This window comes from Chanos chanos, chromosome 13, assembly GCF_902362185.1.
Source record: "Chanos chanos chromosome 13, fChaCha1.1, whole genome shotgun sequence".
In the NCBI taxonomy this organism is placed as follows: domain Eukaryota; kingdom Metazoa; phylum Chordata; class Actinopteri; order Gonorynchiformes; family Chanidae; genus Chanos; species Chanos chanos.
In genome coordinates this window covers 5,017,501-5,125,000 of record NC_044507.1, presented here as the reverse complement: position 1 = coordinate 5,125,000, position 107,500 = coordinate 5,017,501, and the positions used below count along the sequence as shown (strand labels likewise).

General features: G+C 39.5%; 10 protein-coding genes across 14 annotated transcripts in view; 7 read left to right on the top strand and 3 right to left on the bottom strand.

Moving 5' to 3' along the window:
* Window positions 1-4,489, top strand: part of sall1b (spalt-like transcription factor 1b) — a 4,996-nt gene extending 507 nt beyond the window's left edge. Inside the window, exons 2-3 of the mRNA XM_030790547.1 lie at window positions 515-3,891; window positions 4,079-4,489. Coding sequence (XP_030646407.1) covers window positions 515-3,891; window positions 4,079-4,489 — 3,788 coding nt within the window. The remainder of the gene's footprint in view (window positions 1-514; window positions 3,892-4,078) is intronic.
* Window positions 4,490-19,174: 14,685 nt separating this feature from the next.
* Window positions 19,175-20,633, top strand: snx20 (sorting nexin 20). Its single transcript, XM_030790546.1, has 3 exons — window positions 19,175-19,205; window positions 19,557-19,699; window positions 19,965-20,633. Exons 1-3 carry the CDS (start codon window positions 19,175-19,177, stop codon window positions 20,631-20,633), a joined length of 843 nt encoding a protein of 280 aa, XP_030646406.1.
* Window positions 20,634-21,364: 731 nt separating this feature from the next.
* On the top strand, window positions 21,365-23,591 carry mphosph6 (M-phase phosphoprotein 6). Its single transcript, XM_030790905.1, has 5 exons — window positions 21,365-21,479; window positions 21,841-21,953; window positions 22,497-22,587; window positions 22,850-22,959; window positions 23,412-23,591. The coding sequence occupies exons 1-5, from the start codon at window positions 21,429-21,431 to the stop codon at window positions 23,542-23,544; spliced, it is 498 nt and encodes a 165-aa protein (XP_030646765.1). The 5' UTR covers window positions 21,365-21,428; the 3' UTR covers window positions 23,545-23,591.
* Window positions 23,592-24,614: 1,023 nt separating this feature from the next.
* Window positions 24,615-28,483, bottom strand: hsd17b2 (hydroxysteroid (17-beta) dehydrogenase 2). Its single transcript, XM_030790545.1, has 5 exons — window positions 28,195-28,483; window positions 26,910-27,122; window positions 26,186-26,371; window positions 25,849-25,986; window positions 24,615-24,958 (listed from the first exon to the last, which is right to left on the bottom strand). The coding sequence occupies exons 1-5, from the start codon at window positions 28,481-28,483 to the stop codon at window positions 24,615-24,617; spliced, it is 1,170 nt and encodes a 389-aa protein (XP_030646405.1).
* A 1,376-nt stretch (window positions 28,484-29,859) lies between these two features.
* gpia (glucose-6-phosphate isomerase a) lies at window positions 29,860-40,337 on the bottom strand. 3 transcript variants are annotated; one of them, XM_030789904.1, is made up of 18 exons: window positions 40,155-40,337; window positions 38,883-38,973; window positions 38,109-38,177; window positions 37,332-37,451; window positions 36,934-37,017; window positions 36,532-36,678; window positions 35,907-35,978; window positions 35,362-35,406; window positions 35,150-35,203; window positions 34,518-34,578; window positions 34,289-34,332; window positions 33,350-33,502; window positions 33,012-33,141; window positions 32,608-32,684; window positions 31,086-31,214; window positions 30,860-30,935; window positions 30,556-30,622; window positions 29,860-30,318 (listed from the first exon to the last, which is right to left on the bottom strand). In XM_030789904.1, the coding sequence occupies exons 1-18, from the start codon at window positions 40,271-40,273 to the stop codon at window positions 30,195-30,197; spliced, it is 1,662 nt and encodes a 553-aa protein (XP_030645764.1). In that variant the 5' UTR covers window positions 40,274-40,337; the 3' UTR covers window positions 29,860-30,194. The 3 variants fall into 3 exon arrangements, with proteins under 3 accessions (XP_030645764.1, XP_030645765.1, XP_030645766.1); XM_030789905.1 differs by having other exon boundaries at window positions 31,086-31,187; XM_030789906.1 differs by lacking the exon at window positions 36,934-37,017.
* A 3,177-nt stretch (window positions 40,338-43,514) lies between these two features.
* lsm14aa (LSM14A mRNA processing body assembly factor a) lies at window positions 43,515-50,702 on the bottom strand. Of its 3 annotated transcripts, none has more exons than XM_030790952.1 (11): window positions 50,448-50,702; window positions 48,973-49,136; window positions 48,517-48,661; window positions 47,881-48,000; window positions 46,869-47,048; window positions 46,346-46,426; window positions 45,378-45,557; window positions 45,038-45,200; window positions 44,856-44,888; window positions 43,963-44,203; window positions 43,515-43,826 (listed from the first exon to the last, which is right to left on the bottom strand). In XM_030790952.1, exons 1-11 carry the CDS (start codon window positions 50,566-50,568, stop codon window positions 43,803-43,805), a joined length of 1,452 nt encoding a protein of 483 aa, XP_030646812.1. In that variant the 5' UTR covers window positions 50,569-50,702; the 3' UTR covers window positions 43,515-43,802. The 3 variants fall into 3 exon arrangements, with proteins under 3 accessions (XP_030646812.1, XP_030646813.1, XP_030646814.1); XM_030790953.1 differs by having other exon boundaries at window positions 43,515-43,823; XM_030790954.1 differs by lacking the exon at window positions 46,346-46,426.
* A 3,209-nt stretch (window positions 50,703-53,911) lies between these two features.
* Window positions 53,912-70,487, top strand: LOC115826661 (NACHT, LRR and PYD domains-containing protein 3-like). Its single transcript, XM_030790544.1, has 17 exons — window positions 53,912-53,988; window positions 54,112-54,237; window positions 54,785-54,788; window positions 55,168-55,372; window positions 55,559-57,338; window positions 58,048-58,221; window positions 59,382-59,555; window positions 60,207-60,380; window positions 60,891-61,064; window positions 61,566-61,739; window positions 62,000-62,173; window positions 64,126-64,299; window positions 66,536-66,709; window positions 68,305-68,478; window positions 68,687-68,860; window positions 69,423-69,596; window positions 70,310-70,487. Exons 1-17 carry the CDS (start codon window positions 53,912-53,914, stop codon window positions 70,485-70,487), a joined length of 4,284 nt encoding a protein of 1,427 aa, XP_030646404.1.
* A 4,839-nt stretch (window positions 70,488-75,326) lies between these two features.
* LOC115826660 (uncharacterized) lies at window positions 75,327-77,534 on the top strand. Its single transcript, XM_030790542.1, has one exon. The coding sequence runs from the start codon at window positions 75,327-75,329 to the stop codon at window positions 77,532-77,534; it is 2,208 nt and encodes a 735-aa protein (XP_030646402.1).
* Window positions 77,535-82,130: 4,596 nt separating this feature from the next.
* LOC115826659 (uncharacterized) lies at window positions 82,131-84,185 on the top strand. The gene has a single exon (XM_030790541.1). It carries the CDS (start codon window positions 82,131-82,133, stop codon window positions 84,183-84,185), a length of 2,055 nt encoding a protein of 684 aa, XP_030646401.1.
* Window positions 84,186-93,411: 9,226 nt separating this feature from the next.
* Window positions 93,412-107,500, top strand: part of LOC115826658 (NACHT, LRR and PYD domains-containing protein 12-like) — a 24,287-nt gene continuing 10,198 nt past the window's right edge. Inside the window, exons 1-10 of the mRNA XM_030790540.1 lie at window positions 93,412-93,557; window positions 94,160-94,241; window positions 94,663-94,869; window positions 95,047-96,833; window positions 98,478-98,651; window positions 99,127-99,300; window positions 99,987-100,160; window positions 102,217-102,390; window positions 106,432-106,605; window positions 107,021-107,194. Coding sequence (XP_030646400.1) covers window positions 93,412-93,557; window positions 94,160-94,241; window positions 94,663-94,869; window positions 95,047-96,833; window positions 98,478-98,651; window positions 99,127-99,300; window positions 99,987-100,160; window positions 102,217-102,390; window positions 106,432-106,605; window positions 107,021-107,194 — 3,266 coding nt within the window. The remainder of the gene's footprint in view (window positions 93,558-94,159; window positions 94,242-94,662; window positions 94,870-95,046; window positions 96,834-98,477; window positions 98,652-99,126; window positions 99,301-99,986; window positions 100,161-102,216; window positions 102,391-106,431; window positions 106,606-107,020; window positions 107,195-107,500) is intronic.

Here is a 107,500-nt window from a genome sequence, read left to right as displayed (position 1 = left end):
TAGCGCGTTACCTCTGCACTGAACTTCTCAACGAAAAAAAATGGAGTGGGATGTAATTGATACCAGAGAGATTGCACTGTTAAACGAGGAGGGAAAAGGAGATTAATTCAATAGTTAATTTAATTTAGTCTCCCTGTTCGAATAGCCCACTGTTCAATTAGCTCACAGTGCTTCGTACTTCGATACCAATTGCATAAACACCTGATCACCTCTTTTTACTTCTAAACAAATTTCAGCTTGTGTAATTACTGCTAAATAAGCATGCTAGTCCAATATTATATCCACTGAATAGTTTATTAGTCTCTTGTCCATTGTATTTGCCAATGTATCTCTCTCTCTCTCTCTCTCTCTCTCTCTCTTTCCCTCTCCCTGTCTCTGTCTTGATATTTCTCCATAGCTTTGCACTTTCTTACAAGCCTTCAGAAAACATATATTGCACAAGTTATATGTATCAGCAACTGTGACAATTAATCAAAGATCTCATGTTCTCCTTTGTGCTTTTGTGAAAATTCAGAGCTTCACATGAAGAACCCACCCTCACTGGTCTGTGAAGCCCACGTCTGTGAAAGATGCTGTGCCGAGTTCTTTGACCTAACAGACTTTGAACAACATCAGAAGGATTGCCCTGAGAATCAGTTAGTTCTAATTGTGAGTGAAAATGGAAGTCCAGCCTCCCCTTCTCACTCATGCTCTTTGAGCCCTTCTCCCGATGAAGCAGAGGAACAAACAAATGACAACATTAGTAATGGAGACACTGATGAACTTGGAGACTTTGCAAAAGATGGAACACTGGCTGAAAATGAGGAATCTATGCATGTTTCTGTAACTAATAGCCACAGTCAGGATAGTACCAGCCCATCTCATTCGGTTCATAATGGTGGCTTTGGGAACAGCACAGACATTGTAACACTCACCTCAAATATCTCCTCACCCCTGCCTCAACCAAGTCACCCTCCTGAACTTGGCAAAATTTCATCAATCAACAGTAATGTCTTCATCGAAAACCTGGAAAGCACGAAAGTGGCGGTTGCTCAGTTTTCACAGGAGGCATGCTTCAAGGAGGTTACCGTTAGCAACACCAGCAACAATAAAATGACAGTCCCAGGGCTGATTGAGCAACTTATGGCCCTCCAGCAACAGCAGGTGCAGCAGCTAAAGCTTATTGAACAGATTCGCCATCAGATATTACTGTTAGCAGCTCAGAATCCTGAGATGCCTGTAGCTTCCAGCAACTGCCAAGGTGCATCAAGCTTGCCACACAGTAACCCACTGTCAGCGCTCAGCTCACACCTTTCCCAACAGCTAGCGGCGGCCGCTGGTTTAGCGCAAAGCCTCGCCAAGCAGTCTGCTAGCATTAGCAATGTTAAACCACTTAAACAGACCAACAAACAGAACAACCACGGCACATCCGTTCTGTCCTCTCATGAATGTTCACAGGCAACGGACAAACATAGGGCAAAACTTGATCTCCCAAAAGATACGGCTCAGCTTTCCACCAAGCAATACGTAGATTGTAATGCTGACCATGTTCAATTTGGTAGCACAACAGACCTGAAACTACCTCCTCCCACTGCTTCTGTTCCAGTAAGTGATATGCCAAACTCAGCAAGTAAACTATGTCTACCTCATAATGTTTTTGGCAGTCAAATCTTCACAAACTCACTGCCAAGCATCGGGGCTATTGTGGAAGATCTGAATGCCTTGACCGCTTTAGCCCAGCAAAGGAAAGGAAAGCTGCCCAATGTGACGTCTTTTGAACACAAGAGCTCTTCAGATGAGGGCCTGTTTAAGCACAAATGCAGGTTTTGTGCCAAAGTGTTTGGTAGTGACAGTGCTTTGCAGATACACTTGCGATCTCACACTGGAGAGAGGCCATATAAATGTAACATCTGTGGCAATCGTTTTTCCACCAGAGGAAACCTCAAGGTTCACTTCCAGCGACACAAAGAGAAATATCCCAACATCCAAATGAATCCTTATCCAGTTCCAGAGCACTTGGATAATGTGCCAACGAGTACCGGTATTCCTTATGGCATGTCATTGCCTCCTGAGAAACCAGTGTCCAGCTGGTTGGAAAGCAAATCTTCTGTGACGAGTTCACTTGGTTTTTTGCACCCTTCAGGTTTTCCACATACAATTAAAAAAGAGGACCAACCTCTGTCCATAACTAGAACTGCCAGTCCTGATGTAAGTACCTCTTATGAGGCTGAATCTTGGGAAAGGAAGCATAGCATCTCGGAGGGCCTTAGCAGAGGGCCTTCTCCAAACTCAAATGAGAAGTGTAATGAGGTCAAGACTTTTCACTTTGGTACATCCGTGAGTCCTGCTGCAGAGAACACTGCTGTCTTGCACCATACTTCTACCAACAACCCTTTGGTCAATACCAACTTACCCTCTCCATTCATGTCTGAACAATTAAAAAGCAAAGTCATTTGTAGCAGTCTTTTGGATCCTAAGGAAACCTCAGAGACCACCAAACTGCAACAGCTCGTAGAGAACATTGATAAGAAATCAACTGATCCCAATGAATGCATGATCTGCCATCGGATTCTCAGCTGCCAAAGTGCTCTGAAAATGCACTATCGAACACACACAGGAGAGAGGCCATTCAAGTGCAGAGTGTGTGGACGAGCATTCACAACCAAAGGCAACCTTAAAACACATTACAGTGTCCATCGTGCCATCCCACCCTTAAGAGTCCAGCACTCGTGTCCTATATGCCAGGAGAAGTTCAGCAATGCCATGGTTTTGCAGCAGCACATCCGCAAACACATGGGCGGACAGATTCCTAACACCCTGGCCCAAGACAACTGTCCAGAGTTAATGGAATACATTTCAGAATCATTGGATGAAAGGAACCTTGAGGATCTGGAGAAGTTCTCAGATGGGAACATGGAAGAGGACTCAGAGAGTGTATGTCACAACAGGTCAAACTGTACAGACTCATCAGGGGGTAGCAGGAACTCCTCCCCCACCCCTTCAGAAGTGGCCAGTGTTGTTGATTCAGAAAGTCATAGGAAGACTCCAAAGGTGGAAGACTCATTGGACAGCACGTTGAAAACAATAGAGAGTGAGCCAATGGATGGACATAGTTTAACCTACCAGCCCTCTTCCCTTGAAGGCGTCAGAGAGGGTCAAAGGACTGGGAGCCCAACCACCTCTGGAAGTATTTCTTCTCTACAGTCTTCTTCACCCAATAGGTCAGGAGTGGTTAATGGGAGATCTCCCACTTTGGAGAGGCATCAGAGAGCTTCATCTATAGAGCAGATCAATGTGGAGTTCATACAGACAATATCTAGCAGTCCCCCAAAAGATTTAATCAACATCGTTTTTCCATTCCGTGAGCGGGGTACCTTCAAGAACAATGCATGTGACATCTGTAACAAGACCTTTGCTTGTCAGAGTGCCTTGGATATTCACTATCGCAGTCACACTAAAGAGAGGCCATTCATTTGCACATCTTGTAACAGGGGCTTTTCCACCAAAGGGAACCTCAAGCAGCACATGCTTACCCACCAGATGCGAGACCTGCCTTCCCAGTTGTTTGAGCCAGCCAGCTCAAACCCGGGTTCAAATTCTAGTCCATCAGCTCTTTCCATGGGTGTGCAGCTGCCCTCAAAAATAAAGATGGAAGTCAATGGAATGATAAATAAGGACGGAAAGAGTGTGACCTTAAGTATGGTGAGCTCCTCAGCATCCATGTTGCCAGTTCTTCCCGCAGAAGCTCTTGCACCTCCAAGGCGAACACCCAAACAGCACATTTGCCTCACTTGTGGAAAAACCTTCTCTTCCTCCAGTGCCCTACAGATCCACGAGCGGACCCACACAGGAGAGAAGCCCTTTGCCTGTACCATCTGTGGCCGTGCTTTTACCACCAAAGGAAACCTGAAGGTACACTATAGAGATTAATATGTAATATGAAAGTACCCTGTTTTTTTTGTTTGTTTGTTTGTTTTTTTGAGTAGACTGTGGTCATTTGAATTGGTAATATCTCAAATAAATATTTATAACCTTAGAGTTCTGACCTGAAATGGAATTGATAGGCAGACAAATTACCCATACATATTTTCCTTTCCAGGTTCATATGGGAACCCACATGTGGAGCAGCTCCTCAGCCAGACGAGGACGCAGGCTATCCATCGACGGACCTTTGACATTCCTCAGATCAAATCCAATAAAGCTCCCAGAGAGTTTCCAGAAGGATATGACTGGAAGAGTCAAAAACAATGGGGACTCTGTTAGCCTTTGGAGCCAGTATGCTACGGCAGGTTTTACTAATGGCCTGGCAATGAAGACCAATGAGATCTCTGTCATTCAGAATGGGGGAATTACACATTTATCAGGTACTGTTGGGCACAGTGGAACCTCTCACATTGGTGACTTGACAGGGAACATGGAAAAACTGCACAGCACAGAACTTAGCAGATCGCTCCCTTGGTTAGACAGTATGACTCAGTATGAAAACGGACAGAACTTTCATCTCACGTGACAGACTGTGGACAGTAAAGATGTCAGTGATTAATGCTTTCATCAGCTTTTCTCCCACATAAGTGTAGGAACACTGTACTATGCCTGTTATGCCTGTTATTCAAATATGAAAAAGAATTTTAATGTTTAATAATTTTGTACAACATGCATTTGTCAGCTTTTTATAACTAATATATTCTGTATTTGACGATAAAAATGTTTGAAGTGGAGTGTTCTTATTAATAATATTTTAACACGTGTTTCATGCATCAGGACAATGGGTTTGTACCCCCTGAAAATATATTTTCTTAGCTGCACATATTTGCATTTAAATATACATGACAGCACTGAAAACAACGTTCACATATTTTAATGTCTGATCATTTAGTGATTAATTTAATCACCTTATTGTTGTATCTGTTTGAAAAATGTATCATTCAAGCATTTTAAAAGTGTTTTCCATGTTACATTTTGAAATAACTTGCACATATTTTTGTAAAGTGAAATATCACACCCAGTTTTTATCACAACCATTTTCAAACTTTCAAGCCTTTTCAGATCATTTTTTTTGTCGTGGCCTGTTGTTTTCACAAATCAGTGACCATTTATTTGTATATAGATATTTATTGTCAAACACTCGCATTATTTATGTAGTACACACACTAATTTATAGTTTTTTCCTTGTAAACCTCATGTTATATGTACATCATACTATTATTCACAAAGGAATATTCCAGTCTTTGACTTATTTATGATTTATTTGATTGGAGATCTAGCCCAATATTCAGCAAAAGGATGTTACTGTTGCACTTAAATCACTTGTTAATTTTGTGTTTTTTTCCACTTTTAGGTATTAGCTTGTTTACATTTAGACAACTCAGAGTGTAAGAAGGACATGAACTGTTGTATATTACTGGCAAAGACCATAGAATCACCATTAAATATCATTCAAGATGCAAAATAACATTTTTACAAAGACAGTGTTAATGTTTCGTCATAGAATGCTAGATTTCATGCACATATGTGCATAGGGAATCCTGCCTAAGAATTGCAAAGAAACCATATTAACTTGTGACTCTTATTTCCACAAGTGTGTGTTGCTAAATGTCAATAAAAGGCTTGTTTGTGTGTTCAAGGGCTGACAGGACTGAAAGAGTCAAGCATAACATAGTACAAAACAAAAAGATCTGATAATTGACAAATATTGCACACAATCCAGATCTGTCATTGTGCACTGCGGGCCAAAGTTGTTCTTGAAGTATAAAAACAAATGACATAAACTTCAACATTATAGATTTTAAATGTCAGGTTGAATGAAGTGATTTTTGCACCCCTTTAGGTAGCATAGACTTTAATTATGCTTAGATCAGTTTTAAAGTGCAAAACTACATTTCAGTACTTTTCACCACAAAAAACACTCAGTTCAAATACTGAGTGTAACACTAGGCTGTAGGGCATGTTTCTGTACTTTAAACACCCATTTCAAACACCAGGACAGAACATGAACCTACGTATTTATTTGTACAGCATAAAACTTTAGTCATCCTATCCCTAAATCATCACATTTCGCTACAGTCTTGGCACAGAGCTGATTGTGTCCTCAGTGTGTGGAACAGGAGTTCCAAAGCAGGTGCTGTCCACTCATGTCAATGTAGGTCACTTTTGTTCCCAGAATTTACATTTCAATCAGGCAACCAATAATAACACATTGTGTTAATACTGAATGATCTTAGCCAAGGGAAGATGATACCTCTCCCCTAACTCTGAAAGAAGAAAAAAGGTTTTGCATTCATCCATTCATTCAAAGGCACAACTTGTATAGAGATCAAGAGCACTGCCTCATATTTCTACACACCATTTACCATATGGACAGATGTCGCATTCATGGCCAGTGGCATGGAATTAATTGCTTAAACCTGTGCCACGTTTGCAATATTTAGAGCTATCTGTCATTGAGTAGGCCTCTATTCAATAACCAGTGATTTTTTCGGGGCAAAATGTGAAGTATTTTTGGTCAGCATCAGTCGATGAAGGTCAGTCAAAGCAATATATTTAACCTGGTTATGGTTTGCACAAATAAGAGCTCTAATACTCCTCTATACAAGTACTACACACACTAAAAAAAAAAATCAATGAATGGTTTTCTGTCTTTGAAGAGCACCAGTAATCATTCAGTATCTTGTCTTGGAAGAAAAAAGAAACCACATTCAGAGGTTAAGTTAAGTGAATGTGTGTTTTTCTCTATCCAGACAGCTTAGCAAAAAATATTTAAAAATAACAACAAAACAAAACAAAATCAAAGAACAAAAACAATGACATTTTGACATGCAATCTTTTTTTTTTCTACATAGCCTAATTTGTTGTGAGAACCAGTGTTCTTTCTTGCAATTTAAACAAAGCAAGAATTATCTACCCTTATTATCAGAGGATGATGAGTGGGGGGGGGGGGGCATTTGGACACAAGCATATCTTTTGATTCTCCATAGTGACACATCCTGGAGAAAAGCTTCCCAAACACAGAAAAACGTCTGACTCATAATGGCCACTAATATGTCCATTGAGTGTTACCTCAATAATCCCACATATCAAATCCCCTCTGAATAAGCTCAGTTCCCTGAGCTGTCAGACCCCATTAAACATCTCCCGTAGCCCCAGTGCCCAGCTGACATTAGGGAAACTCAACACCAGCCCACCCCCATTAGCATTATAAAATGAGTAATCAACTGGAATGAACCACGAGGGACCCACGACAAAAAACACAGAGAAACAGCTAACCAGATACGTAGCTTTATCAGACAGATGGGAAGCTCTGAATCACCCACTATCAAGTTAGGTATAAACATATACGTATATAAGAGACAGAGAGAGAGAGAGAGAGAGAGAGAGAGAGAGAATATGCCATTAACAAATGATTTCTGTAAAATTGGACCAAGTAAGGACACTAAGAATAAAACTTAACAGTAAGTGTGAAGTATTTTGTGAAGGATAATGTTATTTACATTCTCATTATGATTAACAACACAAACACAGAATTTTTCTCTGTCCCCGGCTACCTCTTCTTATTGTCATTTAAAGGTGAAGACGGCTTAGATGCTATTTTCTTTCCCAGGATAGCTAATGTCATTTCTGTCTCACACTCACCCCTGTGTGGCATCCAAGTCAAAAACAGGAACACCCTGTCTGAAATTACACACATTCTCAGGCCCTAATGAAATCAAACTATCATTAAACCTCTCTATTCTTACCCTGAATTATTAGGGATTTTTCTACTGCACACTAGAGTGGTGTCAGCTGTGTTTTCCTATTGTATGACATATTCAATAAGCATTTGTCCTTTTTGTCAGAATCATTTGAATTCAGATCTGATCATTCACGTTTAATGAATTCACCTAAACTGCTCCTAATACTACTACTACTACCACCAATAATAATAATAGCAATAATAATAATAAATAGAATACTGTGTCATATATTTCACTATAAATACAGTTTTCACACAGTACAGTGAAACAGCACTATGTCATCCTTCCATGTATCACTCACCTGAATTCTAAAGCTTTTAATAACTAAATATCAGTTACTTTATAATATGGAGGTCAACTAGTTATCTCCATTAACAACACTAAAATGTCAAGTATGCGCATAATATCATCAAAACAGAAGGTTTGTACTTTCTCTCTCAATTCACCTAAAACAGAGAGAGAGGGGGGGAGAAAGAGAGAGTGAGAGAGAGAGAGAGAGAGTAGCAGGAAGGCTGACACACTGCGGCTCTGGCAGCTTATTTGAAGAACTCATTACAGGCAAACAAACGTGCTTTTCCAATCATTGCATATTTCACTTCAAAACTGCTGACATCAGTGAGCTGTTTACAATGCTAAGAGAGCATTTCCTTTGTAAGCACTTTGCCTGTGATCATCTCACTTTTGTTACAGCGACAATGGAAATATTCAATAACAGAAGAACAGCCAAATCTGCACCAGGGCTTAGACCTGTCCACCCCCAAAACCCTACAATTGATAACACCATGATTATGCCTTTGTATGCGGTGCGCTTATGGCTCAGATCATATCACATCATAAAAAGCTCCGTCAACTTTTTTCAGGGATCACTGTGTGTCTGTTATTCTAGAGAGCGGTATTTTGTTGACTGAGCATTTTTCTCATTCACAAATACCTCAACACAATAACTCAACACCCTGTTACAAAACTGTCAGTGTCAGTTATATGCAAATGACTATTTGACTACAATTGCTCTCAACTTCTGTTGAAGGAACTTCAGTTGTTCATTTAAAACAGTGATAATTGTCAGGATAGTGTGAAAGTGCACATCAAGTAATGCAACGCTTCCTTTACGTGTTGTTTAAATCACTAAACTAACAATGTGTTGAATGTAATAGTGTTTCATTGTAAAAGAACTGAAAAAACCATAATCATTTCTCCATGTGGATCTATATATTGTGTGATTTAGCTAATTAGTTTGCAATCACTCGCTCACGACCTAGAGGACATAAAATAGGCACCAGTATATTCATGGCAAGCATTAGTTTCTACACAGATAATCCAAACCAAATTTGGACAACATCTGTCGTTAACACGGCCTGCTGTATATTTAAATTAACTGTAAAAACCAACTGAAAAGCTCAGTCTGTGAGTTTTAAATTTGACCCAGTTAGAGCAAAATGTCAACCATTAATGGATGAAAATCCAAATGATCAAAAAACCTATAATTCCAGTTTCATCCTATTATGTCTGATAACTATAATTTGCTCATACTAGACAACAGTTCACGCAACTGTCACACTTTCAATGACAGCACGCAAGCATGGTTTTGGTCTGCTCCCTATGACACATCCACCTGTTCACTTGTGTCTAAACAGCATATGCAGCAGTTACTGGGTTTGTACATGCTTCAGTATTTATGACTGAGAATGATCAACGGCCTTTTCCACATTGCATGGGATTTCAGCGTACCCATATACATATGCTTACGTTTGGCTGAACCTATATGTCTGCATTAATTAACCCGTGTAATTACACCTGGCAAATATATATTTGAGATAAAACACATTCATTCGTGAGTGGTGCTTATGGACTGAATGTGATAAGAATGTTTCTCTTTTGATTAAGCGTCCAAGTGCATCAAACACAGTATACGTGAATAATCTGTCTCTGATACTGAAACTGACGATGAATGTATTCAGAAATATGGGCATATGTGGAGTGCTGAAGAGAGACTGTAATTTGTAAATGCCAGAACAGCTGAGGGTCAATAAACCGAGGAGACGAGGTGAAGTCGCTCGTGATGAATGGCCGTGGATGCTCATTGTCTCCTTCTGTATTCATGTAATTAGCCTGGATCTCACTGGGGTCAGAGCTCTGGGGTCAGACCGGAGACGCCGCTCCCTGCCTCGCTAATCCTTATCTCTCATACTGTTACAGACATTTGTTATCATTTCTCGATTCTTGTTTATTTGACGTTTCCTTGTTTTATTTATATATTTTTTCATGCATGCGTATTTATTTATTTATTTATTTATTTATTTACGTGTTACACGCTGGAAAAGTGATTCCTAATATTTTTAGGACCACGCAATTTGTAATATATTTATGCTGGTACTTGTTATTTTCCGTTTTACCGAGTCTATTATAGAAACTTCTGACCACAAGTGGCATCAATGACCTTAAAATTTGTTGTTTCATATATTTTAATGTTGATTATGTCTGGAAGCAGAGGAAATGTAATCAAACATGCTGTTAGAGTGTTAATATATGTGCTGAAATACAAGCAGTTTCTCAAAGTGACACAGTTACAAACCCAATCAGCATGAAGCTGTCAATTTCTCTCTTTCCTCTTTCTCTCATTCCCATCCACACAAATCAATGTCATTATCCTTTGGCACTCGGAGACACCCAGGTCCATCCTCTTCAATCTCAGGTCACTAATTTCATTACAAAGAAGAGAGAGACAAAACACACAAATATCCTCACAGCAGGGGGGTGGGGGTCGGGGGGGAGGGCAAGCCAGCCTCACAGTGCACAGTGCAGAAGAGATGGATGTGTGAGTGGGGTGGGGGGGGGGGTGTTTATGGTGGTTAAAAATGTCAATGAAATGACGGCTGGCGGTTTGAATGCTTTCTGACAGGCTTGACAGGTTCATGAAAAAAGGAGCTAAGGGAGGGAGGACGTAGGGAGGAGTGAGGTAGAGGATGTGAGGAAGAGGAGGCGTCAGGGCTAAACGCCGTGGCTGATTCAGTTATGACCGCTGCCGGGGGATCTGAGAGGAACAAGGGTGGTCACTTCAAAGCACAATCTCATTTTTTTTACCGACTCTTTAAGGCGCATACAGTTTAGAAGCTGTAAGACTAACCACACCCTTTTCCAGTACCTTGATTCATTACTCAAGTTGTTACATAATTCAACGACTCATATAACAATAACAGAGACTCAAATAAACAAGGCCTTAAAATTCTATTTCTCTTTGATAACTCATGCCAAGTACTTGTAGATTCCAGTTGCAATGAACCAAGTCCTCCTCGCAATACACAAAAACATTGCAATACAAAAATATACAAGCAAATGGTAACCAAATTAAAGAATACTTTGTACAGTTTGTACATTCTGGTCTTTGATCAAAATGTCATTCGGCACAATGTTAAATTACAGCTGCACCAGCCAGTCTTGGGACATATGAAACATTGTGAAAACTGCTTTTAAAAAGATGAGGAACACAAATTATTCATAGGAAGGCAGAAGGTGAGTCAGACTCACATGCTTACCCCTGTAAATTATAAATAGGGGTTAATTATGGTGATTCGCATAAGGTCAAGTCAAACTCATTCAGTGGTCAAGGACCAGTGTGGATTACATTTGTTCCATAGTGTTGCCATAACACCGCAGTGACACACCCATTCATATAGCGAGTTACACAGCAGAGTGTCACAGTCCCTCGATACCTCAGCCCAGGGGTCAAATGTTCACACATTGCTTTCTTGTGTTGACAACCTATGTAAGTGGCATGCTTTTAAACAGAGACCATAATAACAAACCTAATGAAATTTGGATGACAATTTCAGATGTCGTGAAACATGAATATCATTGGATTGGCACAGACTGTGTAATTGCTGTGTTGTCTGGGATTATAAGGACACATCGGTTGAGGTTATAGGAATGCATTTGTCCCGCAACGCTCTAGGAACCGTCGGACCAGAGCTGTAAAGCTGCTTTATAATTCACAACCCTGCCCAACCCAAACTGTCTTTCTCAAACATCTCTCTTACAAATGCAGGAGCTTTTGTTACCTTGTCAAAGCACTTTCGTTGTTTACCATTGAAACAGTGAAGCATCAAAGAGGGATCCCCATAAGGGACAGTTGTGTGTTTTTTAGGGTTTTTTTTCTTTTTTACTCTCCTAGACTGAGAGGTGTTTCTCAGTTCCCGGGCTGTACCTGACCATGACGGTAATGTATGGATGAAGCTTCCTCCAGGGGTCGGAGAGACTGGTGTCCATCTGAATAACAGTCAATCCTTTGTCATCTGAACCTCATATCATACATTCAACACCTGCGCTCCTCTTCGCCACAAACATGATCTTTGCCTCCATACATGCTAATAAATCTGTGGACCAGAACACTGCCCGTGGGCAAGAACATTGATCTGGTGTCTCTGTGTGCATTTGTGTGTGTGTGTGTGTGTGTGTGTGTGTGTGTGTGTGTGTGTGTGTGTGTGAGTCTACTGTCACTACGCTTGTTCGTTTGTCTGGGGCCAAAACTTTTCGCATTTTTGCGTGATTTTAAACTAAGTTGGTGAGACTGCATTTCATTTCAGATTAACTCTCACAGATTTCAAATGAGCGCAGTAGTTATGCAGACCAAGTATTGGAACAGCAGGTCAACAACAAAGTTGGACTTCTCTGGAAGTTTTGTGACTTTGGCTTTGACGCATTGTTACATGTCACAGAATGTCTGACATGGAAAATACAACCAAATCAGTCCGTCCACTGAGACTCCACAACACAGACTCTCAAGCAGTGTTAGAGTAAATGTCGTCAGAAACTAGCGATATCCAACACTATTTAATTTTTATGCATTTACTTCAAAACATATTGCATTTATCAGACCACCCCAACATCTGTACCAGAGGGATGTTTTCATGTTTAGTTTTGAAGCCTCAGTTCTTGAGATGTCAACAACACAGAATTACTTCAGAGAAGTTCAGAGAGCCCACACAAACACTGGTTCGTTCTATTTGGTGTGGTTCCGCTCCATCAAACATTCCCCTTTTGAGTGGAAAACACATGGGTCATCTTCTTGTCCTGATTTTCACAGAAAAAAACCCCACTGTTGCTTTTCCGCCATCAGACCGCAGGTAGGGAAGAAACAGTGTGTGTGCTCAGAGGTCCCACACAACAGATCGGTTTGCTCCAAACTGCTGTTACCACAGCCAATTAACCAAAGACCTCTTAGTGACGGGAAGTGCGGAGACACGCTACAGTGAAGCAGCAAGACCTACAAAGAGATGGGCACTTTTAAAATGGGATTCCCCTGCAGAACTTAGTAGACTCCCTCTCTGATTTAGTGGACTCCAACAAGAAGGCCTGCACAAAACAGAAGAAACAGAAGGGGAAAAAAAAAAATCTTACTTTTAAACTTGCGTTTCTCTGATTTTCCTACAAATGTGTCAACCAATAAGACAGGTTTGCGAGACGGTGTTGGTCTGCCACAGTCTAACCCGGGGTAAAAACAGAGGATATATTTGTCAGTTGTCAAGAGCAATTTCATTAGGTAGCAGATAATAAATACGGTGTGGTACTGGTCACCTTGATTTGCATGCTTTGTGTTTCGTTTAGAGAGCGCCTCAAAAACCAACACTATATGAATAACTGAACAGTTTTCTTGTCCAGAAGTTAATAAAAAACCCGCTTTAGGAGTCATGAGGGCTCACGATGACAAACGAATGGCGTCCACACTTCAGTGATACACTTATCATCAACACACTGTAATATAAATATGCAAATCAAGCCGACGTGAACTTTATAATCTTCTCTCGAGTCTATTCATCTCCGAACAGCATTTATTTGCATAGTCAGAGAAGCCCATGCATCACGACCATGCCATTTTGAAACCAAATATTAATCAATTTTAGTGGCGTGAACCGCACGACCTGTGGCCGTCTCGCTGTAATATTACACCGGTGGCTTACGGTAACCGTGTCAGAACAGGGTTGACGTGGCCCATGCATCCAGGTCATCCATGATACAGATTAATGTAATAACAGGGCGTAAGACCAGAATTTGATTAAAGGTGCTCCGTCGACTCTTATCACTATGGACCATGGACTGTCTTATATCTATCAGCTCTGTACATCAACAAAGTCATGCACACTCAGAGAGCTACGAGTCACAGTTTTTCTTTCTTTCTTTCTTTCTTTCTTTCTTTCTTTCTTTCTTTCTTTCTTTCTTTCTTTCTTTCTTTCTTTCCTTCTTTCTTTATTTCTTTCTTTCTCTCTATCTCTTTCTGTCTCTTTCTTTCTTTCTTTCTTCAGTTTGATGTAAATACACATTTATTTGATCTGTGTGACCCACTTTCGTTTGGTCTAAGGGTGATACGACAAGCCAGGCACACACACTAGCTTGTTTACAAAGCAGGCATTGACCTTGAATTGCCTGCGATGACATCATGAGAAAATGAGCATAAAGCTGTGCGGTACAGGAAAACCTGGGACAACAAAATGAAGGAGAGGGTGATGACGTCATAGAAGAACTTATGGAGCCATGCATGGAAGCCGGTAGCATGTGCGACCTCACTGGAATCAACTCAAGCATTCTGCTCCCAGCACAGTAATTACCATTTTCCCTCAGAACCTCAGAATGTTTTCTCCTTCAGTCACTGAACATGTCCCTAAGCTTCGTAGGGCCACAGTGGCTGCTCCTGACGACTATGAATTATCCACTCACACCCGTACACGGCTCTCCCTGGCACAACACCATTGTTCTGGAATTATGTCTCCAGCAGCTGGTGGGTATGATAATCCCAGGATAACTGATGATCCATTGTGTGAGCATTCATGGTCCGCGCGCGTGTATGTGTGTGTGTGTGTGTGTGCGCATTTGAGAAAGAAAGATAGAGAGACGTGAGGGAGAGAGAGAGATAGAGAGAGAGAGAGAGAGAGAGAGAGAGAGAGAGAGAAAGAGAAACAGAGGGGAGAGAGAGGTTTAAATCGTATGTGTTTATTTGATTTGACCATAAGTTTATGTGTATTAGCGTGATCACCTGTATCAAATTTGCTGCTATTTCCTCATTTTGCTCCAGACTGAATTACCTCAGTACTAAAGCTTATTTAGGTATTCAGTGCCTAGTGAGATCAGAGACACATTTCACAGAATGTCAGTGGATATTACTACACTCACTTTTGTCTCCTCATTCAAAAATAGTCATGAATTTTTCAAAGAGATGTATTGTTACATTAATATAGATGGTTTAAATTTCCATAACAATAGAAAGGTTAAATGAACAATGGAGGGGTGGTGTGACATCAGCTCATTTGCATAAAATGAATGATAATATCCATTGCCGTTTTTGAAACATCTTAAGTTACCTGTCATTTAGAGTCATATCAAATTCCGCCATCACTGACGAGCTGAAAATTGAACAGAAACTGTTACAGGAAGTTGTGTTTGGTAGAGAGGCAACAGCATTCATGCGAAGATAGTAAAACATCCTATTTGGTTTCACCCAAACAATGAATCCACACGAGCATGAAGGCATTTGTTTTGTTCAAAACCAGTCAAGCCTCACATTAGTTAATTACCATCCGATCACAAGTACAAAACATATCTAATATGCTCTGTCCCTCACACACCGTTTTCATTGACTGACCTGTGTGCTCAGACAATCAACAGAATATTAAATGTTTCACGCTGACATTCCTTTTATATTCAGAGGGGCAAGTATCACCTCCGCTCTCTACCACTCAGTGATAAAAACACGACTGAGTTACAGTACAACAGACGGTACTGGTCAACAGGAAAGAAAAAAAGCCCTGTGTGTGAAGGCAGATCAATGAATTTTGTCTTATTTCTCAATGGTACATATATTTCACATTTACATTTATTCATTTAGCAGACATGTTTCTCCAAAACGACCAAGACAGGAAGAAAACAAAACCAAGCATACAGCCATAACGGAGCTGTCTGTTGCATAGTATTTTGTATTTTGTTTTTTGTTTTTTTTTGGAAAAGCATTTTTCTCTTTCCTGTGGGTTAGCTTTTTGAGAGTTTTAGTGCTGAAAACTGACTTTAATAGATCCATGTTCTATTAGGGCCTAAAGTGAGATACCACCCCCCCCCCCCCACCCCCCCGCTGACAGGCCCTGACATTTCTCCCATCGCGGATAACGCATTATGAAGATGACAGTATAGACTTCAGCACATCCGTAGCTCTCTAAGGCTCTCTGGCATTTGCACACATGTCCATTTTCTTAATACACTGTATTGATTACATTTAACGTTAATCAATTAGTAATGGTTTTGACATTTCAATATGACCTTATGGTCTGCCAAGTCTGAGGTGAAGACAAAAGGAAGAGCATGTCATCCCGCTAAGAAGTATGACCAAACCTTGGCCGCTGCGGACGTCTTCGGTTACCGGCATAAGAAAGCGATTCAATCAGGTTTTCTGGTAAACCATAAACCAGTGAAGCCAACTTTCCATTTTGGTGATATAAATTATAACTTCTTCCAGTTATATCAAGCATGTGACATGCCTATGATATAACTGGGGAAAAAAAAAAAGAAAAAACAGAAACAGAAACAAAAAAAAAACATGAAGGCAACAGTGTGTGTGGACGTCTGTGCTGATGTTGATGATTCATAAGCATTGCAAACACTGCTGGCCTCTTTTGTCCTCTTACGTATAGCCATACTGTACATCTAAAATGACAGATCCTATTGGTAATTCAGTTGGGCAGACAGCGTTTCACAATGAGACCTTATTACCGCATACAGCTGTCACAGACAGAGTGCTCCGACACTGCCCGCAGGAACAAAACGGGAATTATGCTCCAGACAAAAGAAAATGTATGTATCAAAACTAATAAATAAATAGCAAGTCCCAGCCTGGCACGCCAAACAATGGGACCTAATCAAAATGGTTGCTTGATGCCATTGTTCTCCGTGCTGGGTTCATCTCTGCACTTATGCCTGTATGAATGGCAATGTTCTAGATCACAGAGCACTTCTTGTCTCATACAGTGATACAGGCCTTTCAGAGAGACACAAGTCCAAACCCCACGGGCCCTGATCACTGTTACTCTGACCTACTCTCACATCTGCACCGGGACACCGATCTGATAGCACGGTTTGAAGCTCAAAAGCATCCGCGTGATCTGAGAACCAAAGAGACGGCGAGATGGTGTTGTTTCAGAGGAAACAGACCTGGAGGGCCCGATTCTCACCCAGTGAAGAACACGGAAGAAATGTCTGCCTCTTGTCTGCCTTCTTCTCGTCTGTCTCTCGTCTGCATTCCTCTTCTCTGAATCTCCACGGAGGAAAGTTCTTCTATTGACACGTGCCAGCAAAATGGTAGAGGAATTCGTGAATTTTATTTAACCCTCGCAGTCACAGACACTCATAAAGTCATGGCTTCTTGGTATGAAGGAGACATCTGAAATCTTCACAATTCTCAAATGATTATTATTACCCTAATATTTATCAATAGACACGGAAGCAAAATATGACATTTCACCAAAAATAACCATAGAAAATACTAGGCCAGCAACAAACTGTTCAGTTTACTTCATTTAAACATTTTGTGCATGTGGTGGACAGGCATTTGTGGAAGAGAGCCAGTTGAATTCAGTAACCACTGAAAAACATCTATACATAGACTGATTTATTAAAAAAAAAATCGAAGCTTCCCTTTTCTTTTAATATATTATCTCAGTGACAGTTGAACTGCTGAAAACATACCTCCTGCCAGCTCAGCAGAACTCTTAAAAATGTCGAAGGGCCTGTATCTGACCACACACTTCTGAGATAAAGTTCCATAGTAGGCTTTTTGAGTGGCATCATATTTCAGGGTTCCTCTCCTTCTTGTTCGGAATGTTTTTATTCTTAAGTTGTTAAAACCAAACTTTGTGTGTGTGTGTGTGTGTGTGTGTGAAGGTTTGAAGTACTTATTTATTTATTCATTTTTTAAATTCTTTAACTACATTTAACACATTCATTTTGGACGCCAAAAAATGAGAAAAATCCTCCCTGAGGTCCATGGTCACAACCGATTGTGCAACACCACCTAGAGGACATGAATGGTATTTTTTTTCCAACCAAGCAGGGGGAGCCAAGCTACACCACAGAGCCATGGTTCAACAGTAATAATTTGTCACAGGAATTCACAGTTTACAGAAATATAAACTTCGAAAACTACAAATACTCTTAATAACTTCACTAGCGTCCTCACCCCCATCTCTGCTTTAAATCAGCCTGTTCTTCAGCTCTCAGAACTCAAACCAAACTGCTTCTGGTTTTTTGATAATCAACTGCTTCAGTTATCTTTAGAAGTTTATCATATTATCGCCATAACTCTTCTAAGACTTTTAGGAGAATGTCCACAGAGATGTAGTGTTTCTGTCATGGATTTAAAATATCCCTGACAGAAGTCAATAAATTCTTTTTTTTTTTTTTGTCAGAGCCCATTTCATTTTAACAGGTGCAAAGGGGGAATATTATGAACAACAGAATGTAAGAAGAGAACGACACGCAAACACTCCCTCCCCGAAGTTTCACTTCCTCTTTGGTAAAGTTTATACCAGTTAGACAGACGCACTTATTACCACTGCGCCCTCGCTACTGATCCATGAACTCTGTCCAGGTCTCGCATTCTCAGCCTACTTGACCAGTTCAGTCCTTCACGTCTGTGAGAAAAACAGACATGCTCAGGCTCATAAAAACTGCTAAATCAATTACTTTGCCACTGCTGCCTTTCCATGGATTTCCTAACGCAGGTAAGTCAGTTGTGGTTGACTATACCTCTGTTAATTTGCCTGCAGAGTAATGTACAACGAACGGTCGCATTTTACATTTTGAGACCAGGAAGTCTGTGCATTTGTTTAAAGTTGTCACTTTTTGGACAGACTACCACCCCCCCCCCCCACACACAGTGGCTGACACAGCTCAGTTATCAGTCATTAAAAGAGGGGAAGTGCAGTCTTTCCTTTGAAATTGAAAGTGTTTCACAATGAATATGACTTATTTTTACTGCAACTTATCATTTACATCTGCACTCAGTTCCGTGCTAGTTGTTATAGTATCTCTCTGTCTGGTTGTTAAGTTTTTTTAACTTATGTTTGTGTTTGTGTGTGTGTATGTGTGTGTGTGTGTGTGTGTGTGTGTGTGTGTGTGTGTAAACTGATATTTCTGAGGCCACTTCCAGCTGTGATCACGTATGTTATAAAGTCGCCGTGTTTTAATGGCACTGCTGAGTTACATTTCACTGTTGAATTACAAAGCTAAACTGAACGACATTGCTAAATATAGGAATATCAGATAAGTTGTGAAGTATTTTTAAATTTCAGTCCTGAGGTCTAGCTGTGATGTCTGAGGATACCTCCTCTCTGGAGTGAAATAAGGACCATAGGCTACACACAGAAGCTGGACTGAATACGGAGAGCGACTGTGGTTAAGAAAATCTCTCCTGAAGCACAGACTAATCCACAATGCAAGGACAAGAGAACAAAGAACCTGACGGTTAGCCAAAAATAACTTTGGTTATTTATTTGTTTACTATTTGTCTATTTATTTGTTTGTTTGTTTGTTTGTATTCATGTGTGTGTTTGTGTGTGTGTGTGTGTGTGTGAGGGAGGGAGAAGGCGAGAGAGAGAGAGAGAGGGAGAGGGAGAGAAGGAGTTAAGGGTGTTGTCTTGGTTTGTTTGACTGTGTAAGTGGGCATGTCTCAGAAGAAATTGTCATAGCATGCCAATAATACAGTAATACACAAACCACACACACTCTGTCAGGTGTGTACGTGAGGAGCATGATCCACTCAAAATGCTGACCAAGCACAGTTAATGAAAGCTGATGCGTGGCTCCCCCCTGCAGATCCAGGGTTTAGCGCCTCCTGTCTGACAACAGCAGAATTACAGCAGCACTGGAGAGCTGTGAGGCAGGAGAGGAGGACCATTAAACTCCTGTTTGAGATCCCTTCCACTCGCATCATCCAGAAGCCAGCAAGCAAATATGTGGTGAGCAGCAGAGTGGATCGTCTATGTTTTAGAAAATATAAAACATTTTTTTTATATTATTGATAATTCATCAATATCAGTTAGTCCCAGCAATTGAAAGGCAGACACTCCATTTACTGCTGATGTTCTACAACAGACTTCATAATAAATTGCACTGATTTTGGACCAGAAAAGAGAATCACCCTACCACATCGTCATGACCACAGTGCAGCCAATCAAAAGAATCCTAACCAACCTCACCTGCTGCTGTTTTTTTTTTGCCTAGTTGTACCAGATTGTGGTGATCCAATCAGGAAGTTACGACCAGAAACGCGTGGCGATTGAAAGGCGCTACAGCGACTTCTATCATCTCCACCAGCGCCTCCTGCAGGAGTTCAGCGAAGAGCTGGAGGAGGTCGTGCTACCGAAGAAGAAACTGGTGGGAAATTTTACGGAGGAGAGCATCTCGGAGCGCTGCGTGGCTCTCAGAGACTATCTCACTCAACTCTACGCCCTTCGCTGCATACGCCGATCTCAGTACTTCCTGGAATTCTTCACCCGCGCGGAGCTGAAGCTCGCCTACGACTTGTTACGCAGCGGGCAGTTTGCCCGCGCCCTTGAGCTGCTCCAGACCACTCTGGTCCTCCAGGAGAAGCTGTCGGGTCATGACCCCGGTCTGGTGGTACCCACACTATGTGCCCTGGTGGTGTGCCACCGTGATCTGGACGATATCCGCGCCGCCTTCCAGACGGGCCAGCAGGCCATGCCCATTGTGAGACGCTATGGGCTGAACCGATACCGATGCGCATTGCTAGAGGTGCTGGTGGACCTCGGTTACCGACTGAGCCTCCCAGTGGCCCTGTTACAGGAAGAACTGGCCAGAGTGAGAGAGTCTAAAAATGGACCAGTGACACAGGTGTCACTGAAACAGCTGGTGGTGGAGGAGTTCACCTGACCATTTGTGATTTTTATTATTTGTGCTGTTATCTGTGTGACTTACAAATACAAATCTCATCAATATTATGAACTTATCACAGAGCCTCATCAATGGACTACTAACTATTTTTGTCAAGACAGTATGTGAAATGGTTATTTATTGAATTTAAATGGGTCCAAAGAATATTTCTAATATTTCCTGAAGTAGCCTGATTAATCTGATACCTACAGCACATGCTTACGGTTATGCTGGAAGAGGACAAGCTACACTTGTGTAAAATAGTTTTGGTTTCATATTATATGTCTCTTTTAAAGAAAAATCACAGATGAGAGAATAAAGAAGGCGTTGTCAGAATAAAGAAATAAAGAATGATGTCTTTTGTGTTCTTGCAATGAAATAGCAAAATGATAAGAGGTGTGCAGTGTCTACATAAACCTACTAAATATGTTCAGACATCAGAGCACGTTCATTTGAAACATCGTAAATGTGATACAGATTCTTGCTAAACAGTACGATTCCCTTTAAGAATGATGGCAAAATACTTTAGCTTGAAACTAGTAATCCTTTTGTTATACTGCCATCTGTCTTTTGTCATGCAGACTGCGTCAGACCCAACTTGCCGAGCAGCTGTTTTTGCTCGATTAGTCGAGCCTTAAAAGGATACTTACCAGCGCAAGCACGTCCTTTTTCTAACGTGGTCATGCTGTACATGAGTAAATAAAACAAGGTGCCGGCTCGTTGTAGTTACAATAGTAAGAACCACTATAGTGTGTAATTCGTTATAGGTAATCATCGTAGGTAGTTTAGGAGAACATGGCGAACGACGGTGCTTCAAAACTCTCGAAAAACCTTCTAAGAATGAAGGTAAGTGTAAAGACAGCTAAACGCTACTAGCCTTTTTCCCAATCATTGCTGTTAATTTTGCTTTGGTAGTAGTTGTAGTAAACATTAGCCGTAGAAACAGAGCAGCTTTCTTACGGTTTTGGCTAATCGTATGAACCCAGGTTAACACAAGTTTAACATGACGAAGCAACATTTTTCTGCAGTCACTCCCAGGCTTACCGAACCTGTCTGGCCGTACATTTGGTTGATGAGTACTGTCCCATGCTAACTGATATTTATGGTGTGTGCTGTAGTGTGAAACAACCTCCGGTTGTTCGGTCGTTTATCGTGCCTCTCTCCCAGCGCTTGTCGCTGTCTCGAGGATTAATTTGTTTCTCTCCAGTTCATGCAACGAAGCCTTGGTGCGGATGTAAAGAAACAGCTTGAAGAAGACGAGAAGAGAATTATCAGTGATGAGCATTGGTATTTGGATTTGCCTGAACTTAAAGCTAAAGAGTAAGTTCCATCAGTGTATTCAGAAGTATATTTAATGAACGTAAACAGATCTACTAGGTTTGTGGTTGTAACATCTAAGGATCCCAGGATATGTAACACGTTAGCCTTCTGAATTGAAACGTGATTCTAGTAACAGTTACTCTCATGGTTATTAAGACTTCACTGAAGCAAGAAGAGTAAATTTAGGGGTCCGGTTTCTTGGGTTAAAGCTTCTTTCATGCAGTCAGTAACAAAGGCTGAATTGTCACATGGCGGATGTAGGCTATGAAACACCAATGCCAAGTGTGAAGACTCATTATACACACATCATATGGCCTTGATCCTAAGTTAAATAAAAGATAAGTGAAATTATTTTGCATGAAAAGCAAAGTCACATACTTCATAACTCATAATTATGCGGCGCTGCGTGGATTAGGGTGATTACTTTCCTGTTGTCTCAGGATGTCCTGTTGTAGAGACTTTCATTCGGTAGATCACTGTTTCGGGATCCTGCCACGTACACTTTGCGTCTCATCAAATTTGAACTGCTGTATGTTTGCCCAGAAACTACATCATTGAAGAAAGCAGTTTTGTACCCTGTGAAGACTTGGTGTACGGGAGAATGTCTTTCAAAGGATTCAACCCTGAAGTGGAGGTAATTTTACTGCTTAACTGACTGATATGCAATCAGATCTGTCTGCCAGGGTTCGTGTTGTCGAAAGTACACATGTTCATCAAACAAAGATGTCGTTCCTGCGAAAAGGTTTGTGAAAATGTTAATAAAGGTTTTTATGCTCATTAGTTTGAACTTACTTTTGCTGTGAGCTCAGTGTTCGGGATATGCAATTGAGTCAAGCTCAGCAGGCTATGTTACAGTGAACTGACGCCACTATGTGTTCTGGATCTATCTCTCTTAGAAACTTATGACGCTGATGAACACACACAACAGAGATGAAGAGGAGGAGGAGGAGATGGAGGATCCGGGCAGAATGGAAACAGATGTAACCGACGAGGAGATGGCCAGGAGGTGAGAGAGCGCAGTCTGAAAGTCTTGCCTTTTTCAAATCCAGCATTGGGGAGCAAAGACTTTCACTTCTTTCTAAACCCTCACGAACATGCCCAATACAACATTTAAATAATTAAGAACACCTTCAATCACTTAAACAAGGAGCAATAATGATTAATGCAGGGCTACTCTGAAAACATGCTGTCCCCTTGGTCCCCAGAACAGGAACTGAAAAGCACTATTCTAGCATTGGATTCTCTCTCTATCTCTCTCTCTCTCTCTCTCTCTCTCTTTCTCTCTCTTTCTCTCTCTCATTCTCTCTCTCTCTCATTCTTTCTTTCTTTCATCTCTTCTCCCTCACACATGCACACAATTTTTCCAAAGCACAAATTAATATGACCATGTTGAAAGGACATCAGAAATTCTTGTTTTTTTTTTTTTTTTATGAGTCTTCTGTTTTTTGTTTAATGCAGATATGAGAGTCTGGTTGAGAGTATGAAGAAAAAATTTGCCAAAAAGCGGAATCGCCCTGCGCTTGACCAGGATGTCAACAGCAACGTGGAAGATGTGCAGCCCAAAAAAGCTTTCTTAAAGCCCCAGGACTGACCTGTTTTATGCATTTCAATCATCTGTCGTTTGGAATATGGCTGTATTATTTTTTTTTTAATATGCACAATCAGTGTGAGGAACTGTGTTTTATTGCTGTTTATTCAGTTTTGGCAATACAGACACAGGGAATTTTTTTTATTGTTACATGGATGTTATACATCCTCTTTCTCTTAAGAAAACAAAAAATTGTAACAGCGCTGACTGGCTCGATTTTGATATTTTGAATGTTGTATATTGTGCCCTTTCCTGAAGACCATGCTCTCGTACCACTTACATGGAGTGGAACCCATTAAAAAACGTCAGCTGGCAAAATGGCTTTGTCTGCTATGTAACCCAGCTTGAATGTTCTGACATTTTATGTTTTTAAGTTGCGACCATGAGTATGTGTGCATGCCGTGTTAAAATGAATAACATTATTGAAGTACAATGTAACATATGGAGTGTTGTACCATTAGTTGAACGGTTGGTAAAGTTCTCTTTAAGCAGTGTGCTACATGTTATCTATAATCCTGTAATTTAATGCAAACTTTTAGTGACGTTCCCTGAAGGTATTTTTATGTGTCTGGCTCTTGAATCGTTATTTTTTTGTTTTGTTTTTAGTAGCAGTATGAACATCTGAGGTTTAAGGTGAGACAGTGATTACAGGTGAAGCACCTCAAGGTGCGTAAAAGCTGTCGAGTAGCGCAAAACAAGATTTTTTTTTACAAATCTCTGTAGTGTGTCGTTTAAAATTAGCTTGATCATGAAAATGTATTGCATTTTGGGCGGAAGGTATCTGTGATGCACTACATCATCATTTTACTGAGCTATGGTGCAGCGTTAGACCAGAAATTTCTGGTAAACAGTGCTAACTGTAGGAATCATACATAGACAATTGTAGTCACGGATATGACGTATGCATAAAACAACGCGTTGGGGATCGCGACAGAAAATATGAGGCTGGAATTTCTCTCCCGCAGGAGATTCGTCGGACGTGTCTTGTGAAAACAGCTACCTGGGTAGTAATGTGGAATTCCAAAGCAACACAGCAAATCCTCATAGACCATATTTACAAAATTGTATGAAATTTATGTGCTTAATTTCAGTCCTGCTGGTTGAGCGTTTCCAAACACAAACATTCGGGTAAAGATAGAATCATACAGCCAGACAGGACAGGTGCGACAGATAAAGGGAATAGCCCAGCCAGACATCCCAGGGTCGTAGAGCGGTTTGGGTTTGACGGCAAACAAAGCATGTTGCATGGAGTCCAGTACGGGGCGCAAGTCCGCCACAGAGGAGGAGTTCACATTGATGAGGCAATGCTGCATGGAGCTAATGTACTCCTCTCCATATGTTTCCCGTACTTCCTCTGAGAGGGAGTGAAGTATCTCTCTCTCAGTGCTGTCCCACTCTTCTTTGCTGCCCAGGATGTCTGTTATGGAAACATAATATCATCGGTAAATTGTCATGTTAATTCGGAGATTGATGCCGGGGGGGGGGGGGGGGGGGGGGGGGTAGTTGAAACTTTTTTACTCATTAAAATAAATCATGAACCACAGTGTATACAGCGGACTATGTTGGCTGTTTCTTGCAGCAGTTAAAGCAACATTTAAAGGGTAATTATGTATTTTAATAAAACAATTTCGGAACTTGAACTGAGCCACTGCATTTGCAGGAATATTTTAATCCATTTTTTAAAATTTAATTATCAAGGAGCCTATATAGCCGTACATGGATAAAGGCCAGTGGAACCAGGATCTTCACGTGTCATCTCTATCGTCACACAAGCGCGAGCGAAGACGGTGATAGTCCCTTTCTGATTTTATTGTTGTTTGCACTATAAACTGTTCTCACGTCGCAGCGCTTTACTGAGATATATTTTTAAAAAATATTTTTATTTTAGGTATTGGTGAAGTAGCATCAACGTACGACGGGTTATTAGGGCCACTGAGGTAAAAAAAAAAAATTCTGAGATTTCGAGAAAAAAGTCGTAATTGAGAAAAAAAGTGATAATATAAGTCATAATAGTGGGAGAGTAAATAGGCAAATAACACAATGAGTAGATTAATCGAAGGTGCAGAGTGCGCTCAAAGTTCACGTTCAAATCCCCCAGGCAGTAATTTGACAAGACACTCCTCTATGTTAATGGTGAAAACGGCCAACAAAATATCACATTTATGCATCTCTCCCCTATTACTGAGCAATGCGTGTATCATTAAACCGATGCATTGTGATGAAGGTGTTCAGTGCAGATGTAAGAATGAGGTATTGTAAGCTTTGTGCTATCTAAACAGTATTGTTTTTGGATTGACGTCTACTCACTGGTCCTAAATCCCGCAGGTTGTACAACAGCCACTTTGATTCCCCACTTGGACAGCTCCTGTCTCATCACACCAGAGAAAGAAGTGACAGCTGCCTTAGACGCTCCATAAGCAGAAAAGCCAGGAATGGGCACGGCTCCTGTTTAGAACAGTTGATTCACTATATAAGGTTCAAGGGTTTAACAGTGAATTATTAGATGAACCTGTGGAATTATAACTGGTCATGTCCACACATGCTTTGCAGCATAAGAGCGTTAAGGAATTACCTCATAACGCGCGCTGACAGATGGGGGCTACAGTTTAAACAGCCTGTCAGAACTGATGAATGGATGGCTCACCTGCCAAACTGGATATGTTTACAATCCTTCCTTTGGCTTTTCGTAGCAGTGGAAGGAACACTTGTGTCATCTCCACGTTAGAGAGGAAGTTGACATCAAGGCATTTCCTGTATATCCGCATAGGAAGAATTTCTCCGTCACCGTAATATCCCAGGACACCTGCGTTGTTCACCAGTCCCCAAAGACCTGAAGCAGAGCAGAAATAATAAAGGTCAGGCGAGGATAATTCAGGTAAAGAAAGAGTCTGTGTTACCCAGATCTGAAAAGGATATAGGGGAACCAAGAGGCATCATGAGTAAAATAGTTCTTAATCACACAGATCAATTTGTACCTAATAAATTGTGCTGACGAGTGGTGAACTAGGCTGACATGTGATATTGTACATCAGCATCAAAGAGTGGTAGATGATTGTGTTCTGACTGAAGCTACAGTTCCTGGATTTCCCTGGAGGCTTAAAATATTCACGTACATTCCTGTGATACGTTAGAAAAAGAAAAAAGCTAAACTGTCTGACAGTTTGACTCTGTCCTGATTTGACTCTGTCAGTCTGTCTCTCGCATAACAACAGACTGATATATTTAACTATGCCTAAACACTGACCGCGTAATGAATGCATATGCGAGTGTGTGCTTTGCTGAATCTTATGGGTTTTTCTGATATGGGGGTTTGTGTGTATGTGTGTGTGTGTGTATGTGTGTGTGTGTGCGTTTGCATATGCCATTACCCGCGTCTCCTACGTGACTCTTAATGTGGTGATAAGCGTGGTGGATCTGGGTGCTATCAGTCACATCCAGCTGTAACACATGTAACTGAGGTGATCCAACGCTCTTCAGCTCTTGGGCTCCAGCTCCAGACTCATCCAGCACTCCAGCAAACACCTTCACTCCAGCTCTGTCTAAGGTCTTAGCCAGTTTATGGCCAAAACCGGTATCGCAACCTGTCTTACACACACACACACACACACACACACACGCGCGTGCGTGCAGAGTGGCAAAACATTGACAGTGATAAACACGATACACAAAAATACTCACAGAACAGCAGGGACATAACAACCTGCATTGGTAACTGCATTAATCTTGTTTCGATCTTGCTTCAGTCCAGGTTAAGCGTGTCATACAAAAAAAACAGGTACTATGAATGTTTTTCAATGACGTTTGGGTCGGTGTCAAGTAAGGCACCATATCCTATAAAGCCAAATGGAGATTTCAGTGAAATTGCATAGAAAACACATCACCCATCATTTTAAAAATGAATTTAATGTCAGTAAATATACTGGATAATTACGATGAAAAGTTTATCTGTAGCCTAAAGGAATACACTTGCAGCAACACGTGATAATTCTGGACGGTTTTTATTTAACTTTTGGATAATCATTTAACTGTTTCACTAAGTCTGTTTGAAATATTCATAGGATAATGCTGAATACATGAAAGTTAAAGTGTCTTTAGATTACTTTAAACTATGCTTTTGAGTTGCTTAGAAACTTGCTGTTTGACAATGATTTAGTGTCACTTTTTACAGTGAGAGCTCAGACTTCTATCCCTATGTTATGGCACTGTAAACATGATCCTTTTCCTAATTGTCATGACAGAAGTGATTGGTAATGTTAATCAGGCCTCTTTCTTTCAAGATATTTTTCACACATCTCTGTTTCCTGTCTAATGATAACATATTTCTTCATAAAATGATTTTTTAAACTGATTAATATGTTACATAGCAAATAATAATTACATAGCGTTACAACAATACATAGTTAAAATATCAATGACCTCCTTGGTTAATTAAACTTAAAAAAAAAAACAATGCATATTAAAGAATACTCATGTAATGGCTTGGTTTCTACAGTTTCCATTACAGTGATCTGCTGCAGTATATTGGCCTCTTCCATTCCACATACTCTGGACATTCTAATATCAGTGTCTCTGCCGGGCACTGCAATGACTTCTGTATCCGCTCCAGTTTATAAAATGAAAAAAACCCCCCCAAAAAAACCCTTTATGCTTTACCTGTGATGAGAACGGCTCTGTCTTGGCAAGGCAACATCATGCTCTGTCCCGCTGCAGTCAGGTGCACAGCAAAGCTGACCAGGATGAGAAGTATCAGTCCAGAGTAGCTAGGCAGCAACCAAAAACACAGGAGCTCCACACCAACGAGTAGCCCCAAAGACCAGAGCAGCCGCCCCCACTCTGGCCGGACGTCATTCTTAATCCGAAATATCAGCAAGCCCGCGGTCACCGCCGTGGAAAGAGAAAACAGAAGACCGGGATTCCCAACTGCTCCTTCAGGGTCTTCCATTCTTCCAGTGATGCTGTCGTGCTGCCAGCGGTAGATAATTGTCTGACACTATCAAGATCTCAGTGCACTCACATGGAGTCACGTCTGGCCTACTTTTTTTCGCTGTGGAAGTGCGTCTGATAGTGGGTGATTAACCACACTGCTGTTTATCTGAAAACATAAACCACTCCCTTCATGTCCTAAACTCGCTCTGCTAAAGTCAAATATGAATTTAGGCATGTGGAAACAGGCTATGCTGTCATGTTTGAACTATAAGATAGACAGAGCACTTGATTCTGAAATGCTGTTTTTATGTGCACCTTGTCATTCTCTGACCTGCATCAGAAATACCAGTGGGAGTGTCTTTGACACTCAGTTCCACGCCCCACAAATACAACAACCCGAAGGATCAGAGCTCTGTGATAAATAAACTCAGGTCTCTCGGAATAAGGAGATTACGTCCACGTGTTGTGTTGGCACATTGGTTGAAGCTTTGTCCACTCTTCTACAGTTTATGATTGTTCCACATACCAAACATTCAGGACTTTCCGTGCGGGGGCATCTCATATTTCGACACACTACGTTATTTTTTGACTGAACTACACCAGCTACAACAGCAAAAAATAGTAGTTACATTTTTTTAGTGTCATGTGTAAATTTTGGTGAAAGGAAGTATGGACATACTGTCTAAATGTTAAAAGCAATAAAGCATTGCTTCGTAGTTAAGCAGGCCCTCTTCACAGAAGCTTCGTTAGAATAAAATCCATCTGCTTCCTCCTCATGTAAAGAATGTGACAAGCTGAAATCATCTCAGAAATTAAAGATGAGTGCGGATACACTCTGGAGCATGTGCACGAAACAAACCCGCTTCCAATTTCATTCTTTACACACACGCTCTCTCTCTCTCTCTCTCTGAATACTGCTGATGTCACTACTTCTAAAGCTTAATCATTTTACCCCTGGTTCAGCTCCGGCTCCAGACATGACCCAATAACAGAACACTTACTAACGCGAGACACGTACGAGAGATTGATTTATTTATTTTTTATGTTCTCTGTGGCTCTGTGGTTATTATTGCTATATGTTTGTTCAGTCGTGTGTGTGTTTGTTTGTTTTAGTCAAGTCTGCCACCTAGTCATTTCACAAGTCAAAACTTCACTTGCCAGCAACATCAACAAGTAGCGTTAGAGATACATAATAAGAAAAACACAAATGTGAAGGTAAAACTGTTATTTTTGTTTAGTAATTTGACTCTTGCTTGAGTATTGGATATTCATTTTGAACGGTGATGATGTGGTTCAAAGCACTGACATATATATCTGAGCTCAGTCACACATAACGTTTCATTTACTTTCAACCCTTTAGCTTAAGCTCACAGCACAGAGACAGAACACGCATTTAAGGTGACAATTAAGACATTTATTTTAGTCAGTCAGTGTGTGTGTGGGTGTGTGTGTGTGGGGGTGGGAGGGGCATATCACTCTATGATCAGTGCATACTGAAAACATGGTTTCCCTTAATCGTTAACAGGCCTACAAACAAAATCGAATGTCACACAGCACAAAACATTCAAATACACAAATGTGATTACAATAAAGCATAAAGTGCGCCTCTTTTTTTTTTTAGGCTTAGGCCTAACAAGCCTGGACTATGTCTGGGCAATACGTAATCCACTGATTCCACTGGAGGAGGGTTAAAGAAGAGGGAGGGGCTTGTAAGAAGGGGGAGGGGCCTAAGCACGGTTCTTCTTTATGAAGCCGATGAGCCCATTGGTGGAGGAGTCGTGGGTGTGAACCTCAGAGTCATCCTGCAGTTCAGGCTCAATCTTCTTAGCCAGCTGTTTGCCCAGCTCCACGCTAAAGTGTGGAAAAACACAGGTATAAACCCAATGTAGATAAGGATCCACATCTCAGCAATAACAGACAGACAAACTCACAGATAGCATTGGCATGTGAAAACAGAGACAGAAAGAGAGAGAGGGAGGGAGAGAAAGAAAGAAAGAATCAATATATGTACAGACAAATATGTGTCTGTGTGTGTGTGTGTTGTATTGTGTTTGACCGCTCGTTCTTTTTAAATATACTGAAACTCACCCCCACTGGTCATAACTGTTTATGTCCCACATAACACCCTGCACGAAGATCTTGTGCTCGTACATGGCTTGAAAAGAAAACAAACAAAAACACACAGCAAACAGTCTGCTTTAATACAGCACGCTTTGCATTTTCATCAGAATCACTGAAGATTTTGTACTTGTACATGACCGGAAAAAAAAAAAAATGACACAAACACAGATTAAATGCACGAGTCACTGAGTCTGTTTTTAATACAGTAAGCTTTGTATTTTGCATTGACACTAATGACAGGGATATCCAAATACCAATGTTGTGCACTCACCGACCAGTGCTCCAAGCATAAATGGAGTCAGCTTCTTGAAAACGATGGAATTGCTGGGTTTGTTCCCTTGAAATACCTATAGTACATTAAAATAACATGGAAAAAATATGACATTTGAGACGTCGAACTGTATTCTCTCCTCGTCAACTGTGAGAGAGGCTATGGATATTTTACTGATTGGTAAAGCAATAGGAGAGAGGTATGTGTCTAAGTAAACACTCCTTACCTTGTGAGGGAGGAGTTTCTCCAGTGCATCTCCGCTCATCCCTGCAGCCTCCAGTTCTTTCCTGGCCTCGTTGGAAGTCTTCCCCTTCATCAGAGCCTCTGTCTGGGCCAGGAAATTGGCCATCAGGATCTGGAGGAAACAGAGGGCAAGCACTCAACGCAAACATAGCAGGACAATGTGTGTTCCTGCATAGCACAGCACACACTCACTGCACTGTGGTCTACTGGAGTATCCCATTATAACAGGGAACAGATACGATATACTGACTCTTTATAAAAATCTTGACTGTTTGTCAAGTCGGTTTCATAAAACAAGTCAGTTTCAAGTCGTTTGTCAGTCAGTTTCATAAAATAGACTCTGATGAATGGAGCCTTGTCTTGTTCTGCCAGATAACAAAAAAAAAAGACAGCTACAAACATGTTTTGGAGAGGACAACGGACAAAGGAGGAGAAGAGAATGGAGTTTGTTGCTGTGGTGAGTTGGTTCAGAGAGTTTGTCTTTGTGGTGAGTTGGTCTCAGAGAGTTTGTGTTTGTGGTGAGTTGGTTCAGAGAGTTTGTGTTTGTGGTGAGTTGGTTCAGAGAGTTTGTGTTTGTGGTGAGTTGGTTCAGAGAGTTTGTGTTTGTGGTGAGTTGGTTCAGAGTTTGTTGCTGTGGTGAGTTGGTTCAGAGTTTGTTGCTGTGGTGAGTTGGTTAAGAGAGTTTGTCTTTGTGGTGGGTTGGTTCAGAGAGTTTGTGTTTGTGGTGAGTTGGTTCAGAGAGTTTGTTGCTGTGGTGAGTTGGTCTCAGAGAGTTTGTCTTTGTGGTGAGTTGGTTCAGAGAGTTTGTGTTTGTGGTGAGTTGGTTCAGAGAATTTGTCTTTGTGGTGAGTTGGTCTCAGAGAGTTTGTGTTTGTGGTGAGTTGGTCTCAGAGAGTTTGTGTTTGTGGTGAGTTGGTCTCAGAGAGTTTGTGTTTGTGGTGAGTTGGTTCAGAGAGTTTGTTGCTGTGGTGAGTTGGTCTCAGAGAGTTTGTGTTTGTGGTGAGTTGGTTCAGAGAGTTTGTGTTTGTGGTGAGTTGGTTCAGAGAATTTGTCTTTGTGGTGAGTTGGTCTCAGAGAGTTTGTGTTTGTGGTGAGTTGGTCTCAGAGAGTTTGTGTTTGTGGTGAGTTGGTCTCAGAGAGTTTGTGTTTGTGGTGAGTTGGTCTCAGAGAGTTTGTGTTTGTGGTGAGTTGGTTCAGAGAATTTGTCTTTGTGGTGAGTTGGTCTCAGAGAGTTTGTGTTTGTGGTGAGTTGGTCTCAGAGAGTTTGTGTTTGTGGTGAGTTGGTCTCAGAGAGTTTGTGTTTGTGGTGAGTTGGTCTCAGAGAGTTTGTGTTTGTGGTGAGTTGGTTCAGAGAGTTTGTGTTTGTGGTGAGTTGGTCTCAGAGAGTTTGTGTTTGTGGTGAGTTGGTCTCAGAGAGTTTGTGTTTGTGGTGAGTTGGTCTCAGAGAGTTTGTCTTTGTGGTGAGTTGGTCTCAGAGAGTTTGTGTTTGTGGTGAGTTCACATACCTTGTGGTGAAGATTGTCTCTGATAGGATGCTGCGACTGCACGGGAATGAGGAAATCAGCAGGAATCATACGGGTTCCTGGAGTGACAGAGAGAGAGAAAGGACAGATAAAGATGGAGATAAAGAGAGGGACAAGGAGGGGGAGGGAGGGGAGAGAACGGGGTATGGTAGTGAGAAAGAGAAAGATAAGATTTATTACTCAACAATTACAGAAATTTTGGTGACAGAGTATGCATGCCTGCCACTGGCAGACATTATGAAATAACTCTCAAACAATGAGACATGTGTCTTTGAAACAGAAGCGGATTTCTATTAAAACACCCGGGATACTATTGAGAACAAGAATAACAGAACAAACCTGTTACACTAAAACAAGAGAGTCGACCTGATCGGAATCTGACAAACCTTGATGAATGAGCTGGTAGAAAGCGTGCTGTCCATTGGTTCCTGGCTCTCCCCATACGATTGGTCCAGTGTGATAGTTCACGCGAGTGCCACTCTTAGTGATGTACTTGCCATTGGACTCCATGTCACCCTGTAGGTAAAACCCAGACATAAAACAGACAAGAGTTAACAAACACCTGTTACACAGGAGAGCACTAGGCATATAAAGCTACATTAAAAAAAAAGACTCTCTGACATAATTTTTTTTTTTTTTTTTACTGATTTCCAGCCGACACGTAAATATCCCGTGTGATATCATGCCTTTCCACACGGCTCTGCTGGTTCCCTGTTTGACTGACCTGCTGGAAGTAAGCGGCGAAGCGGTGCATATACTGGTCATAGGGCAGAAGAGCGTGCGTCTCGGCCTGGAAGAAGTTCACGTACCACACACCCAGCAGGGCCAACAGCACCGGGGCGTTCTGCTCCAGAGGAGCCGTGCGGAAATGATTGTCCTGCGTGCGGGGAGAGAGAAACAAACAAAAAAAAAAAGAAAAAAGAAAAAAAAAACACATATAACCTTCTTCTTCTTTTCTTCTCTTTTCTCTTTCTTTTTTTTTCTATAAATGTAGAACTACTAGGGCAGGTAGTTGATCAGTTATCAGATAATTCTACTCATTAACCTGTGTTAGTCTTTAAGTGAAGATATTGTGGAGACTGAGAAGTCAGATTTGAAGATATAAACAAACATGTAATTTGGTTCAAATGCATGCAATTCTTTGACCTTCGATAATTCAGAGATGTGTAATTGTATATATATAGATAAAGATATAGATATTGATAGACAGATAGATAGACAGACAGATAGATAGAAATATATATATAAATTCTTTATACATCTTAGATTTTTACTCCTTTTTGCCAAAATTCGGAGCAGCCAGGTCCCTGCACTAGTGTAAGATCATGGCACACTGAAAACTTTCAGCGGTCTGGTAGGGAGAGGACTAACTCATGAATCCTCCAGCACGTGTGATGTCAACCACTGCTTCTTCTCACTAGTCAGTTTACAAGCATCTCCACAGAAGTTTAAGTTCGTGTGGACGTCTACTTTAGGCATCACGTAGGTTAGGGGACTCTGAAGTATGATTATTGAGAGAGTACAACTGTGTTCTTTGCATTGCCTGACTGAGACCTGAACTAAACTGCCATTCACAATTACTTTTCAATTTAGAAATATGACTTTTTGGAACCTCTGAAATGTGAATATGTAAATAAATAAATAAATAAATAAAAGGACATACCATCCAGTGAGCTCCAGCAAGAAGCTGCTCGAAGTTATCAAACCCTGTACACAGAGATGAGACTGTCACTTAGGGGTGCTAAAACACGGAGAGACATGGCGAATTGCTGAAAGAGAGAGCTTATTTTCTCCGTTAAAAAGAAGGATGCAACAAGCCCTGTGTTTAAGTCTGACATGCAGGCCGTAATTTAACCAGAGATAAATACAATACAAATCCACATCAGACATACCTACGTGCAGCGCAATGGACAGACCAATAGCAGACCACAGCGAATAGCGCCCTCCGACCCACTAAAAACAAGCACAAGCCATTAAAAAGCCATTAAAAAAAAAAAGCCCTTCTTTTCACTGTCAATCCTATCTCAAAATGAAGCAGAGCACCTCCTGTTACTAGTCACAGCCTTTGGCGAGACAGACTGCAGAACACGTACCTCAACAGCATTCACTAAGATCCATATACATTACCCAAATCTGGTTGGATCAAATAATACCCACGTTAAATCTGGTGCGCGCTAATAACTGAGTATTTATACATATGCATACAATAACGCTATGCATTAACTAATGCCACAAAAGAGCACTGTACATATATACATGAGCTGTGCTATACTGATTTGTACACTGAAGAAATCCGTTTGAATGTAGAAGTTACAGTGTAATTACACATGTAATAACTGTTTAAATAGACAGTTATTAGAGACGGTTAAGTGGGTTCACACATGAGTTATATAAACACAGCAGAGCGTTAAAGGGAAGCGTCAGCGTCTAACACGCTCAGGCTGCACATGTACACGCCCGGCATCTCACACGACTGGCGTCTCCACTTTCTCTTTCATGCCACACACATCCAGTAGATACTTACATCCCAAAACTCAAACATGTTGTTTGTGTCGATGCCAAAGTCCTTCACTTTAGGCTGGAGGGGGGAGAGAGAGAGAGAGAGAAACAGAGAGAGGAAGGAAGAGAAAGTCGTTCACTTAAGTTATGAAGATCATATGAAATGGACTCATGACATGCTACGTAAACAAACAAACAAACAAACAAACAAACAAAAGCAGATATAATTATACTCACTGCATTGGTGGACAGCGCCACAAAGTGTTTAGCCACAGCAGAGGACTGCAGAACGGAGAGGAGACATCAGCTCAAACACATCCTCCCACAACAAGACCTCTATCACAGCTGCTCTAGGGCTTAATCCTTTCTTTTTCTCTTCTTAAGTCAGTCAGTACAGAAGACTAATTCCATAACTGACAAACATTCACAAAAGATGTTTAACAAAAAAACAAACAAAAAAAAATCAGGGCCTTAATCTTTTATTTATTTAGTCTTGTCTTATTTACTTAAGTCGGTCAGCACAGCGCACTAATTCCATAACTGACAAACGTTAAAAAAAAAAAAAAGTGTAACGTTACAAAAAAAAATCATGAAATTGTGCTGTCGTCAAAAAGCACTACAAAAGGTCCCTCTGGCAAGAAGAGCATTTGATCATACTGCAGCCTAATCTACTCAGTCATTACTGATTCACCATCATGGAGGAGAGGAGACACCTTTCTAATGTTTTCCATAATGATGACATGTTAATCACAGTACTGTGGATCTACCACAGAGACACTCACGTCCTTAGCCGTCTTAAGGAACCACTCTCGGGCAGTCTCAGCGTTGGTGATGGTCTCCTGGGTGGTGAAAGTCTACAAAAGAGAAGTTGCACAGAGAAAGATCAATCTCGAAATCGAAAAAAAAAAACCAAAAAACAAAACCAGTGCTATCTAGTTCTCCAAATGTGGTAATTGTGAAATTTTCAAAATCCCTTAGCAATTCAAGCACATGTTTAACTACTGTGCATGTTGGTGGGAAGACATGCAGAGACATGTTGACTTTGAGTGTGTGTGTGTGCGTGTGCTTTTTCCCCCATCTGTTTCTAAAGGTTTTGTTATCATTTCTCAAGCGTAGACAGGACAAGGGCTTCCTTGTACTTTTAGAATATTTTGTTACACAGCACAAAAGACAACTCTGTCAACTTGGGATGTGTGAGATCCCGGAAGCCACCACTGAAGTTTAATTCTTCTGTCTGAAAGTGCTCTATCTGCCTGGATCACATGTTTGCATCATTTAATCAACAGCTCTAGAAAATCCAGATTTTGTTATGTTTCTCGAAGAGCGCACAGAAACTTAATGAGACTCATCATTAAAAATATGTTGATGACTCTGCAGTACCAGTGCAGTGTGAGCTTAGATCCTTGCCTTGGAAGCAATGATGAAGAGGGTTGTTTCAGCATTGAGCTGGGCCAAGGTCTTCGCCATGTGGGTTCCATCGATGTTGGACACAAACCAAACGTTGGGACCGCCCTTAGAATACGGCTTCAGGGCCTCAGTTACCATCAGTGGACCCTAGAACAGACGACAGAGAGGATTACAGCTTACGATGTCTGTCCTACACGGCTTATAAAAAAGATATGTGAGGCTGGCTGGTTTAATCCTTTCTACAGATATCATCTAATGGAATGAGATGTACTAGTGGTAGTTATAAGAACTTCTTTTTGTTGTACACGTAACTTTTAAAAAAGAAAAAAGGTGTATCTCTTAGGGCATAGGTCTTTTTAGAGAACATTCAGGGAATTTGGTCGGTTTTATATTGTTACTCACCAGGTCAGATCCTCCAATGCCGATGTTGACCACGTCAGTCATGGACTTGCCGCTGAAGCCTTTCCACTCTCCACTGCGCACTCTCTGCCTCACACACACATACACAGCAAGCCACGATAAGCCAATATCTAAGTTACAGTATATCCTATGTCATGGTGTATCCAAATCATGACAGAGCAAAATCATTACTGAGTATTAGAAAAAATGACTATTAATACACACTTCACTATTCGATAAATGAACGAATGAATAAATAAATGAACATGAAGACGAATGAATGAATGAATGAATGAGTGAATGAATGAATGAATGAATGAATGAAAGCTATAAATCCCAAGCAACTAATAAGAATTAAGACACATCCAAACATCACCGCTATGCAGTAAAATTCCACTCACATGACAGAATGACTTCATCTTCTCCAGGACCCTGCTGACCTCTGGCATCACATCTTTCCCATCCACCATGATGGGAGAGTTAGAGCGATTCCTCAGGGCAATGTGGAGGACAGCACGGCCCTGTTCACACACACACACACACACACACAGGCACAAACCACTATCAGACACAGTGAAAAGTGGTTGACGGCTGTGCCAGTAACAGTGCACATAGACATGGCATATAGATGCTTTAACGGTTTAACAGGGACGTGAGGCTGAAGTCACAGTATTTTGGCCCACAGTATATGGCCTTTTTCTGCACCCTGTGTGTTGTTTAAATCATGATTTTCTAACATTTTTTAAATTTTTAAACATTTTTTAGGTCTTTTTTACTGTTTTTTCTTGGCAGTAGCTACAGTGGATTACAAAAGGAAGGATCTCCAAATCAAAACGGCACGCACGTTTAGTTCCCCTCATCTCTGGTACTGTCGCTGTTCTTCTTCTTAAGGTACCACAGAGCAAGGGGAATGGTAAATTTACATCAAAAGTGGTTTGAGAGGTGAGGAAGTTGGGGGGGGAAGTTTCTACAATGACATCCTGTCATGTGCCAAAACCCAAGTACACAGGGCAGTAATAAAAAAAAAACCCATAATAACAATTTGGTGTAACTTTTTCTGTAAGCTCTACTATGAGCCGACTGGTGATTCTCCATGGGGCAAAGCCGTATGTACAAAGACTGTCAGAGCGACTGCCTTTTCCATACATGAGTATGTATAAGCGTGTTTTAAGTGTTACCTCAGTGAAGTTAATCTTTTCTCCAGAGAACATCTTCTCTCTGGCTGCCTCAACACCTCTGGACCTTGCCTGACCAACACAGAAAAAAAAGACAATATTAAAGAGCAGGCAGGGCATTGCTACAACTCTACTGCATCACTGTGGAACATGATGGCTGACAAATGTCATATCACTCCACTTGAGCCAGTGTGTATGTGCTGACCCTCCCTTTTCAGGGTGTAAGATTAACTCAGACACACACACACACACACACACACACACACAGTGTGAGAGGGTAAATAGGGCTATTGTGAGCCCTTAAACGTGTCACAGTGACTAAGGAAAACGTATACAAACAGGTCATGATGACAAAGCCTTTTCAACAAAAAGCGACAAAAATCGCTAACTGTAAGACATGTCTCATACAGATGAGCCTAATACGCCAAAGAGGTGGAACGAGCATTTCTACATGTGACACGTGGATTTGGTAGCTTGACTGATCGTCCGTCACCGTGTGATGGGTTTAAAACTGATGAGCGAGGACAGCTCAGGGCTCTGTTACTGAGAGCGCTGTCACTAGCAGTAACAACTACAGAGTAAACAATTACACTACACAACACCTTTCAGGTAAACATACAGGGACAGTCACGAATGACTTCTAATATCTCAAGTTACATCGCTTTCAGCATACTGTTTATGTGTGCTTTCTGCCTTGTGTATTTTATTACCACGTTTAAGGAACAGTGAACAGAAACACAATATAAGAGAGATAGAGGAAAACCGTTCTGGCTGTACCATGTCAAACAGCATCCCCATGACTTCCTCATTGATGAGATTCTTGGAGTAGTCCACGAGGATGTCGCCATCGTCTGTCGCAAGTGTTGTACTATGATTTCAAAAGAAACAAAAAAAGAGTGAAGCACTGATCGTACACTTTTCATTTTCACAGTGTAAAAATAGCCAATAAATACTCGTCATTCTGTGTCACAACACGTTATTTGTGCATTGGTAGTCCAGGAGTAAGACCACCGTGCTATTCTGAGGGAACAGGGTGTACACTGCAGATACCGTTTAACTCTCCGACCGATGAGCGAATAATGCACAACCGGGGAGGAAGAGGAGAGAAATATTTTGTAAACTGTTATTTATTTCTTTATCGTTTATTTAGTTGTGTTTTTCACTGAAAGCTCTTTGCCGAGCGAGGTTAATGCCCACTCACGGATATGCCAGCTATGTGCAAAGAAGCACGTAGCTCTTGCCTAGTCTAAGACATGTCTTGAAATGAATCATTGAAACGTGCACGCCATGGCGTCGACGGCTGGCCCTGACAAATCCAACCCTCTTCAAAAGATATACCCAGAGGGACTTTAGATACTAGGCCTTGCATACTTACTTGAAAATATAGTACAGACAGTTTACCAAGCGAAATGCAGAATTCAGTAACAGTTCAGAAGGCCCGTTAGAGCTAGGATTATCACCTGTTATGTAATTAGCGTGACCGATGGTCTGTTCAAGTTATCCAGGGTAACTGGTGTAGGTAACTTATCATAGCCCACGATCAGCTTGTGAGAATTCACCGTTGACTATGCGGCCCTACAATCGATTGTTTTAAATGACCTTGTAGTCTGCACACTTCCTGTGGTGATAATGAAACGGAGACTGGCGGACATGGCCAAAATGCAATAAGAGTCCATAAAAGTGACATATCATGTTAGACAAAAGTGTGTTGCATCAATTCAGTGTCATTTCAGCTTATTCAGACACTCGCAAAGTGTAAAATCACGCAAAGATCCGAGAAGAGGGTGTAACCACTGATCACAGTTCAGGTCACAGCTACAAGTGGCAAAGGAGCCTCGTGTTGTAATTTCCCTGTAACATCCCTCCTAAAATCATGTTTAACACCTTGCAGTTATGAGCTGAATGGCCGAGGGGCACATCGTTGCATCAAAACTTGCATTTCGCTTAAGTACTTAGAACGAAATCACTGTCAGCGTTAATGTTATCTAACAGTTACATCCATTAATCGGTGACGTTTCATATTTTGCGGAAGCGTGCATTTCGGCTCACCTGAATTTGGAAAATCTGTCCTTATCAGCGTCGAACATCTGCCTCATATTGAGGTTTCCAGCGTTGGATTTGTACCATTGCTCCAGTTTTTGGTAATTTGGATCGCTAGTAAGCCCCATGTTGGCGAGATGAGATTGTGGTGGTCCTTGATCCAATGCACACTGCTGATACTATTACTGTGAAGTCATCCACATGAACAAGGGCAAGCGTGAGGAGGAAGTCTGCACCAATAGCGAATATTTCTTTTGCCACTCCCACTCTGACAATGCAGCGCGGAGCATCGCCTGCCCACTGGACCAAACCTGACCACAACACTGTAGTCCCTTGACTGCGCAGGTCGTTTTTACTTTATTTATCGTCAAACATTTCCGGTATGCTTAAAATAATTCGTATTACGGTATAATCATAATAATAAGACATCTTTAGGACTATACTCTGTAATAATTTCTCACGCCACTTCCCCATTCGATAAGTAGATGGCGCTCTGTGCAGTAACTGTGAGCGTTCTGAACTAAATTACATGTGATGTTAATATCACCCTATTGTTGTCATTGCAAGAGAAACAAAGTTCCTTTTCATTCATCTCCTATGTATTTCCAATCAGCATGAATATGGAGGAGTTCAGTTATGTAATCTATCTATCTAATAGATCGACCTGAGAGAAAAAAAAATGCAACAAGACAACGTAGGTTAATGAACAACTGTTTATTTTCTCAGAATAAAAACCCCTGTTCACTGAGGTATTCGGAACAGATACCATGCAGGGGTTGAGAGGAAAAAAAACAAACAAACAAACAAAAAAAATCCCAAAAAACTGAGCGTTCATTTTGATGTACATAAGAAAGAAAATACAGCTCAAAGTTAAACTGATGTTGTAAGGAATTTGCCCTTTTCATATTGACACTGGGAACAGTTCCAACCTCCTAGCATTGCCAGAAATGGTGTCATGATGATGTGGCTTTGGTTAACATACCATGTTCGCCTGTGTCTGTTACCAGCCTCCAAATGGGAGCGGACCTAAAGTACTGGATCTGACACCAGCGGTGAACTAAGACTACTCCTATTAAACCTTAAAAAAAAAACCAAACAAACCAAAAAACCTCACATACAGTAAAGGTTTCACCTGGGTCAACAACTGTGAATATGAATTCTTAGGTGGAAATTCTGTGTCACTATAAACTGTTTAAAGATACATTTATTTATTTATATAGTTCAGTAAAGATTGCTGCACATCGCTGAATCTGTGTAGCAAATAACTAATCTATATGCTGGAGTGGAAAATATTCCTTCTACTGTCCAAAAGACGGCATCTCCTGTTGGTTCAGCCTTGAACCACTGTAGATAATTTCATTCTGAAGAGATGAAACCAGATGACAATACAATCTAGTCTGTGCAAACCATATTCCAAGAAGTCCTGGCCATTTTTGAAACGTAGTCTTATAGATATCTGTTTACAAAGGATCAGCCATCAGGGACAGAAAAAAAAGTTAAACTGACAAAAGAAAACCTGGATCAAAAATACAAATTAATTAAAAAAAAAAAAAAAAAGTGCAGTACATCCTTTTTTTCAATGTCCAAATATCTGTGTAGAGTATTTAAGGAACTACTGGCTTAATAATTTGCAATATGACATACAGAGCTCAAATCTAATTTATTAACGAGTTCAGACTGAACTGAACCAAAGCACTTGAATACATCAAATGGAAGGGGGGGGTGCTGCAGTGTTAATAGTGACAATGTTACTCTTGACATTAGATTCTAAACTATTTCCTGTGTGGGATGAAGTACAACAAACAAATGTCTCCTCGGGAATGAGAGGTCCAATCAGCTGGCAGTGTCAATCACTTAACATCAGTCAGTGGCATTAATGAAACGGGGGTGGGGCATTCATTCATCTGAAACTATTCCTATGAAGTACATAAAGACTGAAAACACTGACAAAAAACTGTTGAAGATGTGAAGAAAAAGTCGTGTTACAATAGGAAAGCCTTAAATAAAACAGCCAAATTATCAAAGACATGCGTTTCACATATCATCTCAATGAAGACATCAAGTCGTGAAATATTCTGGAAAGCTTTTTTTTTTTTTGCTTGAAGGTTCCGTCTTAAAGCAAGCTGAGGTGTAACAGAAAACTGTTTTTTTTTTTTTCACATCCTTAATATTTGGCTGTTCGGGCCCGGTTAACAGTCTAATCACCAGCGCAAATGAGTGTGAAATAACTCCACAGCTGAGAGGAATAATCTGTACGTTAACTAGAGAGACAGGTAAATAAACTGATTTAAATATTACACAGGCATATAAAATAGCTTGATGTTTACCAGAGTTCATGCTAGACGAGCTAGCACACGCTTACATTTAATAAGGAGGCCTAAGTCTGAGTACATTTACCCCTTAACACACAGTAGCTCTAGCTCACAGCAATGATAAACAGGATGGGAAACGGGTACAGTCGCAAATCAAACTGAGGACGCCCCATCCTGACTTTTTGATCAGTCCTCAATTTCTACTACATTCGCACATGGGCTACATACTTGCAACCCCAGCGCAACCTGTACAGTGTGCAAGTTCACAGAAATCTTGTAATTCACACTCCTTTAATTGCCTGCTTACGGTGCACAGTTACAGAGTTACCAATGGGCTAATGATCTGGGTCACAGCTACTCCCATCAATTTATTTCAATTAAAGTAGGGCCGTGACACTTGAAACATTTAATCTTTGTGCTCACTCAAATTTGAGAATTTAAATGACTATCATTGGTCTCTTTCCAAAAGCAATTCTAATGCCTTTCAGGAGGTGACAGCCTGTGTCATTAGCTCACTGAAAACAGTCTGTGATATATTCTCTAGTGATGCTGTCCTTGTTCTGCATCTACGTTAAAACAGCATTTCGTTGCAAAATTTCAAATTCTGTTCATTCTAAGAGAACTAGCACTAGGACTGGTAAATCCATAGCTATCCAACAGTAAATTATATGTGCCAATACAATTATGACAACAACTAACAGAAGAACCTGAAAAAATAACCAAGCACTTAGATGGGATAAAGTGAGATTAGAGTGACTCGCTAGCCATGTGACGCAAGTCAAAAAAACAAAAAAAACAAGAAACAAAAAAACCCCAACAATAACAACAAAAAAAAACCCCCCATAACAATTAAAAGCAGTGACAGAGACTCAAACTGCCTATTTTTGGTGCTAAAGTACATAGCCAGACAGAGCCAGACAGCAAATGCGTTTAAGATTCTGGAACACTCACAGTAGGTGGGTGTGCGTTTACAACCTTTTCTTTTCTTTTTTTACTGCTAACAGGTTATTATCAAATACAAGTATAGAACGGGCTTGGGGGGGGGGGGGGGGGGGAATACTGGAGTCCCTCTGAAATATGATATTTATACACAATTTTTCACCCATCTGGAAATAGTATGAACAGATTTTAATGTGGAAAGATTGCATCAGCTCCACTCATTGAGAAGATATGGAATAGAAAATGCATTTTACATCCATGTTTTCAAGCAGTCTAGCTCAGTGCTGGTGACAAATAAACAACAAGTACATTTCTCTGCATTCCTGGTGTCCAAAGTCGCTGTCAAAAAAACCCCAATTCCCCTGACATGAATTACACCTTCTGACCAATCCATCCTCCACTGGCACTACGCGGCCACTTTGTTATCCTTCTGGGGGGAAAAAAAAAAGAAACAGACAAGATCATACTCAGCATTACATCATCAAACACAAAGCAGCTTCTTTACGTTTTTTTTAATATAGATTTTAAAACATTTCGCTGATTGTTAAAAGGGAGAGATAAGTTACCCTGTATTCAAAATCGGCGAACTCACGGCCACCTTGGCTTCCTCGAAACCCTCCCCTGAATCCGCCGCCCCCGCCGTGGGAAGGGCCGAACGACCCCCGGCTGGCTCCGCGCCCCCGGCCTCCGCGGAAACCCATCCCTCCGCGCCCCCGGAAGCCCCCGCGGCCACGGCCGTGACGCAGCGGGATGCCGAAGGTCTCGGCGTTCATCCGTCTCTCCTCCGCCCACGTCTGCCTTCGCTCCCTGGAACAAACAGAGAGCAGAGCACAGGCTGGTTTCATTTCATTAGGCTTTAACATCAGACTGAGAGACAGAGAGAGGACACACAGAGAGCAGAGCACAGGCTGGTTTCATTTCATTAGGCTTTAACATCAGACTGAGAGACAGAGAGAGGACACACAGAGAGCAGAGCACAGGCTGGTTTCATTTCATTAGGCTTTAACATCAGACTGAGAGACAGAGAGAGGACACACAGAGAGCAGAGCACAGGCTGGTCTCGTTTCATTAGGCTTTAACATCAGACTGAGAGACAGAGAGAGGAGAAACTCTGCTGCAGCAGTGTTCACCTCAGATACCTCAGCATTTGCCTCAGACACAACCAACACTTTTCTGCACAAACCTGTGGACCCATGTCCTTCTTCTCATTTTGACCTGGACCCCTACAGTCCTTTAGTTTCTTACCACCCCATTACTACTACATTTCAGTGGTAACACCTCTGTCTCGCAGTATAGTGCTTCCCTATTAACTCTGTCTCGTGGTACAGTGTTGCCATAGTAATTCTGTCATATGATACACTGTTTCAGCACTTAAACTCACTTCACGCTGTTACTTGTAGGTGCTACTGATATACCCCCACAGTCTGCTTTCAAAACAGGTTATAAACTCGGGACTCACCTGGGAAAACCTGAGACTCCAGATTTTTCCTTCCTGTGAATGACAAGGATATTCCTTCAACACAAAGCTTTTATAAACTCTGGAGCAAAAGCACATTTAATCTCAAAGATAGAAAGTGGTAAATGTTAATCTGGATATTTCAGGGAAAAAAAAAAAAAAAAAAAAAGACAGCTGTCCCGCACCTGGAGTCGTCACAGGAGATGTTGTCGAAGAAGGACTTGGACTTGTCGTAGTAGCAGTTAGGGCCCAGGGGGTCCTCCTCATCAGCATTGCCCTCGCTGTTCTGTGTGTCCACTCCTGAATCACCTTTCTCCTCGCCGTTCAGGGCCTTCTCTGGCTTCTCCTCTAACCAATCACAGCCAGAGAGACACAGTTAGCGTGAGGCCTGCTTCTGAGCCTTACGGCGGGGATCATCTGATCAAGTAGGTTCTTTGCCAAATTAAGAACTTTATGCTCTGTCCACGGGTGAGAGAGCGAAATATTTACCGAGCTTTGATCAGTACGGGACTTTTGTATCTGTACCTTTCAGCTTGAGTTTACTCTGGAACTCCTTGTCGATCTCCTCCTTGTTGAACTGAGCGTTGGCGCTCTCAAAGTCAAAGTCTTTTTCGAACTTCATGGGCCCGTCTCTCCGCACGTTGAAGCGGCCCCTCCCGCGATGCCCTCCGCTGCGCCCGCGGCGCGCTGGCGGCGCCCCCACAGCTACAAGGATTCAAAACGCTTGTTAAAAAAATAAACATAAACAGAAATAAAGGTCATGACGACACGACTACCGTCTGAAAATTCATAGATGGGTGGATTAGTGGCTGGAAAGACACGCTGATGACAAAGCAGCAAACAGATGACTGATTCATGAGCGTCACTCTGAAGGAGCAAGGGATGAAAAAATATTCTTAAAAAAAAGAAGAAAAAAAAAGCACACACGTAAACGTAACTGCGATACGAGTGAGTCGAGGCAGCAGACGTACACACGGACAGACAGACACGTTCATGATTGAGTCATGATTCAGTTTAGAGGACAGTCAAAGAAAAGGCAAAGTAAGGATTAGTTTATATAAGACAGTCTGATGAAGGGCAAAGTAAGGAACAATGGTAAGCTGTGGATTTTTACTGATGCCGGTGTTCTCTAAATAGGCCAGAAGGGCTAAGACAGATACAATGCTTTGAACGCTGGTACACAAATGCTGACCTTATCTTCACATATCTAAACACATTCTCTGGCAAAAAGCTCAACTCTCTCTTATGCTGCACAAAAAAAAAAAAAAGAGTTCAAACACAGAGGTACATGATTGGATGAAGTGACAGACCCAGGCGAGTTAGAGTGAGGATGGGTTTATGAAAAGTGCAGCTAGGCCAAAAGCAGTCTGGTCTATGGTGATCTAAGGATGAGGCGAAAAGCAGCATGCAGCTCTGCCGTTGCCTGAATAAATGAATGAAGAAGTGCTGTGTGTTTTTTTTGTTTTGTTTTTTTTAAGCAGATGGGTAACAACCTGCTTGTCGTTTAGTGGCTTCTCTGTTTTCACCTCTGGCTTGATCAGATTCTGCTCTGGGCATTTTCTGGGCGTCGGGGCCTAAAAAGGTACAGCTCTCTCTTAAATGCTGAAAACTCCCAATGCTAAAAAAAGAATGCTACTGTAAATCCAGTAACAGATCTCTTGAATCTTGAGATGTCTGGAACATGTGTGGCCTGTTGATATTTAACTCAAGCCTGATAAACTAGATCATACAAACATGTTTTAAGGTACATTTAAGGTACAGGATTTCAGTTTGAACCGAAGCTGAGCTCAGGGCAATCACAGAACTCTACATCATATGGAACAATCCAAATCATTTCTCCTACATTCTAATCTGCTGAACGGCTATGACGTCTGAGTGAAGTTAATATAAATAAATAAAAAACACAAGATTTGTACAACTTGTCAAGTTAATGAAACATTCTGCACTACGCTAGCAAAGCCCTAACACCAGTGTATGTGTGAGAGACTTCAGAGCAGAGCAGCGGCCTGGCCTCACCCCTCCTCTGCTCCTGCATGTCCAGTGGTTTCTGGGGACCAGCGGGTGCCAGACGGGCGGGGACCGGGCTCCTGCGGCTGACGGGTGCAGGTGGAGCAGTGTTAGCTGCTGGAGCGGCTGGGGCTGCAGGCTCCAGTGTTGGGCTTTTTCGCAGGGGGTCCAGTGAGGGACTTGATCGACCTGAAAGGGCGGGGGAGAGAGAGAGAGACAAGGGGCATGGCAGTTTAGACGAACAGGTAAAGGTACTAACGTGGAGCCCACACAAGTGAATGGAAAACACTTTGGGCTTCCTGGAGAAAAACTGGTAAAAACAGACACACGTTAGGGTGAATCAGGTTCGTCTGGGTGATGTGTGATTAACTCAGTTTAAGTTAACCCAAGAGAACACCAAAATCACACATGCCCAACATGCAGTGTCTCATGCATGCATCAGATTAGCCAAAGACAAATGAGTATACAACACTACATTTAATCCAGAGTCCTGTTAAAAACAATTAAAATCATCATTTCCCTGTGCAATATTCATAGTTCCAAAAAAAAAAAATCATTTAACATATGAGGAGGGGAAGAAAGCACAAAGACCTTTTCTTCTCCACACACACACACACGCGTGCACACACACAAACACACACAGCTGCCCATGCTACAACACCAGGTGTCCCTCAGCTGTTTCCTCAGCGAAACTGAAAATGTAACGCCAATTTTCAAAAATACAACTCATGAAACTCAGCTGGAGCCCTGCTGCTGCTGCGATGCTTCTGATGCACTGAGAACTGAGCACATTCTGATATCTAAGCACCAAGGCAAGAGCATACCTCTCCTTTCTTTTCCTATCAATACACTCTCCACTACACCACTCTCCACTCGTTTTATTTTAAATACTTCATGATTGTAGCAGATTTCTTTAGCACTGTTAGTTCACTTCAGGCAAATCAAATCCAAATCTATGCTATTTATTATTATTATTACTTATTTATTTTTAATTTTTGGGGGTCTCCAGTCAGGCATTTACCTTCCGGTATGAGCACATTCAGTGAGCGAGAGTCAGGGGGGAAAGAGGAGCCAATAGTATTGCTCTCAGAGAGGGCTGGGCCTGTGCCCAGAACGCTACCAAATGCGGCCACTGAACTCCCTGTGAGGAGAGGAAGAGCATGCACACACAGTTTTTTTTTCTCTTTTTTATAAGGCACCAACCAACAAATCACAAAATATCCAAATATATAAATAACAAACGAATACATTTATAAATACATAATTCTCCGGCAACTATCTGGACTACTCCCTGACCTTAAGGTTGTTTTCAAGACTAGTTTCACATTATCAAGCAAAAGGTGGACCTCAAACAATTTGTAGAGGGAACACACTGTGTTTTCTCATGGTGCTCATATACTTCTGACTAGCAACTGCTTGCAAAGAGTGACAGAATGTGATTAAACCTGGATCTATTTACCTCCCTGAAACAATTTTAAAAGAAACTGAATAAGCATCCTCTGCATATATAATGCACATACAACAAACAGTGAAAAAGGGCACACACGTGCTCTCTTTCAACAGGATGAATATGAGCAAATTCATCACTGATGAAGTCTGTACTTCTGAATCCACTGATATACTTAGAAAAAAGCAAGTTAAATGCTAGGGCACTTACCAACTCCTACAGCCCCAAACTGGGGAGAGACCAAGGGGCTGGGGTTAAACTGGCTGTATGGAGGTACAGGAGCCCTATTAAACAGCCCATACGAAGTCCCAGACTGGAAGGAGGGTGCAGCTGCAGTGGAAGAACCCATAGACGACTGCAGGAGAAAACAAACAAACAAACAAACAAAAAAAACCCAAATTAATCCACATGGCGCATGAGGCAACTTCTTCTAACTGCATGTTACTCTACAAAAATAAGCACAATTTTTTTTAACCATACCTTTTTTTCTGTTTAAAGACCAGTATCCACAAGATTAGCCAAGAATTCACAAACACCATCAAGACTCATAAGTTTTTATGACCAAGGGGACCACAGTCACTAGACCGAACTTTTAAAATACACATTCTTTATGGAGGAAAAAGGCCTGTGTGTGAGGAAGGATGTCTAGGACATTTACTGACGTACCTGGACGATGGCAGGGTCCTGAGGGAGAGAGCAGCTTGGCTTGGGAGGTTCGCAGACAGTCAGGTCTTTGATATCACTCCCTCGGAATATAATGTACTCAAATATCTCATCTCTGGGGGGGATAGGCCGCTCCGTAGGCCGATCCTCAGTTCCAAAGGAGCGCACTATGATAGAGATAGATTTATGGGTAAAGTTAACATCTACACTGAGAAAGAAATACTCACTATCCTAGCTCTAAAGTTTGAACTCTGACAGGTTGAAAGAATATTAATTTAGTTAATTTAGTGTCAAGTAGATCTTTCATGTGGGGATGCCAAAGACTGTAGTTATGCTTTATATGGAGCAGCATACAAACAAGTAGCCTAAAATGCAGCCCATTAACATGATTCACAGAACACGGGTGCTGTTTCACAACCTGTACACCCCAAGTTCAGGTTGTGACATTATGAACAAAATTCTTAAAACATTCCAGCACCCACATGCAGTCAACGGAAATCTGCAAACAAATAAAGAGTACTGAAATGATACGTACTATCTAATGTCTACACGATGGCTCGTGAGGTGAGAAACCTGTGGAAATCGCGCATATGTACTTTTCATAATAATGAGTCCAAACAGCTACGATTTGAATGAAGTTTTTCAATCCGTCTTATACACTTTACTCATTTGTCGTTGTACAAAGACTTTCAGCCTACGTGAATAAACAGTTTCAATCACTGATAATAACTGGCGGGCTAATGAAGAAATTGGTTAAATAAAACTGGAACAACCAACTCAACGATCACACGCGACGTCAACTCTGATTACTCTGCTTTTAATACAGAATTAACGTGGGGAACTGCGAGTTAAAAGTTGCCAACACGAAAATGCCTTGCTGCATGCTCTATCATCAGAGGCTAAGGCTAACCACCACGCACCGTGACAACTTACTGCATTCGTAAACTACGCAGATGTGTCCTCTCTCTTATCATAAACTCACAAAAGTAATATAATTCTACGACATAATGCACATTTTCAAATAAGTCTGTACTAACTGCATAAATCAGCGCTTTTGTTTGTTTTGCGAAAATCGTCATTAGCAAGTTGTTTCCCAAACGTTAGCTTGCCATGTTAGCGTTAGCTAAGTAAGGGTGATTGGTCATTAGACTTCGCCCACTAGCAGCTGAGGGATTTTTTTTTTACAACAAATCTTGGTTAACTAGACAATTAACAAATATACTCACCAAGCTATCAGAAGCAACAAAATGCATCAGCGACGCAAACTGCTAGCTTGCTATTCAAATGGATACGGCGAAGTTCAGCTAAAGCTAGCTAACTAGCCCAGCTAACTATCAACACCTACAATGGTTGATCAAACATTCTTCTGGACGTGTGATGGGTACGCACATCAGTTCCAAAACATTACACCGAGGCATGCCATGCTCAAATGAAGTATTATATCAAATGTTGGATTCGTTTAACATGATAATGCTCACCTTTAGCAAGTGCGACAGTTGAGTTTTCAGTGTCGATGGTGTAGAGGATTCCCTCATAGCGAATCTCGGCCTTGGAGATTAAGCTGATTTTACTCCCGATGTACGGGGTCCCTCCACTCATTGTGTCCGAAGTGCGATAAGTGATAGAAATCAAGCAAATATCACTCTCCCTCGAAGTTATTCTGTTGTTATGCCCCTGTTCTGTCCGTCTACTAGATCAATCACTTGCTCGTAATCATTTGCACTTACAACATGGCCGCTTTCATTTTCCGTCCCTCTCATCGCAGGGGGTAACGGGAAATCTAAAACCCGCACGTTATCGCGAGAAATGTTTTTCTCGGGTCACAACACGCACTCTGGTATACGTTGACAACATTGCATACAAACTGTACTTTTGTGCTTTTCTCTTATTCTCGTATTACGTTAAAACTCTATGTAAAATCAGTGTTGAAGCTGTGCCGTTGTTTCAGTCAACAAGCTTGCTTCAATGTGAAAACAGCTACACGTTCAGTTTATTAGAGCGCAGAATAAATGATGCAGTATCTTCTTCTTCTTCTTCTCTTTAAAGGTGTTCACAGGTTATCCTGTGCAATTCAGCAGGAAGTCAGCTTCTCATACCTTCTGTCAGCCTAGCTTAAAGAAGTTACGCATTAACTTCTTAAACTTACCTTTACCTCCAAAAGCAAAAGAGCTTCACTTCAAAGTATTTAACGATATATGTCCTTCAGGAGAACTCCTTAGACAAAAGTTCAGCTTTGATCACAATAACCGTATATTCTGTGATGAAGAAATAGACACTAAGGATCGCTCATTTTTCTTCTATCTTTATAGCAATACTTTCTGGCGTGATATTTATGATCGGCTATCAAAAATCTTTTCTCTCTCCCATTTTACCAGAAATTATATTACATTAGGAGTCATAATGGAGGATAAGACAAGGATAACTGAAATTCTGATGAATATTTATAGTAGGTAAATTCTTTATCCATAAATGTAAATGTATTAAGACTCAACCCTTACTTGTGGTCTTTGTGAGAGAACTAGCACTGTACTGCAATTCACTGAAGTATAGCCTATGGAAAAGAAAACACCAATAAACCTGCTGAACATTGCTGATGCCCTAAAATGATTAGAGGTGAATCCTTAGCTATATTATATTATATTATATTTATTTATTTGTATTTTATTAGATTATAATTCGGTTTACATTGTGTGCTTCGTTTTCTAAAGAGCCTACTACTGATGTTGTATCACTTGCCATATATTGTTGTACAATTTCTACTAAGATAAAATCAAAAACAAAGCTGCTGCTTCTTCTTCTGCTGCTGCTGCTGCTGCTGCAGCTCATACCACTGATGACAGGGAAAAATGCTTGAGCCGCCCTCTCGTGTAGGCTACACTTCCGATCATGCGCCACTTTCAGAAGCACATTGTAGTTATCCGAGCTTCGCGAAACAAGGGAAGCCTACCTTCTCTCACACAAAAAGGTAAGTGTAATCATTTATAAGATTATGACTGTTGGCCTCGTGACACTTGGTTTAGAAGCTTAAAATAAATGTAACTGTGACGGACGTTCGAATGTTTGAGTTGAAACGCTTTAAGATACTTGTCAGCTTAATGTAGTTTAACAAACGACTTTGTTGTGATCGGTACCGGTAATCACTTTGTGTGTGTTCAGGCAAAGCACAGTGTAACAGCGGAAACATGAAATAAAATGCAACTTTAGTTTCTTCTGTTTAAGAGAACATTTTAAATATAGCTGTCTTATCTTAACTACGTCTCTGGTTTCACTTTCTTTTTCTCTAATATGGAAAGATACACGGCCATCTGTATACTCTATGCAATAAAGACGTGATGAATACCTTGAAAGAAAACATAGAATGAATGGTGCCTGTAATTTTCACGTATTTTACATTTTATTAGTATGAACTGTGAAAATGACATGGTGGTACAGCTAAGAAGAATTATGTCAATGAAATGTGTCTAACACACACATTAAGGAAGTGTAAAAATTCACTTCCTTAAATTAATTTTTATCCTCAATATATATATTTTAATCGCAATACTGAAAGATTTATTGTGAAATTGAAAGTTAATTGTTCCCTTTAGTTTTTGTTTGAGACCCATCATAACTAACTGTCTGACACTTGTTGCCTTTGTTTGAGAGAGAAACTGAAACTAAATTGTGTTTGTTTGGAGAAGGTGGAGATACTGTATGAGGACTATCAGGATGAAATGACCTCCATGTCTAATGACTTGACTAGTCTAGAGACTATCCAGAGGATGTCATATATGTATACACACACACACACACACACACACACACTTTACACCCCTAATATTGGGTGATCACACGTATTTGCACAATTTTCTAAAACTACTTGAGAGAAGTGGACTAAAATCCTAGCAGTGGTAGATTGATCAAATCCATTGTCTGACTTGTTTAACCTGTTGTTTATAATCTCTTTTAACAGCTCTTGCTGTTATTACTTCATTTATTTATTTATTTTTTTTACCTGTAAATGCTCTAGACCACAGGTGTCAAAATCCAGCCATGGTCCTGCTGTTTTTCTTGTAGACCAACTAAATACAGTCTCTGATTGGCTGAAGAGTGTCCACACCTGTTTTCAAGGTGAAAATCAACAGGTAACTAAGAGGTGAAAACAAAGATCAGCAGGACTCCGGCCCTCCAGGACCGGAGTTTGACACCCCTGCTCTAGACTGTTTCGTTTTGTTGATTAGGTAAAGAATCTTATCGGTTCATCTGTCTGAGCTTAGATTCCCCAAATTGCTAATTATCATTAATTCTGTAATTAAATGAATGCTTCCTAAATTTTACCTAATCTACTTTCAAATAAAGACAGTGACCACATCCTTCATGGCATGGAATCTGTCTCAAAGTTTAGAGCAAGATTTTGCTGTATCTCAGCAAATGTTTATTTCATTTTATTTATTTATTTTTTAAGCCTTAGTTGATTTTTTTTCTGCTGACATTCATCACACAACTGACTTATATTTCCATGGCATTTGTATGATGTAAAGTTCAAAGGTGTCCATACCACATTTCTGGCTCCTGACTTTTTACTTACATTGATTTTACTGAATGTCTCTCTCATCCAGCTACACTCATTTAACAACAGTCTAACTCCACTCTTACATCCTTTTGCTCTTAAAACTATTATTTTTCTTGTGTTTCCTTGTAAAACTGTCTGAGTTGAATGTTTGTATGTAATGTGCTGCTTATGATGTATCGCTATTTACCGAATCCTCTGTGGTCCCTTTACAGTGTAGTGCATTTAAGACATGCTCTCTAGACTAAATAATTACTTTGCTTCATCCAAGCAGTATCTCTCTGTGTGATGAACATGTAATCTGTTGTATGTTCTGTTGTTTGATTTTTTTTTATTCAGAGAACTTCACTGACTTCCATGGTCTGTGCCTGAGGAGGGGGCACTGCGTCTACAATGAGTCTCTCTAAAGACAGTGAGACAAGGGGCTTGGACCCCAGAACAGGCATCTCTACAGAACATGATAATGTCAGGTAAGACGAGTGCATGTGTTGAGAAGTGTCTAGTTATAAATATTTTAATTTATAAATTAATAATGCTTACTGATATTATTATAGAAATAGACTTTTTAAGTTGTCTTTCTGTGCTATTTACAGTGTTCATCAGGAGAGATCACGATCACCTGATCCTAGCTGTGTGTCCATGAAGAGTGACAATTCAAAAGAGGGGCTTCCACCGCTCTTCAGTGAAACCAGTCCATCTGAACCAGGAATAACTACACTGTAAGTCCTGATTTGAGCCTCTTGGTGGTACTTTATATGTAGATATCTTTTTCCTCACAGAAATGTGCTTACTGTTACCATTGTAAAAAATACACGTATTAAGTTGTGGTGCTGTACTATTTACAGTGTTCATCAGGACAGATCACGATCACCTGATCCTAGCTGTGTGTCCATGAAGAGTGACACTTCAAAAGAAGGGCTTCCACCGCTCTTCAGTGAAACCAGTCCATCTCACACACTGTAAATACTGATTTTAACCTCCTGGTGGTTTAGATGTAGACATCGTAGTCCTCACACAGATGTATGGACACCCTTTGTCATTATTGCAGTTGCCATTACAGTTCTTAAAGATATTATCTAAAGAGGAATCCAGGTGTCATTAATCTTCTCTCTCTCTCTCTCTCTCTCTCTCTCTCTCTCTCTCTCTCTCTCCAAAAGAAAATTCCAAGAAGAAATTTTTGACATAGAGACTCCTGGTGTTCAGTCTACCCACCAACTTCAGAAGGACCTTACCTTCAAATTACACGTGTGTTTTATTTCTCGTCAGGAGCGTAATGCATGCTGAGGCCTGCTCAGTTTCCCCAGATTCACCTGCAGCTGTGCTGGTGCCTCTCTGAGTCCACTGTTCCCAGAACTGTAATGATGGAGAGAGTGCCCTGTCTGGCTGATGTTCTCAAAAACAAGCAGGGTTGTCCTGTTGACATTACTATTGTTCTTATGTGAAAACCCACATTTTATCCTCAAGATATATTGTCCTGTTATGTCTTTAAACAAATTCTTATTGAAATAATGTGGGTAAATGCTAATCTGTGGCCCATAGTATAAATGAATTAATATCTGGGATGCCCATTCACTGCATACCATGCACTGCATATTATACATAACACCGTGTTGCACCCTTATTAATCATGGTAAGTTTTTATGTTTCAGAGACTTGAGGAACAGATTATTTACTTGGTAAAGAATGAGCTGAAGCGATTCTGGACCATTCTGAATCCAGGTCGTATAAAATGCTCTGAGCGTGAATCTGGGAAAAAGGAAAATCAGATCAGTATCAGAGAAGAAACTCTGAACATAACTCTGCATGTCCTCAGGAACATGAACGAGAATGATCTTGCTGACATACTGGAGGAAAGTAAGAACTTTAGTCAAATGAATGTTTTTAAAGATACTGTATAATGACTACAGATTTTAACAGATTTTACAATGTACTGTACAAGTGTACAAGTCCCATCTGTGTATATTGTACAGATTCAGTACTATGGTCATCTGCTGCCTAAACATGTTTTAATGAAGTTTTTCTTGATAATCTCTTTGACAGCTGAGCCGCTTTTGGCTTGTCGACACATCCTCAAATCAAACCTGAAGAATAAGTATCAATGTGTGTCTGAGGGAATAGCAAAACAAGGAAACTCAACACTTCTCAACAAGATCTACACAGAGCTCTACATCACAGAGGGTGGAAGTGGAGAGGTCAATAATGAACATGAGGTGAGACAGATTGAAAGAGCATCCAGGAGACCAGCAACAGAAGAAACACCAATACAATGCAATGACATCTTTAAACCCTTACCTGGAGAAGACAAACCCATCAGAACTGTGCTGACAAAGGGAGTAGCTGGTATTGGAAAAACAGTCTCCGTTCAGAAGTTCATCCTGGACTGGTCAGAAGGAAAATCAAATCAAGATCTCCGCTTCATGTTTCCACTTCCATTTCGAGAGCTTAACTTGATAAAAGGGAAAAAACTCAGTCTGACTGAGATGCTTCATCTTTTCTACCCAGAGACAAAGGAACTCGTCTTCACCCAGAGTGACAAACATAAAATAGCGTTCATTTTTGATGGACTTGATGAATGTCGAATACCTCTGGATTTCCAGAGTAGTGAGAGATTGTGTAATGCAACAGAGCCAGCCTCTGTAGATGTTCTCCTGACAAACCTCATCAAGGGAAATCTTCTTCCCTCTGCTCTCCTTTGGATAACCTCCCGCCCAGCTTCGGCCAATCAAATGCCTCCAGAATGTGTTGACCGGGTGACAGAGATACGAGGGTTTAACGACACGCAGAAGGAGGAGTACATCAGAAAGAGAGTCAGTGACCAAAACCTGGCAGACAAAATCATCACTCATGTAAAGTCATCAAGGAGCCTCTACATCATGTGCCACATACCAGTTTTTTGTTGGATTTCATCTACTGTTCTAGAAAGAATGTTGGGTGAAGCATATAGTGGACAGATCCCAAAGACTCTCACAAACATGTACACACACTTCCTGAGGTATCAGATGAATCAAAGGAATCGAAAATATGATGAAAATTTTCAAATGCATCAAAGTGTTCTTTTGCTGGGGAAGCTGGCATTTGAGCATTTGGAGAAGGGACACTTGGTCTTCTATGAAAATGATCTGAAGGAGTGTGGCATTGATATAACTGATGCTTCAGTCTACTCGGGTGTGTTCACGCAGATCTTTAGGGAGGAGTCAGGTCTGCACCAGGAGACTGTGTACAGCTTTGTGCACTTGAGCATTCAAGAGTTTCTTGCAGCTTTATATGTGTTCCTGATGTTCATCAATGATGATAAAAATGTCCTATGTTCTGAGGAAGCAATTAAAACAAACCCTGCAATGACATCCCAAGGTATGTCTGTGACTGATGTACACAAGAGTGCAGTGGACAAAACCTTAGCAAGTAACAATGGACATCTTGATCTTTTCCTGCGCTTCCTTCTGGGCCTTTCACTGGAATCCAATCACGCTTTGCTTCATGAACTACTGACACCAAGAGGAAGAATTTCACAGAATAAAGATGAAACAGTCAAGTACATCAAGAAAAAATTCACAGAGGAGCTCTCTCAAGAGAGATCTATAAATTTGCTCCACTGTCTGAATGAACTCAATGATCATTCTTTGGTCGAGCAAATCCAAAGTTACCTGCGATCTGGACGTTTGCCCAAAACTGACCTCTCTCCTGCACAGTGGTCAGCTCTGGTCTTTGTGTTGCTGACATCACAGGAGAAGCTGGATGTGTTTGACCTAAAGAGGTTCATCAGATCAGATGAGTGTCTTCTGAGGCTCCTGCCAGTGGTCAAAGTCTCCAGAACAGCTCTGTAAGTTCTCAGAATAATTATTCTGAAACTTAACCCATCTGTAATTTCAAGAGTGACACAGGATATATTTTTAATATATAAAAATTGTTGATATCATATAAATGAAATATATTACCTTTCTTGTGATACTTTGTCTGTGTTGAGACATTACAAGGTGATGTCATGTTACTCTCATATAGATAACATTAACTTTAGGTAATGTCACCTTTTAATGGTAGAGCCAAAAGAATGGAATGGTTCCATGTTCTTTTGAAAGAATTCCCATTCCCATTTCCCATATTACAAGAGCTGAATGCATGCCATTGTAGTGCATTGCATGGAAATACATAAGCATTCTTAGATACCACTACTATCCATTGTTGGCATGAGTGTAGGAAAGCTGATATTTGTTATATTTGATTTGGTATTTTTATTCATTTTGCCTGAAAGCTGGCTCAAACACAGTTTTATCTTCATAGATAAATCTACGTTTAGATGCTACTTTTGAAGTATTGGCATTGATGGCTTAAATGATTAATTTGTTCAAATTAATATTTACTTTCAAATCATTTGACTTGATGCTCCATTTACCCTTTTATGATATTAATCTAAAAAAAAAATTACTGTACTCTTAATCGATACTAAAGCTATGACCCGGTATAGAAATATTATTAGGGTTGAGTTTGTGAAGACAAGTTTGTAAAGTTTAGTTTTGTTTTCTCTCATATAGGCTCAGTAACTGTAACCTCACTGAACAGACCTGTAAAGCACTGGCATCAGTTCTGGACTCTGAGATTTCTAGTCTGAGAGAACTTGATCTGAGTAACAATTCACTGGGGGACTCAGGAGTGGATCTGCTCTGTGCTGGACTGAAGAATCCACACTGTAAACTGGAGAGTCTGAGGTATAGTACAGTCTTCTCTCTGACAGTGACATACAGTCTGAGTGACTTACTCAGAAAGATGAAACAAAATGTGTCCTATTGTTTTGTGCCTTTAAGTATATGCATGCTATAGTGCGTGAGGTCAGCACAGTTTTTAATGGCAACATTACATGAATTACATGAAATATCTCACATGTTAAAGCTGACAAGAGCTTTATTAAAGTTAGACACATTAAATCACATTATATATATATATATATTTTTTTTTTTTTTTACCTGAATTGTTCAACATTTTGCCTGCAAAATGAGTCTATCATACACTCTAAGAAATTGCTATAAAAATACAGCCAGATTCTAACAGCGATGTACTGTTTTTCCAAAATACTGTAAAGTCTGATGTTTTCTTGGAGCCAAAAGCAAGAATGACTGCTAACAGCAGGTGACCATAATATTTGATGGCACAATGCAGTATTTTCTTCCTTACAGAAGTAGAATAGTAAGCCCCATGCAACAATTGACTTTCAGTCATCATTCAACCTCCTTTCTAGAGACCAACAAAAAGGTCCGTAACATCATACTGAAAAATTAACATTACATTTGTGAATCTGGTTTCCCAATTTGTCAGATAGGCCTATAATTTATGATAACTAAAACGAGGCTTAACTTGGTGTCCATCAGTTCGCTAACATGAATCAAACGGCTCACCCAGGTGTAAATGTGTGTTTGACACCTGTCCAGGGTGTTTCCCTGCCTTTCGCCCAATGAGAGCAGGGATAGGCTCTAGCACCCCACACTAACCTAATTAAGACAAGCGGCTTACTTGGCTAGTAGACACTGTGTCTCTACTCAGCAGAATTTGCACAAAAAGACAAAGCAATCCATCTTTTTAAGAAAAGAGTGGTGATTACAAAATATCCTGTAACCAGCACTGTCATCCTGTCCTCTGTGTAGCCATAGACTTAATGATGTATTGCAGAATGTTTGATTTGAAGAGGCCTATAGATTGCAGTGGATATATTTCAGATCTATTATAGTCATACACATCGGTCATGCAAAATATTTACAAAATTTATGAAACAAACTAATTTATAAGGGATAATGTAACACATATACATTTTATGATGCCTTTATAACACTGTCTTTAAAGAGTGTCTTTACCAGAATCCTGTTCCTCTTTGCAGGTTGGCGTGTTGCGATATAACAGATGAGGGCTGTTCGGCTCTGGCTTCAGTTCTCAGCTTAGAGCCCTCACATCTGAGAGAGCTGGATCTGAGCTACAATAATATTGGACGCAAAGGAGCAAAACTGCTCTCTGCTGCACTGACCAAACCACAGTGTAACTTAGAGCTGCTTAAGTGAGTACAAGATGTAGCAGGATAAAGTCTTACCATATTTTCCCGCAACCTGGAAGATAATCTTAGTCATGCATTTTTGAAACAAGTCAGAAAACAAACAAAAAAATCCTATTTCCAGAGTCAATCTGATGTTAAGTGTGCTTTTAAACATGCTTTTCTCTCTGTTGACTACAGAAACTAAATACCTTCTCTCTCTGTAGGCTGTCTTTTTGTAGTATTAGAAAGGCAGGATGTACCCTTTTGACCACTGCACTTGGATCAAATCCCTCACACATAAGAGAGCTGGATTTGACCAACAATATACTGGGAAACTCAGGAGTGAAGAACCTCTCTGCTGCATTGAGTAGTCAACTTTGTGAACTGAAGACACTGAGGCAAGTGTCATTATGTTATTTGCCCCTAGCTACCATGTTTTTGTTTGTTTATTTGGGTTTGTTTTTGTTTTTGATCACAGCCTTCTGCCATACTATTACACATTATGACAAAACTCTTCTACTTTTCGATAAGATCAGTAAACTCATTCATATGTTTGTAGTAGAGCACAGTCCAGATTGCATAATTTTACATTCAGACACAGTGAGGGATATTTTGTGATGTTCTCAGTTGTAGTTTACTTGTATAAAATTACAATTATGTACCTTCTCTTTGCAGGCTGTCAGACTGCAGTATTACACAGGATGGCTGTGCTGCTTTGGCTTCAGCTTTGAACTCCAATCCCACACACCTGAGAGAACTGGATCTGAGCTATAATAAAGCAGGAGACACAGGACTGAAGCTGCTCTCTACTCTACTTAAGGATCAAAAGTGTGAACTGGACACACTAAAGTGAGTAGATATTAAAAAGATTATGCTTAAAAATGAAGCGGGCACCGTACTGGTAACATACAGTTTATCAAAAATGCAGTGCTTGTAACACAGAAAAACTCTACAATATTTATACTAAACATTTTTATATCTGGGGTTTCCATTTTCAAAGGAACCTTCTGGAGAGATGACAGAATGAGCCAGGAAACAATTTTTGGGTCTAGACATAATCTATTAGATAAAGTCATGCACGTAAAACAGAAGATTTGCCATGTAACTATAAGTAACTCAGATGCTTTGTCCTGGTGTATAGAACCATCACACAAATTACAACTTCAAAACAATATAAAGATATCTCCAATTGCCAACTGAAAATGCAAACTCTGATATCTATAAAAGAAGATTAGCATAAACCAGACCCAAATCACATCTTTCCAGTATTTCTTCATTCAAAGAACTACTACATAGTAATCAAGTTCTTTCTGTTAATCAGACTGGGTAAGGAGATAATTTCCTTTTCTTGCTCTCCAGATTGTCAGACTGCAGTATTACAGAGGAAGGCTGTGCTGCTCTGTCTTCAGCTCTGGATTCAAACCCTTCACACCTGAGAGAACTTGATCTGAGTTGGAATAAACCAGGGGATTCAGGAATAAAAGCTCTCTCCGCTGTACTGAAAAAAACAAGTTGTAAACTGGAGATACTTAGGTCAACGCCTTTATTTTATGTGCTCCTACTTGAATGTGTTGTCATGATATAACTAATCAGTTACACAATGGTGATATTGTATACTCATGAATTTATATCTCGTGTAATTATCAAAAAGATATCAAAAACTATACATTTCAATCAAGTATTAAAAAGTGCATCCTTCAAATTTAGTCACAAATGTATATACAGGAATGCTACTGCAGTAATATTTCTTTGAGAATGACATGGTGTACTTTGATCAGTAGAGAAAAACAAATCAGTTAGGAGCAAAGACACATACCATTTTTGATAATAAAAGACTGCAGTGCATATAGTATTTTATGGTTATAAGAGAAGAGAAGCAGGTTTGTAGTTATTTATTTATTCGTCACTCATCATTATGCAAATTCCTACTATGGAAATTTTGCTATGCCTGCAAATACCAAGGCGATATTCTTTGAATTTGCTGTCTCTATCTTAAATGAAGAGATTAAAATTATGCTTGTTTTGTTTCCTCAGACTGCTAGACTGCAGTCTAACAGAGAAAGGCTGTGTTGCTCTGGCTTCAGCTCTGAGCTCAAACCCCTCACACCTGAGAGAGCTGGATTTGAACAACAACAAACCAGGAGATTCAGGAGTGAAATTGGTCTCTAGTGCACTGCTTAATCCAAACTGTAAACTAGAGACACTGAAGTAAGTAACTGTGTAAACTATGGTATGTATTAAACAGATGACCAGCAGATGGCCTGTTGTATTTTCATGGCATCAAAGCTTACTTATTTATTAATTTTATTTATTCTTTATTTATCTTGGTGAGTGCCACTGAGGTAGAAAATCTCTTTTGCCATTTTAGTTAATTAATACTGCTGTACTTTGTCCCTATGTTTTTGAGTATTAAAGTCTTTCTCTGTGTATTGTTATGCTGAGTAAAATCTCTCTCTCCCTGTCGACAGATTGTCTAACTGTAGAATAACATTGGAGGGTTTTGCTGCTTTGGCCTCAGCTCTGAGTTCAAACCTTTCACACTTAAGAGAGCTGGATCTGAGCTGGAATAGTTCAGGAGACTCAGGAGTAAAGATGCTCTCTGTTGTACTGAGAGATCCACAATGTAAACTAGAGAAACTAAGGTTTGTAATATTACATAATACATCCCTACTGGCCGGGGCTGCTCGGACTTGTCAAAAAATGGTATCTTTTGGGGTGTAAGAGTAATTGTAACATGTGATGTATATACATTTAAAATACTTTTAAGTACGATAGCTACACAGGAATTTTCCTCTTAAATAGATTTTGTCACAGACTAAAAAAAGTCCCTCATGTTATATTACAGCAATACATACATCTAAAGTTTAAGCCCTCTCTTGATAACAGTATAGGCTGAAATGTGTGGTATAGGTACTGCTTTAATGCGACACAAAATGAAATGAGAGATTTTCCAGTGTTCATCCTTTATTTGATTCTATGGGCTTTGGTTATTAGTCCTCCCTACCTATCAGTGACATTGGTAATTAAGGACCTGGAAAATAATCTAAACTGTAGCATTTGACCATATTAGAAATCAATAAAATTTTTTTACTTTTCTTGCCAAAATCTTCAGACAACTTGAAACCTCCTACTTGATGTCTTTGTAGCAATAGAGCAAGCAACCGCAGAAGCATATGAAGTAAAAAAGTTCTGTTTTAGCAATGATATTAGTGACAATGATGTATGAATGATTGATATTAGTGTTGAGCATAACATATGTAAAGACTTTATCAACAGCCTGCCTCTAGTACCAATAGTCTTCAGCTGGTCCAGAACGCTGCTGCAAGAATTCTGACCAGAACGAAGTTTGATCACATTAGCCCTGTCCTGGCTTCCCTTCATTGGCTCCCAATTCATGCAAGGGCAGATTTTAAGGTCCTCTTATTAACATATTAAAGTTTACATGGGCTTGCGCCTCCCTACCTGTCTGACTTAATTACACCCTATAATCCACCTCGCACCCTGCGCTCGCAAGATTCTGGATTATTAGTCATTCCAAGAGTTAAAAATAAGTCCGCTGGCAACCAAGCCTTTTCCTACCGCTCTCCCTTCCTCTGGAATGGTTTACCTACAGAAGTTAGAGAGGCAAACTCTCTCAACACTTTTAAAACAAGACTAAAGACTTATCTATTTTCTCAAACCTATGCATAATATAATTTTGTTTTTCCTTTGTTATAGACATGTAAAGCCCTTTTAGACTATAAATAGTGATATTGGGCTCTAAATAAATATTATTATTATTATTATTATTATTATTATTATTGAGTAACATAAGTAATACTCATGGACAACATTCGACTCTGTGGAGATTCCTCCATATAAAAAGTATAATGTGTTATATTTCTCTTAGCCTATTGTGCCACTCTGCTATGCAAACCTGAGACAACAATTAAAATAATGGTGAAATAAGTTTGCCCATAAATTTGCCCATGTGTCCCTCAGAATAATTACATCTGAAATGTGACATCACACATATACATGAGCTGTGGAAGAACATTACAAAAAAAACTTTCCCTGAGCTATGAAAGTATCACAACCTGCACCGCCATTTTGGACTTTTGGTTTGACATGTCTTTGTGCTCCTGTTCTCTGTCTGTCTCCGCCCCTCACCTGTACCTGTTTGTCTAATTATTACCTTGTTAATTTTATCCAATCCTGTTTTGCCCTGTTTAGTTCTCCCTTGTATTTAAGTCCTAGTGTTTGCCTTGTCCTTTGTCTATCGTTGTTTGTGTTTTTTTGCGCACTGTCATGCTGCACCTTTTTGTTATTGGTTTTTTGTTATTAGTTTACACCTGTATTTTGATCTTCATTTTAAGTAAAGTCCTCCTTTTTTCACCGTCAACCATCGTGTCTTGCACTTGGGTCCTGCACCACACCACCAGCGTGACAGAAAGTCTGATTAACACTGAATAAAAGCAGTAGCCACTAGGTGGTGACAAGTCCTCTCAGACGTATCAACATACGAATGATTTCAAATTATCCTGTGATGAAATTCACACATGAGAATAATTAAAATCTGTAAATGTGCTGAGTTTCTCTCTTTCTGTTTTTACAGACTGTGTAGCTGCAGAATAAAAGAGGATGGCTGTGTGGCCCTGGCTTCAGCTCTGGGTTCAAACCCCTCACACCTGAGAGAACTGGATCTGAGCTTGAATAAAGTGGGAGATTTAGGAGCAAAGCAGCTCTCTGCCCCACTGAAAAATTCACTTTGTAAACTGGAGAAACTGAGGTCAGTGTTATTGCCTTTATGTGTTCCTACCTGAATTTCCACATCAAAACTATTCAATAAATACAAACTCCGGTGTTATATACTCATGTCCTCATAATCGATGCCATAGAAACCTAACAGCTGCACTTTTTAATTAAAATGAAATTACTTGGGATAAAATGTTGAAAAATGAATACTTTAAAATTCTGTCATGGTTATATGTATTTGAACACTACTGCAACAAAATGTTTTTGTTTTCACTTTAAAGGTTGTTAATATTAGTTAATAGCAATTCCTGCTGAGTCTGGCAGGTTACTCATTCTTCATGTTGGTCTGGGGCTTAAAGGCAAATGCTCCAAGGGTTGGTATAAAGAGAGAGAATAACATGACATGATGTTTATGTGAAAAAAAACAGAGCTGCAGGTGTTCAAATCTGACAAGATACATTGAGACTAAGAAATAGATATGCATGGGAGTGAAGGCAACATTTTCCAGTCAGGCAGATAGGCATGTAGGGCAGTTAGACTGCTATAGAAGTGCTAGGACTGGCGATCACTTAGTGGTATGATGAGGAAGGATGAGATGCAGTGACCAATTGAGAGAGACTGAATGCAAGTGCAGGCAAAAGTTTTAATCCAAGAAGCATTCTGAACACAAAGTAAAAAAAACAGGCTGATACACAAAAAACAAGCAACTGGAGGCTGGCTAAAGCCAAAATTCAGGTAAAGGCAAAGTTCAATACACAGTAAAGCCGTGTTCAGACTACACGATTTCAACCTGATTTTGACACGATTTTGTTGTCGCAGACAAACTTCCAGTGTCTGGCCTGAATATGAATGTTGGGAACGACGAATCGGCACTTTTACCCCTTGTAGTGTGACATAATCTAAGAACAGTGACACCCCACAACGAAACACGAAACACGACACGAAAAGTCTAGCATGTCAGAATTTTTTTGTTTTTTCCTGCCTAGTCTGACATCTCCTACATCCTGTTCCTTGACACTGACCAACAGGGTGAATGACAGTCGTCCTCCCCGACAACCTATGAACTTGCACAAGGTCTTGAGAGGCAGCAAAGGATGACTTATAGTGTTGCCAGTCTGTAGTGTTGCACTGTGATTACCTAATCTGACATGGTGATCATCATGAAAGACGAAAAGATTGTGTAGTCTGATCCAGGCAAAAGACTAACAGGGAACAGGGAGGATAACAGGGAACAAGGGGGTTATCAGGGAGCCAGGCTAAACAAAGAGCAGGCCCACATGGCTCAGCACAATCAGCAAGTAAGAGACACAGCAAAACACAGGGGTAAATGTACACAAAACACAATGGAGAAACAAACTGAGAACAGGTGCAAACAATAATTAGATCACATTATTGTCTGTCTAATCAGGTAAAACTGGGCTCTGATTGGTCATGAGGACAGAAGGTAAAGATGGAGAAGTGATAGATGCACTTAAGTCTCTGGGTAGTGCACTCCAACAAGGGATAAAAGGAGGGAAAAGAATGAAAGGCAGGCTTAGCTACGTTCCTAATGAATACTCTTTAACTCTGCTTTAAAAAACAATTAAATTGTTATTTAAAAAGGGAAATAAAACAATTAGTAAAACAAAACAGTAAGTGTTTTCAGAGTCAAAACAATTAGTGTTTTTCTCTGGAGGTCAGAGAAGAGATGAAAAAGTCACTCTCCTTCTCTCTGTGTAGGCTGTCAGACTGCAGTATAACAGAGGAAGGCTGTACTGCTCTGGTTTCAGCTCTGAGCTCAAACCCATCGCATCTCAAAGAGCTGGATCTGAGTTACAATGAACCAGGAGACTCAGGAGCGAAGCAGCTCTCCATTTTATTGTCAAAATCACGTAAACTGGAGACACTGAGGTCAGTACTCAGATATTTGGGCACTAAAGAACAAAATCAAAGAAACAATGAAGATGAAACTTAAACATAACCAAAAAGAGATGGGTCTCAGCAACTAGGTGGTGTGTCAGAGAATGAAAAGATAGTCATTTAAATGTTAAACAATCGAACAAACAAACAGAAACACAATATTTCAGAATTTGTACCACTTTTGCACAGAATGCCTTCCCCAACCTATATTTAAACTACAATAAGAGGCTTCCCCCAAGACAAACAAACAAACAAAAATAAGATAAAATAAAGTACAAACTACATTTTCAAAACTAAAACAACCTTAACCGTGGAATCTGTTTCTGTTTTCATTCCCTTTTGATTCCCTGTAACACATTCCCTCTCTACAGATTGTATTACTGCTGTATAACAGAGGAAGGCTTTGCTGCTCTGGCTAAAAGTCTTAGCTCAAACCCCTCACATCTTCGAGAGCTGGATCTGAGTTACGGTAAATCAGGAGCCACAGGAGCAAATCTGCTCTCTGGTGTTCTGAAAAATCCACAGTGTAACCTGGAATCACTAAGGTGTGTAGCAGATTAAAGCAAATAAATATAAGAAATTATTATAAGAAGTATAATAAGATTATAATATTTCAGTATAGAATATAAAACTTTCAAGAAACAACCTTGTGACAAAGGGTGCAACATAACAATATAACAAAAGTTTAAGAAGAATGTGCCCTCTTCTCTCTTTAGGTTGGCATTCTGCAATATTACGAAAGAGGGCTTTGAAACGGTCATTGAAGCTTTTAAATCAAATTTCCCTAAACTGAGAGAACTGGATCTGAGTAGTAATAAACTTGGAGATTCTGGGATAAAACAGCTCATTTCTGCCCTAAAGGATCAGCGGTGTAGAATTGTTAAACTGAGGTATGTATTAATATCATCTGTCATGAACAACTGTGATTTTGCACATGAGCCAGTATTTTGTCCAGTATTAAGAATATACAGACATAACATAAATTAAAGCCAATGAAATTCCACAACCAAGATAAGCTGTGTAGAGTTGTAGGCTGTTTAATTGCTCTCTACAGTTAGTTTTTATATAATTCAATATTACTGGATTTAATGATAATAGGTTACAAGGATTTGTACGTGCATGATTTATTCAGATTGCATTTTATAAGTTAATTTCTGGAAAATGCATTCAGATATGGTTTAACGGTACTTTTTTGAATCTTTTTGGTACACACAATGAAGAATACCCAAATCTAGGACACAGACTCAGCGTTAGAATGAAAGAGACAAGATTTATTGTTAGTTTCGAGAGTAGATGAGAATGGATGTTGGCAGGCGAAGGCAGAGAGAAAGCAGAGGGAAACCAGTGGCTGGCGATGTTGGCTAAACAGATGAGTGAAGGCGGGGCAGTGAATGTGGCAGGGAGGGTTGAGGGCAGGCAAGAGGCAAGCAGGGGATGCAGGCAGGTGAGAGAGAAAGTCATCCTGGGTGCAGGGAGAGAATAATTAGTTTGGCAAATCACACACATAAAAACAAGCATGAATACACGATTCAAACGGCCGAGGAACAAGCTCAACCACGCTGAAGCAACGAACTGACGAAGAGTAGGGGAAGCACCGGGGCTGAAATGCTGTAGAGTTGATGAGATGATAGACCGCAGGTGTGTAGACTGAACAGCAATCGGCAGAGTGAGGGGAGCGCCACGCCCACACACACACACACACAGACAGACAACAGGGGGAGCACAAGAAACGCAGGGATGAGGGAAACACTAGAAACATAGGGAATGACAGGAAAACATGCCCGCGACCGTGACACTTTTATGATGTTTAAACAATAAATTCAGCTGGTAGGATATCCAGCATTGGTGAATTTCCATTATATTCCATATATACTACAGTAAAGTCTATACAGTGGCTGCCACCTGCTAAATGCAATGTTTACTTACTATCAAGGTACATGAGTAACTGTGTGTTATTCACACTTCTGCTGTGGTGTTATGCTGGCCCTTTTGCACACTATCACTGCAGCTCTACCCATGGTGATGAATTCTGAATCACACGATTGCCCATAACTTAAAATTTTAGTGCAGCGGTTATTCTGTGACATGATTTATAGTTCTCCTAAAGAACGTCATAATAGCTCTTGTTTTTTCACTACAGATTGTCAGATTGCAGTATGACAGAGGAAAGCTGTGCTCCTCTGGCTTCAGCTTTGAGGTCAAACCCCTCACACCTGAAAGAATTAGATCTGTCCAGGAATGAACTTGGAGGCTCTGGGGCAAAATCGCTAGCTGAGCTACTGAAATATAAACAGTTTAAACTGGAGAAACTGAAGTGAGTAATATATTAAACTGTGACATATTTTAAAAAGGTACCCATACAGTAATATACAATTAAAAACACAACTCCAATTAACTGCCTGTTTGTGCTTGTGGTAAATTACATTTACAGTAATTTAACTGCTTTAAAATACTTGTAAATGTGAAGTATTTTAAACAATGTTCACAAATCTAAAACAAATCTTTTCCTTGTCTTTGTCCAGGTTGTCATATTGCAGTGTGTCAGAGGAGGGCTGTGCTGCTCTAGCCTCAGCCCTGGGATCAAACCATACACACCTTAAAGAGCTGGACCTAAGCCACAATACACTGGGAAACTCAGGAGTGAAACTTCTCTCTGCTGTTCTTAAGAACTTGCACTGTAAACTGGTTCATTTGAGGTCAGTGAAGTACTGTTGTACTTAATAGGTGGTGTGGACGGTTTACTATCTGAACATCTGAATGCATACTTTGGTAATTATGCATGAAAGAGACTGATCTCACAGCAGATTTCACACATCTTCTCTCTTCAGGCTGTCTGGCTGCAGTATAACAGAGGAAGGCTGGGTTACCCTGGCTTCAGCTCTGACTTTCAATCCCTTATATCTGAAAGAGCTGGATATCAGCTGGAATATACTTGGAGATTCTGGAGTGAAGCAACTTTTTAAAACGCAGAAGGATCCACATTGTAAACTGGAAAAGTTAAAGTGAGTGTCACGAACATATAAAGCAATATTATTAAGATCTGAAACAAGCAGAGCATAAAAGCACCCCAAAAGGAAGTGACTGATAAAAGATTGTGTGTGCATACAAATCTTTTTTCAAGCCATGGTGCACCTGGAGCTCTTTGGTGTTAAGTGCTTTGCTCAACTGCACAGCATAATCAAAGGAAGAGTAAGAGAGTGAGGACATGAGAATCAGCAGAACTAACCGACTGAACCTGCTGTCTGTCTCTCCTTACAGGCTGTCAGGATGTGGTATAACAGAGGAAGGCTGTGCTGTTCTGGCTTCAGTCCTGGGATCAAAACCCTCACATCTGAGAGAACTGGATCTGAGCAACAATACATTTCATGACTCAGGAGTGAAACTACTTTCTGATTTCTTGAAAAATCCAAACTGTAAACTGGAGGATCTATGGTCAGTTTAATATCATCTTGCTGTTATATACTCAGCTGAAGGTTGACCACGTATTGTACAGACTGTAAATACCTACACCAAACCTAATTACTTGATTTTGCCAGATGAAGTAATATGCACTGACATAACTATTTATTTCTGTTTGCAGTATCATATAAATACTTTCAAACTGGATGTGAGACATATTTTCTGTCCCATGGTGCACAAGCTATCCCCGCAGTTCTGTACTATGGAGTAATTCTGTGTAACTCTGGGTCTTATACGTAATTGTGTAATTTTATATGTTAATTGTGATAATTGTGATTCCTTGGTTGATTTAAAATTTTGACTATGTCAGTAACTGTATATCAATTACACTGACACTAAAAACATTACGATGCAGCTGATCCATGTTGATTATATGCTGTGGAACAACTGGCCTTACAAAACATGAGATGGGCCCAGACTGCTCAACATAAATAAACACTGCGACCGTTCGCAATATTACTTTTTACACACAGAAAAGGGAAAATAATTTAAAGTATTAGAGACTGGATATGACTTACCTAGACCTGGAACACAGATCATAACATCAGTAAGCTGATACTCTGTTTCCCATGTTTCGCTCACATGCCCAGACCAATGGTGCCATAAATTTGAACTATGATGCACTGTTACTATTTACTTTATGTGTTCTCCACTGCCTGACTCTCTGTCTCTCATTCTCTTTGCAGGCTGTGCAACTGTTCCATTACAGCTGAAGGTTTTTCTTTCCTAGCATTGGCTCTAAAGTCAAACCCCTCAGCTGTGAGGAAACTTGTCCTACATGACAATCAGCCAGGAAATACAAAAGTGAATCTGCTCTCGATTCTGCAAGAGGATCCTCATTGTGCACTTGAGACAGTGCAGTGAGTAATACTATCTTATACACATAAAATTGTCTTGTAAAGAGAAAGACAAACAAACACATTCTTATTCAACAATCATTTATAATTGAAATGCATCATACCTTTCATGGTGTTCTTTCCTATGATACTTTACATTCTTAACATCATTAATATTACAAACAATGCTCACACATGCACATTTACTCACACATGCACATTTACTCACACATGCAGAGCACATAAAAAGCAAGAGATGTTTCTGTAATCCAAAAGATCTTATCGCTATTAACCCATAGGTTTTCAGAACATAGAGCAATCTGACAATATTGTATCACTAGAACAAACTGTGTTTCAAATGGATAGTTGTCATTCAAAATACAGTTTAGACCTCTAGCTGAAGTTAAACCCTTTAGCAAGAAACCAGCCTGTGAAATTGAACACTAAAAAAAATACTTAACATATTTGAAAGGGCTAATTGTCTTTGACAGCAGTACATTTCAGTTAGTATGTGGATAGTGATTACTCTGAACATTATGATGATGATGATGATGATGATGACAGTGATGATGGTGGTGGTGTTGATGATCACTGATATCATGGAATCTGTGTTTTAATTTGCAGAATCTAGTGCGTCAGTTTTTCGGACTCATGAGATGAATGAAGTATCGTGATATATCCCGGTGTGTCCTGATGACCAAAGATGTTTGAAAATGTGACTGATGCTCTCAGTGGACTGAAGTTGCTGTCAGTGGGAAGGACCTAAGTGGAGTCTTGGACTGTCTGATCTGCATGACTAGAGTTCTCCTCATAAACAGTGGAACTCATGAGAAAACTTGACTTGTTAATGAATTTTTTGAAGACTTAGTGACACTACTCTAAACACACAGTGAACTCATAATGACACAAGTTGAAAGAAGACAAAACGTTTCTGAGGTTTGCACAGTATGGTGTCCCTTTTGTTTTCTGGTGTTTTTTTATGCATAACTAAACCTGTTCTAAAGATGAATGTCAGCCACTTGTTACTTAAGACCCATACTGTAATACACCAAATGATATTATCAGAAATCTTTACAATGACTGAACACTTTGTGAGGACTGTATGTGTGGTTTGTGTGGTATCCTAGAGTACACTTACTTAGTACACTAAGGTCCCTGTAAATATATCCAAAACACGAGTGTATACTAATTTTATAATTAGCAGAATAACTCCATAACCATAGAGTGCACTGAAAAATAACGATTACCATAGTGTATGGGTGTTTTCATAAGCTTTGGTTCAGATATATATGCACTAGAGAAACAGTAGTGAGGTGAATGAGGGAATCATGTGAAAAGGGATCATAAGTTTTTACTTCCTTTGTTTTTTTCCTTTTTTTCCATTCTTGCCTCAGAATTCATGTTAATCCTAACACGAAGTCTTCTGTCAAATACTGAGTTAAATTGCTTCGATGAGCCGATGTAACCTATTATGTGTGCACTTATATACTTGTAGTGGCATAGCATTATTAGCTCTCTTGTAATGACCACAGCATTTGTTGTTGTTATTTACATCATTTTATTACATCATTCTTACAAAAATATTTCAAATACATCAAATATAGAAGGTTTTGGGTTTTTTTTGCTTATATTTCATCTGTTTTCTTTCATGTCATTGTTTTGAGCTGTTTGATTATTAGTGTGGTTAAGTTAAGTGCTAAATATGAGGGGTATACAAAGAGCTTTAGTGGAAGAGGAGGGTATATAGTGTCTTTCTTCACACTGGGACCGTCTGCTGGAGCCGTGAAGTTTGGCCTAAAAGATGATTCCCTGAAACGAGCTTGTTTCCACCCCCCTCTGCTCCAACCATTCAGAGTTCAGCGTTGCTGATCTACTGATTACTGGTCTGATCAGTTCCATCATTCAATCATGGTTTGCACCTAGTTCTGTTAAGTCAGTCTGTTTTCCTGTGTGTATAAATATTCTCTGTTCTGTGGCTGTTTCTTTGTGTGAAATTGACACTGGTGATTTTATTACTTGCCGAACCTCTAAGTTTTAAGAACCCTTCTAGTTTTGAGACCGGTAATCCTGCCTTGTGTCCTGAAACCTTGCCATCTTGTTGTGTTTCCTATGCCTGTTGTGCTGTGAGCTTTATATCATCCTGTTTTGAATGGTTTAAATAAACCTTAAAGTTGATCTGCAAAGGCATCGAGTCTCACCTTGATTTTGTGACATTACCTTACCATTGCCTAGAAGAGCTGATTAACACTGGAAGTGTGAGGCCCTGTAGATGTGACTGTGGTGATTTTTAAGAGACTCTTGTGGGCTTTGAAAGAGGGTGAAACAGGACTTTAGATTTGTTAAAGGTAATCCAGATCTATATGATCTGGATCCCTCGTCTGTCCAGAGTGGGTGTGGAGAGAAGGGGCTCACAGTGAGGTTGTTGGTTGATTTGACATGCTTCACAGGCACGCACACGCTGTCTTATTTGGTTAAACAATCCTGGCCACAAAACGGTTTGCTGAGCGCATGCTCCACATTTTGTGATACCCTGGTGCCCTTAATGAATCTGCTTTAGGACTCTCCCATGCAAATACTGTGGTATGACTGATTGTTGGCCTTTCAGCAGAGGGTGGCCAACAAGGTGAAAGTCCACATTTTCTTGCCCAAAGGGTTTCACATCTGGTTCAACCTCACGTTTCTCAGGCCAGCCATTAAGGCGGTATTTGATGACAGGCCGGCATGTCTCGTCTGCATTGCCAACTTGCTGAAGGTACATTTTTGAAGCTGGTAACGTAGCCTGTATGGTATCAAGAAAGACTGCAATGTCCCTTTCTATCTGAATTTCTTTTTCAATGGTGTATGTGAACCTCAGCAAACGTAGACTGAATCTCAATATCCGTGGCGGCGGCCCATTAAGCCCCCTGGAGCCCAACAGTAGAAGCAGAGGCTTGTGGTCTGTCCAAGGTGTAAACTTCAGACCAAGCAGGTAAGAGGAGAGACTTTCACATGCCCACGTAGCAGCTAATGCTTCTTTTTCTTTTTGTGCGTAACATTTCTCTGTCTCAGTAAGGCTCTGGGAGATATATGTACTGGGCTGCCATGTATCGTCTGCTTGGTTTTGCATGAGGACAGCCCCGAGGCCGTATGAAGATGCATCCACAGCTACTCCTGTATCAGCGGTGGGGAAGTACTGTGCCAAAACTTGCCCAAAACTTACTGTGCTCATTACTTCTTCTGTTTAATTTTCCCATTATGTCCCATATACATCTCAGTAATCTGTTCCAGGACACAAAGGACTAAAGCTTCAGGAGAGAAAGACCTGTGTCTAGGTCATTTTCCTTTGCTTTGACCTTTTGACAAAAACTGAGGTCTGTAGCCAAAATCGTGTATCAGATCAGACCAAATATGTTTAAATCCTAATGGATCTTTTTTTTTTGTCCTCACATATTCCTCAGAAGATTAGTAAAGTGATGTTTATCATCGTTTTAATTTCAACAAAGATCATGCATTTTCTCATTGTCAGGAAAAACACAATTTTAACCGTAGTCAAATGTGTGTGCCTTGGGTCTCTTTTCTCTTTGGGTCCTTACACATCCATTGGATATTTGGTCCACATAGGCATATAATTTTATGTCCTTATTTTTTGTGTTGCTATGTGTTTGCACATGTTTCCATATATGTCATCATTACAGAGCTACTCTAAACAGTATTAGGCATCTTCCGTGACACCACTGCATTTAGACCATTCTTAACTGCACGTTACATATGCATTATGGTCCAAAAAACAGTTTGTTTACTTAAATGGAAAAACACAGTCAGGTTCTTCAGAAGAATGATTTGTTTTTTCAAGCTGAGATAAACAGCATGCATCCAAGAATATTTATTTTTTCAGAAAAATTCTTTAGAAAGAATTTCTTTTTTAGAATTATTTAGAAGTATTACTTGAGTCCTTTCATTTTTGCTGACATAAGACTCAGATAGCGTACAAAAGGACTGAACTGAGAAGGGATGGAACAGCTCTCCTGAGATACCCTGAGAATTCACTTCACCATCCAGTCTAAGAGACTCTACTCATCATCTGAGGTAAAACTTTCTCACTGTTAGGTATTCATGCTTTCTAAACTCTATCTGAAAAGTTTGTAGGTAAATAATAACTTTTGTGCACATGAAAATTAATTGATCTTGTAATGTTTTTCTTGAACACAGCTACATTTGAATAATGACATGATTTATCCTTCATCATCACTGTCAGACAAACATAAAAACATGATGATACAAAACACAGGGATATTTGATCATTTTTAAAATTAAACATCAAAACCTTACATCTTATGCTTTAGAAGGCACATAACTTTAAAAAAAATATGGTCACAGTAAATGAAATTTGTTTGCCTCTCTGAAAATAAGGTGATTGTATTACAATCCTGAATATATTGTTAGTTTCCATGCTAAACAAGTATAATTTATGTTGTCTTCTATACCCTTTATGGGAGTTTTGCTTGTCCTTGAAAATCTTGCGATTAGTTAATGTCAAGATGTAAAGACATAAAAGTTACATATCAGTGAAGTTTCCACAGCTGGTTTATCTTGTAACAGCGATAAGACCTAAGTAAGGACAGTAGTAACTTGTCAAGCCTCAATAAGATCATCAACGTTAAACATGGCCATGTTTGGTATTCAAAATCAGCTGAAATGTATTTCAGTTTTTGAAACTGGAAGATTTTTGCGTGATTTATATCATCCAGGACCAAGCTGAATAATAAATAAATGGAATAAACATGCCTTCATTTTTTTTTAATCACTGGCCTTAATAAGACGTGTCGTTTTTCAGTGGATCAAATTTATTTTATTCATCTAACTGAATTCTTCCCACTTTAGGTTAAGAATGCAGCAAGTGGTGAAAACAGTTCAGAGCTTCAGTAAAGCATCAGATTGCAGAGATGACACCCAACTGATAATGAAGCCATACGCAAACTGGGAGAGCTATATAACACCAGCACCCCTCTCCATTGCCATACTGGGAGAATTGGTCTACATCTCTTCTGGAGACGATTTCTCCATAAACAAAAATCCACCAAAGGATGGTTTCAAATTCATTAGGTATCCGGAGTCGTTCCGTGCCTGTCTCATGCAGGTGTGCAATGCTGGATGGAGGGCTTTTAATGAAGCTCACAAAAACATGGATCAGATTCGCCTTTACACTATACAAGTCCCTGAGTACATCAAGACGTCTGTGTCAATTCTTCTCCAGGACAATGATGAAATTGTTGAAGCCCTTCTCCCGGGTCAACTTCAAAACATTGAAACCGTCGCAGATGAATGCTTACGACTGGCTACTCTGACTGAAAACCAGTTCATGGTGGTTATTGATTTGATCCAGGAGCTCTTGGAGGCAAGCATAAATGCCAGACAAAGCTATGAGGAGGAAACTGAAGAAATCAAGAAGCGTTTAGAGGCAGAAAAATTGCGTGAGGAGGCATCTAGGAAAGCCACTGAAAGGGCCAATAAAGCATTGGAGCAACTTAAAACGCAGCTGTCTGAAGTTGAAGCTACTTACAAAACAGCCATGGACTCCCTGCCTGGTGTATGGGGACAATTTGGGATGAACCTGGCTGAAACTGTCAAAGACACAACAACATCCCTTGTCAGTGGCTTTGTCAAAGTATCTACTCAGGGGCTGGTGCCAGTGGTTATTGAAAAGACCGTAGGTACTATTGTAAAAATTGTTAAAACAGTCTCAGACCGTGGAAACCCTGACCCTAACCTTATGCCAAAAGACGATAAGAGTGAAGAAGTAATTTCAGAGGATGGCAGCAAGAACAATCCATTTTCTTCCAATAGGATTTATTCCAATTCTAGCACATTCTTGTGTTTGAGTTCACAAATGAGGGTTTTTGTGGATGACAGTAAAATAAAGTGGTCTGAAGTGTATGATCAGAAGACTGAGTCTGCCAAGGGGCCTGATTTCCTGAAGAAAATGTTTGAGGAAAGAAAAGCCAAAATAACCGAAGAAGAAGAATGTGACCCTAAAGAAGAAGCCCTGCAGATCTGTGACAAGGCCATTTCTATTTGCTCTGAACTGGCCAAATATGGTCGTGAGGGAAAGTGTGAGGATTCTAAGATGAAAGAGCTGGTCCAGGCCATCCAAGATCTAAATGATTCTGCGCTGCTTTTTGACTCCAAGAGCAAGGCCTTCACAAATAGTCCAGCTTTCACTGTTCAACCACCACACCTGAGCAAAATGCAGAGAAACAGTGAGGGCAATGAGACCCTGGCTGACTACAATGTCAGGATCGCTCGCTACCGCATAGAGCAGAGCAAAGCTCAACTGGACAGAGTGACAAAAATGTATCAGCAGAGTGAAGAATATTACGAAAAGAACGAAAAGGAGCTTAATGAAATCTTGGTCACCATGCAGAGTCTCTGTCACAAAGAAATAGACTTCAACAAAAAGATCGAAATTCTGGTCAAGGGGATGGATGCCATGGGCAAAGTGAAGGAACAGTGGGAGAAAATAGTGTGTCTGTTCCAGATGGTCTCAAACATTATAAAGACCACCCTCAACACGTCTCTGAACAATTTTGTGAATAAAGTAAGCAAAGTAGCGAGACTTAACACGAGGTACACATCATCAATGTTCCTAAAAGACACAATTTATACCAATGCCTTTCAAGCCTCCAACTACGCTGCTCTCGTCAACATGATCTCTACGACCTATGTTGAAGTGTCTGAGCAGTACCTGATGGAAAGAGTAAGTGCCCTTGGCAGACTGATGACCATGGATGCTAAACAGCATAACTTGGAATCAGAGCGCAGGAAGTTGGAGAATGCTTGCAAGGAAGCAATGGAAGGCATCACACAGCTTGTCCGGAAGCACAAGACCGATTTTGAGAGCAAGTCTCAGGAACGAGTCAACAAGATCAAGGGAGCATTGGATGCAGTGATGCCTCCAGCAGCAGCTGGAGAAGAGGAGAAAATAAAGAAGTTGGTGGAGGATGGATTTAAGAAGACATGGGAAAAGAAGAATTCATTGGAACCGACAGAAGTTGGATTCAAGGGAGTGACACAGACAGATTTAGATCAGTTTTCCTAAAGGTGAATTAATGCTGCATCATGACAGCGGACACAAGGCAGTTCCTCTTCTGAGTCATGTCTTGCTATGGTTTTAAGGATTAGGATGACATCACCGATTGCTATAATCACTTATCTTTCCTGATGCTTTTAGCATTGCTTAATACTAGCTTTTCCATCCCAATTACAATTAACATACTATACTCTGTCCGCTTTTCTACAAATTCTCACAGAGATCAAGATTTTTACAAAGTAATCTTAAGAATCTTGCCCTCAACAAATCTCATCAAGGCTATTTTAATTAACCATTGGCACTTGTATTTTCATTTTTGTGGTAACAAACACACACACACACACACACACAAAGATATTTACAGGGAATCAAAGACATTTAAAACCTTCATATAGATGCAGTTATACCAATTGTTTAAAAGTTTTCTGTATCTCCTTCAGAATATGGTCTTGTGGAACTTGAATTGATTTCTTTCTTTTTGCTTTGATGTGATTTTTAACTGTTACTAACAAACTGTTTTTGTTTGTTTTTTTCTGAACAATTTGCAGTAACGCATTAGTTTGCTTTGCCTATTAACAATAAACATGAAATTTAGCATCCAAACTTCTTTTTGTTGATTAATCTTTACTTATCCCACTGACAAGAGTTTCAGAGGAAAAAAGAACACCGTTTTCACAACAAAATACATTTTATATTAATGAGAAAAAACTCACACACTGCATTGCCTCCAATATTGAATGGGATGCCTGTTCATTGCATTTGATACACAGAGGTTTCATCTACAAACTCATCATCTATATTTGTCCAGATTTTTAAATTGAAAACTACATATTCATCCTTTGCTGTCTATCTGCACACATATCTGAGTGACAAAAATGATTCATCGCTCACATTATTTCTCCCCTCTCCTGGGATCACAAGTACCAGGTGAAGTGTTTTCTTTCATTGACTTGATCCATGTGAGTACCCCTTGATCTGTGTGACGGAAAACTCACGCCCTCATAAGTGATCTTGAAAAAGTCAGTCAAAGGACCTTTAATTACCTTTGCCATTAATAGAGCATCTTGTCTCGTCCACAAAGTATGACTTACCCCTGAGAGGTACCCTTCAGTGCATAATATTTAATGAATGCTGAACTACCAACATGACCTTAGTACAACCCATCTTCATTCATGACTATATATAGCTATTTCACATTCTTCTTATTCCAGTGACTGGAGTTTCACAGTGAGAGGTGAAGGTGAGATTTGCTTATAAGATTTAAGGTCTCCAAAAATCAAATGACAACAATTTCTTTACTATCATAGGCTTATTGGGGTTACTTTGGGAAGAAAAGAAATCCTTTTTCAAAAAAATCAATAACTTTATGTGAATGAGAGAAATCTTACACACTACACTGCCTTCTAGACTAAACAGAACAGCTGTGTGTTCATTGCATTCATTATCCATAGGTTCATCTTTAAAAAGCAATATTCATGTTTGCTCACATTCATATAAGACCAGTTATATATTCAACAATTACTGTTCATCTGTCCAGGTACTTGTGCGGCAGTGAAAACAGACAGGGACAGCTGGCCAGTCTCATTGTTTCTCCCCTCTCCAGGAACCACCAGGGCGCATGACCTGGATGCTTGTTTGATGTTATTCGCTTGACATAGTTTTACTTCTGTTGGGCATTTGATGAAGTAAGAAGAACACAACCAAAGCCCCTTTTCCCCGTGAAAAGGCATGTGCGAGCAATAACATTCAGAGAATCATTTATTTTTATAGCCACCAGTACACATTGCATGATACTGTGTTGCTTCTAGACAGAGTTTTCATAAGACATTGAGGGCTGAGGGACTGAAAATCCATCGTGCATTTATTAGGCTCTTTTTAATTATTATTATTATTATTATTATTATTTTTTACTTTTTGTCATACATATGTTTTTTTTACCCATAAGGTATCTATCCGTATATATTACACCAAATTATCTATCTGTCTATCTAGATAGATAGATCTGTATATATTTGCAGCTTTGGATTTACCACTACTGACATTTCTTTTATCTCTGTCAACAACCATTATCACCTTTATGATCAATCCAATCACAAAATCATAATGTTAAAAGACATGTTCTCTTACAAAGTTACTGTGCAAACTCTACAGAGCAAAAAATAGTTCATCAAAATATTTTTGATTCAAAATCACTTCAACCACGTATTATAATTACTATTAAAGATTCTAGAAAAAAATCTGTGTGTCCATCTATGAGTTGTCAGTCTGCATTTAGATGGAGGAAATTGATTGTACAACCTGAATAAGAGATTCATCACACATGGTACCCCTGACATCAAGATATTTCGCTATTATGGGACTACTGGCAGGAAGCAGAGAGACACTTTGAAACCCATCTAATAAACATAAACATAATATAAACATGATATGTTTCTCATATTGTGCATAGTTTCTTTTCATTTAAGAACCTGAAAATTCAAACATGTTATGAAACTATTGAAACTAATCATTGATAAATTGCTGGAGTCCTTATACTCTGTTATAGATTTATGGGTATAATTAGTAACAACATATTTTGGGTATATGGGAAAGTATAACTGAATATCATTATGATATTTACAACTACAAGTGTATATATTTAACTTGCTCATTGTGTTGTCAGAAATGTGTATTTCACCCAGGAATGGTCATCTAGTTTTTTGGAATATATTTTTCTCATTATAAACAAAAAAATGCTAACACAGTGATACTTAGAAAAGTATCCCTTATGTCTATTGATTCACTTATTCATTTAATTTTAGTTTATCTAATTACTAAGTATGTATATATACAAAATATCTAGATATAAATTGGATGAGGTGACTTGACGCATGTGCAGATGACCAGCTTTTATTTAACAAAGGGCAGGCCCGGAAACAGGCACACAAACCAGAAACACATCAGGATAAACACAGGATTCAAAATAACTCTTGGACTCAAACAGGTACATCAGGGTGAGGTCATACAAGACCATGACCTCGCAAAGGAAACTGAGAAAAACTGGTGATATTTATACGAACAGAAAAGCTGGATTTACAAAAACAGGTGTAATCCATGATTGAGTAAGTAACTGATTAAACAAAGAAAAACAGAACTCAAAATGACCAATAGAGGGAGGGAGTGAGAACCTGGGCATCACAACAGTATATATGCAGAAGTTTGCTGCATAGCATCCTACTAGCATATTTCACATGTATATTCCATGGTATCCCATTATCACATTTTATACATGTACAAAATAGTGTCATGGTATATACCAAGTATCTACCTATAAAAAACTCTCTCGTGTTTAGGGTTGGAATGAAGATTCTCCTTTTTGTTTTTAAAGCTTTTGTTTGAAATATTTTATTACCCTCTGCATGAGCCTAATAAATGGATCTCTGTGTAGAAATTGTCAGAAGACAGACAGAAAGCTAGATAGATAAATACACTCGAAAAGAGGAAGCAGAGGTTCTCTGGAAGAGCATGTTGTTTTCTGTCTTTCCTTTTTAGTTAGTTTCCAAGGTATTCCATGAGGAAGTAAGCATTACTGAGCATTTTTCAGAATGATGATTCAACATTTCAAAATCACCAAGTGCACAAGCAGTTGATGACCAAGTTTAGCCTTGTTGTGCTGACATAAGACTAAGGGGATGTATAAAAGTGATAGATTGTAGTGGGACAGGATATTCTGCTAGAGCTCCTCAAGGGTTACAGGACTCTCTGCAACCAACAAGAAAACGATACGTAACACCGTTTCAGGTACCTTTCATTTTAGCTTTTCCCTTTGTCAGTTTATTTGTTCTGTTTGTATTTTTGCATGGTTCAGACAAGCTTTTCTCATTATTTTCACGCTTGGTGACACGCAGTGTAGTGTAGCTTTGCTAAATGCGTTAAAGATCATTTAGTTCATTACAAACTGATACTTTACCATAATTTGTTGAAAGAATTTGAAGGCTTCTTAATGATATCTTCAATTTTTTTCGAACATTATATGTTTATTTAAATATATAGATTAGATACACAGAAAGTAGTTTGTTGTCTGTACAAATATGGAGATGAAATCTTAAGTGTTTCTAATCAGTGTTTCATTGCAATGTGTTCTCCAGTGTCCAGGTCTAAACCTTGGGGTCATGATGTAGCAGTCATAATTCACATTGTTTTTAGCAACTTCTGCTTAAGTGGTAATTCAGTACAGTTCAGTTTGGCTTTACTTGTTTATTTGTCTTGGCCATTTGTTCTGCCTGATTTTGGTCACCAGGTACTACCATGAGTGTAGAGCTAAGGAATCCGGGTCAACAGCTAAGGAATCTGGGTCAAAAAAACCCAGAATAACAAAACAAACAAAAAAAACAAACAAACAAACAAAAAAAAAACCCCAAGGGCTTTAGCTTCACAAACTGTCAATTTGTTTACATTATCAGAACACTGAAAATCTGAAAATGCAGCCATCTTCATCAGCTCAGAGTAAATTCTGGATCACTAAAATCACCTGAATTATGGGCTGTTGTTTTGAAACAGTCAAATATCAAATATTGTAGGGTGAATATTTATGAATCTCTTGTTGTTTGTTTCTCAGCTTAAACCATGGCGCTAGCAACCCCCTCCAATGTTGCTCAGTCAAACCTATCCGCCTGCAAAGATGATACTAATCTGCGGGCTAAGTGGGAGGTGTACTTATCACCAGCACCCCTCTCCATTGCTGTACTTGGAGAACTGGTCTATGTCTCCTCTTCAGATGATTTTTCCATAAACAAAAATCCACCAAAGGATGGCTTTAAATTCATTAGGTATCCAGAGTCGTTCCGCGCCTGCCTCATGCAAGTGTGCAATGCTGGATGGAGGGCTTTCAATGAAGCTCACAAAAACATGGATCAGATTCGCCTTTACACCCTGCAAGTTCCTGAACACATAAAAACCTGTATGGAACTCACTGTTCAGGATGATGATGAGCTTGTGCAGGAATTTCTGCCTGATGAACTTAGGCAAATTGACCATATTGTAACCGAGTGCTCACAACTGGCTACATCTACCGAAAGCAAGTTTGACAATGTCATCAAGTTGATTGGGGAGCTGCTGGAGGCATGCGTTAATGCAAAGCAAGGCCATGATGCTGAGCTTGAAGATGTTAAAAAACAGATGGAGGAGGCAAAACTTAAAGAGCAATCAGCCAGGGAAGCAAGCAAAAGGGCTGATGAGGCTTTCAAGAAAATGGATGAGAGGCTAGCCGAGGCTGAAAAATCCTACAAGGAGTCAATTGACAAGTTGCCAAATGGATGGGAGCTTTTTGGTATGCAACTGGTCAACAGTATATCTGAAGCATCAATATCTGTTGCCAGTGGGATTGCCCAAATGATGCTCGTGATAAATAATTTTCGACATATTCCTACTGGTACCACGACAGCTGGCACAACCCCCTCCACAGACTCAAAGGTAATTGCTGTCAGTGCTGAGACTGCAGAACCTGCCAAGGATGACACTACCACTGAACTGCTTGCATCAATTAATATCCTCTCACAGTCACACACATTACTGTTGTTATGTGGAAAACTCAAAGAGTTTTTGGATGCAGATCAAATACAGTGGTCAAAGGTATACGATCAAAAAAGTAGTTCAGTAAAATCTGATTTCTTGAGGAAAATCTTTGCCGAAATCAAAGATAAAACAGTCAAGGAGCAAGAATGTCAGTCTAAAGTAGATGCTCTGAAGATCTGTGACAAAGGCATTGACATTTGCACTAACATGGCTAAATATGCCCCTGAAGGAAAAACTGAGGACGCCAAGATAAAAGAGCTGGTTAAGGATATCAATGATTTAAATGACTCAGCTCTGGCTTTTGACTATAATAACAAGATCTTCTCCAATCGCCCAGATTCTGCTGTATCACCGCCACATTTCAGCCAAATTCAAAAAAATTCAGAAGGAGATGGTCCAGTCGGAAGATACATAGCAACTGCCCAATTTAATGTTGAGCAGAGGAAGGCTGAAGTGAGCAGGCTGACACAAATGTATGAGAAGAGTTTGGAAAACATGGAGAAGAAAAAGCAGGAGCTCACAGACATCCTGATCATGATCCAGAATCTCGGGACTAAGGAGATAGACTTCAACACCAAGATCAAAATTCTGATTAAAGGACTGGAAGCCATGGGGAGAGTGAAGGAGCAGTGGCAGAAAACTGCGTGTTTCTTTCAGATGGTTTCAAACATTGTGAAGACCACCCTCAGCACCACCATGGCTGCCTTTAAGTTGACCGTTGAAAAGGCTACATCCAAAGGAAAGACATACACCAAAAGCAAGTACGTGAAAGACAAAATCTATTTAAGGGCCGTCACTGCCTCCAACTGCACCAATCTGGTGAGCATGATCTCTACCACCTACACACAGGTATCTGAGGAATACCTAATGCCCTGCATCAGTACTTTGGGAAGACTGATGACTATGGATCCCAATGGAAACAGCTTCAGGACTGACTATGAAAATTTACAGCAGTCCTGTCAGAAGGCAGAAGAAGGTCTCATTAATCTTGCCAGAAAGAACAAGGTCGACTTTGAAAGTCAATGTCAGGCAGCAGCAACTGAACTAAAGGAGATTATGGAAGAGAAGCGGGCCGTACAATCAGGGGATACAGTGGAAAAGATGTAGAGGTCAGACATAAGAAGCAAAGAAAACAGAAGATGAAGAAAACGTCTAAGATCTGAGCTAAGGAGATGGAAAGGCTTGCTAGACTCCAACTGAATTCATTCACTACTTTAAGGAACTGATGAAATTAGTGAAACAAAATAATGGAATTAATGAAAATCACAGTTGTTTCCCTAATTTTCAGCTTTTAACTACTGTTGCATTTGCTGTAGTCATACCAATAATCTCAGCTGTAATTTTACAATCACACACTTCAAAACTGTAGATTCTCATGCTTTAAATGCTGATTTGATGTATTTTACAATCTTTCACCTAGCAATACCCTACATTCTGGCAGATTTTAAATGATTTGATGATATTTCATTTTCTTTCTCTGTCTCTCCTTTTCTGTACCTACAAATTTCAGCTAAACAATTTTTTTGCTTCAATAACTAATAAACATGCAATTCTGCATTAAATGTGTGGGTTTTTTTCTTAATATATATTACTCTCTGTAATAGTATTAGGCTATTAGTCACTTTAATGAGGACAACAATGTCATAATTTGCAAAATGCATCCCCCTTGTTAACCTGCTATCCCCCTATATACTCTATAGAGTAGGGTCAGTGACCATTAGGCCATCCCCACTGTTGGTCATTGGTCCATCCCCCCTTTTAAAATAACAAAACACCTACTGAGTACATTCACTCACTCATTATCTAAGCTGCTTATCCTAATTAGGATTGTGAGGGGTCCTGGAGCCAGTGGGCAAAAGGCGGGGAAACACCCTAGACAGGTTTCCAGTCCATCGCAGGGCAGACACATAGACTCACACCTATGGGCAATGTAGTATCTCCAATTCGCCTGACTTACATGTTTTTGGACATGCAAATGCCATACAGAAAGGACCAGCCCTTTTTGATCACTACCTCATGTACAGAGAGTATAGTGTGACATTGACAGTCACACTGAGAAGCAAAGAAAAAAAAAATCTCCCTCAGAGGTCTCCATCTGTCACATATTGATCTGTGCTGCAATTTCTGACATGGAAGAACAAAAAAATAATTCCAGAGTGAACTGTGAAACACATACAGGTAAATATGCTCTGATTCAAATGCTTTGCTTTAGAAAGTTCCTTTCTGCAAGCTTCCACATGTATTTTTCTTTTCCCTTACACTTTTGGAGAACAGAGACTAAATAAATCAATATTTGTCTGAACTGAGAGGACATCTGTGATTAGAGTGCCAACATTATTACAATATTTGGTCTAAATGATACAGAGCGCTGATGATAAAACGATTGACACTCTCTAGAGTCAGCATCCACCCCCCCCCCTCCCCCATACTGGACACAGGTTCAGCGTTAGATCACTTTGGTCACAATCCACAAGTTAAAAACATTATACATCTGGAAACGTACAAGGCTGTTTGAAAAGCAACTTAAACGAAACACCTGTTACACCAAACTGCTGCAGGTGACTAAATTCCATCATGAAACAGCTCTAATATAATAGTTACTTTGAAGATGGTGACAGTAACTTCAGGTTTATTTGAGTCATAACAAATGTTAATATTTGCTAAACCTATGTAAATTCTTGAAGAGTATAAAGCACATGTTGGTATATGAACATAGATTACACAGCAACATTTACAAGACGCACAGAGATTACAAAAAATGTCATTTAAAATGACAACTGAAATTCCGTCATTGGGTTTGGTCATTCCAAGTTTTTGCGGAAATGAGATGGGTTTTGTTTTTCTGATTGTTCCAGTTTTTAAAGTTTATTGGAAATCCTCAGCTCCTTGTTTCAACAGTCAGAAACCTGGACAGGTCCAACCCTACTGGGCATGGGTGGAGCAAAAAAAAAAAGAAGAGGTACACCTCTACTCCAAAGCTACTGAGCTACTGAGCTCGTGGGTCAGATTGTCACGCTGAAGTTTCGGAAAAAATGCTGGTCCATACTGATGCAATGGCATCAAGAGATTACTGCAGAGGGGACATTGACACAATCATGCTGTGAACAGTCAGTTCCATTTCATCCAAAGGATAAATGATATGTGAGACTTCACCTAGGCCAAGAAAACATTTCCCATACCATTACACCACTGCACTGGCACTGTCACCGTCACCACAGACTCATGCTGCTGAGGTCAGCTCCTGATTCTACCATCAGCATGACATGGCAGAAACCAGTATATGTTGGATGAAGCAATGTTTCTTTCTGCAGATGTCTTAGTATGCTCACCGAGACCATTTCTGTTCTAGTTTTAAGCTTAGTGGAGCGCAGTGTTGTTATCTGCTGCTTTAGTCTGTTTGTGACGAGGACTGCTCAGCTGTATGCTCTGAGATGGTCTGTCTGTACACCTCTGCAGTGATGTGACTACTTGTATGTGAACCACACATTGACTTGAGCAATTCCTGCCCTTCTTCTGTGGCCTCTCTCATCAGCAAACTGTTTTCACCTACAGGACTGCTGCTGAATGGATGTTTTTGTGTTTGTCAGTAAACTCTGGAGGCTACAACACATGAAATGCCCGGGACGTCAATCATATCTGACATCCTGGAGCCAGTGTATGCTTGGCACTGATGATCATACCTCACAGCTGTTTAGGTAACTTTTTTTTAAAACTAATTCTAACATTTTGCTGAACAGTAACTGGCCTATTCAAAGCTTCTCTACCCCCTCTTGTGACATAGCAAGCCACAGACATGTGTCCGACCATCTGTAGTATTGATCTGTTTTTGTGAATGGGGTGGTGTAATAAAGTAATAAAGTGGTTACAGAAAATATAAACTGGAAAAAGCATGTGACACAGACACACATGCACACGCACACACACACACACACACACACACACACACACACACACACACACATACACACACACACACAAACAGAGGGAGAGCGTAAGAAAAACAGAAAAGTAGTGGAGTCTCACGAGTGTGTCTGTGTTGTTGCACACGGTGTGTGTGTGTGTGTGTGTGTGTGTGTGTGTGTGTGTGTGTGTGCGTGTGTGTGTGCGCATAGTGCCTGTATGTGAGAGAAAGCAAGAGGAAGAGAGACAGAGAAAAAGTTAGAGAGATACAGGATGTTTAAATTTTGTGTTGTGGCTTTTATGTTGTTTGCCTCCCACATTTTGAATGTGCCCAGAGTGTGAGCTTCCTGTACCCAGACTACCAGACTGCACCGCTTATTCAACAGAAACAACCAGACTGCATTTTACTGCAACAGCCTGCAACGAATCTCCGACAGGGCACTTCAAAACCAACGACTCGCCGAGCATGCGAACACAAACATAAACACACTCCCATACAGATTCTCACTCCATTTTTGGTCTTTTCCTTTCCTTTCTATGAGAAAATCATGGTGGGATTTTCTCTCTAATTTTGTCATAAGGTGTTTCTCTGCTGTTCCTTCAGGCTTTCGCTACATGTCATTTTGTATGAAAGATTGCTGTGTGATGTGATGTCACATATTATGCTTTCCCAAAATACACATAAAAAGGTACAGTATTTGTTAAAGTATGACCAATTTGTTATATTTGTACTCAGGACTACCTCACATGTACTGTATTGTATTGTACAGGATATTAAAATGACGTTTTGTATTTAAAATGCTCCTTTAAAAAGTTTTCTAAGTCAAAAAAACTCAAACATAGTCACATATAAATTCAGTATTCAGTTTGTTTTATCGTTTGTGTTTGAGTTCTGGTTTATTTCAGATGTCCTGCTTTAAACTAGGCTATATTTATATATATAAAAATTAACATCATAAATATATCGGAGAAGACATAAGAATTTTAAAAAAATAACCGTTTACTGCCGTTTACATGTTTGTTCATCTGCATTTGATGTTTATCAGAATCTAATTTGGCAAGATATAAAATAGACTGGTAATACTTAAATCCAGGGCTCTGTATTTGAGCGGTATGATCAGTGGCATTGGCGATTGTATGGCGCCCTGGGCAAATCACCCCTGCAGCGCCAAACGCCTTAAGTCAACCAAACCCCGCCCTCCTCTCCATCTCCTACTTCTAAGTGGGAGACCTTCCCAGGCGGTACCTTACATAGCTTACAAACCAGAGTCAGGGCGCCCACTCCTACAAGGTTAATTGCCCCACACCGTGACATGATATCACTGACGTGACGTACAAATGATCAATAGAAAACCGATCGCACAATTCCGATTTTTTTTTGTGCAGGTGCCCCGGGCCGCCCCCGGCAAGATGCCACCCTGGGCAGCTGCCCATGTCGCCCATGCCTAGGTCCGCCCCTGGGTATGATGTTACGGTATGACACTGTAACTCATGATCTGATAGGAAAGCGATTAATGGGTAAAGTATAGCGTTTGGTAGAAGTGAAAGTACATTTTCGCGTTGGTATCAGCCATTTTGAACCAGAAGAAGAAAGGTCTTAACATTCCGTAAGCATACGCAGTAAGTATCATTACACACAATATTAGAATAACCTTCAAATGATCGTTGTAACAGAGGAAATGAAAGTAATGCTAGACAAATGAATAAATGAATACCGCATTTATACGCTACATAATAAGTTGGGGCAGTGGATAAGTAAGAAAAAGGGTTAATGGGAGAATAAATAAAAGGGTAAACAAAGAAATAAATGAATGAATAAATAAATAAATAAGTAACTATTAAAAAAATTCAAACCGTTGGTCTTGTTTGACTGATTAAAACAGAGGTTTCCCACAGCAGAACCTTCTCTAAATGAACTGCGTGACTAATAGAAAGTCATGAAAAACATCCACTACTACTATGTAGCATGGGGTGACAGTACTGCACTAATGGAAAGAAAACAGGGGAAGTTTTTGTCTATGAGTAGGCGTAAATCATAAGTTCAAGTCTACTATTTATCTATTCGTGTTACGTTTCACGTGCTAAACCAACAGCAGTTTTCTCATAACATAAACCAAATCTCTGCAACGGTATATTGGGGGGAAAAATGAATGAAAGGAAATTAGATGTCCGGTTCTCACGCAAGTAACGGCTGTGAATAAAAGAAACCATTCAGTAGATGTGAATTTTGGAATATCGTAAGGTGTGGTCTGATTCAGATATCTAAAAACTACAAAAAGGAAATAAAAGGAAATTGTTCAGAAAATTGTGGTATACAGGATACATGATGTTGCTGAAAATTTAGACTCAAAGTAAACGTTTTACGTTGAAAACAAATTTTTAAAAAGTGAATGAATTCATTAGTGGTATAGTACTATCATTTGTATGGTATTTGCTCATGCTGCTACACTGTGGTGGTACAATTTTAACACACTTGACTGTAGTGAGCCAAAAAGTGAAATACACATGTCGCAAAGTAGGAGTTTTATGGAGTAAGGCCCTCTATTTTACTGGCCAATTTTGCTATTTTGCATTTCAGTTTCTTTGATGTACATGTATCATTTTTATGTTAATGAAACTTATGTAAACATTCTGATGTTTTAAAATAGGTGAATTGCGTAATTACTGTGTTTTTGACAACTATCCAGAAATCCTCTGGAGGAGGCAGGATCATGGGCACCCAGGTAGGAGCATGGGCTGTAGTCTACATGCAAATATTGTTGAAGTTTGTGCAAAAAGTTTGTGTTATTGTAGAGTACAAAATATTGTTGAAGTTTATGTTGAAAAATGTCATTCATCAGAAGATCAAGAGTAGAGATTCAACATGTCTAAACAAATAATGCTGTCACTAATATTTACACTAATATGTCTATTTTGTTTGGTATTTTCTGTATTAATTGAGATGTCTTGCTTCAGTCTGAATCAAGTTGGTAAACAGTCATTATGATATAAAGATTTTGGCTCTCTCTCTAAAATGACATTTATTTTTATTTCCACTTTCTTGAAATTTCTGGGAATTGGCTTCAAGAGTCAGTAAATGGATCCCATAAATTACCAACACTCGTATCAATGGTTCTGAGGGTGAGTGATTTGACTGTTGCAGTGATGTTGCCCATCTGAAGGAAACAGCACAGCACATCTGTTATGTAAGTGGGGCATGGAACCCACACAGTTATGAACGGAAATGTGTGGGTAAAAGTTACAGAGTGTTGTATGTTGGTGAAAATGAAAGTATTCAGTTTCAGCATCAGCCATTCAACCCAAAAGAAAAAAAAAGAAAATATTTCTCAATAATTAGCATTATTCAGCCATTGGAATAGGCCTCAAATGAGTTATGTGAAGGAGGAAATGAAAGAAACACTAGAGAATGATGCCATATGATCACATTCTTGACCTTGTTCAGAGAGATAATGAAAAAGGAGATGTTTGTCACTGAAGAAAAAGGTTTGTTTGCAGTGCTTCTTATAATATAATTATCCCTGACTACAGAGCAACCTAAACTAGTCCTGTTGATCTGGCACTTTGCAAGCCAGATCAACAGGACTGACAGTTAATTTCCTATGAGATCTATTTACTTTTTTTCAGACAAAGTTTTGTGCTTGTAAGGACTGTGCTTGCCACTGTTACCAAACCTTTGATGGGGGTTTCTTACATAACAAAAAACAAAACAAACAAACAAACAAGCAACAAATAAGAAGTTCCAGTCCTTATTGCCGATTAATTAACATACTTGAGTTTACAGACATGTGGTGGAAATGTGTTCTTTAATTTCTGGTCAGAATATGAATATAGGGTCTTGATTCAGTACTCCTTTTGCAAGGGATGCATGCACAACCAAGTTTTTGGCAATAGATGAAACTGATCATCACAAGGTCATCACTGCTAAGCTGTGGTCACAGAGTAGTGAAAGGCAACTCATAAGAGATGAATGATAAAACGCATTATTCTCACTTCACGTCTAAGTGTTTCAGAAAGTCTGTCACAGATTTCTCAGGAGGTGAAGCATTTTATGAGAGCAGTAAGGTATAGAGACAGTGGTGTCTTGTGTAAATAGTCACACTGTGTATCCAGAAAAGAACTGCTTCTGTTCTTCCCAAATACAATAAGTTTTTGGCTGTAGACTCATAAATCATTAAACACACTTCCTGCCTTTTGTATACTAATCTAACCATGTGTGTTCAGCAGTACAGTTTACAAACTGTCTGTCAAGATCCCACACTTGATGTATTATATGAGTTAACTTGTCCTTAGCAGCTAACTCTTTCTGTCCCCAATGGAAGTTAGGGGGAACATGCAAATAGTGATTAAAATACTGGAAATTATGGCTAAGAGGCATATCGAAAGTGTTTGATTCTATACAGGTTCAGTTCATGAAATAATTAAGCGGTAAATAGTCCATTATGCTAAGGGTCATATTTAAAAATGCTTGACTGGTCTATTCAGCCGTTGTTTTGTTTGGATTCCATTACTAAAGGAAAAGAACTTAGTGATTTTGAAAGAGATTTGATTGTTGGGGAATGTGAAGTTGGAGTCTCAGTTACAAAGACTGTATGTGATGTGTTTGACAGGTGTGCTGACAGGAGTCATGAGTAGCTCTTTTATTTCCATAACCTGAACTTGAGGAGAGAAATGTTACCTCTGAGATGAGTTTTTCAGGACCATGCGAGAAAGGCACTGCTGCCTCTAAAATGAATCCGTCCGAGGAGCTCAATGAAGCTGGGAGGTGAGCTGTGTTAAGGCAATCAAATAAGAAAGCTATATGAAACAACAAATGCATAAAGCATAACTTAAGAGGAGTCTCTCAAAACATTTTCCCCATACTCACTCACTTTGATGCTATATATATTAGGGGTGTAACGATATGTGTATTCGTCCAGAACCGTCATAGTACAGACATTACGGTTCAGTGCATGCAGTCGTACGGAGAATACACGGTAGCATAATATGTGCGAAAATTGATCAGCGTAATGTGGAACCAAGTATCAGAAGCATGAGTTTCTCATTTCACTCTCTCATTGTTGGTTTGCTCTCTTCTCCCTAAGATTAGGGATCTGATTTTGGTGCAAACATATAATGACATAAGCTTTCACGGACCTTTTGTCATGGTTAATCGGTACATTGTAGTAAGAAGCAAACCGCATGTCTTAATGAAGAATAGATGACAATGCTGGCTCTCAATAGCCGACAATTGGCTTCTTGCTGCTGTAGGGGGCCATGTGCAGTTGTGACATCACAAACACACAGAATTCAGAACGTGCATTATAATGGCTTGTCTTCCTTACATATATTGTACGGCTTTAGAAGTAAAATGCATATTTTCATACTTTGACAATGTTTCCATAACACATTCACCTCAAGGAATTTAAAAGGGCAAGGAAAATCATGATTTCCATTCTATTGCACCTTTACTGCACTACAGGCTGTACCAGCTACATCAGCGGAGACTATACAACACTACATGGAACAAACTGTAACTTGCACTATTGTCTGTTCAAAATAAATGAAAGAAACCTAGCCTTACGCATTTGGATTTTTTTTTCTTTTTTTCCCGTCGTACCTAACTGTGTATCAAACCATGATGTGCAAACCGTGGTGTGAACCAAGCCGTGACTTCTGTGTACCGTTACACCCCTATATATATATATATGTACATATATATATATGTACATTGGTATCGGTGTTGATGCTTAGTATGTCTTTAGCTATGCTTCAATAATTTTTATAGCACTCTCTAAACAATTATGTAGCACGCCACTATGTATAATCTTCAACTCTCTGCCAGTCACAGTGCCCAGCAGGACAGATCAGACTCACCTGATTGTGAGAGTGATGATTCCATGGGACAGCCACCCACCTTCAGAGAGGGAGGCATTCCTGATAAACAAAGGTTATTATGATGATAAAGGAATTTTTAAATTAAGATATTTTATACCTTTGATCTCAAAGACAAACTCACAGAATTAAAAAGAGGAATGAACACACACAATTCACCAATAATTTCTTTCCAATGAATATGTAAATTAAATGCTTGAAGCTCATTGTATAGACAACTGTAATGGTTGTGAATTTAGTGGACACTAAGTAATTCTACATTTGCTTTGAAAAAGAACCAGTACAGAAGTGAAGTGCTTAAGGCCATAATCATATAAACAGTTGTTATTCATTGTTTCACTTGGCATACTAGAGTCTATAGCCAGGTTACTGGTGGATAGCTCGTCATTTTTATTACACTTTTGGGCATTTGAGCTTGTCCCAAATATTAGACAGACTTAACGAAAATATCTAACCTAAAGAATTCATTTGGTGAGGTTATATACGTATCAATGTCACCATATGCTTAGCTTACCTCTATCTGAGCTTTATCTCTAGCTAAACAATTATGTAGCATGCCACTATGTATAACATTCCACTCTCTGCCAGTCACAGTGCCCAGCAGGACAGATCAGACTCACCTGTACCCAGCTGTGTGTCCATGAAGAGTGATGGGTCCATGGGACCGCCACCCGCCTTCAGAGAGGGAGGCATTCCTGATGACCAAAGGTTATTGTTATGATATTTTCATTTAATACTGTCAGTTTACACCAGTAACCTAAAAGAAAAACTCACAGAATGTAAAGAGAAAAAGAGTCCTTAAATGTGTGGGAAATGGCACATGTTAATACATACATACATGTAAAGACTGGAACACAGGGTTGTGCAATAAGCAGTATGAAAGATATGATAAGGAAAAACTTAAACACAAACTTAATTCATTGGTTGGAAAGTGGTCAGTATCTTGAATCACAAGCCAGTTTTACACTTTTTTTTTCAAGACCTGAACTCAGAGGACTGTTCATTGCTTTCTTGACTTATGCTACAAACTTGAGCAGATTTATTGGCAAGTTATACGTATTTCTGCTTAGTTACTGTTGTTTAAATGAAAGAGTGGCAAGATCACCCACCTACCATTTTGTTATTATCCCAGGTACTCAACTTCTACTGTGCAAACCTAAAAGGACTAATTCAGGCATATGATATGAACCTCTGTTCATTTGAACTCCATTTAAGAATTTCTCACATAATCGAATAAAAGCATGTACAGCTGTTAAAACATTCTTTAGATGCAGTTTGTTGTAAAATGTCTCTTTACATTTGGAGTACAGCATCAAAAAGGAGGAGACACAGACTGAGATGTCCAGTTTTCATTCTGACCAGAATCTCAAAGATGTCAACTCCATATTTGAGGTGGGCTTTGTACTATCTAAGGAGCAGATTAATATATCTTTGACATGACCACAAGCAGCAAACAGATAACCTTAAATGTGTTTAGAGAAGTTTTTAGAAGTTTAAAAGTTGTTTAAAAGTGCTTAGAAATGTAAGTGCAGATGCACTTATTTAGTACAATCCTGCCTTTATGGTGACGGCTTTACTTTAACAGACCATGACAAATGTTTACAGTGTTCATAATCACACATTAAGGCTCAGTCTTTTTCATTCATTGTCGACAATGTTACTGGTATGGCTGACTATGGCTAAATTACAGCAAACATTACATCTTTTGGCACAGATACTTTCTGCTATGTGTTCTCTTGTACGGAAATGATTCTTATATCACTTTTTCAACTAAATGTTGCTTTACTTTGCTTTTGAAATTATTCAATTTAAGATCCTTGAACGTAAAATGATCAACTTTGTGAAGAGCGAACTAAAAAGCTTTCAGAGGATAGTATCTGAAGATATCTCAGAATGCTTTGACGGTCTGAAAGAGGATGAGATCAGTGCTAGGGAGGGAGTTCTGAAGATCACACTGCACTTCCTAAGGAACATGAATCACACTGACCTTGCTGATAAACTGGAAAAAAGTAAGATACCTGTGACTTCAGATAATATTTCAGCCCACAAATATGGAATAAATTCTTTAGAAGTAAATTTATTGACCTGACCATGCTTTATTTAATTATGCTATTTTATTATTTAATTTTAAATTGTGTTCCTATTGCCTTACAGACTATCATTAATATTTTGATTTTAAATTTGTTTAGATGAGCAGATTATTGGTATTCAGCATGGATTGAAGTCAAAACTGAAAGCAAACTTTCAATGTGTATTTGAGGGAATAGCAAAACAAGGAAATCCAACACTCCTCAACAAAATCTTCACAGAGCTCTATATTACAGAGGGTGGAAGTGGAGAGGTCAATAATGAACATGAGGTCAGACAGATTGAAATAGCATGCAGCAGACAAGAAACAGGAGATACACCAATACAATGCAATGACATCTTTAAACCCTTACCTGGACAAGACAAACCCATTAGAACTGTGTTGACTAAAGGTATCGCTGGCATTGGAAAAACTGTCTCTGTGCAGAAGTTTATTCTGGACTGGGTTGAAGGAAAAGCAAACCAGGACATCAAGTTCATATTTCCACTACCTTTCCGGGAGCTGAATTTGAAAAATGGAGAACATCACAGCTTGAAGGATATTCTCCATGACTTTTTCCCAGAAACAAAAGAACTAATGTTTTCCAATTATGACAAAAACAAAGTTATGTTCATCTTTGATGGCTTGGATGAATGTCAATTTCGCCTTGATTTCAGAAACAACAGGGTGTTATGTAATGTAACAGAAAAAACCTCGGTAGATGTTCTGCTGACAAACCTCATGAAAGGGAATTTACTGCGCTCTTCTCTCCTTTGGATAACATCCCGTCCAGCGGCAGCCAACCTCATCCCTCCTCAGTGTGTTGACCAGGTCACAGAGGTACGAGGATTTAATGACCCACAGAAGGAAGAGTACTTCAGGAAGAGAATCAGTGATCAGAGCCTGGCCAATAGAATCATCACACACATCAAGTCAACAAGGAGCCTTCACATCATGTGTCACATACCAGTCTTCTGTTGGATTTCAGCCACTGTTCTGGAGAGAATATTTACTGAAGCAGAGAGTGGAGAGATCCCACAGACTCTGACTCAAATGTACACACACTTCCTGATCTTTCAGACCAAACAGAGGAATCAGAAGTATGATGGACATTATGAGATGGATCCACACTGGAATAAAGAGAACATTCTGTCACTGGGGAAACTGGCATTTGAACAGCTGAAGAAAGGGAATTTGATCTTCTATGAAAAAGACCTGAAAGAGTGTGGCATTGATGTCAGAGAAGCATCAGTGTACTCAGGACTCTGCACTGAAATCTTCAGAGAGGAGTCTGGCCTGTACCTGGGAAAAGTGTTCTGCTTTGTGCACTTGAGCATTCAGGAATTTCTTGCTGCCTTGTATGTATTCCTGACATTCACCAATAATAATGTAAGTCTCTTATCAACACAGAAATCTCTCATCATCAGCATCGGGAAATCTTTCAGGGGAAAGCATATTTTTAGCCTGCATAAAGATGCAATCGACAGAGCCCTAGAGAGTGAAAATGGACACCTAGACCTTTTCCTCCGCTTTCTTTTGGGTCTCTCACTGGAGTCAAGCCAGGCTTTCTTACAAGGCCTACAGGATGAAAAAGGCAGAGGATCACTGAGCAAAGAGGAAACGGTAAAGTACATCAAGGAGAAAATCAGAGAAAATCTCTCTCCAGAGAGATCCATCAATCTGTTCCACTGTTTAAATGAACTGAATGATTATTCTCTAGTGGAGGAGGTCCAAAGCTACCTAAGTTCAGGAAGTCTCTCCAGAGTTGAACTCTCTCCTGCTGAGTGGTCAGCTCTGGTCTTTGTGTTACTGACATCAGAGAAAGCACTGAATGTGTTTGACCTAAAGAAGTTCATCAGATCAGATGAGTGTCTCCTAGGGCTCCTGCCAGTGATTAAAGCCTCTACAAATACCCTGTAAGTAAAAACTATAATAACTGCTGAGAAATGCATTTGCCTTGCTTATTCTTTTTCTAAGAAATGCTATTAAGTTTTTTTCTTTTAGTCTATGTTCTCCAAAGGGTGCAAGACTTCCATTAATCATTTTGTAAAATTCGCCCAATTCGATATCAATCTGTGAAATTTATGGATTGATCTTTTAGGCTAATATGCATTTTTTCCCAGTTTTCGAGGTTCATTTCTGCAATGGTTAAACATAGCCAGAGAATTAAATGGACAGGCTCTGACATAGCCTAACTGTTGTATTAAAGGCAATAAAGGCAATTGAAAATAGCCACAGGTATGAATTCCGAAACCGCGTTTGTCAAATTCCTGCTGTTTGTGGTGCGACTTTATTGCACCATCACATGGTATTTAAAAAAAACCTACCCCGAGGGATGTCTGCTTTGACATTTCAGAGTCTTGCTAATACGCTGAGTCGAGCCAAAGCACATAGCTGTTGCTATGGAGTGCGCATGGTGCGCTACAGACTTTTGATCTCGCGCAACGCTTAGTCACATGACTCAGTGAATCTCACATTGTCATAACATTGGAGGCAAAACCAAACTTTTACATAATATACATTTATACACACGTTGTTGTTTGTATTTAAGTTGAATTACGAACTCTAATTTATGTTTTGGCACATATCTTTTGTTTTGGCAAGTCCTTGTGAAAAATGGCATGTGACTTTTAGACTTGCCCATTTTTATTTTCAGCTATTCTTTTCAGTTAGTCTTTTTTGTGCTTTGAAAGAGACAGGTTGGATTTGTTTTAAAAGAACTACGCCCTTAAATATCTCTCCAAATATGGAAACCTGTTATATAGTATTTCATATCTCATTCCTATTGAATCGAAATCGAATCCAATCAGATTGAATCAAATCGTTATCTTGTGAATCGGAATCAAATCGAATCGGGGCATCTGTGCCAATACCCAGCCCTAGTTATTATAACAGCATGTTATTATATATTTGTCAGTGTCCTAAAAAGAAATTTACAAAGTTTTCCCCACAAACCCTCAAAAGCATTTGACAGCAATGACCATTATTTTCATGAATTGCAACACACACACACACACACACACACACACACACACACACACAGACACACACACACACACACACACAAACACACATTTAGATGTGCAAACAAATCATAAAGCATATGATTTCATTTCATGACTATGGTGGGTACAAACCTTTGTATATCTGTTTATGTGTATGTTTTATGTTGTATTAAGAATGTCAGTTAAAATGGCAGGAACAAGAAATGATAGAAAACCAAAACTATAGTTCATTACTGACATTAACTTACATAGGCTGAATTTAATTGCATATTCACCTTTGCTTGATTTTACAAAAAGATATCTTCAATTATGCCAATAATTCTGACATGTTTTTGAAAATAATATATCTCAACAGAGAGAAAAGAAAAATATAATAATTATGTAGAATAAATATGTGTGGTTTTGCCATATATGTAAGCATAAAATGAATCTTATTATATGTGTTTGTTATTTTTTTGCTCTAATGTCAGTATTTTTGCTCATTATCATCAGGGGTGCAAACATATATTAGTCTTAGAAGACGTCACTAACATAAGTATGTGATTCTAATTTCAGGCTTGATAGTTGTAACCTAACAGAGACTAGCTGTTCAGCACTAGCTAGAATTCTCAGCTCAACTTCCTCTTGCGTGACAAAACTGAACCTATCTGACAACAATCTTCAGGATTCAGGAGTGATGCTGCTTTCTGCTGGACTGGGAGATCCACACTGTAAACTGAGAACATTAGGGTGAGTAAATATCTGATAATCTGGTATGTTTTCTCGATAATGTAATTTTCCTTGTAGATGAGTCATTCACTCTCCAACCAATAACATAATGGTGAATACACTATGGGCTGAGTGTTTAGTGAGCAGATTGTTCACAGAGTACATCTTTGGATACACACATTATCCCTGCAAATGTCCCTGCAATTCCACTACTCATCAGATGTTTGTATCATTGCACATTTTTTTCCTCACAGCACAACAGACAAATACTGACAAAAAGACACACACATAAACATACACACATATTATATATATACATACATATATCTATCATGTAGGCATAGGAAAGGAATTGTGACCTGTAATGCTTAGTGAAAAGCCACATAGCTTACCACATATTGATAACTGAAACAGCAACTCAGAATAAGCCTTTCTTTTTAAAATAATGTACTCAGCAAGTATGCCATTTCAACTGACAAATGCTTCTTCTGTTTAGACTTTCAGAGTGCTATATGACAGCAGAAAGCTGTGAATCTCTGAGTGCAGCTTTGATTTCAAACCCAGCACACCTAAGAGAGCTGAATTGCAGCGAGAATAATCTAGGAGACTCTGGAATGAAGCCGTTCTCTTCTTTTCTGAAGAGTCCACAGTGTAAAATGGAAAAGCTGATGTGAGTACATTGTTCAGCAGAGCAGTAGCCAAAAATCTATGGGCACAAGTGCAGGCATTGTAAAAGTGTTCATATTCAAGGCAAAAATAAAGGCAATAACAAAATTGCAGGGTGTGGAACTGAAGGCATCTATCTCACACTACATGAATACATAATGGTCACGTTGGATGTGTTTACCATTGTTTTCTTTGGAAATATTGGTAATGCCACAGTCTGCAGACTTGATAATCAAAATAGGCATTGTGTATTAGAGTACTGTCACAGTTAGTAGAAGAGACAGGATGCATGTGCAGGATCCTTTCAGCTTTATTAAGACTAAACATGAAACAGAAGACTTCTAGGAACTTACAGACATGGATCCAAGCTTCTTGACACAAGTCTGACAATTCAGGACAACAATGCAACTCAATTCCACTTAAGACACTGAGGGAAAATCAGGAGTATTTTCCACACAGGTGGAACCAATAATTAATCCAACAAGGGGAAAGGAAGGAAACCAGGAAGTAGCACAAAACTAACCTAAAACTGACCAGTGGAAGGGCTGAGAGTTCAAGGCGTGACACCAGGGGGTGACAAGTACTTTTTAAAAATTAGAATGATACCAATCTTGTGCTGATGGTGTGCAAACTGTGTCAGCCTGCATTGAATCAAAATGGTAATTTCTTTCTCTCTCTTTGTCTTTATAGTCTGTCAAACTGCAGAATAAAAGAGGAAGGTTTTGCTGTCCTGACTTCAGCTCTGGGGTCCAATCCCTCACACCTGAGGGAGTTGAATCTAAGTGGGAATAAAACAGGACACTCAGGAATGAGGGTACTCTCTGATCTTCTGAAGAATCCACAATTTAAACTGGAGAAACTGGAGTGAGTATAATCAACAAATTATGATAGAATATAACTTGTTGATGTGGCTGCAGCTGCTGTCTCAGCATTTGGTCTGACATTGATAATGTATGACATATAGTCACATCCAGGAGTTTTGGTACCTTCAATGAAAAAAAACAAACATGACAGAGGAAAACAAGTAATACCATTATTGAGATGTGACATATGTTTTTCAACATGTGCAAAATATTTTATTTTAGCAAAAGTTCAGTGGAGGATTAAAAACCCTGTTTTGCCTTTCCTGCCAAGAATAACACTACTGAACCTATTTCTATAATGTTGAATAGGGCTGGAAAAAGAGATCTTGAACTGCCAAAGTTTTCTAGTCTCTATATTCATCTTTGATAACACTCAAAACAAGACACTGAGATAGTTGCTGCAAAACTTTGACTTATTTTTTTTGTTTGTTTTTTACAGACCCTTCACTTTTGTTTTGTCTTGAGGTTGTTTTGGGGATCATTGTGTTGTTGGAATGTTATTTGTTATTCTCCTTACAATGAACATAAAGACAGAGCGCAACAATTCATCGGAGGGAAAGCCACGCCCCTCGTGGGGGAAAACATTCAGTGGGGTTGAAAGGGAACGAATGGGAAATTGCGGGACACTGTGACTTCAAACAGCTGTGTCTTCAACATAAAATGTCAACACCAGCCTATTTCAATACCCCTCCAACCGAAGAAAGGGACAATTATATAGAAAAACTCAATCTGATTAGACTCCCTCGGTGTCCCTTTTCTATGCCAAAATCAGTGTGGAAAAATGACCCCACACCATGGAAGTCGTAAGATGCCATATTTACATTTCATTTACATTCCGTTTTCTTGTGATAATGTGATATTTTTCTTTATTTTCTCAAGATCTCGATTTATTTATGTCACTATCACGAAATAATGAAACTTTGCTTTCTCAAGATAGCAACATGATTAATTCGAGATCTCGAGAATACAATAAAAAATAACACGTTATCATGAGAAAACACAATCTAAATTAAATATAATTCATGGCATCTTAGAGCTTCCAAACCACAGAGTGGCCAGCCATCACTTATTTTGACTTGTACCCTTACCTGATTGAATCACCAGGTAGGCTAAGCCAGTCAATATTGTCATCTAGATAGCCTACTATTAGACAACATATTATTAGCACTACTATTACCATTATCCTCCTTGTCCTGTATCAGTCTGAATCAAAGACATATGATCTTGGTATCTTGTCATCTAAGATCAAAATGCTCAGGTATAGCTGCACTATTACACATTATTAGCACGACTATTAGCATTACCCTCAATGCTCTGTATCAGTCTGAATAAATGTCGTATGAACTTGCGATATTGCCATGTAAGATCAAAATGCTCAAGTCTAACTGTAAGCCTAGTATTTCATATGACTGGAACTACTATTAGCGTTATATTTAACTGTCATGACATGCTATCTGGGTAGTTGGAGCATAAGGTCCCCGTGGCTAGGAAGCCCTCCTGCATGTTAATAGCTTAAAGCTAGCTATTATGTCTTTGGCTCCGTTTTGGTTTTGGAGCCATGCAAAAGCTTAAATCAGGGTTAGTTATCTTAGTTGTTGTGCAACCCACTATGCAAAAGCTTTTTAGTATGGTTGCAATTTTAGTTTTAAGACAATAAAGAGAACTGTGCAATGCAAATCAGTGGAAAATGCAGTGTTGTTTTCCCCCATGGCATAGGCGCAGCCTAAATGCGCTCTGTCTCTATATATTTAAACACTTTGAAAAGGCACAAAAAGGGATGGAGAGAGGAATAACTTTATGTAAATATTATACCTTTTGTACACCTGTTTGTGTGTATGTTTTATGTTGTGTTCTGGATGTCAGTAAAAATGATCAAAACTACAGTTCCTTACTCATACTGATTAGTACAACAGAAAACTCTCTTATCTAGAGGTCAGACTTCCATCTAGAAATAATCAGAGATACATCTCTTTATTTTTCTGATCTTAGAACTCATAGGTGTAAACAGGGCCATAAAGACTCCTGACCACGCTCTAACCTTGTCTGTCTACATGCAGGCTGAGTGACTGCAACATAACACAAGAAGGCTTTGCAGACTTTGCTTCAGCTCTGAGCTCAAACCCCTCATATCTTAGAGTGCTGAATTTGAATGAGAATAAACCAGGAGACATGGGGGTGAAGCTGCTCTCTGATCCTCTGCGGAATCCACACTGTGAACTGAAGGAACTGAAGTGAGTAAAAAAGAAAAAGAAGATGGAAAAAGACAAAAACCTAACTTTAAGAAACTGTAAATTTTACAAACATCTTCAAACCTGATTAAACTGACGTCTTTTTTTTTTTTTGAAAATGCATGAGGTATGTCTGCAGATGAGGAAACAATGAAAAAAGCAAAATAAAAACAATAACAACAGCAAAAAAAAAAAAAAAAACCCATGGTAAATAAATTATAAGACAGGCCCTTTCCGTGTGCTACAAATACCACAAAGAGCAAACATATACATTACAGATTAGAAATCAGATGAAATTTCAAGCACAGCATTTTGAATTAATTTAAAGATCCAATAGAAATCAAGAATGAAAACAACTTAAAGAAAAAACAAAGTGTTACAGTCCACTGTAAAAGTGATTTTTAAATTCAGGTTCAATACTCATCGCCATACTGATGTAGTTGTTAGGAATTTGCTGCAGTGTGCTTATAACAGCAGAACAATAAAAAAAACCATGGTCAGCAATTTGTAAGATTTAGAAAAATGAATAAAGAACATGAAATAATAACATCAATTATTGAAAAAAAGTGACAGGCACAATTAAAAGACTAGTGGTTATTTACATTCACGAAGATGGTGCTATTTAGTCCAGTTGCAACTCAGTAACTGTATAGTCTTACAGTGCTATTGAGTAAACTGGAGATTTTTGATGAGCCCTGGACTATTTTCAATCCTTTATGCAGGGTAAGGGATCACATAGATGTTTGACATGGAAGTTATCTCACAGTTGGTAATTTTTGAGTCCAAGCATATGATTCTAGCTGTCCAACTGTTTCCTTACCTGAGTCATCAAGTTGTCATGCCATAAAGTTACCAAGAAGCAAACCAAACGTTCTATTATAGCCCTGTAGAGCTACGTAATACCCTTGCTGGACAACCTTCATTTTTTGACCTGGCACAAAAGTTTCTCTAGTGTACTTTTTTGACAGTGTTAGTAGTATTATCATCCCATTTCAGAGAGATGGAAATCATTGATCCAAGAAACTTAAAGCTGTGCAGTTTTTCTATGCCCTGGCCATTGATAGTTAGGGGCAGAAGAGCTGCCTTTACCCTCTCAGGAAGACAATCACCAACTCTTTAGTTTTGGAAAAATTAGGCAAAAAGGTTATTAGAGTGAGTTGCTCTGACTCACACACACTATCATCACAAAACCAACACAAAAATGAGGACATTGTAGACCTATAAAGATTATGTACAATATGCACACTTATGTATACATTATATACACAATATACAGTACATGATGACATTACATATTATAGAACAACATATGTGCATAAGGTTTTATCAGCTGTTCAACAGCTTGACTGCCTGTGGGAAGAAACTGTTACTGAGATGGGTGGTGTGTAATTTGATGCTCTGGTAATGTTTTTTAGATTGAAGGAACGAGAACAGAACATGAGCGGAGTGGCTGGTGTCCTTAATGGTGTTTTGGGCTTTCCTTTTGCAGTGAGTTGTGTAGATGTTATGAAGTTGTGGTAGTTCTGTGCCAATGATTTCTGCTGCTGTCTTTATAGCAACAAAATCCTAGCTCCAATCCTGGACTTAATTCCCTTAGCCCCTCTGAACTGTCCCAACCACAGCCAGTACCTGAGGCACAGCAGCTAACATAATATTAAAACTCAGTTATCAAAACTGGTAGATTTGATCAAAGCGAGCAAGACAAAATAAGAAGCCAGGAAATGGGCTAAGGCTGAGGTGAAAAACTAATGAAAGACGGGAAAGCAAACCAGGGACAGGGAGGCTAGCAAGGAACTTAGAAAGACAGCAGGAACTAAGAACAGGGAGATAGAAACGAACAAGGATGCTAACTGAGAGAGACTTCACAGAGTGCAACTGAGAATACAAGGGTATGTATACAAGAGACATAATGAGTTAATGAACAGGAAACAGGAGTACTTGATGATTAGTTCAAAAATGGTTAGCAATGGTTAAAGAACAGTGCTTTCATTTTCTGAAGGACAGGGAAGTAGAAACAATTTGAAAAATGTTTACTTTCTTAAAATAGCATTTAGTAAAAACTTCAGTCATTATGTTTACGTGGTATGCAGTTTTTGTCAGAATGATGAACTGTATTGCATAGAAACCCATTCACTGTTGAAGTATAGATAGGGGTTATATGCTTCATAGATCAGATGCTCTACACTTTGGATGTTACATTTCCATGCCACCCACTGAAGGCAAGCCAGTCTCCTTTGAACCCTAGTCATCTGGTTTTGTTTTTTCTTCTTTATGAGGGATGTAGAATGGGTTGAGGGGGGTGTTAAATGCAGAGATGGACAAAGTACACAACTCCATTACTTGAGTCAAAGTATAGATACTCCTGGTCAAATATTACTCCAATACAAGTGAAAGTTGTTCAGTCAAATTTTCACTTGAGTTAAAGTACTGGAGTACTTGCTTTTAAAAATACTTAAGTATTCAAAAGTACATTTTCTTTTTAATATCAACACATTGTTGTATTGTTACCACAATGCATTTACAGAACCTAATGACCCTGAAAGAACCTACATTGACTTGCTTGCAGAACTTGTAGGATAAAAAGCTTGTGGAATATGTTACAAAGCCTATAGAAACATAGTTGAATCGACAAAAGGGCAGCCATTGTCATTTTCATTTTTTTATTTAACACCCCAACCCACCCCCACAAAACAGCATGGTAGTGTTCTGACACAGCTCTGGCTGTGTGTGTGTGTGTGTTCTGTAAATCAGAAACAATTTTTTAACAGTTTTTTATTAGTATTTTTTTCATCATCATAACATCATTATTAAGCAAGTATACAAGTTCAGTGTTTAAAAAAGCCAAATTACATATATTTCTGAAAGGACTTTAGTCAGTAACGTTAACTCTGCATTTTCGCTAGCTATTAGTATGCATCAGCAGTGGATTCACACAGGACCCAGTGTTATGTCCCAACTGGTTTCCAAGCTAACTGGTTCCAGGAAGCATTCACGCACTGTGTTAACAGCAGCAGTTGTGGTCTGCCTCTGTCACCAAATTCGTCACACAATCACAAACATATTATTCGTGATTTTCAAGTCGCATCTCATGTAGCGAACATGATTGTATAAGTGAGCAGTGAGCACTACATCACAGCCACCTATAAAAAAAGTTAGGTGAACTCAGCCCGTGAAAGCAGACAGGAGCCACTTAGCTTGAAAACCAATTGAGACAAAACATTGGTCCAAATACGACAGTTTGATGGGCAAATCCATAAAAATCCAATGCAGCCTGCACTTTGAACTTGACTGACAACGTAGGAGTAGTTTAGTGTGATTGTTTTTTTCCTGTGGCGAACACAATATGGTCTATCACATTTTAGAAAAGAAAATTCGTCCGCTGACTTCAAAGCTAGGCTTCAAGGTAATGAGTAACGAGAACCTTCACAGAAATGTAGTGGAGTCAAAAGTACAATATTTGTCTTTCAAATGTAGTGGAGTAAAAGTCATATGTTTCCAGAAAAATTGATAAGTAAAGGTACAGATACTCAGAAATTTAAGTACAGTACTCAAGTAAATGTACTTCGTTACTGTCCACCCCTGGTTAAATGGCAGGGAATGATCTACAGTGTAGGGATTACTCACTATGAAAGACTACTCCGGTTTCCCACAATTTTACCCTCTCTGTACTTACTTTAGCTGCGATGGCATGCTCAACAGAAGACACTATGTTATTGTATTGTGGCATCAACATTAAAACATGTTACTGATTGCATTAACCACTACATCAATGTGTATCTAAAATGTAAAACCAGCCTGAATACTAAAAGCTCCACATTATTACAGTGATTTATGTTTTTTCTGGATCAGATAAAAATCTAACTGCTCACTGGCGGCTTGAAGGTGAATACATAGTTGTAGGTCCAATCACTTACAAGTCATCATACTTAAGCATGTCATATAAATCACTGACAATGTAGCTGATTCAAACTCAGGTTTTATCCAAGTGATTGACAATATTATTTCAGATTTCTAACTTTAATTTTCTCCTTTATCTCTTTGCAGGATTTGTAACTGTAGTATTACAGAGAAGGGCTTTGAAGCTCTGGCTTCGGCTCTGAGTTCAAACCCCTCACATCTCAGAGTGCTGGATCTGAGTAGAAATAAAATAGGAGACTCAGGAATGAAGCTGCTTGCTGATGTGGTGAAGAATTCACACTGCAAACTGGAAAAACTGATGTACGGCAGACATTCTATTTGTGATTCAAAATGACAACATAGCATTTGTTCCACTGTTTAGAAGTAGTAAATTGATTTGTTGTGTGTTTCCCTGTGTGTTACACCTTACCTTAGAGTGGGAGATGGTATTTTGTTTTTAGTGAATGTGTATATTCACAATCTTTACAATTACTCTTTATTATCACAACCTATATTCACAATAAATTGATAAGCATTAAGTATTTGCTTTACAAAGCTATGTGAAAAAGACATACTTAAATATTTTCTAATTGATCTTAATTTGTACTTGTTGCACACATAAATTAATAATAATAATAATAGTAAGAATAATAGTTATCAGCTATTTTAAAAATATAAAGATTGTGGAAGTTTGTTTTAAAACTCAAACATTAACAAACGTCTGGCACCCTTCAAGGTTTTCAGACTGTAGTATAAGAGAGGAAGGATATGCTGCTCTGGCTTCAGCTCTGAGATCAAATCCCTCACACCTGAGAGAGCTGGACCTCAGAGGGAATGACCCTGGAGACTCAGGAGTGAGGCTGCTCTTTGAATCGCTGAAAAACCCGCACTGCAAACTGGAGATACTGAGGTGAATCTTGTTCAACACACTGAAAACCTGCAATGTTACATTTTAGTTAAAATAATCTCTACACTGAAGAGTCCTTATTAATCCATGCCCATTACCTGGTGTGATTTTATCTCTCTAATAAAATTAAGAGTGTTAATATTAAATATTACACATCAAATGGGTTCGTTTGAAATTATAGGATTCCTTTAACAATTACATCTCCTTGTAACTTAGCCCATAACTTATGCTCTTTGAGGTTAAATTGATCTTGTCTCTGATCACTGAATGTAATAGTATTTTGGGCCATTAAGTAGGACTGAAACAGCA

Bases quoted from the DNA above. Each gene is read 5' to 3' on its own strand.
- snx20 (XM_030790546.1), top strand. From the start codon at position 19,175: ATGCAAGGACAAGAGAACAAAGAACCTGACG. The intron at 19,206-19,556 runs GTTAGCCAAAAA...TCCCCCCTGCAG, and splicing joins AGAGAACAAAGAACCTGACG to ATCCAGGGTTTAGCGCCTCC. The intron at 19,700-19,964 runs GTGAGCAGCAGA...TTTTTTGCCTAG, and splicing joins AGCCAGCAAGCAAATATGTG to TTGTACCAGATTGTGGTGAT.
- mphosph6 (XM_030790905.1), top strand. From the start codon at position 21,429: ATGGCGAACGACGGTGCTTCAAAACTCTCGAAAAACCTTCTAAGAATG. The intron at 21,954-22,496 runs GTAAGTTCCATC...ATGTTTGCCCAG, and splicing joins CCTGAACTTAAAGCTAAAGA to AAACTACATCATTGAAGAAA. The intron at 22,960-23,411 runs GTGAGAGAGCGC...TGTTTAATGCAG, and splicing joins GACGAGGAGATGGCCAGGAG to ATATGAGAGTCTGGTTGAGA.
- hsd17b2 (XM_030790545.1), bottom strand. From the start codon at position 28,483: ATGGAAGACCCTGAAGGAGCAGTTGGGAATCCCGGTCTTCTGTTTTCT. The intron at 27,123-28,194 runs GTAAAGCATAAA...TGTGTAAGACAG, and splicing joins CAGAGCCGTTCTCATCACAG to GTTGCGATACCGGTTTTGGC. The intron at 25,987-26,185 runs GTGAGCCATCCA...TGTTCTAAACAG, and splicing joins AAACATATCCAGTTTGGCAG to GAGCCGTGCCCATTCCTGGC.
- gpia (XM_030789904.1), bottom strand. From the start codon at position 40,273: ATGGGGCTTACTAGCGATCCAAATTACCAAAAACTGGAGCAATGGTAC. The intron at 37,018-37,331 runs GTGAGTGGAATT...TGTGTGAGGCAG, and splicing joins AGATGAAGTCATTCTGTCAT to AGAGTGCGCAGTGGAGAGTG. The intron at 35,204-35,361 runs GTGAGTATAATT...TCCCCCCTCCAG, and splicing joins TGGCGCTGTCCACCAATGCA to CCTAAAGTGAAGGACTTTGG.
- lsm14aa (XM_030790952.1), bottom strand. From the start codon at position 50,568: ATGAGTGGAGGGACCCCGTACATCGGGAGTAAAATCAGCTTAATCTCC. The intron at 47,049-47,880 runs GTAAATGCCTGA...CCGCCCTTTCAG, and splicing joins GAATGTGCTCATACCGGAAG to GTCGATCAAGTCCCTCACTG. The intron at 44,889-45,037 runs GTGCGGGACAGC...TGTCATTCACAG, and splicing joins ATCTCCTGTGACGACTCCAG to GAAGGAAAAATCTGGAGTCT.
- LOC115826661 (XM_030790544.1), top strand. From the start codon at position 53,912: ATGAGTCTCTCTAAAGACAGTGAGACAAGGGGCTTGGACCCCAGAACA. The intron at 55,373-55,558 runs GTAAGAACTTTA...TCTCTTTGACAG, and splicing joins TGCTGACATACTGGAGGAAA to CTGAGCCGCTTTTGGCTTGT. The intron at 66,710-68,304 runs GTGTGTAGCAGA...TTTTCACTACAG, and splicing joins TGTAACCTGGAATCACTAAG to ATTGTCAGATTGCAGTATGA.
- LOC115826660 (XM_030790542.1), top strand. From the start codon at position 75,327: ATGCAGCAAGTGGTGAAAACAGTTCAGAGCTTCAGTAAAGCATCAGAT.
- LOC115826659 (XM_030790541.1), top strand. From the start codon at position 82,131: ATGGCGCTAGCAACCCCCTCCAATGTTGCTCAGTCAAACCTATCCGCC.